The sequence below is a fragment of the Ovis aries genome, chromosome 18, assembly GCF_016772045.2.
Source record: "Ovis aries strain OAR_USU_Benz2616 breed Rambouillet chromosome 18, ARS-UI_Ramb_v3.0, whole genome shotgun sequence".
Classification (NCBI taxonomy): Eukaryota; Metazoa; Chordata; class Mammalia; order Artiodactyla; family Bovidae; genus Ovis; species Ovis aries.
This window is the reverse complement of record NC_056071.1, coordinates 21,128,090-21,272,268: the sequence shown is the minus strand read 5'-3', so window position 1 is coordinate 21,272,268 and position 144,179 is coordinate 21,128,090. Positions and strand designations below refer to the sequence as shown.

The 144,179-nt window shown below is 44.1% G+C and overlaps 1 protein-coding gene and 4 long non-coding RNA genes across 9 annotated transcripts; 2 read left to right on the top strand and 3 right to left on the bottom strand.

The window, feature by feature from the left end:
- The first annotated feature begins 28,657 nt into the window (after positions 1-28,657).
- On the top strand, positions 28,658-118,554 carry BLM (BLM RecQ like helicase). Of its 4 annotated transcripts, none has more exons than XM_004017761.6 (22): positions 28,658-28,771; positions 55,188-55,289; positions 56,510-57,210; positions 59,218-59,380; positions 61,883-62,001; positions 65,557-65,689; positions 66,610-67,313; positions 69,225-69,416; positions 70,851-70,969; positions 71,905-72,018; positions 74,829-74,927; positions 75,140-75,288; positions 83,804-83,910; positions 85,427-85,587; positions 94,267-94,462; positions 97,821-98,011; positions 102,256-102,403; positions 108,391-108,590; positions 109,050-109,242; positions 111,984-112,106; positions 114,105-114,306; positions 118,234-118,554. In XM_004017761.6, the coding sequence occupies exons 2-22, from the start codon at positions 55,192-55,194 to the stop codon at positions 118,409-118,411; spliced, it is 4,290 nt and encodes a 1,429-aa protein (XP_004017810.3). In that variant the 5' UTR covers positions 28,658-28,771; positions 55,188-55,191; the 3' UTR covers positions 118,412-118,554. The 4 variants fall into 4 exon arrangements, with proteins under 4 accessions (XP_004017810.3, XP_060257640.1, XP_042091038.1 ...); XM_042235103.2 differs by lacking the exon at positions 28,658-28,771 and adding an exon at positions 53,716-53,820; XM_060401657.1 differs by lacking the exons at positions 109,050-109,242; positions 114,105-114,306; positions 118,234-118,554.
- Positions 77,209-93,621, bottom strand: LOC121817079 (uncharacterized). The gene is made up of 2 exons (XR_006056815.2): positions 91,643-93,621; positions 77,209-80,662 (listed from the first exon to the last, which is right to left on the bottom strand). It is a non-coding gene; the product is annotated as an uncharacterized LOC121817079 (long non-coding RNA).
- On the bottom strand, positions 96,146-107,040 carry LOC121817078 (uncharacterized). Of its 2 annotated transcripts, XR_006056814.2 has the most exons (5): positions 106,963-107,040; positions 104,863-105,055; positions 104,557-104,749; positions 100,310-100,386; positions 96,146-100,177 (listed from the first exon to the last, which is right to left on the bottom strand). It is a non-coding gene; the product is annotated as an uncharacterized LOC121817078 (long non-coding RNA). The 2 variants fall into 2 exon arrangements; XR_006056813.2 differs by having other exon boundaries at positions 104,557-105,055.
- Positions 118,555-130,162: 11,608 nt separating the features above from the next.
- Positions 130,163-133,141, top strand: LOC121817077 (uncharacterized). The gene is made up of 2 exons (XR_006056812.2): positions 130,163-132,128; positions 132,785-133,141. It is a non-coding gene; the product is annotated as an uncharacterized LOC121817077 (long non-coding RNA).
- A 630-nt stretch (positions 133,142-133,771) lies between these two features.
- Positions 133,772-136,991, bottom strand: LOC114109099 (uncharacterized). The gene is made up of 3 exons (XR_006056811.2): positions 136,857-136,991; positions 136,217-136,267; positions 133,772-134,090 (listed from the first exon to the last, which is right to left on the bottom strand). It is a non-coding gene; the product is annotated as an uncharacterized LOC114109099 (long non-coding RNA).
- Positions 136,992-144,179: the final 7,188 nt, after the last annotated feature.

Genomic DNA, 144,179 nt, shown 5'->3' with positions numbered 1-144,179 from the left:
GCTTTTAGGAGCACTGTCTAGATCTCTTGGTTATGAGTCAATAATTGCTTTGTATTGTTTAAACTTACGTGAGTTGGGTTTTCGGTTATAGAGGGAGATTCCAACTGAAGCACCCTACCATAGACACATCCATCCATTCTGCCGTCACTTGCTCACACAGTACTCTCTCTTTCTAACTCTTTCCCACACAAAAGATGAAGCCATCCCAGACAATGGCTGTGGTTTCTTTGAAGACAACTGTGTGGTCACTCTGCACCCTCACCTTTCTGGAGCAGCTTTCCTACAGGACATGAAGCGTCAGTCGCTCAGTTATGCCCGACTCTTTGTGACCCCATGGACTGCAGCCCACCAGGCTCCTCTGTCCATGGGATTTTCCAGGCAAGAATACCGGGGTGGGTAGCCATTTCCTTCTCCAGGGGATCTTCCCAACCCAGGGATTGAACTCAGGTCTCACGTACTGCAGGCAGATTCTTTACTGACTGGGCTGTGAGGGAAGATTACAGGACCTTAGCCAAGGCCATATAAACTTCCTTTCCTCCACTGTTGATAATGCTAAAGAAAAAATGAGAACACCTAGGTTTAATAAGCAATGGAAATATCATTTTTTTAAATAAAGAAAATCTCTAAAAGCTGCACAATTGCGATATGAATTTTGGCACATTTGCGTTGTTCCTTTTAATGTTTGAATTATCCCTCATGTGACCACAGGGAGCCTCTTCAGGTTGGCTCCTGCATCCTTTTAATCCAGCCTCATGGTCTCTGACACCTTCCCTGCTCATCTGTCCCAGTCTTAGAATTGCTGTTTCTTGGGATCCCTGGTTCCTTTCAGTGGAGAATGCTATTTAGAGACTAAGATCTAGGCACGATAGATACATTTTTTAAACACAGAAATTACGTGAATTTCAAAAGATCTGTTTTTACCATAACCAATGCTCTTTTCATTGTCAGTTAATGACCCGAAATCATCAGGTCACTCGGGATCTAGGGGGGTTTGGATTAAAGCAGTTTCTCAACCACAAAGCTGGGAAGTGCTTTACTGTGGACACGGTCCTGAGCCTTGTAGGGTGTTTAGCAGAATCCTTGGCCTCTACACACTAGATGCCAGTAGCACCCTCCCAGTTGTGACAACCAAAAATGTCCCCAGACTTTGCCAAATGCCCCTTAGGGTGACAAAATCATCCTCCATTAAACATACTAGATGCAATTCTAAAGAAAATAAGTCCTGAATATTCATTGGAAAGACTGATGCTGAAGCTGAGGCCCCAGTACTTTGGCCACCTGATGTGAAGCGCCAACTCATTGGAAAGCACCCTGATGCTGGGAGCAGAAGGGGGCGGCAGAGGAAGAGATGGTTAGATATTATCACCAACTCAACAGACATGAATTTGAGCAAACTCCAGGAGAGAGTGAAGGACAGGCAGCTTGAAGTACTGCAGTCCACGGAGTCCCAAAATCAGACACGACTTAGCAACTGAACAACAGCTATACAAAATTCTAATTACGGTGAATACAGCAATTCTACTTTAATGTGTATGGAGAACATCAGTCTATGTCTAATGTGTAACTCACCCCACCTCAAATCAATTGTAAGAAATGTTCTGTCAAAAAAAAAAAAAAAAAAAAGAAAGACCCACTAAGTGGTGGCTGTGGCCTGTGGCTTCTACGGAAAACATCCCGAAACAAACCAGAGAATCTGGCCCGCGGTGTGACACGCTTGACAGCTTCCTGCCTCTATTTCCCCATCTGTCTTTTGGGACATAGGCTACAGGAATAAAGCAGCACATTGTGGGAAGCAAAGTCTTTGACTTGCAAAGACTCATTGGCGTAAAGGTGAGGAGCAGACATTACATCATAGGCAGCACCACCCCGAAGCCACATGTCGGGTTTTTGCCAAACCTTGCTGAGACCGTACAGCTTTCTGATTGAACTGCCTCGAGTCCCGAAGATTGCTCAAACTCTTGTGTTCCCACCAGGCCTCTTTTTAATGTCAGCCTTGTTTAAGACCTTGCATTTTACTGTCACCGAGAGAAAGTCCCATTTAATTCATACCAGATGCTGAGTGAGTCGTCATGAATCAATACAACATCATCCAAAACCCACCAAAATGAATCATAAGGACAAACAGGACTTTTTCTCCCCGCAAAACAGTGACTAAAATAGTGTTTTGCCCTTTTAGAAAAAAAAAAAGAAAAAGTAACAAGGTTAAGATGAAGCTTTGGGCCCTGCTTGTGTAACACACGTGTCCGTGGGTGTGAAGTGGTTAAACTGTGTGTCTCCAGCAAGACAGCGTATGGGGCCTCCAGCCCAGCCAGACAGAGGCTGGGGAGAGGGGATGAGACTTGGACATCAGGGGCTCTAGATGGGGTGTCCAGCGATGCCCAGAAACTGTTACGTAATCCTGTCTCCATCCAAGTGGCAAGGGTGTCTGAGACTCAGAGTTTAGGAATTTCTATCATGGAGGGGGGCTTGTGGGAACTGTGGAGGGTCTTTCAGGAAATAAGCAACTAGAATCTTCTCCTGGCAGAGCCGACAAGATCCCTAACCCTTGTTTAGTCAGCCCTGCCTGTTCTCCGGATTCTGGGAACAGCAGTTGTATTACCTATGGGAGTCAGAGATTGTCTGTCCTCCCTGGGATGGGAGGGCTGGGCCCACCGAGACACTCTCTCCTGGACCCTGACCTTTGAATGGAGAGAAGCAAAAGCAGAGAAGACGCAGGGGCTGACACACCCCAGTAGTGGCTGGATGAGATTCTCAGCTGGGGCCTGCTTCTGTCCCCAAGACCTCCCTGGCTCCTGTCCTTTGCAGACTAGGTTCAAGTTTCCTCTTTATTATGGGTTCTTGCTGTTCAGTAGCTAAGTCACAGCTGACTCTTTGTGACCCCATGGACTGTAGCCTGCCAGGCTCCTCTCTCCTTGAGATTTCCCAGGCAAGAACACTGGAATGGGTTGCCATTTCCTTCTCCAGGGGATCCTCCTGACCCAGGGATTGAACCCATATCTTGTACACTGGCAGGTGGATTTTTTTTTACCACTGAGCCACCTGGGAAGCCCTTTGTTATGGGAGGGACTCCTACCCTTCCAATGGATTTCCTCTGTGACAAGGTCAGTGTCTATTGCTTAACCAACACAGCACCAAGTCACTGCTGTCAGAGGCACTGAGGGCTTCGTGTCCCACTCGGAATCTTGAAGACTCCCGCGGGAGCCTGAGCACACAGGCTGCAGAGCTGTGCTCGACGATATTCACAAGCTACAGTCAGGTCTCCCCTCAGTGAAGGCAAAATGAGAGCGACGGAGGCCGAGAGCTCCCTGCAGTTACTGTATCAACACTGATCAAGGAAGTGAATCATCACACGATGTCACATATATGTGGAATCTAAAATACGCCATAAATGAGCCTAAGTGCAGAACAGAAGCAGTCTCACAGACACAGAGCAGACCTGTGGTTGCCGAGGGAGAAGCGGGGAGCACAGGGTAGACAGGAGTTTCGGGATTAGCAGGCGCGAACCACCACATTTAGAATGGATGAACTGCAAGGTTCTCACCGGGAACTGTGTTCTATAACCTGTGATAAACCGTAACGGAAAAGGATGCAAAAAAGAGAAGGTATGTTTGTGCGTGACTGAGCCACTTTGCCGTACAGCAGAGATTGGCACAAATATTGTAAATCAGCTATACTTCAATCAAAATAAATACATAAGTGAAATTATATTTATCAAGATTTTTCTACTTTAAAAAGGAACTGCGTCATTGATGTGGGGGGGTGAGGGACTCTGAGGTGGACTAGTGGACCGTAAGACCTGTGGCACCAGAAGAAGAGCAGAGAGCCCCTGGGGGCCCTCCAGGTGTCAGCAGTGCTCCGTGGAGGGGGCTGGGCACACAGGCTCTGCCGCAGGACCCCCGAGCCCATGTGCCCCGCAGGGGTCTGTCTGGATTGTGCCTTTGGACCCGTACTTTCTCTGGGTGTTTGGCAACCCTACCATGTGTCGCCTAGCTCCCCGCTCCTACAAGCACTATTTCCATCCTTCATTCTTTCAAATCTCCATGGCCCTCCCATGCCTCTCACTCCCAGCAGAAGGTGAATTTCTAATTCCGCAGAAAAAGTTTAGACCATCATATGGAGACTCTTTCAACTTCCCAACAGCAAACCTGCACAGTCCTGCCCTTGACCTTGCCCTGACCTGTGCTTTTTCGGATGCGTAGCAGCATGCCCGGCCTTGCACTAGACAAGCCCTGCTTGCAGCGCCTCCTAGAGGTGTTGCTCAAGCACGTCTCCAGACATTGCCAAATGTCCCAGGGGTATTAAGTCACCCAGGTGAGAACGCTTTTTGTTCATTTTTAAGTATATATATATTTTTATTTGACCACGCTGGGTCTTAGTCGTAGCATGTGAACTCTTGGTTGCGGCATGTGGGATCTAGTTCCCTGCCCAGGGATTGAACTCAGGTTCTCTGCATCCAGAGCTCAAAATCTTAACCGCTGGACCCCAGGGAAATCTCTAGGTGAGAACTCGACCCAGAGCAGCCTCTGGCTGCTCTGTCTCGAATTTGTAGCCCACGTCGGCCCCACAGGAAGTGCACACACAGAACCGACCTTCACCTACCTCTCATATAGAGCACTCTCTAAGAGCCAGGCCGCTGACAGCCAAGCCCCCGATGGAGGCCTCCTCCTCTGGTTCTAGGGACCACACTTCCAGTTCTCCAGTTGGCCCTCTGGTTGATTTCAGAAAACAAGAAGTACACCCCCACCACCACCACCACCACCACCCCCACTTCTCTCCGCAGTAAAAGCCCCTCTTCCAGAAATCTCCTTCGGAGGGTCTGGTCCTCTCTGGGGCTTTCCATCCATCCTCTTTATAAGCTGGAAGTGGGCGGTCAATATAGTGACTCAGAGCTAGTTCTCAGACATTTCCCTTTCCAGTCCTGCTGAGGGGGTCTAGCATCCCACGTTGGAACAGTGGGGCGGCTGCCTTCCTTGCGGGGACCTCAGCCAACAGAGTGGCAGAGAGAGCTTGTAATAGGTTTAATATTATTATTAACATCCTTGTATTCCTTAGAAATGCCTTCTCTCTTCCTCTCAGGATCCTTTCTCACTTCGATTTATTCAACCTCTCCTTCCTGATTGGAACCTTCTCACTGACATTTAAACAGCTTTAAGTCACTGCCATTAAAAAAAAAAAATGCTTTGACCACAAAGCTCCTTGCAGCTACCACTAATTCTCCTCCCCTTCAAAGCCAAACTAGTGGAAAAGCTGTCTACACCCACCGTCTCCCTTTCCTCACCTCCCACTCTTTCCAGTCTGGCTTCCACTCTCATCAGTCCCCTGAAACAGCTCTCGCCAGCGTGGTCAGCGACTTCTGCAGAGCTGAGCTGAGGCTGGAGTGCAGGAGGCTGACCCGACCCCACTCAGGACACCGGCCATAAGAACAGTGGCAGGGGACGGTTGATGCTTGGCATTACCCGGGGGGAACCACAGATGACAGAACGGAACTTCTGAGATGTTCCAGAAAGAACATCGGGCCATGAGTCCTGGGAAAGCACCCCCACCTCCTTGCCCTCTTTCATTCGTTTGGTCTTGACTGAGTACGGCTTGAGTCAGGCCCTGAGGCAGGCACTTATGTTACACTTTGAAGGATCCAGGTGTGGTCTCTACCTTCACAGAGATACCCATCTATTTAGGGGAGTGGGAATTAGTCAAAGAGTCATGAGAATACACCATGACAACCTAGACATTTTATAGAGGAAAAATACACAGTGTGGAATGATAGGATCTGATCTCATTGGAAGGAAGACATGAAAAGAGATTTCGAGGCTGAGATCAGATTGATGGGCAGGAATTAGCTAGTCCAGGCAGAAGGAAGAGGGAGACATTAAAAGCATTGGGAGAAACCAATACAGCATGTAAAGCACTATCTTCCCATTTAAAAATAATTAATCAATTAAATTTTAAAAAGGTTTGGGAGAAAGGGACTTCACTTGTGTTCTAGTGGCGAAGACTCTGCACTTTCAAGGCAAGGGGTGTGGATTTGATCCCTGTGTCAGGGAACTAAAGCCCACATGCCATGAGGTGCATCCAAAACAGTGTTAAAAGAAAAAAAAGTGTTGGAGGAAAGGAGTAAGAACAATGTTCCCCCCAGAGACCAGGGAATCGCCTCCCCCAACCCAGAAACTGGAAGCAGGTGGGGGAAGGGGGTGAGACACGCTGGAGAGAAATTAGATTTTTGTCTCTGCCTCAGTCTTTGTGCCATGACCTTCTCCTGCCTCATTCTAGGGACTTTGGCCCTCTGGGCCCCCTATATGGTTAACCACTTTTATTCCCTTTTAGCTCCCAAGGCTGTGTGTTCATGGCCTGGCTCCTGCCGGTTCTCCTATAACCTGAAAGAGTTCCACACAGGCCTTACCCTCATCCCTACCCACTTCTTCCTTGACGTTGTCTCCCAGCTTTATAGACTATCACTCCCAACACATCTCCAATCTCAGAAATCTCCCCCAGGGTTTCAGGGGGTGTTTTTGTTTTGTTTGTGGCTGCTTTACTCGGCAGCAGGATTTGGCTCCCTGACCAGGGATCTAACCTGTGCCCTCTGCAGTGGAAGCTCAGAAGCTGTAAACACTAGACTGCCAGGGAAGTCCCAGGTTTATAGTCTCCTTTGCCCAGTGGTCAACTCCATGCAGACACCCTGCCACCATTTCAAACACAGTGGATTGTAGTTTTAAAATGTAACCTTCACTTTTGTTGAAAGACATATAGACAATAATGTAATGTCACCTTTTTTTTCCCAACCGTGATTAATAATGTGGGAGGAAACAGACAGAACAGGCTCCATCTTGAAAGCAGGACTCCATTTGGGGCCGGACTGTGGACTTGAGCTATATGCCCAGTATCTATGGAAACGACATACCAACTGGAAAACTAGACCTCCTGGATGGAAGAACCTCAGGGCTCAAACCTAGACTCTCCATTGCCTAAAAGAATACCCTAATTATCTGTGTAACCAAACAGAATCATAAATCCTATTATGCTTATTGGGGTATGACCACAGGCCTATTGATAATTTTCCACTGTTAACTACCTAGGCTTAGGCATATGAATCACGGGTTAACGTTGATTCTATATTTCTCTTCCTTTGTTCAGACCAGTTTCAGGGAATTTGGGGAGGTGGGTTTGGGCACGTACACTTAGGGTATATAAGGTTTTCACAAAAATTGGTGGGGGTCCTTGGCTAAGAGGAGACTCTGCCTTGGGCCCGCCAGTGTAATAAACGGCACTTCACTATCTGCATCGTCCTTCTGAGTGAGTTTGTTTCCCGGAACACGTGGCTACAACAATAAGACAATCTTGAACAGAACTTGAGAATTTGACCCAGACCTACAGAAACTTGGTGCCGTTGTTGAGTCATGAATAGCCTTTCTTTACCACGATAAAGAAGCTGAAATTAAACAAAGAGCTTTGATTAGCTGATTAATCAAGTTGGAGCAAGCTCCCAGTAAAGCTAAATTTAACTGTATCCCAAACTGCAGACTTCTTCTTTTATGATTTCTTCCAACTCAGTGTAATTGGATTGCTCATTCTGGGTGCTGGTTATGTGAGGGGGACCATTGTACTTTTCTGTGTATGTTTGAAATTTTTCATGATAAAAATCTGAAAAAGAAATAATATCTCTCTCCTAAAAAAAAAAAAACAAAAACTGGTCTTAACTGGCTGGTTAGCACTTATCTGAACATAATCCTTAACCTTCTGGTTTGAGAGAATTGCCTGGGCTTTCATGAGCATGCTTTTTGCAGGAAATCATGTGCTATGAAACATAGGACTGTGCACTGAAGCTGCAAATGACATCATCAATGAATTATTTTTCCTTGTGCTCCTTTTCTTTGTTCTTCTAAACATATGTGTATATAAATGTGTGTGTGTGTGTGTGTGTGTGCTCTGAGAATTTCTGAGCAGGAGGAAGTGGTTCAATCTGCTTGTCTATGAGCAGCTGTTGGCTTTCAGAATAAAGAAGTGACTCTGCCTCCTTTCTGATTCACATGCAATATGAAATTTGCTTTCATCCACATCTAAATTTAGATGCTTGTCTTCTCCCCCTCTAAAACTTAATCCTCTTCCCCATAACACTGTAGAAAAAACCCTTGGCTTCACCATGGTGTTTAGGTTAAAGGTACAAGAGGAGTTTAAGTGTAGAGTGCAAGAAACATCACCGAGAGAATGCAAACTGGCATGGAAACCTGATGCAGGGAAAACTGCATTTGATAAAGACGCTGCCCAGCCTCTGCAGGTCTCAGGGTTAGAATGGCAGGGCTCTAGAGCCTAGCAGTTATGGGCACCGTTGTGATACATCGACGAACTCAGCCCTCCCATTTCTTCAACCGTAACTTTTACTCTTTCCCACACCTTCCCCACTCCTAGCTTCATTTTCACAGAAAAAGACAATCTCTCTTGACCAAAATCTGAATTCTTAAATATTACCAGTTTGCACATTTCACCCACTTTGTTTACATTTTTATTTTGACACGATATGAAACGTACAGAAAACCTGTGAGAACAGCGTGAAGGAACCATGATATAGCCTTTACCCTAGTCTTACTTTTATTTTCCCTCTATTTTTCTTTATTGCTAAGTCTTGCTGATTTTATTGATTTCATTAATCTTTACAAGGAAATAATTTTTGTTTTTCTCTCTTTCCTATTGGCTTTCTCTTTCACTGACTTCTGCTCATTTTTATTAAATTTCCTTTCTTCCTGCTACTTGTTTTTCTTTGAAAATTTTTTTATTGGAGTATAGTTGATTCACAATGTTGTGTTAGTTTCAGATGCACAGCGAAGCGAATCAGTTACACGTACACATATATCCACTCATTTTCAGAGTCTTTACCCACGTAGGCCATTGCAGAGAACTGAGTAGAGCTCCCTATGCTTTATAGTAGGTCTTCATTCGTTATTAATTTAATATATAGCAGTGTGTATATGTCAGTTTATTCCTGTTACTTTGGATTTAATCTGTTCTTTTTCTAGCTACTTAAAGTGGAAAGTTAGATTATTGTTCGAAACTTTTCTTCTTCTGTAATATAAGCATTTAAAGCTATAAATTTCCCTCTAGGCATAACTTTAGCTATATCCCACATATCATGATATGTTGTACTAGCTTCCGGTTTAAGATATCTTAAAATTTCTCTTATGATTTTTTGATTAGTAGTGTGTTATTTAATTTCCAAATACTTGGGGCCTTTCTAGATTTCTTTTACAACATAGTCCATAAAATATCAGTGCTTTAATATTTATTTATATTATCATGCAGCATATGGTCTATCTCAAGGAACTTTCTTGTGTCCTTGAAAAGAAACATCAGTATTCTGCAGTTATCAGGTATAGTGTTCTAGACACAGAAATGGACAGAAGGAAGACGATGTTAAGATACAGGGAAGACAGGCTCCAGAGGGAACTAACACAGCCAACACCCGGATATCACACCTCCAGCCTCCAGAACAATGAGAAAGTAAATTTTTGTTGTGTAAGCCACACAGTCTGAGGTACTTTGTATGGCCCTGCTAGCAAAGTTATATAGCTACTGAGTGCACGTATTTAGGATTGTTAAATCTTCTTGATGGATTGAATCTTTAATCAATATTAAATTTCTCTTTATATTTAGTAGTATGCCTCATCTTGAAATCTACTTTGTCTAATATGAGCATGACTCTACCAGCTTTCTTTTTTTTTAATTAATTTATTTTTTAACTGGAGGATAATTGCTTTATAATAGCGTGTTGGTTTCTGCCATATGTCAACATGAATCAGCCAGAGGTATACATATGTCCCCCATCTTCTTGTGTGTTCTTATTTTTGTTTCTATTTCATCTTATTATGTGTACTACATACATATGATGTGTTTTTCCATCCTTTTACTTTGGCTTTATCAGTGTCTGTGTGTTTAAAGTATATCTCTTCAGACAGCAGAGATTTGGGTCATTTGTGTCCAATTTGATAATCTCTGCCTTTTAATGGAAGTGTTCAATTCATTTTACAACTAATGTAATTATTGACATGGTTTGGCTTAAGTCTACCATCTTGCCATTTATTTTATATTTGTCCTACCTGATTTTTGTTCTTCTGTCTTCAATTAATTAAATATTTTTAGTAGTTTATTTTATTTCCTCTATTTGCTTTTTTAGCTCTACCTTTTTGTACAATATTATCAGTTTAGCTCTAGGGGATTACAATATATGCTCTTAATTCATTACATTCTACTTCTTTTCAGCAGCTTTTCAGTGACATTTTTTGTTGGTAAACTTTGATGTGTATCCCAAGCTTCTGTGGCAACATGGTTTATCAGGGGTGGTTGCTTTCTTAAGTTGGGTTCCTAAAAGCACATGTTGAAACAGGAGGGAGGTACAAATGATTTATTAAGGAAGTGTTGCCGTCCAAAATCTTGGCTTTCTCTGCCCACCGAAGCCGGATGAAAAACACGGAGACAGAGTTTAGAGGAAATAGAAAGGTGGCTTTTATTCTCAGCTGGCGGAGAGGGGAACGAGGTAGGCCCATGCCTGAAGAACTGTGCCCCCCGCCATGAGAGGTTTAGGGGCTTATATAAAGCCAGGGCTCGCAGTCAGGAGAAACAAAGGTGATAGGATCTTGATTTCTTCCTCTCGCATTGTTTCAGCGACAGTCATAAACTGGTGTCAGTTTACTCAATTACAGCAACCCGGGAACTGAGTCTGGCAGTTCAGGGGCCCTGCCGCCTTCCTTCTGATATGCAATTACACAGGGAAGGGTGTTGTAAGGATAAACACCAGAGAGGGGGTGTATTTAGCAAAGAGTCAAGGGAAAAGAGATGTGAAGTGTGGCTCCTGCAGAGTTAAGGGGCAGAAAAGCAAACTTAGTTACAGACATGCAGAGTTAGAAGCGGTTAAAGTTAAAAAAAAAAAAAAAATAGGAATCTTCAGGCCTGCTCACTGTTCTCTTATATTCTTTGTTCTCAGGAAAGGGAAAGAGAAAAACTCATTCCTCTTTTTTCCTTTTCACTGCAACAGAAGTGCTCCAGGGAAAACAGGAAAGGAATGGGGAAAAGAGGCACAGAAAGGGAAGAAGCCAGGAAGAGTATGATGTTGGCCAAGCCCCAGCTTCAGCCTGATCCAGGGGGCAGTGCTGAAGGGTAAATTATACCTCACGTAGTTCATCCTTCTTAAACAAGAGATCTGTACGTTCATACTCCTGAACCAACCAGTAGCATGGACCCAGTAGGGAGAAGAACACAAACTCTCAGGGAATTCCTGTTCTGTTTGTATGATGGTGTTCATAGTAGCCCCCATAGCCCAAGGGAGATCCTCTGAATGAAGTCGCAGTTATAAGCCATTAGATACCCAAGGCACGGAAGCTGGAGGATGACAAAACAGAAAGGGTGAAAGGAATTGATACTGCGGTTTATAATAAGAAATATATATTTGATCTTTGACCCTGTTCCTGGCGTAGGACTCCGAAAATCCTTGGGACTTCCTATGTGATAAAGACATCATAAAGGTGTCTATTCAAGTTGTGTTAATGAAGTGACTTGGGAAGCTGTTGGGTCATCTAAGGATGAGCTGGTTGCCAGGGGAACAAACTATGTGATTAGGGACTTTGAACTTTGAGTTCCACCCTCCTGACCTCCAGAGAGGGGCGAGAGGCTGGAGATTGAGTTCAATCACCAATGGTCAATGATTTAATCAATCATGCCCAGGTAATGAAGGTTCCATAAAAACCCCCAAAGGACAGGATTTGGAGAGTTTCTGGGCTCGTGAACATGTGGAAGTTCAGGGACAGTTGCTCAGAGATGGCATGCAAGCTCTGCACCCTGCCCACACACTTTGCCATGTGTAGCTCTTCTCTCTGACTGTTTCTGAGTTATATCCTTTTATAAAATACTGGTAATCTACCAAGTAAAATATTTCTCTGGGTTCTAAGCTGCTCTGGCAAATTAATGAAATCCACGAAGGGGGTCATAGAAACCTCTGATCTTGAGTGACTGGTTGGAAACCCAGGTGAAAACCTGGAATTATGATTGGCATCTGGGGTGGGAGAGAGTCTTGTAAGATTTAGGCTTAAACTGTGGTTATCTATTTTTAGGTAGGTAGTATCAGAATTGAGTTGAATTGTAGGACACACAGCTGATGTGGAAGAATTGCTTGATATATGGGGGGAGAAAACACACATCAGAATTAGAATCAGAGGGACCCAAGGGGAGGTAGGTGAAGCACCAACAACATTTGCTACAACAGTACAGTTATGAACGAAAGGCCCTGACAAAATTTCCAAAAAAAAAAAAAATGCTTTGCACAACTTCAGTAGAAAGTCAGTTAAGACATGATTTCTTTTCAGTGTGTGCCTCTGGGAGCATAGTGGGAAGTTTCATGGGCCAACCCATCAATATATCAAGATGAGAAAGTCTTGCCTCTTTGATAACCACTCATGTTATACTCCCAAGAACTAAGAGCAAGATCTAGGCCATCTGACTCAGGTTTCTGTGTATATATTGGCCAACATAGTTTTTAAGATACTATTTTGTCATTTTACCCCCTTGATGAATCTACAGTGAGAGCTGACAGTTAAATTCTTGCTGTTTCTCAAAGACTTCCAGTTTGACCAATGAAGTGTGTGTTCCATTATATTAAATAATAGTAGTATTTCAAATCTGAGTGTGGTAACTTTTCACAGCTCTTTGATGATGGAAGTATATTATAATTTGCACGTGGTGATATTTTTGTGTATCTCATGAATATGTGTTTATGTGATCAGCATTTGTTCATCTGGATGAAACCAAACAGAATGATTCTGTAGTGGATTGTCCCCTCCAATTATATCCTTAAAAGTGGCTGACATGAAAGTACTACCACTCACGAAACATGTTGGAACACACTGATAACGTTTATCAGACTTCCTTTACCATACCCCACCGCTTAATTCACGTGAGCCATCCCCACCGATCTTGCCACTAAAGTGAAGATTCTTGGGCGCCATCAAGTGGCCATCTGGGGAATGAAGGTGAGCTGGTTGAAGACCATTTGGCCTCCACAGATGTCCCTGTAAACTTGGAGCCTGGTTTCAGAGCAGAGCAACATTCAAGAGAGTTAAAGCTTCCAAGGAGCCAGCTGAAAAGTGAAGGAAATAAAGCCATGGCCCAAGAAGAAAGAAAATGGTTGCAGTAGCCATGGCATTTTGACTTGGAGCACCTCATAGGACTTCTTCAGAAGACAGGTAGAAGGCACGGAAAGTCATTAATCTAAAGACACTTGGAGACTTTTCTTCGCTTTGTTGCTTTCCAGTTGGCCACAAATATGAGCAAAGTCAGCTGGAACAAATAAAAACATTGGCAGATTTATATGAAGGGTGTGTGATTTGAGGAAAGCAGTCAGCTCATCACCTATGCAGACGTCACACATCTAAGGGGAACATCGAAGGGGAATGAGCACTGAAACCAATGAATAGATCCATCTGTGTAAAAGTCGACAGTACGCTGTCCTTCCATCTTTCTCCTCTGCCCTCCTCAGCCCAGATCACCGTCACAAGAAGGTGGCTGCAGTTCCAAAAGAAAATGACTCTTTGGGGTCTGTGAGGGGGAATGAAGAAACTTTTCTCAGAAAGTTTCCCCAGGAGATTCCTCCCCATATCTCACTGGCAGAACTGTATCCATATTGGCTCAATCCCCGTTCGGGGGAATGGTACACAATTAATCAAGATTTGCCCCTGGACTAGGAATAGTGGTAGTTTCTAGGGGAGGAGGGATGTGTATAGAAATATCTGCAAGAAATCAAGATTCTGTTAACAAAAAAGAGGGGAGAAGGGTTATATAAAGGCAAACAGGTATGTTTTCAAAAACAGACAAATACGAGGTTTTGAATATGTTGGAGTTGGAAGTGAAATTGCTGGATTTAGCTGCTGGGACAATGTGTAAGGGCAAAATGACCAGCCAAGATGAGTGAAATGTAATACTAACATACTTGGACAGTAGATAGGAATTGTATTTTGGTTTTCAGAAGGAGTGCTGTACCTGAAGAGGAGCAGGCCTCTCCCCATTTAGAGGTAGTCATGGACAGATGTGAGAGTTGGCTCATAAAGAAGGTGGAACACCGAAGAATTGATGCTTTCAAACTGTAGTGCTGGAGAAGACTCTTGAGAGTCCCTTGGACTGCAAGGAGATCAAACTAGTCAATCTTAAAGGAAATCAATCCTGAATATTCATTGGAAGGACTGATGCTGAAGCTGAAGCTCCAGTACTTTGGCCACCTGATGGAAGGAGTTGACTCATTGGAAAAGATCCTGATGCTGGGAAAGTTTGAAGGCAAAAGAAGAGGGTGGTAAAGAATGAGACGGTTAGATAGCAACCCCAACTCAATGGACATGAATTTGAGCAAACTCCAGGGGATAGTGGAGGGTCGAGGAAGCTGGTGGGGTACTGTCCCTGGGATCACAAAGAGTCTGACATGACTCAGTGACTGAACAATGAATAGCAACAAAGACAAAAACAGGAGACTCCAATGAGACAGATGTCCTAGTCCGTGTCTATGGTTCTGGACAGAGCTCAGGCTAGAGGCACATCTGGCGCCACCGACTGTACAGAGGATTATAACAGCAATGGGAACTTGTCTCCATTAGTCTTTGTACAACAAACGCAAATATTGCTTTTTAATGGCAGAAAAGAGTGAATTGCTTACTATAGAATCAAGGGTACCTAATGCATAGGCTGAAAGGACTTGTTTAAGGGAAGAAAATCCATTTAGATTTTAAGACCTAGGTAATTATTTAATGTGGTTAGCTTGAGTTATACGCAGTAGAGGTTTTATATTTGAAGTATAATTTAATATTTACTGTCAGCAAAAGCCAGACATGTCTAAGAAGGTATGCATTTGTGAGACTGTGGTGAGCCCGGGTCCCTTGAGGATGGCTACTTCCCTAGAAGGAAATGAACGTCTCTCTTTTTTTACTGATTTGTCATGTCCAATTAATGGGCTTGGGACAGGCATAATTGTAATTTATTTTAGAGTCTTTGTGGCCCTTGACAGCACAAGACGAAAGAGAATAAGAAATCTCATTTGGGCCTTTTAGTGAGGAGGAGGCCAACAGAAGGCTGTTAACATATTGGATGAGAACAGTTTCCAGGAAACGTTACATTATTTAAATCACTTTTAAGAACTAATACAGGAGTTGCAGGCTGAAACTGCAGATTAAACATTCACATCTAGATTCATTCCCTCTTATACTCCTGCTAAAATCATAGTAATTTTCTTAAACTACAATATATCCACAAAGATGAGAGAGCATCTTTAGAGAACTGCTGTCTTCTCTAAGACAGCAGTAACAACATTTTGGAACTTAGCAGAAGAGGAATGGTGACTTTTAGCCGATCTAGGAAAAGACAGGTCCTGGACTAGTAGTGGACAAAAGTGAAAACCAGTTAATATGGAATTCTGAAAAGGCACAGCCACTGAGAGAACCAGGTATCTCTGGAATTGGGAGTAAAGAAGTATATAAATTAATGAGGATTGGGCAAAAGCAGTTTGAAAGATCCCTAGATTCCCCTACCCCACTGCATATATTTGGGGTGGATTCCCCATTACTTCACTCCTTGTGACCATATTTTCTTTTAATTCCTTGAACATATTTTGTTTTAGGTTTTGAACATATTTATAATGATTTTCTTAAAGTCTTTGCTAAATTCAGCATCTGGGCCATCTTGCGGTCAGTTTCTATTGATTCTTTTCTGTTGTTTTTTACTATGGTTCACATTTCCTTGTTTTTGTTTTTGACATATGTAGAAATTTTAGACAATTTAATGGACACTGTGGCTGGTACATTTTAGAGGCTCTAGATTCTGTTATCTGCTTGACTTCTAGTATCTATTTTACCCTTAACTTAGTAGCAGTCTCTCTCTGGAAAGCCTCAGGTCGTCTTCTCGTATACATGTGCATCCCGGGAGCCAAGTATTCACAGGAGACCCCCGCATACACATAGACTTTTGCCTCCTACACTCCATAGCAACATCTTTGTCAGGGCCATGACCTGTAGCCTGTAGCTGTTTCAACAACCCTGAGCTCTGATCTCTGTCTCTTCAACTCAGCAAGGCATTCCTACTTTGCTAGGACTTCAGCTTGCTGTGCTGTGGTTGAAAACTGTTTTTTCCAGCAGAGAACAAAAATGATTTGGGGGCACATCTAATGAGTTTCCCTTCTCTCAAGGATCAGTGGCAGGTACTGGCTGTTGTCCAAGGCAAATGAGAATGGTTGCCCATATTTTTTTGTCCAGTATTATGGTTGTTTATGGGAGGGAGGCTAATCTGGTACCAAAGATTATATCATAGCTGGAACCCTTCCTTACCTGATACACTTTAAAAAATGTATTTCTTTATTTGGCTGCACTGGGTCTTCGTTGTGGCAAGCAACTTTACCTGTGATGTGCGGACACTTAGCTGTGGCATGTGGGCTCTAGTTGCTCAACCAGGGATCAAACCCAAGCCCCCTGCATTGGGAACACGGGTTCTTAGTCACCATACCACCAGGAAAGTCCCTTACTTGATACACTTTTATTTCTTTCTTTTATCATCCTTCCCCTCCACTTCATCAATTTAAGCCAGTTCTGTGTTTATTGGCTCAGAGGAAAGATAAAGTGATAATGAAAGTAGAAAACACTAGTCCACAAATGTAGTTCAAAAAAACTCAGCCTATTGAGGAGGTAGGGTTCTCTAAGGAGATCAGACAAAAGCCCCTTAAGCCTTAAGCAGGGAGAAAGAGAAATGAGAGAGTGATTTCTAATAGCAGTGATGAAGTGCGTTCAAGAAAACAAAGTCCTGGGCTTCCCTGACAGCTCAGTGGTAAAGAATCTGCCTGCCAATGCAGGAGACACGGGTTCAATCCCTGGTCCGGGAAGATCCCACATGCCGTAGAGCAGCTAACCCCGTGTGCCACAACTACTGAGCCTATGCTCTAGAGCCCTCGTGCCACGACTACTGAAGCCGGTGTGCCCAAAGTCCGTGCTGTGCGACAAGAGAAGCCTGAGCACTACACTGAGAGTAGACCCCTCTCGCTGCACCAGGAGAAAGCCCAAGAGCAGCAACGAGTACCCAACGCAGCCAAAAAGGGAGATAAGCAAAAGGTTTGCAAAAATAGTCGAGAGCACCGTCGTATCTCTTTATGGAGAGCTTTATATCCCTGATCTCATTTAAGCTCCCTTCATTTAATGAAAGTCCTTTACCTCATACTCCCTCTGATGCTTCTTCTGACATACAGATGTACCTGCTTGAGGAAAAAATGCTAATAAAAGTGTACATTTACATTTATTATGCTAAGGGCTTTATGTCACTTAATCTTCATGCTAAAGCTATGAGATATATACTATTACCTTCATTTTGCAAATATGAAAACTGTATTTCAGAGTTAGACAATGAATGTGATTTTTAGACTCAAATCCACTAGAAGCTTTACTTTATATTTCTTGCAATCTGTGGAAGAAAACTAGGTCCAAGAGTCTAGTAGGAATGTCTGTGATAGGATTCACAAAGTGAGTTTACTTACAATTTAAGTAAACAAATTCCCTTGTATCTGCTACAACAAACATTCAAAGATGAAATGAATAATCTTCTTGGCTAAATATTGTATGCTGGGAAGACATCAAACAAAAACTTTGTAGTTAGCATTGTTCTTTCTATTCCTTTATCTTTCTGTACTTTAGTTTGGATATTTTCAATTGGCCTGTCTTCAAGTTTACTAATCTCTTGCCTCTGCTGCGTCTGGTCTGTTGCTCAGCACATCTGAATGCTTCCTTTCAGATATTGTTAATCCTAGAATGTTCATTTGGTTTTTATATATTTACATATTCTCTGTTGAAAGTTCATAGCTTGCCACCATTTGTTCTTTGATCCTCTTATTTTCTTTAACATATTTCAATGGTTATTTCATTGTTAAAATTTGTTTTATTGAAGTATAGTTGCTTTACAATGTGTTAATTTCTGCCATATGGCAAAATGATTCAGTTTTATGTATATACATTCTTTTTCACATTCTCTTCCATCATGGTTTATCACAGGACATTGAATATAGTTCCCTGTGCTATGCAGTAGGACCTTGCTGTTTATTCATTGTATAAATAATCATTTGCATATGCTAATCCCAAACTCCCAATCCCTCTCTCTCCTATCCTCCTCTACCCCTTGACAACCACACATCTGTTCTCTATGTCTGTGAGTCTGTTTCTATTTCATAAAAGTTTATTTGTGTCATATTTGAGGTCCAACAAAGGTCTGTCTAGTCAAAGCTATGGTTTTTCCAGTGGTCATGTATGGATGCGAGTGTTGGACTGTGAAGAAAGCTGAGCACCGAAGAATTGATGCTTTTGAACTGTGGTGTTGGAGAAGACTCTTGAGAGTCCCTTGGACTGCAAGGAGATCCAACCAGTCCATTCTAAAGGAGATCAGCCCTGGGTGTTCATTGCAAGGACTGATGCTGAAGCTGAAACTCCAATACTTTGGCCACCTCATGCGAAGAGTTGACTCATTGGAAAATATTCTGATGCTGGGAGGGATTGAGGGCAGGAGGAGAAGGGGACGACAGAGGATGAGATGGCTGGATGGCATCACTGTCTCTATGGACAAGAGTTTGGGTGAACTCCCGGAGATGGTGATGGACAGGGAGGCCTGGTGTGCTGCGATTCATGGGGTCACAAAGAGTCGGACAAGACTGACTGACTGAACTCAACTGAACTGAAACATAGGTGATATTATATGGCATTTTCCTTTCTTTCTGACTTCACTCAGTATGATAACTTCCTAGTCTATCCATGTTGTGGCAAATTGCATCATTTCATTCTTCTTTATGGCTGAGTAGTGTTCCAATGTATATATAGGCCACATCTTTGTCTGTTCATCTGTCAATGTGTTTGGTTGCTTCCATGTCTTAGCTATTCTACATAGTGCTGTCATGAACATTGGGGTACATATATGTTTTTGAATTATATTAATAGCTTTTTTCTGAATATGTGCCTAAGACTGTGACTGCAGGATCATATGACAACTCTATTTTCAGTTTTGGGAGGAGCCTCTGTATTTTCTGTAGTGAAAATATGGCTGCACCAGTTTATATTCCCTTAAATGGTTATTTTAAAGTCCTTGATATCCAGATCAGATATGGGTCTACGTCTATTGCCTTGTTTTTCCTCTTGATTGTCAGTCGCATTGTCCAGCTGTATTAGTTTCCCACTACTAGTTAATAAATTACTGCAAATTTAGAAGTCTAAGACAACAGTGATTTATTATCTTATAGTTCTGGGGGTCAGAAATCCAAAATCAGTCTCACTGGGCTAGAGTCAAGGTGTCAGCAGAGTGGGTCCCCTCTGGAAACTGTAGGGAAGAGTCCCTTTCTTTGTCTTTTTCAACTCTGATGGCCACCTGCATCCTTAGGCTTGTGGCCCCTTGTCCACATAACTCCAAACTCTCATATCCATCCTTTCACCTACTATTGACTCTGACCTTGTGATTTTATTGGGCCCACCTGGATAAGCCAGGATACTGTCTCCATCTCAAGATCCTGAGTCACATCAACAGAGTCCCTGCAGGTTCTAAGAATTAGGACAGACACATCTTTGGGGGGATATTGCTCAGTCTACCATGCTGGCTTTTTCTAGGACTTGTAATTTTTTTTATCATATGCCAAATATTGTGTATGAAAGAATCACAGGCACTGAAGTTAACCATATTCCCCACTAGTGTGCGTGTGTGTGCTCAGTTGTGTCAGACCCTTTGTGACCCCATGGACAGAGGAGCCTGGCAGGGGTTCTTCAGGCAAGAATACTGGAGTGGGTTGCCATTTCCTACACCAGGGGATCTCTCCAACCCAGGGGTCAAACCCACGTCTTTTGTATCTCCTGCATTGGCAGGCAGATTCTTTACCAACGGGGCCAGCTGAGAAGCCCATTTTCCCCTGGAGGGTTGACTTCTCCTCTGTTAGACAATATATCTTAAAGGGATGGAGGCCTCAATGAAATCAGGAACTAAGCTGAGTTGGGGTGAGCTGCAGCTTTCGTTGGATTCAGTCCACCTCTGATTTTAGTTATCTTGAGTGTGAGATCTAGCTTGTGTTTTTGCAGGCTCTTCTTCCCAGTGAGACTCCACCCTCCAATTACCAAACGACCGCGGACCTTATGCTACCTTTCCAGCCCAGGCCCCCAGCCAGGCCCTACCCCAGCCCAACCATCATCACCCCTAGTCTACCCTGTCACTCAGCAAATATCCCGTAGGAAAAAGAGCCTCGCATCTAGATTCTAGTCTATAAAAGGAGCCTGAGTGGCCTCAATCGTTCAGTGTACACCAAACCCAACCTTCACCACGGCAGTGACTCAGGGAAAAAATGACCAACAATCTCAGCTCATCTAGAACGAGATCTTCCTTCTCTGCTCCTACTGCTCTCTGAAGTTTTTCTGACTTTTTTTTTTTTTTAATGTATTTTGGCTGTGCTGGGTCTTCGCTGCTGCTTGGGCTTTCCTCTAGCTGCGAGGAGCTGGGGCTACTTGCTAGCTGCAGTGCATGCCTTCTCACTGCAGTGGTTTGTCCTGGTGTGGAGCCCAGGCTCTAGGCGTGTGGGCTTCAGTAGTTGCCACATGTGGGCTCAACAGTTTCTGCACTTGGGCTCTAGAGCACAGGGTCAGTAGCTGTGGTTCACAGACTCAGTTACTCTGAGGCATGTGGGATCTCCCCGATCAAACCTGTGTCTCCTACACTGGCAGGTGGATTCTTTATACTGAGTCACCAGAGAAACCTTCTGATGTCTTTTGAATTGTGAGTTTTGTAATTTATCCTTTTTTTTTTCTTTGCATTTGTTGCCACACAAATGAAGACCTACTGATACTGACTACATCCTACACAGAAGCAGAAGTTCTTTATGGATAACATCGAATATTCTGGGAAGAACTTTGTAGTTACCACTGGGTATCTCAGAAAGCTTCTTGCATCTCCTTAGCAAACATAACAAAAGACAGACTATGCATAGCTTTAAATTTAATTAAGATCTTTTCCCATCTACTTGGTCTCTTGACTGTGTTCTGTTTACTTTGCTCCCAAGTGGTTAGAACTGTAAATATACTTATCTTACATACTTTGAAATTTTAATGTATTTGGTATAATAGGATTTGTTCTTACTAAGGCTTTTACAATACCATTGCAACCTATAGTTTTTATTTTAAATTATGTAATTAATACTATTAAAAGGTAACAATCCCAAATGTACAAGTGTAAAAAGATATGAAAGGTTATATAGTGAAGTTATGGAAGCTGCTATTTTATGCCTAACATGTGTAGCTGAGGCCACACATGGCCCCTAGCACTGGCTGCTTGAAAAATGCCCCTGGAGGGCATTGCTGGAGAGGGGTTGCTGTTTTCTTAGACTCTGCATTTGTCTGTTTAATGTCTACTAATCACAAGGCCAAACGAACAGCCAAAGTTGTCTAGCTCTCCTCTGGGATCTAAATCAAGGCCAGGTACCAGACATTTAGGGACAGCTCCAAAGCCGTAAAGTTCAAAAGAATTCTTTAAACTAGCTGATCCTAAACTATTGGGCTGGAAGTTTCTTAGAACTTCTTTGCTAACCCAATATTTTCCCTGATAGACCTGCCCTTTCCTGGAGAAACCCTGGTAAAGGCTTTGACTGGGGCATCCCCTTGTTCCTTTCTGACTCCCGACCAGACCTGGTGCTTCTCCATATGGCCCCATGGGATGTTTCTTGGGAAACATAAGTAATAAATGCTTCTTCGAATGGCATGACTTCTTTCCATGCCATCACTCAGTCACTTCCAAAAATTAAAATTCTGCAGTTATAGTCGAGACAAGAACTGCCGTTGCCGAACACCAGCCTTGTGCATATATGTGTGTCTGCGTGTGTGTTAAAGCACATGTGATATAAACTTTACTACTCTGACCATTTCTAAATATACAGTTCCATGGCATCAACTGCAGCTGCATTGTTCTGCACCCACCACTACTGTGCAGCTGAAGAACTTATCACCACCCCAAACAGAAATGCTGCCTATTAAACAGTAACTCCTTACGACACCCCCTCACCCCCAAATTCTAGTAACCATTATTCTACTTTCTCTCTCTGAATTCTAAGTACCACATATAAGCGGAAATCATAGAATATTTGTCCTTTTGTGACTGACATTTCACTTAGCATAATGGTTTTGAAGTTCATTCATCAGTTCAGTTCAGTCGCTCAGTCGTGTCCCACTCTTTGCGACCCCATGGACTGCAGCATGCTAGGCTTCCCTGTCCATCACCAACTCCCGGAGCTTATTTAAACTCATGTCCATCAAGTTAGTGATGCCATCCAACCATCTCATCTTCTGTCGTCCCCTTCTCCGCCTGCATTCAATCTTTCCCAGCATCAGGGTCTTTTCCAATCAGTCACTTCTTCACATCAGGTGGCCAAAGTATTGGAACTTCAGCTTTTAGCATCAGTATTTTCAATAAATATTCAGGACTGATTTCCTTTAGGATTGACTGGTTCAATCTCCTTGCAGTCCAAGGGACTTCCAAGAGTCTTCTCCAATGCCACAATTCAAAAGCATCAATTTTTTCGCGCTCAGCTTTCTTTATAGTCCAACTCTCACATCCATAGATGACTACTGGAAAAACCATAGCTTTGACTAGATGGACCTTTGCTGGCAAAGTAATGTCTCTGCTTTTTAATATGCTGCCTAGGTTGGTCATAACTTTTCTTCCAAGGAGCAGGCATTTTTAAATTTCATGGCTACAATCACCATCTGCAGTGATTTTGGAGCCCCCCAAAGTAAAATCTGTCACTCTTCCCATTGTTTCCTCTTCTATTTGCCATGAAGTGATGGGACCAGATGTCATGATCTTAATTTTCTGAATGTTGAGTTTTAAGCCAAATTTTTTCACTCTCCTCTTTCACTTTCATTGAGGCTCTTTAGTTCTTCTTTGCTTTCTGCCATAGGGTGGTGTCAGCTGCATATCTGAGGTTATTGATATTTCTCCTGGCAATCTGGATTCCAGCTTGTGCTTCATCCAGCCCAGCATTTCTCAAGATGTACTCTGCACATAAGTTAAATAAGCAGGGCGACAATATACAGCCTTAACGTACTCCTTTTCCTATTTGGAACCAGTCTGTTGTTCCATGTCCAGTTCTAACTGTTGCTTCTTGACCTGCATACAGATTTCTCAGGAGGCAGATCAGGTGGTCTGGTATTTACATCTCTTGAAGACTTTTCCACAGTTTGTTGTGATCCACACAGTCAAAGGCTTTGGCATAGTCAATAAAGCAGAAGTAGATGTTTTTCTGGAATTCTCTGGCTTTTTCAATGATCCAACGGATACTGGCAATTTGATCTCTGGTTTCTCTGCCTTTTCTAAATCCAGCTTGACCATCTGGAAGTTCACGGTTCACATACTGTTGAAGCCTGGCTTGGAGATTTTGAACATTACTTTGCTAGCATGTGAGATGAGTGCAATTGTGTGGTAGTTTGAGCATTCTTTGGCATTGCCTTTCTTTGGGATTGGAATGAAAATAAATCTTTTCCAGTCCTGTGGCCACTGCTCAGTTTTCCAAATTTGCTGGCATACTGAGTGAAGCACTTTCATAGCATCATCTTTTATTATTTGAAATAGCTCCACTGGCATTCCATCACCTCCACTAGCTTTGTTCATAGTGATGCTTCCTGAAGCCCACTTGACTTCACATTCCAGGATGTCTGGCTCTGGATGAGTGATCACACCATCGTTGTTATCTGGGTCATGAAGATCTTTATTGTATAGTTCTTCTGTGTATTCTTGCCACCTCTTCTCAATATCTTCTGCTTCTGTTAGGTCCATACCATTTCTGTCCTTTATTGTGTCCATCTTTGCGTGAAATGTTCCCTTGTTATCTCTAATTTTCTTGAAGAGACCTCTAGTCTTTCCCATTCTATTGTTTTCCTCTATTTCTTTGCATTGATCACTAAGGAAGGATTTCTTATCTCTCCTTGCTATTCTTTGGAACTCTGCATTCAAATGGGTGTATCTTTCCTTTTCTGTGAGAGTTGGACTACAAAGAAAGCTAAGTGCCGAAGAATTGATGCTTTTGAACTGTGGTTTTGGAGAAGACTCTCGAGAGTCCCTCGGACTGCAAGGAGATCCAACCAGTCCACTCTAAAGGAGATCAGTCCTGGGTGTTCATTGGAAGGATTGATGCTAAAGCTGAAACTCCAGTACTTTGGCCACCTCATGTGAAGAGTTGACTCATTGGAAAAGACTCTGATGCTGGGAGGGATTGGGTGCAGGAGGAGAAGGGGACGACAGAGGATGAGATGGCTGAATGGCATCACCTACTCGATGGACATGAGTTAGGGTGAACTCCAGGAGTTGGTGATGGACAGGGAGGCCTGGAGTGCTGCCATTCATGGGGTTGCAAAGAGTCGGACACGACTGAGTGACTGAACTGAACTGAACTGAACTGCATTTTGGACTCCTGTTGACTATGATGGCTACTCCATTTCTTCTAAGGGATTCTTGCCGACGGTAGTAGATATAAGGGTCATCTGAGTTAAATTCACCCGTTCCAGTGGAAGTCAAGAGATACCTGGAGTAACAGGCAAATTTGGCCTTGGAGTACAAAACGGAGCAGGTCAAAGGCTAACAGAGTTTTGTCAGGAGAATGCACTAGTCATAGCAAGCATCTTCACCCATCTTGCCTTTTGAGATGGCAGAGTAGAAGGACATGCGCTCATCTCCTGGGAGAACACCGAAATTACAACTCACTGCTAAGCAACCATCAACAGGAGAACGTTGGATCACACCAGAAGAGGTACCCCATGTCCAAGGGCAGAGGAGAAGCCCAAGTAAGACAGCAGGAGGGGCAAAATTGCATTTAGAATCAAACCCCATACCCACCAGAGATGATTGGAGGGCTCTAACAAACCTGGTGAGCACCAGGACACAGAGACCCCACAGAAACTGAGCCAGAACTGTGTGTGAGTGTCTCCTGTGGAGGTACGGGTCAGCAGTGGACTGCTACAGAGGCAGGGGCTCTGGGTGCAGTAGGCCTGGGTATGGCATAAGCCCTCTTGGAGGAGGTTGCCGTTAACCCCACCATAGAGCTCCCAGAACTTAAACAGGACTGGGGAAACAGACTCTTGGAGGGCACAAACAAAAGCTTGTGCACACCAAGACCCAGGAGAAGGGAGCAGTGCCCCCACAAGAGACTGACCCAGACTTGCCTGTGAGTGTTCAGGAGTCTCCAGAGGAGGCATGGGTTGGCGGTGGCCTGCTGTGGGGTCAAGGGCACTGAGTGCGGCATTGCATGGACCTTCTGAAGGAGGTTGCCATTATCTTCATTGCCTCCACCATAGTTTGGCCTCAAGTCAAACAACAGGGAGGGAACACAGCTCCATCCATCAACAGAAAATTGGATTAAAGATTTACTGAGCATGGCCCCACCCATCAGAACAAGACCTAGTTTCCCCCTCAGTCAGTCAGGAAGCTTCCATAAGCCTCTTATCCTTATCCATCTGAGGGCAGACAGATTGAAAACCACAATCACAGAAAACTAACCAACCTGATCACATGAAACACAGCCTTGTCTAACTCAATGAAATTATGAGCCATGCTGTGTAGGGACCCCCAAGACAAACGGGTCATGGTGGAGAGTTCTGACAAAATGTGGTCCACTGGAGGAGGGAATGGCAAACCACTTCAGTATTCTTGCTTTGAGAACTCCATGAACAGTATGAAAAGTTCATTCATGTTGTGGCATATATCAGAAATTCATTCCTTCTTAAGATCGAATAATATTCCTTTGCATGTACAGACCACATTTGTTTATCCATTCATCTGCCAATGGACACTTGGGTTCTTTCCACATTTTGACTATTGTGAATAATGCTGCTATGAGCTTTGGTGTACAAGTATCATTCTCTACATAAGAGCCAGAAAGAATTTTCTAAAATGTAAATTTATTCAGTCCCTTCCTTCATAAAAACCTTCTATGGTAATGGTGAATTAAACCACAATGAGATACCATAGAATAACTACAGATAGCTAAAATGAAAAAGATTGACAATTCCCAGTGTTGGCAAGGATGCAGAAAGTAAGAAACTCATATGGTGTTGGTGGGAGTGTAAAATGGTACAGTCACTTTGAAAACAAGTCCGTTTTCACCAAAGTTACTCCATGACTCAGAAATTCCATTCCTAGATACTTACCAAGAAAAATTAATGCATTTATTCACAAAAAATGTATACAAAGGCATCCATAGCAGCTTTATAATAGGCAAAGGGAAAAAATTAAAATGCCCATCAGCAGATGAATGGATAAACAAACTGTACTGTGTTCATACAACTGCAGACTGTTGTTAAAGAATAATTTTAAAAATCTAGTTTAATCAAGGCTCTCACATAGATATAAAATGAATGTATCAAAGGTTTTATTAATATTTAAGTCATTAATTATTGAGACCCAGGAAGATATTAATAAAGTTCAAAGAAAAGTTCAAAGTACTGCAGGCAGGCACATAATAAATAAGGAATAATGAAATGTTTTACGAATAGATGCAAAACCTGGCAGAACTGATCAAACCCACAGTGCAGTAATAAAATACATTGCACTGAACACAATTTGCATTTCTGTACAAAGTATTAGATCTTTAAAAACACCAAGTTATTTCCACGACAATGAAAGGTATGGAACACTCATCAAGTCAGATATCCCCAAAGGGTGTGCTAGCAGCACCATGGTTTCACTGGATACTCAATTTTTAAACCATTTCAGAGCTCATGTTTTTAGACCATTTCAAAATTTTCCCGTTTTCCTCTACATTACACAGTAATAAAAGAGAATGAACTACTGGTACACAGACAGGTGAAGCTTGAAGATACTATGTTCAGAAAAAAAAAAAAAAAAGGCAGAAATTAACTCCACAATGGAAGTTCCACAAGAGAATCTTTGGGGTGCTGGAAATGGTATATAACTTGAGTGGTAGAGATATATTTATTTACATATATGTATACATAGCTATATATATATATATATATATAAAATCATTGATTTTACTTAAGAGTAGTACACAAACGTCTCCCTATCTCACTTGCTATTTGTTTTCAGCGTGAAGTCCAAACTGAGGTGTGTCATCTGTTTCCTGTAATGTGTAATTTCTATTTTCCCCTTTTCTGTTAGTTTCTTAAAGCTACCTTACATAGCTTTCCATCTCCCGGCCTTTGCCTACAGATCATACATGCTATTTATCACTCAGCTATCAGCACACCTTTTGAAACCCTCACCTAACCTGACAAATCTGTCCTCCTAGGTACCTCTGTAACATAGGTCAGCATTGTTACCGCTTGTGTTGTCGTCATAAAGTGCACAAGTGTCTGCCTCCTCGAAAGATGTCTAAACGAATGTATGCTCCTTAAGGGCACTCTCCAGAGCTGGCACAATGCCTGGCACTGGACAAGAGCATAAAGTTGAAAGACAGTGAAGAAAAAGGCGAAAGAATTCAGGCAGTGCGTGGTTTAGGCGATTTCACCTGAGCGTCAAACTTTATTGAATTCTGAGAGAGGATCCTACTTGTGGAACCCTTTGAATTTAAAAGTTACCGCTTTATTCTTTTGGTAAATTATTCACTCTTTGTTCTTTATCCCTATCCTGCTTCCTGTTTGATCATTTTGGTATTAAAAGTCTGCTTGGCTGACTCTGCTTTTGCTTTTTTCCTAGAGTAATTCAACAGCGATGTGTTCTGATTGTCCCATTCGGCTTTGTTTCTGAACATTTAAAAAACAGATTTAGATAGCTAATGGGAAGCTGCTGTATAGCATAGTCAGTTCAACTCTGTTCTCTGTGATGACCTAGAGGGGTGCCGTGGGGGTGGTGATGAAGGAGGGAGATTCAAGACAGAGGGGATATTATGTATACATACAGCTGATTCACTTTTGTTGTACAGCAAAAACACAACATTGTAAAGCAATTATACTCTAATTTTAGAAAATGGGGGAAAAAACCTAGCAGATTTCACTCACAAAATAGGACTGAAACAGATTTTTCTGTTTTTTTTTAAAGGAGAAATAACTTCATTTCTTTAGCAAGTAAAGAAAATCTGGCATTAGAGGGCCCACAGTCCCGTGATGGAAAAAATCACTTGGAACCTCAGCACGGGTTTTCACTCAGCTACTGCACATGTCCCTGCATGCATCTGAGTTTGACACCCTTTTGTCCATCAGTGACAATTTCCAGTTGCTCACTTCGAACATACTGTGTGGGGTAGAGGCCAGAGTTACCAAGCAGGTGGAGAGGACAGGAGTCAAAGTCTCAGAGGCAGAACCAAAAAGACCAGAGAGTAGAGCCTTGGCGGGGCCTATGGGAACTCAAAAATCTCAGGCTCCCCTTAAACGCAGGGGTTTTCAATTCAGCCACAGTCGGGTTCCAGGAGCCTTTCTCATTGACGGCCTTTTGCAACACACTCTGTAACTCACTATAAACGAAGGACTCTGCCAAGGCCGGAAGCCCGGGGGATTAACTGTAGTCATCTGACCTCGAATTCCGGGCTTTGATTGGGCTTTGCGAATACGTGCCCCTCTCGGCCCTGTACGCGCATCCCGCCCCAGCAGCCCACGGGGCGGGGGACAGGTTGCCACCGAGGGACAGTATTGGTCGGCTTCTTCGGGACGCAGCCAATCGGAATCTGTCGGCTTCCGGCGCGAAATGAGCTGGCGCGCGGTCCCCGGGCTGTGGCAGCGACGCGGGTAGTTTAGATCCTGGTTCCGCCCGCTTCCAGAGTGTAGGAGAGGTGAGTTCCCGCACACGCCGACTTACGGGTTGTCCGCCTGGCCCATCTCCGTTCCTGGCTATCCGGCCCAGGGATGGAGAGGGAGGCCTCTCCGGTTCCTCCCGTTGTCTCCCTCGGTTCCGCTAGGCCAGAGTCCGGAGTCCTCCAGTCCCGCGAGCGGCTTGAGCGGAGATTCTGATTCGGATACAGAGACCCGGGGGCGGGGGCTAACTTTACCAAGCTGTCCCAGGGCGTCGGGGGCAGAGCCGGCCTAGCAGCCACTATGTTCTTGTTCGTGTGCTCCAGTGCCTGCCCTGATGCCTGGCACAGAACAGTCACTGTCTAGATGCCTGGCACTACCTCGTTTCTCTACCGAGGGAAAACCAAATCACTGTACTTTTCTAAATGGCCTCCCACATGCATGAGCCAGGCAGTGGTGTTTTGAGTGTCTGTACCACGTGCCCGGCACCTCTTTATCTTAACTGTAGCTTAACCCCAGCAAAGGGAAATGGTTAAGGGCACAGACTGTATCAGGTTTCCTGAGTTCAGATGCTGGCCTCTGCACATACTAGGTGTGTGACTCTCCAACTCTTAAAGTACCTCAGTTTCCTTCTTATATGAAGGAGATAACCTATTTTACATCTTGGAGGTTTTGTTAGTATTGAACCGACTTAATGCTGTATATGCCAGTAAATGCTTCACAGAGTGCTTACTACTTAGTAAGGGTTCTTTTATCACCACCCAGAGAGCTAGATAGGGTTGTTCTCACTTTAGCCATTGAGACTAGAGCACAAACAAGTGTCTTTGTGAAAGGGCGTTTGGTGATTAAATGCTAGAGATAGGATTTGAATTAAATTGAACTGCCAGACCCCAAAACACCTTGTACAACCGGGAGGTTCCTCCTGTACCCCTTAGTTGCCCTTAGGTTACTTGCGACTTTGGACGTCTAGTGGCCTGAAATGGAGCAGGTACCTGACAGCTTGGGCTTCCCTGGTGGTAAAGAATCTTCCTGCCAATGCAGGAGACATGGGTTTGATCCTGAGGTTGGGATGCCCTGGAGAAGGAAATGGCAACCCACTCCAGTATTCTTGCTTGGGAAATCCCATGGATGGAGGGACTTAGCTTGGAGGGCTACAGTCCATGGGTTTGCAAAAGAGTCCGCCACAAGTTGTGGAGCTAAACAACAGCCTGACAGCCCCTGGTGCCACCAACGTGGATAAATAGCACTCCTGTGCCCCTGTCAAGAGTAAGGAACAATTTATGTAACTGATTCACTTTCTCATACAGCAGAAACAAACGCAACATTGTAAAGTAATTAGACTTCAATTAAAAAAAAAAAAGGGACATAGTGAGAGAGGCTAGGTGAGAAAGCTGAAATTGGAGAAGGAAGAGGCAGAGTATTCTGTGTGAAATAATAAATAGAATTAAATTGAAACAACATTTAGTTAGCCAGGCTGCTGACTGTCAAAAAGTAACTTATAGTCTAGTAGGAGGATAGGAAATTTCTGAATCTTGAATCATTTTCAGCGTCAGTCCCCATGATAACCACCTTATGCATAATATTTCTCATCCTCCCAGCAACCGGGAGCTATTGCCTTCATTTTACTGATGAGGAAACCGAGGATTTAAAAATTGGAAAAAGACTGTAGTATTAGATGTGCAGTAAAAGAACAGTGTGCAGGGAAATTATACACATCCACTTTAGGATAGTCACAGTCTCTGGAGAGGAAGATAGGGGAAGTGAATAGGATTTTAAATATATCTGAATCGTTTTATGCCTTTAAAAGAGAAATAGGATAGAGTTTGGACTTTCCTGGTGGCTCTGTGGTAAAGAATTCGCCTGCCAATACAGGAAATGCAGGTTTGATCCCTGGTTCTGGAATATTCCCTTGGAGATACCCACTCCAGTATTGCCTGGGAAATCTCATGGACAGAGGAGCTTGGAGGGCTACAGTCCATGGCTTCTAAACAACAACAGGACAGAACTTAAATTCTTAAATTTAGTTGGTGGGTACATGGGAATTATTCTATTTTCTGTAAATTAAAAAAAATTTTAAGGAAATATATAAAATTAAATATAAATACTATATTAAATATAGTTAAATAAAGTAGTACTAGTTGGAGAAGGAAATGGCAACCCACTCCAATACTCTTGCCTGGAAAATCCCATGGATGGAGGAGCCTGGTAGGCTACAGTCCATGGGGTCGAAAAGAGTCGGACACGACTGAGCGACCTCACTTTCACTTTCCTGCAAGGAGAAAGTGCAAAGTCTTAACCACTGGACCAGCAGGGAATAGTCCTGTTTGTCTTTCTCTCCAACCAATAATTTATTATTTTTCTTGCATATGTTAGTAATGCCCTAATTTACTTCTAAGGTTAGGAGAGAGACCTTTGATGTAGATAGTAGGTATTTTGGAGAAGGCAATGGCAACCCACTCCAGTATTCTTGCCTGGAGAATCCCAGGGACGGAGGAGCCTGGTAGGCTGCCGTCTATGGGATCACACAGAGTCGAACATGACTGAAGCGACTTAGTAGTAGCACTAGTTAACTATATATTTTAATATGTAGTATTTTTCTTTGAAGTAGAGTTGATTTACAGTATTCTATTTGTTTCAGGTATACAGCATAGCATTTCAATATTTTTGCCGATTCAGTTCAGTTCAGTAGCTCAGTCGTGTCCGACTCTTTGCAACCCCATGAATCACAGCACACCAGGCCTCCCTGTCCATCACCAACTCCTGGAGTTCACTCAGACTCACGTCCATCGAGTCAGTGATGCCATCCAGCCATCTCATCCTCTGTCATCCCCTTCTCCTGCCCCCAATCCCTCCCAGCATCAGAGTCTTTTCCAATGAGTCAGCTCTTCGCATGAGGTGGCCAAAGTACTGGAGTTTCAGCTTCAGCATCATTCCTTCCAAAGAAATCCCAGGGCTGATCTCCTTCAGAATGGACTGGTTGGATCTTCTTGCAGTCCAAGAGACTCTCAAGAGTCTTCTCCGACACCACAGTTCAAAAGCATCAATTCTTAAATGTTATTGCCGGATAATGGTCGAAGTCCACCCATATTGCTGCACATGGTGGAATTTCATTTTTTTTTATGGCTGAGTATTATTTATTTCTCTGTGTGTGTGTGTGTGTGTGTGTGTGTATCACATCTTTATTCATTCATCTGCTGATGCATTACTTTGATGTTCTGGCTGTTGTAAATAGTGCTGCTATAAACACTGGGATGCATGTATCTTTTTGAATTAGTATTTTCATTTTCTCTAGATACATGCCCAGAAGTGGAATTGCTGGATCATATGGTAGTTCAGTTTTTGAGAAACCTCCATATTGCTTTGCTTGATGGCTGCACCATTCCCATCAATAGTATACAAGGGTTCTCTTTTCTCCACTTTCTCTCCTATATTTATCGTCTGTAGGCTTTTTGATGACAGCCATTCTGACTGATATCTTGAGTCAGATATCACTGATATTGTGAGGTGTTATCTCATTGTTTTGACTTTCATTTTCTCTCATAATTAGCAGAATTGAGCATCTTTTCATGTACTTGTTAGCCATCTGTATGTCTTTGAAAAATGTCTGTTTAAGTCTTCTGCCCATTTTTTGATTGGGTTTTTTGTTTACTCAGCACCACTTGTTGAGGAGACTCTTCTCCATTATATATTGTTGCCTTTTATTATAAATTAATTGATCACAGGTGTGTGGGTTTATTTCTGGGCCCTCTATCCTGGTGCATTGATCTGTGTGTCTGTTCTTATGCCAGTACTGTGCTGTTTTTATTTCTGTGGCTTTGTAGTCTAGTCAGAAGTCTGGGAGAGCAATACCTTCAGCTTTGTTCTTTTTTCTCACAACTGCTTTGGCAGTTTGGGGTCTTTTATGATTCTGTATGAGTTTTAGAATTATTTGTTCTAATTCTGTGAAAAATTTCATGGGATTGCATTACAGCTGAATGTTACTTGGGTTGTATTTTGTATTTATTCCGTTTAAGGGAAGAAAGGATAGAAAAAGAGGTCCATGGATAACTGCCGAGTATTTTGAGGAGCAGAATGCCAAAGCCATTGTGGGTCTCCGTTGCCTGTAGCTTGGTACGTGAGGCCCTTGAACAGTCTCCTCTAACCCTTGTTGGTCCACACCAGTCTTGGCACAGACAGTGCACTGACTACTCTTCACAGCTTCCACCCTGTCTGAGAGGTTCCAGTTGTCCTTCAAGATCCAATTCAGTATTCTTTGGAAAGCTGCTCCATGATTTTCCTGAATTTTACCTTCATCTGGGAAGTCATAAGACTTTTAAGAAAAGACTTTATTGTAGGGCTTACCCCATTCCATTATAATTATTTATTGGCATGTCTATTTCCTACTTGTCTAGAAGCTCATTGAGGGTAATAATTATGTCTTGCCTATCTCTGTCCTCTAGTGCCTCCTACAATCCCTGGCACAGAGTGAAAATACAAGTTGAAATCAGCTAGTGGAAGTTCTCGGCATTATGACATAGGGACTTTGTTCTTAAAGAATAGCAGGGAACTACTGAGTTCACTTTATCTAGAAAGCCCTATATCTTAATGAACCATGTTCTCAATATCAAGAAGAAACTTTGCAGTCGTAATCCGTCTTTCACTCACTTCAGCTGTCTTTATTTTCTCATGAAATTTAAATTTTAAAATTTCTAAATAACCTTAGTGTATTCATAATTTATTCCACGTAGCTTCTCAGTCTTTGTGGTTGTCATTTATCTTGTAAATTATCACCGTATTCCATTCTTCTTCTTGTTTTAATAGGTGTGAAATGTTGCCTCATGGTATTAATTATTAGAAAAGTTGATCAGGGCTCCTCCCTATAGCTCCTGCGTCGGTATCGGTGGGAGCCCCAGCTCGAGCTTGGTAATAAAAATTCTCTTGCTTTTGCATCAAAAAAAAAAAAAAAAAAAAGTTGAACATTTTTCCATAAGATTATTTTGTATGTGTACATTTTGGTTAACTATTTATACTCCCTGATCATTTGTTCTTTGGAGCTTGTGTGTTTTTAATATTAATACTTTATTTGTTATTTGTTGCTGTTTTTTCAAAAAACAATTTGTGTGTGAAAGTAGATACATTTTTTAAGTACACTGTGTGTGTATATATACATATAAAGAATATGGAGTTTAACTTTATATTAAAATTACGTAAATGTAAAGAATAATTATAAAACTGTAATTACATGAAGAAATGTAATATTTTCCCTCATCATAACGTCCTCCCTACACTGGAGATAACTATTTCCCTGTTTTTTATAATAATAATTTTATTAACTTACCCGTGTATGCACCTATGAGTAATGTAGTTAATTCAGTTTTGCCTGGTTTTGAACTCAGTAAGTGGCTTGATGGTTTATGTTTCTACTTTGTCTTTCTTCTTTGATTCAATGTTATGTTTGTGAGATTCTTCCATATTGTAGATACAGGTTTTCCTTTTCTTCTTTAATTTTTTGGCCATGCCATGTGGCATGGGTGATACTAGTTCCCCCAGGGATAACTAATAGGAACCTTTCTTTGGAAGGAATGATGCTGAAGCTGAAACTCCAATACTTTGGCCACCTCATGCGAAGGGTTGACTCATTGGAAAAGACTCTGATGCTGGGAGGGATTGAGGGCAGGAGGAGAAGGGGACGACAGAAGATGAGATGGCTGGATGGCATCACTGACTCGATGGACATGAGTCTGAGTGAACTCTGGGAGCTGGTGATGGACAGGGAGGCCTGGCGTGCTGCGATTCATAGGGTCGCAAAGAGTCAGACACGGCTGAGCAACTGAACTGAACCCCAAAATGTCAGCGTCTCAGAATGAAAGCAAGTGTTAGTGCCCCACGTAGGCAAAAGGACCTTATTGGCTTAAGGGATCGCACCTGTGCCCTCTGCATTGAAAACATCGAGTCTTTACCATTGGCCCACCAGGGAAGGCGCAGGTAGAGGTTTTCTAATTTTTTAAATAATTTAATGATTTATAATAAAAGCTTATTTCGTTGCCATAGAATATTCTGTTGTCTGATTGTGCCTCAGTTTACCCGCCCTGCTTTCGATGGCATTTGGGCTGGTTTCCAATTTTGGCTGTTAATGTTGCTCTGAATGTTCTTGTGTATACTCCCTGCTGAACACGGTCTTTAGTTTGTGTGTAACTAAAAGTAGAAGCGCTGGGTCTAAGGGTATGTATAGGCTTTACTTTTCGATCTGAAGCCAAATGGTCTTCAAACGTGGTTGCACTCCTACCAGCGTGTTAAGACTTTTCATTGCCCCACGTCCTTTCTGATATTTGATACTGTGAGTTTGTTTTTGCCTGTCAGGTAGGTGTATGTATTTTCTTAAGGTTTTGGTTCCCTGGATTATTAATGAAGCTGAGCACCTTGTATTTATGGACTGTGTCCTCGTTTTTAAAGTGACTCTTCAAGTATTCTGTCTTTTCTGTGGAGTTGTCTTTTTCTTGTTTTATAGGAGTTATTTTTACATTCCACATAGTTGTTTTTGTTATACATATTGCTGATATCTTCTCATCTGTGGCTCTTAAAAGTGGATTTAATATAATTTTAGTCAATTATTTTTAAACATTTTTATTATGAAAAATTTTTTGAATTTTTACTTTATATTGGAGTATAGTTGATTAACAGTGTTGTGATAGTTTTAGTTGTTCAGTGAAGTGATTCAGTTATACATAGACATGTATCTATTCTTTCTCAAGTTCTTTCCCCATTTAGGTTGTTGCATAACATTAAGCAGAGTTCCCCTGTGTTATACAGTTTGTCCTTGATGGTTATGCATTTTAAATATAGCAGTGTATACACTCCCAAACTCTTAAGTTCCTCTCCTCCACCCTACTGTGAAATAATATATATTTCATGGGAAAAAGTGCAGAAAACATCCATATAACCTGTGTTGTTGTTTAGTCGCCAAGGCGTGTCCAGCTCTTTTTTGTGACCCCACGGACTGTAGCCCACCAGGCACTATCTATGGGATTTCCCAGGCAAAAATACTGGAGTAGGTTGCCATTTCCTTCTCTAGGGGATCTTAACAACCCAGGGATAGAACTTGCATCTCCTGCCATTAGCACCCGTGTTCTTAACTGCTGAGCCACCAGGGAAGCCCATAAGCTTTGTAGGAATGAGTTAACATAGTAGGCCTGAGAATTATCCTTAGAAAGACCTGCACACAAGATTGGCCCTTGACTGGTGTCTAGGAACTCAGCTTTTGGAACCTTTTTTAAGCTAATAAAGTCCTTTTGCCTATGTGGGGCACTTAACACTTGCTTTCATTCTCAGAAGCTGACATTTTGGGGTTAAAGGGTTCCTATGTGACCAGCCCTAGATAAAGACCCTAACCATTGCATCTCTGGTGAGTTCCCTAGGGCAGAAGCATTGCGCACGTGTAGCTACGCTTTCCTTGAGAGAGAGCATGCTGTCTAGGAGGGAGAGTGTATGTAAAGCCAGTATGGATTCCTACAGACTGGCGTGTTTTTCCCCTTGCTGATCTGATGGTGTGTCTTTACCGCCTGTTGTAATGAAACTTAGCTGTGTGTTGGGACTGTATGCCTGGGGGTCCTTCATCACTGAACATGAGGGAGCAGCCTCTGGGAACTCCACCGACAGCATGTTAATGATATGTATCAAAGGAAACACCTCTATACCCATGTCCCAAGTTAGAACATTGCTAGCACCTTCAAAAGCCTCCTCTCTGCCCGTCTCATCCTCATCCCCAAAGAGAACAGTCATCCTAACTTGTGTGCTACTGAGGACCTTGCTTGTGCTTGCGTTCAGTCGTGTCCAACTCTTTGCAACTCCCTCCACTGTAGCCCACCAGGCTCCTCTGTCCATGGGGTTTCCCAGAAAAGAGGACTGGAGTGAGTTGCCATTTCCTCCTCCAGGGGATCTTCCCAACCCAGGGATCTAACCTGAGTCTCCTGCATCGCAGGTGGATTCTTGACCACTGCGCCACCTGGGAAGCCCAACCAGGATGTTATTTTTCTTTATTTTCAGGTGTCAGGTCCTGAAAGTGCAAGTCGCTCAGTCATGTCTGACTCTGCAATCCTATGGACTGTAGCCTGCCAGGCTCCTCTGTCCATGGAATTCTCCAGGCCAGAATGCTGGAGTGGGTTGGCATTCCCTTCTCCAGGAGATCTTCCCATCCCAGGGATCAAACTCAGGTCTCACATATCGCAGGCAGATTCTTTACTGTCTGAGCCACCAAGCAAGTTATTTTAAACTAGATGGCACACAGAATATTCTTAATTGAAAAGACAGTTCAGTTTTTCTTATCTTTATCTTTTTTGTTAGTGCTTTTTATATCTTGTTTGATAAATCTCTTGGTGATTATAAAATTATTCTGTATTCTTTCCCAGAAACTTTATTGTTTTGCCCTTTACATTTAGAGCTGCAGTTCACTTGAAAATGATTTATGTGTGTGGAGTGAAGTAGTGTTTAAATTTCATTTCTTCTCATGTAGATCCAGTGCCCCGGCCCCATTTACTGAAAGACTCCTTCCCTAGTGTTCTGCAGTGCCACTTTTGTCTTAAATTAACTTTCTGTATATTGCCTTGCTTGTGGATTCTTTAGTCTCTTTAGACCAAAGAGAGACTCATCTATTTGCCTATCCTTGCATCAGTATCTCATTGTTTTTAAAGTAGGTTTTTAGTAAGTCCTCATATGTCTGCTGGCGCTAGTCTTCTGACCCTGTAGGTCTTCCAGAGTGTCTTGGCTATTTTTGGAATTTTGCATCACCATGTAAACTATACATTCATCTGTTAAATTCCTTCAAGGGGAAAAAATAGAATTTTGATTAGAGTTGCATGAAGTTATACATCAGTTTGGGGAGAATGGGCATCTTGATAGTGTTGTTGTCTTCCAGTCATGACTATGATTCAAATATTTGTTTACTCCTTGTGGGCTTCCCGGGTAGCTCAAATGGTAAAGAATCTGCCTTCAATGCAGGAGACCTGGGTTCGACCCCTGGGTCGGGAAGAGTCCCTGGTGAGGGGCATGGCAACTCACTCCAGTATTCTTGCCTGGAGAATTCTATGGGTTCTCAAAGAGTCCTTTGATTACTCCTTAATTTCTCTTAATAATTATTTATAATTTTCTGAACAGAATCATAGACATATTTGGTATATTTATTTTTTGGACTTAAAAATTTTTATGCCATTGTAAATGGTAAGCTTTCTGAAATTTTGTTTATTGGTGATATATAAAAATAGAATCAATTTTTGTGTGCTGACCTCACATCCAACAGTCTGCTTAAACTCGCTGCATTTGTTTTCTGCTGTAATGAATAACCACAAATTCAGTGGCTTGAAACAACACAGGTTTATTATCTTACAGTCTGTAGTCCCAGGTTGAATGGGTCTCTCTGGGTATTGGTGTTCCCTGTGTTCCTTTCTGGAACCTCTAGGGAAGAATCTGTTTCCTTCCCCTTTACATCTTCTTGAGGCTTTCCCCCTCTGTTAATCTGAAGATCTTCTAGTTGTTCTGTATACACGATTGTGTCATTTGTGAATGTTAATGCTCTTGCTTCTTTCCAGTCCTCCTGTACTGTTTATTTACTATTCTTGCTGTTCTGCTTTGGCTTCAACTTCCAGTGCACATCATACGGAAGCAGTGAGAGTGGGCATCCCTGTAGTGTTCTGATCTACAAGGAAAAGCTTTCTAAATTTCATCCCCCTGGATGGAGGCTTGTTTATTTTTTAATTGTATATCCCCTCTGTAGGGTTAGGGAAGTTCCCTTTTATTCCTTCTTTGATAAGAGTTTTCATAAAGAATGGATCTCATTGTGAATGGATATTTATTTGATTTTACCGTATGCTTATTCTGCAGCTCTTGAGAAGAATCATAAGATTCTTCTGCTTTAATAATTTGATTTTTTGATGTTGCCAACCATGCATTCCTGAAACAGTGTGACTTGGTCATAGTATATTTTATACATGACTGGATTTGGTTTGCTAACATATTGTTTGGGATTTTTTGCAGCTACATTCATGCATGAGAATTGACTTGTAATTTTTCTTGTTAACTGCCCTTGCAGAATTCTGTACCAAAATTATGCTAGTTTCATAGAGTTGGGAGGTTCAGTCTTTCTGTACTTTGGAATCATTCATAAAATTTGGAATTTTAAATGAAGTATTTAAAAATTAGAATATTTTATTGTCATAAATGCTCAGAAGAATTCACCAGCTCTTGGGTGTTGATAGTGTCTTTATGGGTAGATTTTTAATCACAGATATTTCTTTAAAATAACTGTAAGGCTGTAGGCTTTCTGTCTTTTTGAGTGAGTTTTGGTAACTATGTTTGTAAAGAAATTTGTCCCTTTCATCTAAATTTTAAATTTCTCTGGCTCAAAGTTGTTCATAACAACCTATTATTATATTTTAATGTCTATATTATATGTGATTGAGTTTCTTCTTTTAGTCCTGATAGTGAGTTATGCGTGCCTTTTCTCTTGTTTTTGGTAAGTCTTTTTACAGAACAAACCTTGTTTACTGGCTCTATTATTTGTTCATTATCTTGGCTCTTTATAATTTTCTTCTATGTTCACTGGACATATTTTGTTTTTCACTTGTGAAAATGAGAAACATATGAGATAGAATAGTTAAGGCTCTGCGTTTCCCTGTGATTGCATCTTTAGTGCATAGCACAAGTTTTTTATATGTAAACTTTCATTATTGTTCAGGTCAAACATATATACTAATGCCTACTCTGTTATCTTATTTGATGCATGCTTTTTTGATAAGTATATTCCTTTATTTCCAAACATAAGGATTTCCTGGATCTCTTTCCTACTTTCTCTTTCTTTGTTTTACTTTGAAAAATTAAAGTAATTTTTATGGGGAAATTGTAGGATTAGTCCAGTAATAATGTACCTACTCAAGTGTGCATTTTACATTCATAAAAATAGTTCATGTTATCAACCTTAAAAATAAAATAGCTATTTTACTGGCAAAATGAACTTATTCAGGAATGGCAGAGTAATTGCAATTTAGGACATGCAAACTATAGCAAACTGCAGGTAAGCCTAGAAAACATAGGAGAACAACCTTACTTTATATGGAAAAAGAAGTTGGAAAGGGATGCCCTGAACCCAAGACCATTGGAGGAAAGCAAGAGCTCAGAGGGGCTGAGTTGCAGATCTCATTGACTGTCCTGTTGCTTAACAAGGAGAAAATCGGGTGATAAAGTAAGCTTCCTGCCCAGGAACGTAAAGCAAGCTGTGAAGGAAGATACATGTGAGGAGAGCAACCCTTTCAAGACTTTGCAACTCTGTTTTCAGTGAAATTTCTTCCTTTTTTAATTTTTGCAATGTTTGGTCACAAAGAAAACATTAGTATTTCCCCCAAAGTACAAATATTTTGAACTGTTCTTATTCATCTGGAAGATTAAAAACTTTCTGTTAATGTACTGTTGGATACAAGGGAAATACAAATGGAAATAAAGGATTCTTGAAATGAAAACAACAAATCAGATTCTGTAAGACACATATAATGAAGTGATGAAGGGGGAATTTATAGCTTTAAAGCCATTATAAATAAAGGAAAGAAAATAGATGAACTGAATTGCGAGCTTGGAAAGTTAGAAAAAGGACAACAAAGTAAACAAAGTAAACCAAATGAAAGCACAAGAGGCAAAAATATAATAAAGACAGAGGCAGAAATTAATGAGATAGAGAACTGCAAAACACAATTAATCAATCAAAATCTTGTATTTTGAAAAATTTAGCAAACTAGTAAACTACCGCCTAACTTAAGAGAATAGGCGGGGGGGTTGGGCTTCCCTCGTGGTCCAGTGGTTAAGAATCTGCCTGCCAATGCAGGAGACACGGGTTTGATCCCTAGTCTGGGAAGATCCTACATGCCACAGAGCAACTAATCAGTGCGCCACAGCTACTGAGCCCACGCCCTGAACTACTACTGCATGCCTGGAGCCCATGCTCCACAAGAGAAGCCGCTGCAGTGAGAAGCCCACGCACTGCAAGGAAGACAGCCTGTGTTCACCCCACCTGGAGAAAGCCCACCTGCTGCAACAAAGACCCAGTGCAGCCAAAATAAATAAATAAAGATTAAAAAATTAAAGAAAATAGGGGGAAATCGCAAATACAGAATGACAAATGGGGAAAAACTCACTGATAGAAAAGAAATTTTTTAAATTATGAGATTAATTTGCATACCTCTAAACATATTCGAATATTTATTTGAAATGAGTTCAGTTCAGTTCAGTTGCTCTGTCATGTCCAACTCTTTGCAACCCCATGGACTGCAGCACACCAGGCCTCCCTGTCCATCACCAACTCCGGGAGTTTACTCAAACTCACGTCCATTGAGTCAGTGATGCCATCCAACCATCTCGTTCTCTGTCATCCCCTTATTCTCCCGCCTTCAGTATTTCCCAGCTTCAAGGTCTCTTCAGATGAGTCAGCTCTTCACATCAGTTGGCCAAAGTATTGGAGTTTCAACTTCAACATCAGTCCTTCCAATGAACACTCAGGACTGATCTCCTTTAGGATGGACTGGTTGGATCTCCTTGCAGTCCAAGAGACTCTCAAGAGTCTTCTCCAACACCACAATTCAAAAGCATCAATTCTTCGGTGCTCAGCTTTCTTTATAGTCCAGCTCTCACATCCATACATGACCACTGGAAAAACCATGGCTTTGACTAGATGGACCTTTGTGGCAAAGTAACGTCTCTGCTTTTTAATATGCTGTCTAGGTTGGTCATAACTTTTTTTCCAAGCAGTAAACATCTTTTAATTTCATAGCTTCAGTCACCATCTGAAATGGGTAGAGAAATAGATTCTGACAAAATGGATCCTCATAAAGATTACAAGTTAAATAGCTCAATTTCCATAGGATAAAGTTTTGAAAGAACCACTTCATTGAAAACAAAAAGCATTAGGTCCAAATGGTTTCATAGGGAAAATTCTGCTAAACTTCAAAAGTCTAGGTAACCACAGTGCTAATAAATTGTTTCAGACCAATGAAGGGAAACTTCAAAAAAATCTTGTTAGGTGCTTTGTATTACAGTTATTGATTTAGTCATTTAGTCATCTGTCTCTTGTGTTCGTGCTCAGTTGTGTCCGACAGTTTGCAACCCCTTGCAGCCCCAAGGACTGTAGGCTGCCAGGCTTCTCTGTCCATGGGATTTCCCAGGACAGAATACTGTCATTTCCTCCTCCAGGGGATCTTCCCAACCCAGGGATCGAACCCTTGTCTCCTGCATTGCAGGCAGGTTCTTTTATCACTGAGCCAGCAGGGAAGCCCCAAGTAATCTGTCTCTATTGTTATTATTATTATTACTTTTCACTCAGTCGTGTCTGACTCTTTGTGACCCCATGGACTGTAGCCTACCAGGCTCCTCCCTCCATGGGATTCTCCAGGTAAGAGTACTGGAGTGGGTTGCCATTTTCCTTCTCCAGGGGATCTTCCCAACCCAGGGATCAAACCCGGGTCTCCCGCATTCCAGGCAGACGCTTTAACCTCTGAGCCACCAGGGAAGCCCTGTCTCTAGTTGTTATCAAACAGCTAGAGTGAAGTAAAATTCAGTCTTCTAGATGCTGCTTGAGTTTGCCTTTTTTGAAGCTGTTTTGTTGACCTATAATAAACTGCACGTATTTGAGTTATGATTTGATTGGCTTTGATATATATATCATCAGCACAATCAGGTTCGAGAACATACTCATCTCTGCCAAAAGTCTCTGCATGCCCCTGTGCCATGCCTCACTCCTGCTCCCTTTCTGCCAGTTCAGAATCTATAATATATGTAATCCATATATGAAACAATTTGAGCATCAGCATAAATAATGACAGTATAGATTACAACCCACTGAATAAATGAAGAATCTTTACTGATAGAAAACGAATAGGGGAGACAGGAAAGTTCTTGATAGTAGAATGCCAACTACTAAATGGTAATGCCAACTGCTAAAGAATGGAATTAGAAAAACCTTCATTATATAATCATATTATTTCTTCAGGTATGAATCATCAATGGACATGAAAACAGTTTTTTTTTTTTCCTAGATATCCTTTTATTGCTGATTTCTGGCTTAATTACAATTGGTTGGAAGCATGTCATTATTATGTTAGTTCTTTGAGATTTTTTGAGCCTTGCCTTGTGACCCTGTACAGGGTTGGCTTTTGTAAATGTCTGTTCTTGAAAAGTGTACACGGTGTAGTTGTCGAGTTTGTGTTATTCAAATTTCTGGATTGTTACTGATTGTTTAGTTACTTGTTCTGTCATTTACAAAGAACTAATTTTAAGTCTATAATTGCAGGCTTTTTTCTGTTTCTTCTCGTCGTGCTATCAGTTTCGCTGCATGTATCTTTGTAGTTATTTTATGAGCCATACCAATTTAAAGTAGTGAGTCTTCCTGCTGAATTGAATTCTTTATCATTATATTCTTTATCTCTACTGAAGCTTTATGTCTTAACATCTGTTTTCTTTGATATGAATATAGCCGTCAGCTTTTTGGGGTCAGTTTTTGTCTATTTTTTCCATCTTCTTACTTTCAACCTTTCTGTACACCTGATTTTTTACATGTGACTCTAATAGTCTGCAAATATTAGGTACCATTTAAAGAATTCAGATTGTAATCTTTTAGTCAAGACAGTCTATTTACATTTACTATAATTTATAAATTTTTGGATTTAAATCTACTACCTTATTTTTTCTTTGTATTATTTTTTTCCTCTTTTATGTGGCTTTCTTACAGGTAAATTTTTTTGTTTGTTTTTAATCACTTTCCCCTTCTGGATTTTAAGTTACATACTCTGCTTTTGTTCTTTGGTAGTTACCCTAGAAAGTGCAAATGCATATTTATATAACTTATGATAAGTTTTAAGCTTATCAACGCTTATTATACTCCTCGCAGACAATACAAGGGCCTTGGAACACATTCACTGTCTTTGCCTCCCTCATTTATGGGTCATCTGTTGTTGGGTGTTTTAACTATTTTTTTTTAACCCCGCTGGACATTGTTATTTTGTACAGTCAAGGATTGCATAGCTTTAACCGAATGTTCGCCACTTTCTTTGTCCTTCAGTCTAGCTGTCATCCATCCAGGCTCACTTTTCTGCTACATGAAAGTACATCCTTCAGAATTTCATCTAATGAGAGTCTGCTGGTGGTAAACTCTTGGTTTTTGATTATCTGAAAATATCTTTATTTTGCCTTGATTATTTTTTAAAGTTTTTTTTTTAATGTGGGCCATTTTTTTAAAAAGTCTTTTTTGAATTTGTTACAATATTGTTTCTGTTGTCTGTGTTCTAGTTTTTTGACCACAAGGCACGTGGGATCTCAGCTTCCTGATGGGGGAGCAAACCCGTACCCCCTACATTGGAAGGCGAAGTTTTACCCACTGGACCACCAGGGAAGCCCCTGGCTTGACTTTTTAAATAACAACTTTGTCAGATGTAACTCCCATACCATAAAGTTCTCCCATTTTAAGTGCAGAATTCAGAGGCTTTTAGTATATTCACCTGTGCAGCAGTTGTCACACTGAATCTTAGAACAGCTTTGTCAGCCCAGAGAAAAACACCACACCCCTAGCCATCAAACCACAATCTAACCAGCACCCCTGCCCCAGGCAGTCACTAGTTACTCTATAGGCTTGCTTACTTTCAACTTGTCATAGAAATGGGGTCATACCATCTGTTGTTCCTTGTGACTGGCTTCTCTCTCTTAGCATAGTATTTCAGGGCTCATCATCATTGTAGCGTTTATCAGCACTACATTCCTTTGTATGACCAAGTAATATTCCGTTATATGGTTACCCACATTTCCTTTATCCAGTCATTCATCAGGTGATGGGCATTTGGGTTGTTTCTAGTTTGGGGCTATTATAAATAATGCCCCAATAATCATTCAGATACAAGTATTTGTTTGAATACCTGTTTTCAGCTTTTTTTGAGTATATGTCTAGCAGTGGAGTTGCTGGATCATATGATAACTCAGTGTTTAACTTTTTGAGGAACTGCCAGACTGTTTTCTAAAGTAGCTGCACCATTTTACATTCCTGCCAGCAGTGGATAAGGGTTTCACTTCACATCCTCACCAAAACTCTGTTTCTTTAATTACGAAAAGCGAAAGTGAAGTTGCTCAGTTGTGCTCCTCTGTCCATGGGATTTTCCAGGCAAGAGTACTGGAGTGGGTTGCCAAATGGAGTGGGTTCCATTTCCTTCTTTCATTATAGCCAGTTTAAAAAATAACAGCCTTATTGTGATGTAATTTACGAGTCAAGCTCAATTTTTGAAGGATATTTTTGCTGGGAAAAGAGTCCTAGCTTACTTTCAGCAGATTGAAAGATATTAATCCACTGTGATTGTCATTTTTTAAAATGGAAGTATAGATTTATAATGTGTTCTATTCCACTATCTTATGATTTCCAATTTTACTGAAGAGAAATCTATCCAAAACTCTATCCAAGCATGGTATGATTAGGGGAAGTCCCTGGCAGTCCAGTGGTTAGGGCTCTACACTTTGAATGCCAGGGCCCAGGTTCAGTCCCTGGCTGCAGAACTAAGACCCCACAAGCTGCTTGGTATAGCCAAAAAAGAAAAGGGGGAAAAAACACCCCACAAATGTAATTGATATATTTTGGTATGGATTTATTTTTATCTGTCTTGCTCAGAATATGTTTCCTTTCTTGAATCTGAAGATTTGTGTCATTCATTCTGGGAATGTTCCAGCTGTTATGTTTTCAAATATTCTGCCCCAGTTTCTCCTCTTTCTGGAGCTAGATTTATGTTAGACTTTCTTACTCTTACCTTCCGTGCCTTTTAGCTTCTCATATTTTCCATCTCTTTTCTTTATCATTCTGTGTATGCATCTGTTAAGTCAGAAACTATGAAGGATCTTACATTTTACCCTGTTTTTCAGCTCACAAGTTAGCCAGACACATACAGAGATGCTTACACATGTACTGATGACACAGGACACCTGGGTGAGGGACACAGATGGTTTATTATAGCAATACCTTGCATCCGTTCCCTACACCCTAATTCCCCCAAGGTGATGTGATAAGAGCTACATGATACCTGTGCATACAGTTCATGCATTCCAGGAAAGGAACTCCAAAATTCAGAGACTATGAGCACTTGAGGGTTTCTGGCTTATCTTCCAGAGAGATTACTTTTTTACCTTGAGATGTAGGTAAATCTCCCCTGGCTGAGAGAGGAAGGGACCTTGAAGTTTATTATCCTGAATGGAGGGAAACATCTCCAGGGAGAGAAAAGAAAGGGCTTTATCTTTGCTACTGTGAGATGTCTCTGGGGAGTGTGTGACCCTGGACTGCTCCAGAGGAATACAGCCACCAAGGCCATTTGCTGCTTAACATGTCCTTTGCTCAGAAGGCTTGGACCACGCAGGAGTGTGAGAAATCCGTGGAGACAGATCCTGGACATTTTCTTCTGATTTTCCCCCCAGGTTACTAATTTCCTCTTCAGCTCTGTGTTGTCTACTGAAACAATGTACTGGTTCAAAATTGGGAAAGGAGTACATCAAGGCTGTATATTGTCACCTTGCTTATTTAGCTTATATACAGAGTGCATTATGCGAAGTGCTGGCTGGATGACTCACAAGCTAGAATCAAGATTGCTGGGAGAAATATCACAGATACCTAGATATGTACATATATATGTAGATATATATTTGTGAGAAATATCACAAATATCTAGATATGTAGATGATACCACTCTAATGACAGAAAGCAAAGAGGAACTAAAGAGCCTCTTAATGAGGGTGAAAAGGAAAGTGAAAAAGCTGGCTTGAAATTCAGCATTCAGAAAACTAAGATCATGGCATCCGGTCCCATCAGTTCATGACAAATAGAAGGGGGAAAAGTGGAAGCAGTGACAGATTTTATTTTCTTGGGCTCCAAAATCATTGCAGTGATTGCAGCCACAAACTTAAGCTGCTTGCTCCTTGGAAGGAAAGCTATGACAAACCTAGTGTATAGTCAAAGCTGTGGTTTTTCCAGTAGTCATGTACAGACGTGAGAGCTGTACCATGAAGAAGGCTGATCACTGAAGAATCTATACTTTTGAGTTGTGGTGCTGGAGAAGATTCTTGAGAGTCCCTTGGAATGCAAGGAGATCAAACCAGTCAATCCTAAAGGAAATCAACCCTGAATATTCATTGAAAAGACTGATGCTGAAGCTCCAATACTTTGGCCACCTGATGCTAAGAGCTGACTCACTGCAGAAGACCCTGATGCTGGGAAGGATAGAAAGCAAAAGAAGGGTGTAGCAGAGGATGAAATAGTTAGATAGCATCACTGACTCAGTGGACATGAATTTGAGCAAACTCTAGGAGATAGTGGAGGACAGAGGAGCCTGGTGTACTGTAGTCCATGGGGTTGCAGAGTCGGACACGACTGAGCAACTGAACAGTTTACTGTTCTACAAAGTCTATCTGTTGAATTCTGAATTTTGGTTATTGTAGCTTTCATTCCTAAAAGTTCTGTTGACAAGGTCAATCTAAAGGTTGTGTTTACTGCAGATATTTTTAAGCTTGTCTTTTATTTTTGAAAACGTAAGTTTAATAGCTTTATACTGCTATGTCTGATATGTTTATTTCAGTTTAATAGCTTTATACTGCTATGTCTGATATGTTTATTTCTGTTACAACTAATTCTCATTCCTGGTGCCTTGTTTCCATTTTGTGCTTGACTATTTCTGTTTGCTACACATTGTCTCCTGGTAACTATTTAAGGCATAAGGTAAAGGGCTTGTCCTCCAGAGACATTTCTGCATTTGTTTCTGCCAGGTGCCTTGGGGTTAGGATTGCTTTAATCTAAATTCATGACTTGAATTTTTTTTTAAATATGTGATTGATTAAAATTGGGTTGAGAAGATTTTCTTGGGCTTGTGGTTTCAGGGTCTTTCCCACTCAGCACCTCACTAATTGGTAACTTTATTTGTAGATACCTGGGGATAGAGGTGGGGTTTAATTTTAGTTTACCTTTGCCCAAATGATAGAGCCCTTTGGGGTGACGGTTTTATGGGGAAACAGTTCCCACCATGGTTTTGCCTTGACTTTGATTCTCTCCATCTTTTCCCTCCAAGGCTAGCAAAACTGATGTTCAAATTCTCAGAATTAGACAGCTGTCCTCAGGACAAAAACAACTGTCAGTATTCTCCTTACCTCTCTGGGTTCTCACTTTTGACTTGATCATTTTATCTTCTTGTCAGAGATTTACTGTATATAATCATTTCTTCTTTCTTTTTACCTTTATAAAAAATTATTTTATACTGAAGCATAGTTGAATAACAGTGTTATGTTAGTCTCACCTGTACAGCAAAGTGATTCAGTTATACATACTTACACATGTATCCTTTTTCAGATTCTTTTCCCTTTTAGGTTATTACAGAGTATCGAGCAGAGTTCCCTGTGCTATACAGTAGACCCTTGTTGGTTATCAGTTTTAAATAAAGCTGTGTGTCCGTGTCAGTTCTGAACTCACAATCTATTCCCCCAACCCTGTATTTAATAATTTCTTATTTTATCCAGCACTAATCTAGTAGGATCAATTGTCAATAAGCCTTTTCTGTAAGGGGCCAAATAGTAACTATTTTAGGCTTTGCAGGCTAGACATTCTCTGTTATAACTTCCCAACCATGCAGTATGTGAATAAACAGGCATTGTTGTGTTTCAATAAAACTTTATTTAAGAAACATAGGCTGCAGGCTGGTTTTGGCCTGTAAGTCATGGTTCTAGAATATATTGTGTGCTCATTATGTTAATAACATTTGTTAAATATTGCTTACTTTCCTTATTTTGTTATGTTTCTCTCATTACACATGAAACATTATATTTTGGTTTTTCTTTTTCAAAGTTGAGTACCATGCTGTTTAAATTAGTTACACTTAATATTATTATAATATTTCTAGTGCTAGTTCCCATCCCATTGTTATTTTGCATTCTCGCCTCATGCTTTTGTCAAATGAAGTGTTTTTGTTGAGTTTTGTGAAATATTCTTATGGCAGTTTAATTGGAATTATATTAAACTCACTAATATAGAAAGAAGTATCTTTGCTATATTTAAACCTTTCTTTTAAGAATATGAAATATATTTCTTGATCCAAATCTTTCTTTATTCTTCCCAGTAATATTTGGTCATTTTCTTTATATCATGAAGATGTATGTCTTTTGTTAGGTTAATTGGTAGCCTAATGTTTTTCATGCTATTGTTAATTGAACACTTGTTAAAAATTATATTTCTAGTTAGTTATTACTATTACATGAGAATACATTTGACTTTTGTGGATTTATATTTATCTTTTATTTGCCCACTTTCCTGAAGTTTTAATTGTCTATTGTTAATGATTGATTTTCTTTGGATTGAGTTAGTATATAATCAAATTGTCTACATGTAATGATATTCTCACCCCTTCTAGTATATTTCTCCTTTTGCATATTTTTGCATTGGCAAGAATGTCCAGCGTGAGAGTGAAAATAAGAGAACAGTCTCATTTTTGCCCCTATTTTTAATAGATTCACCTCTGTTATAAAATATAAGATATTGTATTGGATCTTGATTTTAAGTACTTCTAATTTTATGTTTTAGTGTACCTGTTAGAAATGATTTAACAGACACCATTTCAAATATACATTGATAATAATACTGTGTGAATCCATATATACGAATCAAGAAATTCAAGAACAGGCAAAACTAATCTATGGTGATAAAGTCAGATAGTGGTTATATATGGTGTATATTAACTGGGAAAGAGCATGGGAAAGCATACTAATGTGCTAGAAATGTTCTATACCTCTTCTTAAAAGCATTACTGCTGAAGGCTGTGGCATAGGAAAATTATGTCCTTGCTGCCGTGCTTCAGAATATAATTGATTAGAGGATGCCACCCTGTGAGGAATAACCAAAGAGCAGTGTAGCTTGAAAGTAGGGAAGGACACATTAAGGTTGAGATAGTAAAGAATCTGCCTGCAATGCAGGAGACCTGAGTTTGATCCCTGGGTTGAGAAGATCCCCTGGAGAAGGAAAGGGCACCCCACTCCAGTATTCTTGCCCAGAGAATCCCATGGACAGAGGAACCTGGCAGAGCTGCAGCCCATGGGGTTGCAAAGAGTCCGACACAACCGAGCAACTAACACTACTGCTGACTACATACTGACTGTGAATCCATGATATATCACCACAGTTACAAAATATTTAGTCAAACATATGTACTATTAAGATGGTTAAATATATATCAAATCGTGCAGTGGAATAATGTTAGAAATCTTTATTATAGACTACTGTGGCTAGTTTTGATCCAAAAATCAATGAAGTATGGGAAATTTGCAGAAGGATGAGACAGGAACAGTAAAGCCTGAGAAGGAATGTTAGGTCATGTGATGATGCCGTGGACCCTTTGTCCTGCTTTGTCTTAAGGCTGAAGGTCGTAAAGTATTCTCCACTGGGACTTCCTTGGTGGCCTAGTGCTTAAGACTTCACCTTCCAATGTAGGGAGCATAGGTTCGGTCCCTGGTCAAGGAGCATAAGATCCCACATGCCTTATAGCCAAAAAATCAAAACATAAAATACAGAAGCAATATTGTAAGAAATTCAATAAAGACTTTTTAAATGGTTCACATAAAAAAAATCTTTTAGAAATAAAAAAATATATACCTTCTCCATTAAAAAAAAAAAAATCAGGGTGGGGAATTCCCTGGTGGTCCAATGGTTAAGACTGTCCGCTTCCACTGATGGGGGTGAGGATTCAATCCCTGGTTGGGGAACGAAGATCCTGTATGTTGTGCAGCATGGCGTGCACACACACACACCCCACCCACCCCCACCCCCCCAAGGCTCTTTGGAGAGATGCCTGATTCTGAGTCTGGGGCAAAAAACTGCCACAAGAGAAGTCTAGGACATCTTTTTATTCCAGGTAGTAAAGAAGCTCTCAAAGCCTAACTTTATGTCAAAAGGACTGAAGAGCCAGTCCTGGTATCTGAGTGATCTCCTGGGCCCAGCAAAGAAACCAGGTTTCCAGAGTCTTGAAGGCAAGGGGTAACACCCCAAACATGGACACATTTTCCACTCTACCTTCATTGGCTGAGCAGCTGCCAAGAACAAAGGCCGCATCTCCTGATAACCTGGCAAACAAATGCAGTATTGCCTCACAAATTGACTGCTTCTCTGAGGTACTGACTGGTGTATTTGGGGAGAAACTTCAAAAACAAGTTGAGGAGCGTCTGTCCTTCTGTGAGACTGGAGAAATTCCACAAAAGAATCTGGGTGTCGTGACGGAGGCAATGGTTCAGGCAGAGGAAGCGGCTACTGAGATTACTAGGAAGCTAGAGAAACAGGAGAAGAAATGCTTGAAGAAGGAAAAGAAAAGGCTGGCTGCAATTGCCCTAGTATCTTCAGAAAACAGTCGTGCCCCAGAGGAGTATGAGGAGACAAGTGAAAGACCCAAAAAGAAGAAAAAACAAAAGCCCCAGGAGGCTTCCTTGGTGGCTCAGATGTTAAAGAAACTGCTTGCACTGCAGGAGACCCGGGTTCTATCCCTGGGTTGGGAAGATCCCCTGGAGAAGGGAACGGCTACCCACTCTAGTATTCTTGCTTGGAGAATTCCATGGACAGAGGAGCTGGCAGGCTGCAGTCCATGGAATCACACAGAATCAGACACAACTTAGCGACTATCACTAACGCTAACAGGAGGCTCCTCTGGAAAATGGAATGGAAGACCTGTCTTGTCTCTTTTTCCAAACCCAAGGAAAAAAAATCTTTTTCCAGGGAGTAGCTGGTCAGTAGTGATCTTGAAAAGAGGTGGCACTGGAAGTCTTCCCAAGAGGAAGAAATCTTTCCCCCAAAAGGAACCAGTTAGTGACCCCAAGAGTCAGGAAATAAGAGGGTCCCCAAGAAAAAGAGGAAATTGTCCTCCAAGGAGGAGCCTCTCAGCAGTGGACCTGAAGAGGCTACTGCCAGCAAGAGCAGCGGCTCCAAGAAAAGAAAAATCCCAGGGAAATTAGAATAGACATCTCCCTCGTGGGGCGTAATGTGTGGAGGTATTTCCCAGCCCATCCTCTAGAGCCCAATAAAAATCAAAACTAAAGAAGCACAAAGGACTGAAGAGTCAAACTGGAAAGGCTTCCTCTGACCAGTTTTGAAATAGTTTGAGAATCCATAAGGGTGATAATGAGAAACCTATATGCAGGTCAGGAGGCAACAGTTAGAACTGGACATGGAACAACAGACTGGTTCCAAATAGGAAAAGGAGTATGTCAAGGTTGTGTATTGTCACCCTGCTTATTTAACTTCTATGCAGAGTACATTATGAGAAACACTGGGCTGGAAGAAGCACAAGCTGGAATCAAGATTGCCGGGAGAAATATCAACCTCAGAAATGCAGATGACACCACCCTTATGGCAGAAAGTGAAGAGGAGCCAAAAAGCCTCTTCATGAAAGTGAAAGAGGAGAGTGAAAGGGTTGGCTTAAAGCTCAACATTCAGAAAACTTAAGATCACGGCATCTGGTCCCATCACTTCATGGGAAATAGATGGGGAAACAGTGGAAACAGTGTCAGACTTTATTTTTTTGGACTCCAAAATCACTGCAGATGGTGATTGCAGCCATGAAATTAAAAGATGCTTACTCCTTGGAAGAAAAGTTACGACCAACCTAGATAGCATATTGAAAAGCAGAGACATTACTTTGCCAACAAAGGTCCGTCTAGTCAAGGCTGTGGTTTTTCCAGTGGTCGTGTATGGATGTGAGAGTTGGACTGTGAAGAAGGCTGAGCGCCGAAGAATTGATGCTTTTGAACTGTGGTGTTGGAGAAGACTCCTGAGAGTCCCTTGGACTGCAAGGAAATCCAACCAGTCCATTCTGAAGGAGATCAGCCCTGGGATTTCTTTGGAGGGAATGATGCTAAAGCTGAAACTCCAGTACTTTGGCCACCTCATGCAAACAGTTGACTCATTGGAAAAGACTCTGATACTGGGAGGGATTAGGGGCAGGAGTAGAAGGGGACGACAGAGGATGAGACGGCTGGACGGCATTACTGAGTCTGAGTGAACTCCGGGAGTTGGTGATGGACAGGGAGGCCTGGTGTGCTGCGATTCATGGCAAAGAGTCGGACACGACTGAGCGACTGAACTAAACTGAACTGAACTGAACTGAAGGGTGATAATTATATTGAATTGAAACATACCTAATGTTTAATCCATGAATTTATAATGGTACTGAGGAAAAAAATTGACCAATAGAGGTTACCAGAGAATTAACTCATTATTTTGAAAACTAATAAAGGGGGAAAAATCCAACATTTATCCTGTCTTTCCTATGTGATCTATGCTGCTGGGTAAAAAACCAGTAGATCAGAGTACATTTCTGTTGGTAGAAATAGTCCAGCTAATGAACGAAGAAGGAATGACAGAATTAAAACATCACTGTTTTGAGAGGTTGGCTTCTGGAATGGCGAAGTGAGGACCCTGGGATGTGTGTGCAGATGAAACAATATTGGATGAGCTGACAATTTTTGATAAATGTTGATAATGAGTACATAAGAGTTCATTATACCTTTCTGTCTACTTTCTGGCGTTTATTTTGTAACAACTTTATTAAGATATAATTCACATAGTTATTCAGTGTTTATTAATTGGGCTTCCCAGGTGGTGTGAATGGTAAGGAACTCTCCTGCCAATGCAGGAGACATCAGAGACATGGGTTTGATCCCATGGGGAAGATCCCCTGGAGTAGGGCATGGCAACTCACTCCAGTATCTTGCCTGGAGAATCCCATGAACAGAGGAGCTAGAAGCCATAGGGTCTAAAGAGCTGGACATGACTGAAGCGACTTGTTGTTGAGTCGCCAAGTCGTATCTGACTGTGACTCTGTGGACTGCAACACACCAGGCTTGGACACAACTGAAACTTCTTAGCATAATTAGTTATTTTACTGAAGGCATTTTAAAGAGGAAGAAAAGGCAAACATCATTTTTTCTTCCAGGGAAGGGGGAGCAAAATCGATACTGTAATCATCTTCATCAAGCTCAACACAGGAAGATTTCTTCCACTGAACTTGCTTCCAAGTTTTTCCTTTTTTCACTATTATCTAAAGTACTGAACTGAACTGAAAGTACTTGTTAAACATAGTTTATTTTAATTGGTGAGTGGACTCTGATATATGTAAAAGTTCATATTTCCATGAATATCACTTGGTATTTTTAGCCCTTCCTCCTAAGCTATATGGCATAAAAGAAGATCTTTGGTAAAGATAAAATGAGAAAGAAGGTTATAGCTCTTCACTCAAATAAGAATTGATTACTGCCCATATATTCTGCTATTCCTTCCTCATTTGGCCCCAGTAATTTTTTAAAAATAAATTTGTTTATATTTAATTGGAAGATAATTGCTTTACAATATGGTGTTGGTTTCTGCCGTACATCAACATGAATCAGCCATAGGTATGTATACATGTGTCCCCTCCCTCTTGAATTTCCCTGCCACCTCTCACCCCAGGCCTCAGTCATTTTTTTAAATTTTTATTTATTTGGCTTCACTGGGTCTTAGTTGTCGCATGGGGGATCTAGTTCCCTGAGCAGGTTTTGAACCCAGGCTCCCTGCACTGGGAGCTCGGAGTCTTAGCCACCGGATCACCAGGAATGTCTCCAGCCCCCTTAATTTTAGGACGGCTTAACCTACACATTGATGGTTAATGCTTGTGGGGGTGGTGCTCAGTTATGTCTAACTCTTTGTGACCCCGTGGACTGTGGCTTGTCAGGCCCCTCTGTCCACGGGATTTCCCAGGCGAGAGTACTGAGGCAGGTTGCCGTTTCTTCCTCCCGTAGATCTTCCCAGCCTAGGGATCGAACCCTCATCTAAACCTCCTGCATTGGTGGTTGGGTTCTTTACCACTAGCACCACCTGGGAAGCCTCTAAGCTACATATTATCCCGGGAATTAGCTCAGCAGTGTCTCAATTCATATGCTTGGTGAAAGTATTCTTTCAGGTTGAGACTAGATGATTCCAAAGCACAGCATCTTGCTGGTAAACCGTTGCTCTCACTGACAGTGCTCATCTTTCTTTTCCCATTTCCCCCTCAGGCAGAGAACTGTTATTGCTTTGTTCTTTGGATTTTCAGTGTGCTTTGATCATTTTCTCACACTTCTCTCCCCATTTGCCTTCCCTCTATTCTTCAGACCTAGGCCAGGTCCCCTTTTTCTGCAAGCCTTTTCCTAATACACCCTTCCCTAATAATATCTTTTGTGCTTTTTTTAGCATTGGGGGAAAACCAGGTCATTTTGCTATTTAAGTGAGCCTTCAGTTAGTTAAAGATTATGTATTTCAAATGTCACCTGTCTTAAATGTCAAAACAGTTTTTTGACCAAAAAACGTCTCATTACTCTGGGCACAGTTGGAACAGTAAATATTGTGATTAATGCAAAGCGTGTAATTCCACTGATATTTTTCTCCTTCATTTTTAGGATCATGGCTGCTGTTCCTCAAAATAATCTACAGGAACAACTGGAACGTCATTCAGCAAGAAGGCTTAACAATAAATTGAGTCTTTCAAAACCGAAGTCTTCGTAAGTACTTTAGTTTGCTTTCATACAGGCACCAACACTCAAGTGAAAAGAAACATCTCTTACAACTCTTTCATTGTAGAGATGAGAAAATGAAGCTGAGAGGGTCAGTGGTTTTCCCACTTGCAAAATAATAATAGAGCATGTTTTAGCAATGCCAGGTAAGGAATTGTTCAGCACCTTTGCACAGTTTCTAGCACATGATATTTGCTCAATAAATATTCGTTGAGTGAACAATGAGTCTTGTAAATATGAGCAAATTGGTATTTTTTATTTTTTAATTTTTTTTGGCAGTGCTGGGTCTTCATTGCTGTGTGGGTTTTTCTCTGTTATGATGCATGGGGGCTGCTCTCTGGTTGCAGTACACAGGCTTCTCATTGTGGTGACTGCTCTTGTTGTGGTTCCTGGGCTCCAGAGTACAGAACCAGTAGTTGTGACAGCCGAGCTTAGCTCCTCCCTGGCCTGTGGGATCATCCCAGACCAGGGGTCGAACCTGTGTCTCCTGCATTAGTAGGTGGCTTCTTTACCACTAAGCCAGCGGGGAAGACCCAAATCGGTATTTTTAGCATCTTAATATAATTTTATGTTCTTTTCAAAAACCATTTGTAAGGAAACTCTAGCTCTCCAGTTCTGTTCTTTCCTTCAAGCTGTATTCCAAAGTCCTAACAAGACCTAATGACATATAGCCCTCATTGTACCCTTAGCAGGTTCTGGGCACATTCTTTGTGCTTGACTTTAAAGTGACCATTGACCTTCATGTCAGTAAATCCAGCAGATGTCCAGGGGCCCTTGCCCCTTTCACCTGGCTTTCAGATTTCAGCATAGCTGGAAGTTTTTAATTGTTTTCCCCATAAAACTTTTATCAGAGTCGCAACTAGTAGTCACGTTTGTGTCTCTTCTCTTCTTTGCTTCTGCTTTCCCCCTCTCTGGAGAGGTTGTTAATTAAGGACTACTTTGCCTAAGAGGCAAAGTAATGGGAATGGCCTGGATAGTCTCAAAGCTGAGTGAGGAACTCCTGAATAGGAAGGATCAGAGCATACAAAGCATAATGTAAGTTTCCTTACATATTTAGTCAGAGAGGCATATAGATTCTTTGCTCATTTGGGATACAATGAAGGTAAGTCATTATATAAATTAGTAAAAAAAAAACAAATCAGATATTGTATACTTTCTGGATTTGTTAAAATTAATCCATCTAATTCAGTTTTTCGATTCTTTTTCAGAGGTTTCACTTTTAAAAAGAAAGTGCCTTCAGCCAACGATGTCTCTGTAACTAGTGTGTCAGTGGCAAAAACACCTGTGTTGAGTGATAAAGATGTTAATATCACTGAGGCCTTTTCCTTCAGTGAACCTTTACCCCATACCACCAATCAGCAGATGAGGATCAATGACTTCGAAAGCGCTCCATCTGGACCGCAGACTAGGAGAGTTGGTTCAAAACCATTATTGCCAAGTTTGTCGCAGGCTCCCCAGGAAGTTTCATGTACGGCCCAGAACACACCGGTTATAAAGCAATCCCACAATGCTACTTTCAAGAAATTAGAATTTAGTTCCTCATCAGATTCCCTTATTCCCTTCAATGATTGGGATGATATGGATGACTTTGATACTTCTGGAAATTCTAAAGCATTTGTGACACCATGCAAAAGCCACTTCGTAAGAGTAAGCACTGCTCAGAAATCAAAAAAGTCTAAGAGGAACTTAGTAAACGCACAGCTTAATAAAACAAATACAGGGAAGACTGATTTGGCTCCCTCCTCCTCTGAGAGCAAGCAGGAACATTTGACTGCGAAACAGGAGGATGACTCAGAATCGTTAAGTAGTGATGTGATTTGCATTGATGATGACCCTGATTTCAAAGAGCTGATAAATGAAGATACTCAGGAAAACCGCTCATTAAAAACTCATTTGGGAGCGGAAAGAGGTAAAAATTATTATTTCATTTCCATAGGTTGATTGTATTAGTTTATTCAAAGCTAGACATTGGAAAGAGTAGCAAATATAATTTAACTTTTGTCATTGGGATATATAGAGGTGCTTATTGAACCATCTCTTGGCCACGTTCTTGCATACTAAGGGAATGAAAGATTTTATTCTGCTACTGCTGCTAAGTCGCTTTAGTCGTGTCCGACTCTTAGCGACCCCATGGACCGCAGCCTACCAGGCTCCCCCGTCCCTGGGATTCTCCAGGCAAGAACTGGAGTGGGTTGCCATTTCCTTCTCCAGTGTATGAAAGTGAAAAGTGAAAGTGAAGTCGCTCAGTTGTGTCCAACTCTTAGCGACCCCATGGACTGCAGCCTACCAGGCTCCTCCATCCATGGGATTTTCGAGGCAAGAGTACTGGAGTGAGGTGCCATTGCCTTCTCCGTTATTCTGCTAATACAGTTTTTATATTAGCAAGGATAGTTCTGTGATTTTAAATACGAAGAAATATGTGGAGAATATAATGCTTAATGGAGAAATGACTGTGATATCACATGTGGAATCTAAAAAATAATAAATATACAAAACAGAAGCAGGGACATAGAAAACAAACTTATGGTTACCAAAGGGGAGAGGGAAGTAGGGGGGACAAATTAGGAATATGAAATTAATAGATACAAACTGCTATACATAGAATAGATAAGCAGTAGGGACTTATTGTATAGCACAGGGAGTTATACCCATTATCTGGTGATGTCCTGTAACAAAATCTGCAAAACCTGAATCACTTGGCTGTCCACCTGAAACTAACCCGATATTGTAAATCAACCATGCTTCAATAAAAAGAAGAGACGGTTCCATAGAAGTTCAGATGGCTTCTTGATGGTGTGCTGACTAGTTGGCAGTAGAATTGGGATGTAAAACTAAGCCTTTGTGTTATGATTCTTTTATGATTTGCACTACTTAACATTGATGAGTGATACAATATAATCATGCTATTCAAGTAATTACATTCAAATAGTTTTCTGTTTAGGTCTCATAGTTATTAGATGTGTAGAACTTAATAGCTGAGATCGGCCATACATGGAGGTACCCACCTTATGAAATAATTGTAAATATGAGACTAATATTTTTAAACACCTGAATCCCATCAAGGTTACTGCAGGGTAAGAGGGGACTGAAAAGTGACTGATTATAAGCAAGACTATAGTCTAATCAAATGTGTTACTATTTATGAAGAGAAAATTTGACAAAAGGTAAACTAGAGAGCAACGATTTGGCACTGTTTTCCCACATAGTTGAGAGAGAGACATTTATTCTGGGAGACTTAAATAACTAAGACGCCTTTGGGATAAGGTAGACATAGTTTATCGGCATCAACAATGGTACTTGTATAACCCTCAGGCTTACTTACTGTACTTTACTCTTATTTAAATATGAATGAAAAATAGAGAAATTAAAGGACTGATACTAAATATGAGTTTCATAACTTAACTGGAGACAGTCATGAAAATCCTTAAGCAAATCATCAGCCTCAATCCAGCTTTTGTTGGACTTAATCCAGTTGATTCAGTCATCTTCCGTGAAGAAACAAGGCAACATTAACATGTGAAAGGAGAGAACTCATATAGTACAGAGTGCTGCTAGTGCTTTTATCTTATCCAAAGCACTGCTTTTAAGTGCTCACACCCTGTGCTTTCTGGCTCGTTAATATTAAAATAACCTACACTTATCAACTATTTTACTTTATTTTTTAAACTTTTTATTTTGTATTGGGGTAGAGCCAATTAACAGTGTTGTGATGGTTTTAGAGGAACAGTGAAGGGACTCAGCGATACACATCCATGTACCCTTTCCCCCCACCAACTCCCCTCCCATCCAGGCTGCAACACCACATTGAGCGGAGTTCCCTGTGCCGCACAGTCTGCTCTTGTTGGTTGAGGGATTTGGGGTGGCATGTACACACTGCTGTGTTTAAAGTGGATAACCATCAATTGTTTTACTTTAGGTAATTGTGAAAAGAAGAAAAACTTGGAAGGAACAGAATTACATTCAGTTGAGAAATCTTCATGTGTTGAGCTCATCGAAGATGATTATGACATAGATTTTGTCCCACCTTCTCCAGAAGAAGGAATGACTTCTACCTCTTCGTCCTCTTTAAAATGCTCTAGGTAAAACAGTTCTATTAACTAATAAACATTGTTTCTGAGATAGCTAAAATAATTTTAGTTGTGTAATGTCACCTCAGAATTGACTAATTTCATGCTCCTGCAGTTTGTTTTGTATTCAAATGAACACATCAAGAAATTCCGATTTATATACATTTTATTTAATTGTTGGCATTCTAAAACTACATAGTCCAATTATCATTAATTACATGGCACCTCCAAATGGTTTTATGTAGTTGGTCTCGATACATGGAATGTAGCCCTAAAGATACTGATTTCCTAGACCTGAAATGACCCCAAACTAACACCTTTGCAAAGTGACTTTTACTAAGTAAAGTGTCTTTTCTTCTTCTTTAAAAAATTTTTCTTAATCCAAATATTAATAGAATTGACCATTGGTATTTGTTAGTCACTGAATTTTGATAAATTTGTGACATGATTGTGATTAATTGGTGCTGTTACGGGAAAATAGAGAATCCACATAGTTCATTAACAGCTTAAAATACTAATAGTCATTGTTACCGCCATACTCCAGCCTAAATCCACTCAGTTGAGAGGATTTTGATGAGAAACAAATCCCTCTAGTACATCACCTGAAGGAAGGAAGGCAGACAGGAAGGAGGTGTTTATCTACATAAGCTGGTTTCTCTGGGTTTTTGTTTTAACAGGTGGGTTGAGACATTTACAGAGGTGGGAGAGGGTGAAGCGTGATTGCTATTTGACAACAAAACAGAAAAACTCCAAAAGTTCCCCTTTTTCATCTCCCCCATAAAAATGCAGACAGAGTTGTGGGGAAAAAATTCAGCAAGAGTTCACATAGCATTATTCAACAGCATTCTTATTTCTCAAATGGGCTAAGATCCAGTGTAGGGTTATTTCAGGTGTGTATTGCACAGATAACATTGTAGCCACTCTAACAGGATATTGACTGATAGTCTTATAGTCCAACAAACCAAGCATTTTCTCTACCCACATTAAGTTTCGTCATTTTTATTTTACTCTTTAGTTGCAGCATAGCTGGTTTGCGATACTGTGGTAGTTTCAGGCGCACAGCATAGTGATTTAGGGTTTGTACTTCTCTTTTTCTGGTTGTACTCCATTATAGATTGTTACAAGATATTGAATATAATGCTCTGTGCCATACAGTAAATCCTTGTACCTTGTCTATTTTGTATATGAAAGTGAAAGTGTTAGTTGCTCAGTCATGTCCAATTCTTTGAGACCCCATGTACTGTAACTTGCCAGGCTTCTCTGTCCATGGAATTTTCCAGGCAAGAATAGTGGAGTGGATAGCCGTTCTCTTCAGGGGATCTTCCCAGCCCGGGGGTGGAATCGAGGTCTCCTGAGCTGCAGGCAGCTTCTGTGTGAGCTGCCAGGGAAGCCCAGTCTGTGTTCGCACCGCACACTCCTGACTCGTTCCTCCCCCTCCCTGTCCACGTCGGTGTGTTCCTTCTCTATACCTGTGTGTGATGTTTACATTGCCGTAATCAACATGTTGCTTTTAGTTTTCAATCTGCTTTTCTTTTGACATTATTTTTAAAACGTTTTCCATATTGTCACATAGTCATTATTTTTATTCCTCTTAATGGCTGCATGATTTATTGAGTTGTCGTACCACAATTTAGTATACTTTACCTAGATCTTCAGCAGTTGGAACTGCAACCTTGTATACATATTTGTATATATTATAAAACTAAAAGAGGATTTTCACAAATTTTTTATGTGCAGTACACACTTTGTTATACACATTTTGTTATATGTTATTACATTTTAAAGTGCTGATTGTGACTTCCAAACTTACTTCAGAGATGTAATGGTTAGAAAATATATAACAAAAAGGAGAATGTGTTTTTGTATCTCCTGTATTCCTAAACCTCTTTAGCTGGCCCTCAAAATCCTCTCTCTGCAGACCCCAAATTATCTTTACAGCTTTATCTCCAGTTATGTTCTTATGGTAACCCTAAGCTCTATTGCCTAATGAATCTCTATCCTTCATAAGCGTTAGCTTTCTTTGGATTGCCATAGTATCCTCTCTTTAACACTTATTTAATACTAATTTATTTTGTTACTTTAAAGTATTTTTTATATCCAGCCAGAATTACCATGTTTATGTGTGTTAATATCAGGGCCAAAAGATGGCAAACTTTGAGGGCCAGCTAGGGCTTCCCAGGTGGATCAGTTGGTAAAAGATTCACCTGCAGTGCAGGAGATGAGGGTTCAATCCCTGGACCGAGAAGGAATGGCACCTGCTCCAGTATTTTTGCCGGGGAAGTTCCCTGGACAGAGGAGCCTGGTGGGCTGCAGTCCATGGAGTCACGAAAGAGTCGGACACGACTTAGCGACTGAACCGCCACCCACGCTAGAGATGCAGAGACATGAGATGCAAAGGCATGTTTCTCTTTTCTGTTGCGTAGTGTCTAACCAGGTATGGAAAGTACTAGAGGGAGAAGGATGCATTTGGTCTGGGCTGTACTCTGATCAGTTTAATGTGTTTTCAATTTGTAGTATGTGGAAGGATCTTGACACCTCTGACAAAAAGGATGGTCTTAGCACATCAGACTTGTCAAAACTCAAGGAAATGGCCACACAGCAGCCTAATCGAGAAACCAGCACAAGCTGTGAAGGTACAAAAGTATTTTAGACATACCACATGTTGTAGCTGCTTACTTTTGAAAACAAAGTAAGGTTGTATTCTTAGCCTGTGACTGTATAGCATAAGATGATGAATCTGTAGTTTCTTTTGATCTAGTAGTGAATTATCCGTAATAACCAACTACCAGCATTTGCTCAAATAACTCCGAAACTCAGAAACTTGTTTTCTCACCAGATGACTCTCTAACATGTTTTTAGAGTAGAAGAGGAATTTTTTTCTCATACTGCACCAAAATTTTGCCTTCCTGTAGCTTTAATCTTTGTGAGATAAATGTGAAGTGCCTAGAGCTAAATATTAGATCTTATATCTCTTTTTTTATAGGTACTGATTTCTAGACCATCCTCCAAGTTCTCTGGGTTTGGTATTCACTTAAAGTTTAATACTTTTTGTTTGCTTGATTTATTTCTAATTCATTTTTAAATTTTCTATTGAATATCTAGTATAAATAATCCAATAGCACCTAAAGGCTTTGAAAAACTGCTGTGTCTCCTTCCCACTCCTGATTTCTGTCTCCCAAAGGCTTTTTCCGACTAGAAATTTGTTTCCTTCTAGTCTGAATGGAGGAGCCTGGTAGGCTGCAGTCCATGGGGTCGCTAGGAGTTGGACACAACTGAGCGACTTCATTTTCACTTTTCACTTTCATGCATTGGAGAAGGAAATGGCAACCCACTCCAGTGTTCTTGTCTGGAGAATCCAGGGATGGGGGAGCCTGGTGGGCTGCCATCTGTGGGGTCGCACAGAGTCGGACACGACTGAAGTGACTTAGCAGCAGCAGTCTGAATTTTTCCTGGTATTATTCCTTTTTGTTTTCTTCTTTTTGTTTCCTCTTTTCTCTTTCACTCTTCCTGGAACTTCAGCTTTTGGATCATTAGACCTCCATTAATTAACTTTTCTGTTTTTTTAATCTCTTGCTTTTTTTGCTTTCTGAGAGATGTCCTTGGTTTTTAAATTAACTCTTGCATGGAATTTTTCATTCTTATCAGATTAATTTCCAACAGCTGTAACCTATGAGTATTTCTGTAATGTTTTCTATTCTTATTTGATGGGTACTGTACTTAGGGGGTGTGTGAATGTGTGTTTGAGAGTTGCTGAACTTATGGTGTGTGTGTGTGTTTGCACACATACATGTGTAGTGATCTCTTGGTATGGTTCCTGATTCCTCTGAATTTTTGTTTCTTTTCATCTCTGAATTTATTGTCAAAGATGCTCCTGAAATACCAGATGTAGGCACTCTTCTAAGTGCCTTACAATATTAATTAATCAGTTTAATCCTCACAGTGATCCTTTAAGATAGTGTCTGTTATCCCATTTTACAAATGAGGAAACCAAGGCACAAGGTACCAGAGGGCTAAATAATTACTCACGGTCGTAGAGCAGCAGAGCTGGGACTTGAGCCCAGCAGTCCTGAGGCTCTTGACTCTGCACTGGCAGCCACTGCACCGTGCTGCTCCTGCATCGTCAGGTTTCACTGGGGAAATGGTTGGCTAAGACGAGAGCAAGGACAGGGCCCTACACAGTGTCCTTAGCGGCCTCCCTCTCAGCTGACAGCAGTCTATTCATCACCACCTCGTGTTCATCTTGTTACACATCTGCCTTCAGACTGTGTTTCTCTCCTTTGTCCCTGGGGATCCGAAAGACTCGCTCAGTTGACTCCAGAATTTGAAAGTCTGAGGCAGCAAGAGGAAAAAGGGGGGCCACTGGCTCTAGGCAATGCTGACCTTGTGTGCAAGTCTCCCTCTTCCCACTCCTGGCTGGTGACTGTGCCAAAGTAGTTCAGCCTCTTTGGACCTCAGTTTTTGTTCCTTCTGTTAAATGAGAATAGTATCTGCCTTGCCTGGTTGTTGTCAGGATTCAAGGTAAAGTGCCCCTTGCACTGCAGGCCTTCAGTAAATGGGGGCTTTTGTTATCTGCCAGTCTACTGATCCTTTCAAAAACAGAACCACGTTGAGATGGCTGTTGTATTTTTATGAACTCTTGCGAACTCTGTGATTGTTTCCTCTTTTTCTTAGAGCTCACAAAGCAGCCATTTGATAACATGTTCTAGAATTTTGCCTTGAACTAACTTTAAGAACACCAGCCTGTAGCTTTTGGCATCCCTTTAGAATTTTTTTGAAAATTAGAACAATGTTTGACTGTCTTCACTCTCCCTTCAACTCTCCTATTAACTAGACGCCTCATGTATTAGTGAGACTTTCTTTTGCAGGTTTCCTTTGTACTCTGAGGTGTAATCTGTCTAGACAAAGAGACTTGAGCTCCTTTCCAATAACTGTATCTCTGAGCCTGTCTTGGTTTCATTTCCTTTGGACTGCTGTTTATCCTCCTCTTTCCAATCCAATGCCCGTTCTCCTTCCAGAGAAGACAGATGTCGAACAGGAGCCCAGTGAGTGCACTTGTACCACTTCATCCTTCAGGACCCTGTTTATGTCCGTCGCTAGTGAAAGTCCTCACTCGCAAGGCGTTTCCACATGGACATGCGGGTCCCCTCATTGGGGTCGTGTCCACACCCCGTGCTCATCTGTCCTCGCTTCCTCTCCTTAGACCCTTCAGCTGGCTCCCTCGCTCAGTAATTTCCCAGCAACCGCCTCCACTTCTCTGATTGTCTCTGAGAATACTGTTGCCTCTGTGGCTGCCTAAACTGTTTATTTCACCTGAACACCTTAGGCCCCAGGGGATGGTAGGCATGTTTCTTGCTACCCATTGCTCCCCTAACCCATTTTTTTTTCCTTTGCTTCATCTAAAGCCACCCCTCCTCTGACATCTATTTCTTGGTTATACAGCTGAAATGTCAAAGTGTGGAGCGGGCTGGCTGGATTCACATGTCCGTATGGGTGTTAGCAGGAATTTCTCTCTCTCACACCTGCCTCTCACATCTCCCCATCTCAGTCTTCCGTTTCCCTCCATCTCTGCTTTCTGCTTTCCCTTCCGTTGGCCTTATTTTCAAGCTTGTATTTTCCCTCAGGGTGGCAGAGTTGGCCACCTACAGCCAGTCCAGCTTGTTGAAGAGAGAGGTCCTCTTTTCCAGTCAGTCAAAAAACTCTCAGATCTAATTCTCACGGAACTGTCTCACGTCACATGCCCCCTGAGGAGTTAGGGGTGGGGGTGGAGGGTGGGAGTGGTCTCCAAAAGGAAAGTGTAAGTGCCATGCTGTTAGGAAGCTCTGGCTGGCAGGCAGACGAGAGCAACACGTGGCGTTCTTACCTGTCCAAACTGTATGATGTACTCTGTGTGGGCATGGTGAGATTTACATCTGAAAAAAATAGTTAAAAAAAAAAATCATAAAACTTTTCTATCTTACTGCAACCTTGGTTACCTTATAATAAGAATTAGCAGGAAATGAAACGATAACAATTTTGAGCTCTCATGATACAGATTAGAGCCAGTCTGATTTCAGAGGCAGATAACGGGAGAATATTATTGTTCAGAATCCTGTTTTTAAGCTACTTCAGGTGTTAGATGCAAGGCTTTCAAGATTTTAAGTCTTTTTCTGTTGTCGGTGAAAAATATTCATAGCATAATTACTTTACAGCTAGACAGACAAGTTTGCAGCAGCAGCTTATCCATGTGATGGACCGAATCTGTAAATTAGTTGATGCTGTTCCTGATGATGAGCTGAGAGCTTTGGATTGTGGGGACGAGCTGCTCCAGCAGCGGGACATAAGGTATCTTGACTTCTCTCATTCTGATCTGATTGCGTTTCCACCGACATTGTAAGTGTCAAACATACAGGGCAAGATTGCCAGGCATTCTGCCCCACAAATTGTGTAGCATACTTATCACTGTCATTTTTTTTCTTTTAATTCTATGTTTGGAATATAGTTGATTTACAATGTTATATTAGTTTCCGGTATACCAAAAAAATGACTTAGTTTTACATATACATATATCTATTCTTTTTCAGATTCTTTTCCCAAACATGTTATTACAGGGCTTCCCAGGTGGCCCTAGTGGTAAAGAACCTGCTTGCCAGTGCAGGAGATGTAAGAGACACGGGTTCAATCCCTGGGTCGGGAAGATCCCCTGCAGGAAGAAATGGCAGCCCACTCCAGTATTCTTGCCTGGAAAATGCCATGGACAGAGGAGCCTACTGGACTACAGTCCATGGGTTCTCAGAAAGTCAGACATGCCTGAGCAACTGAGCACACACATGTTTTACAGAGTATTGAGTAGAGTTCCCTGTGCTCTGCATTATGTCTTAAATTAATTTACTTTTCAAACAGTTCCTTTAGCATTTATATTCAGATTTTTAAGGTTGGAAATATTTTGCCAGTTTGGCATGAAAACTAAATATAAACTTGTGTGTACCCTACCATTGCCAGCCTGTTGTTTAGTTGCTAAGTAATGTTTGAATCTTTGCAACCCCATGGACTGTAGCCCACCAGGCTCCTCTGTCCATGGGATTCTCCAGGCAAGAATACTGGAGGAAGTTACCACTTCCTCCTCCAGGGGATCTTCCCCACCCAGGGATTGCACTTGTATCTCTTGCATTGGCAGGCGGATTCTTTATCACTGAGCTACCAGGAAAGCCCACAGCATTGCCAACTACTCGTCGTTAACTTGGCATCCTGTGTTCTCTCTTCAGAAGGAAACTCCTAGCTGAAGCGGCTTTTGATCCCATTGATGCCAGTGTTCTTAGTTCCATGTGGGGATGTAGGCCTGATCCTCTAGAGAGCCCTCTGGGGGACTCGGCCTCTGCTTCCTTACCTTACGCATTTCCGAAGGGTGATTCCTGTCCTGCAGGGAATGCTGTGAAGGAATTCACTCTTCCACACCTCCCCTCAAATTCCATGTCCACCCGGGAACGTTTACTGACTCCTCTCCTAGGAAAGACGGGAGTCTCAGCCACCACGAAGAGTCCCTTTGAAAGACCGCTATTCAGTTCCCATTTACAGAAGTCCTTTGTAAGTAGCAACTGGGCTGAAACACCGAGGGCAGAGAAAAGAAATGAAAGCCCTAATTTCCCAAGAAATGTTCTCACAAGCACGGCTGTGAAAGATCAGAATAAATATACCACCTCCGTAAATGACTTGGAAAGAGAGCTCCAGGCTGCTTGCGAGATTGACAATTTTGACATAGATGACTTTGACGATGATGATGATGACTGGGAAAATCTGATGCAAAATTTAGCAGCCAGCAAATCTTCCACAGCTGCCTACCCACCCATTAAGGAAGGTCGACCAGTTAAATCAGTGTCAGAAAGACCCTCTTCCGCCAAGACAGACTGCCTTCCAGGGGCGTCTACCACTCAGAATAAAAACTTCTCAGAATCAATTCCGAATTACCCTGGTAAGTTTACAATAAATGGAATGCTTATATTTTCTCTGACAACAAAACTGTCCAAAATAGGAATTGTACAAGAGAAACCATAGCAAATCATCATTGCCTGAGAATGACATTGTTTCTATGCAGATTTCTGCTGATAATATGAATTACAAATCACAATTTCAGAAGCAAGTTGCTCTTTTGTCTGGGTACCAGCTGTAGTTTTATAAAATGTGTAATTATAACCTATTGTAGTAAAGCTCTTAAAGTCATTACAAATGTGCTTTGCCTTTAACATTTTTTAGTCCCTAAAACAATAAAGCTCATGAGGGCCAAGTTTTTAACAATTTGGGGGATGGATAAAAAGCAAAGCTAAATTTATGTGTTAAAAATGTCATTGTGTGTATTTTTAGAATCCTGGATTGATAAGAAATGATGTTTATAAAGCAGTGGAACAGGTTTTATGTCAAAATACTAAAATTTACGGCAACCTAAGAAGCCAGAAATTTCTTAAGTCAGTCAAATTATTTTTTTGGTCTAGGATCATTTTAATCGACTCAGCAAATATTTCCTGAGTGGCCACCATGTGCTATGCTCAGGTCCTAGTGATAGATGGATAACGAAGAGTTCCTATCTGCTTGGAGCTCACAGTTTAGTGGGAGAACATTTTGGAATAGTGAAATTAGCCATTGTAAAGGCTGCAGAGAAAAGCCAAAATTAATTTTGAAACCTTACATTAACCTTATAAAGTTATCAAAAGGTGGGTTTTTTTAAGTTTATATGTGTATGGTTTTGTAAAGTGCATTCCTCCCTATTTTTGCCATTGATGACTTAATCCCACAGAGGTTGTTCTTACAGCTATGCTGTTGACCTTTAAAATAACCATTAATGGATTTATTTCTGTCATGTTTAAGTGTGTCATGCTTGGTGTTCGCAGTTATCTTTGAGACGGTTGAGGGCTGGGGTGAGAGGAACTGCCAGAGCTGGAGTGAGCACTTTTCGTCCTCTGTGGGCACCCACCCAGAGTTGCAACAGTGAGGGGGCAGAGGCGAGTGACATGATGGAGGGAGATTCATAGGGAGCTAGGATGACTCTGAGCTTTCAGACCCGGTGGCTGAGAAAGCTGTGACACCGTGAACAGAAAGAGAAGTCAGGAGGCAGAGGCAGATTTGGAGCAGAGCTGAGGAGGGCTATTTTAAGGCTTGCTGAGCTTCAAGTGTTGGGAAGTCATTCAGGCGGAAGTATCTTGCAGACAGTTGGAGGTGCGTGCAGCCCTGGGACTTAGGAGGGCGTCAGTCTAGTCTTGAGAAAGAGATCTGGGCATTCTGTGCACATCAGCGATGTTTAAGGTCAAAGGACTAGGAAAATTCCAAAAAGAATGTCTACTGAGCCCAGTCCCAAGTGTCAGAGACTCCCAAATTTCAGGGACAGGTGGAGGAAATGGAGCCAGGAAAAGGAAGTTAAGTGAGTAGAAAACCCAGGACTGTCTTCTTTTTTTAAAAATATGTATGTGTGTATTTGACTGTTCCGGGTCTTAGTACCACATGCAAACTCTTAGTTGAGGCATGTGGGATCTAGTTCCCTGACCAGGTATAGAACCCCGAGCCCCTGCATTGGGAGCACAGGGTCTTAGCCACTGGAACACCAGGGAAGTCCCCCCATGATTGTCTTGAAGTTCAAAAGAGAAGGAGGAGAGAATATATAGGAGGGGTAGGTGCTGTAAAAAAAAAAATCAAGGAAAGATTTGAACTTGTCCCTTAGGAAGTCTCTGGTGGCCTTGACACTGGGCAGCAAGGAAACCCTGATCAACAGGTAAAGAAGGGTGTGCTGTAGCAGATCGTACACCAGCGATTCTGCAGGGCAACGGGTTAGAATGCTAAAGCTTACTGGTTACAATAATGCCCTGATTTCTCTTAACATTGATTATTTTCTTAGACAAGATGGAGCAGAATTTAGCATCCAGAAATCCGAAACATGAGCGTTTCCAGAGTCTTAATTTTCCTCATACAAAAGAAATGATGAAGATTTTTCATAAGAAATTTGGCCTGCATAATTTTAGAACTAATCAGCTAGAGGCGATCAATGCTGCACTGCTTGGTGAAGACTGTTTTATTTTAATGCCCACTGGTATGTATTTTTAGATATGAATTGGCAGGAATCCATTGGCAGATGTTAAATGAAAGCCCTTTAATAGAAATAAAAAGAACACCTACACCATATTTCTATCATTTAGGGGCCTCTAACCCTCCCATGCCACAGTTGGGAAAGTATATTACTTCATATCCTCTGTTCTGGTTGTTGACATGATAATATTTATTGCCCTTTAAGATCCTCACCTCAAAGCTCATTGTGTGGAACTGATCGAGGATTTTCCTTTGGGAATTTTTCTTTTTTTCTAGTCTAAATTAGCCTGGAACAGGAACAAAAAAATTACTGTCAGAGACCACAACCACTTCTGGCAGTTTATTTGGCACAACCTCGTGTGGCCTGGTGGTTGAAATCATTGGCTCTGGAGTGATGCCCTGGGCTCAAAGCACAGCTCTGCCGCTTATTAACGGCGTGGCCGTGAGCAAGGCTCCCCCAAACCCAGGCTCCTCGTTTGTGCAGTGGGAATAATACCAAAGCAACCACTTCACAGAGTGTCATGAGGATTAAGTGAAAAGCCTGGAACATAGTTCTTTCTTGTTTTCAGTTTTGAAGAGATTCAAGACTTTTCATTGTGTTGTTAAAGTGTATAACAGCTATTGAGTGATTTACAGTCATCCAAGTAAGAATATTAAATCAGCCATTAGGATAAGAAGCAGGGGAACATTGTAAATCACCTATGCTTCAATTAAAGAAAAGAAAGCAAGTCGCAATGTGGGACGTTGGGGTTTCATTACTTACGTCTAGTCTTCCCTCTGCCTCTACTTGCCTTTGTTGTGACCTCCAGCAATCAGTTGTCGCCATCGTCATTAAATAGCGTTGACTGGGCATCTGAATTTTCTCAAACTGATCTTACATTTTAGATAGTGTTGGTTTGTTTAGTCAGCAGCTTTCCATACTTTATTAACTTGCCGTTCAGTGTGTGTCTTCTGTTTTGACTCCAGTTTGGCACTGCAAAACTAAAGCTGGAGAGGGAGGGCCCTGGCATTCTCCTTGCCCAGCAATCTGAGGCACTGGCAGTTTAGTGGTGGAATTCTCACCCTCCTCATCCAGCAGTTTCATTCAAGGCTTTCCAAGACCCTCTAGGGTTTCGAGGGGGCATTTTTCAGGGTATCCTTCTCAAGTAGACTTTTAAAGTATTTCTGATGCATTTAAGTTTCCTGCCCTGATTCTTGCTTTTGCTATCATGTATACCTATATAAGATTGTCCTAAAGATAATTTTTATGCATTTAAGTTGCCCACATACTTTGGCTCATTCAAATATGGTGTATTTTGGCACCGTGGAGAATATCACTTGGTGTCTTATTAGTTAATTACTTAAAATTTTATATGTCATTTGCATTGTACATTTTGCTTTCATGCTCTCAACATAGAACTTGACGGATTTTTTTTTTTTTTTTTGTCATTTCCTTTAGGAGGTGGTAAAAGCCTGTGTTACCAGCTCCCTGCTTGTGTTTCTCCTGGGGTCACTATTGTCATCTCTCCCTTGAGATCACTTATAGTAGATCAAGTCCAAAAGCTGACTTCCTTGGATGTAAGTTAAAACACTACCAATTATAATAAAAACACTAAGAATAGCATAACTTAAAAATAGTTATATTTTAGTACTCTGGGTAACCTTTTTTATTAAATAGTTAATGAACTATCAGACTAAAGCACAGCAGTTTTTTAGGTTGTTACATTTAAGTACAAGTCTTTGGAAATTCTGGTACAGATGACTTTCTAGAGTTCAATCTGGTTTTACTCTGGAAGAACACATTTTAGTATGAACCTTTAACCTGTATTGCTGCTGTAAATTTGTTTTTTCTAATATGGAAGAATTTCTTTTTATACTACTGTCAGGTCAGCTTAGTTCTCACTCCTTTAATATCTTAAAATGCACACACATGTGCATGCCCACACACGTATGTCCTTTTTCCTCCTGGCTGAGGTTAAGAAAAGTTTATGAATGCAGTCTATTAAACCTTACATACTACGATCAAACAGAACTCTTCTCGGGGTTATGAACCATCACCCCTCAACAAGACCACTGCTTCGATTTTTCTTCCCAAAGATGTCTCAGTACAGAGATGGTAGCCATTGTTCAGCCGTTCATGAGGCTGTGGTCCTTTCAGTGTCGTTGTGCATTAAAACCCGAAAGACGCATTTACATGAAAAAATAATATGGCCGTACATTAGAACTGGAATCTCTTAGATGATGAATTCACATTTATCTTCCTTACAAATCTGAAGAGCTAAGAAAGTAAAGAAACAGGGGAAAAGAAAAGGAAATAAACAGCGGGAAGACTATTTGACTTACGGTTAACAAGGGTTTTAAAAAAATAAGTACTGATTATTATGTTGAGATTCTCTTCTCCTTTGACAGGTTTGATATGTGACTTATAAAATATTTATAAAACCTAAAGATAAATGTAAGCTTGAGTCAGATTAATGTGTAAAATTTAAATTGTTTACTACTTTTATGCTTAGATCCCAGCTACATATCTGACAGGTGATAAGACGGACTCAGAAGCTACAAGTATTTACCTCCAGTTATCAAAAAAAGACCCAATTATAAAACTTCTGTATGTTACTCCAGAGAAGGTTTGTATTTCTATCATTATTTTAAAATATGATATTACAACTATTTTAGAAAAACAACCCGTTCTCCTTACCAAGTGAGGAAATACTGAGTCTTTCCCTCCCATGTTTCTCTGCTTTACTTCTCACATAGGATATTACACATTAGTCATCAAAGGTACAGAGGTCTTTGCTTCCATCAAGTGGTCCTCTGGGACACCAGCTAGGGGTCCTACAGTTTACCTCAATTCTGACACTACCTACCCAGAGACAGTGTCAGACCCCACAGGTTAAGGGCTCAGTCCCTCGAGATCACCACCCTGCTCCAGGCGCCAAGCCACAGGTTACCCACAACTTCCGTCTGCCTTAGCTGCAAATCTGAGGTTCCTGCGACCTCCTCCTGCTTGAATTCAGTGACTTACAAGAGCAGCTCAGAGAACTCAGGGCCTTCAGATAAACAGCTAGATGAAGAGGTATGTGAGGCAGGTCCTAAGCACAGGAGCTTCTGTCCCTGTGGAGGGGTGTGTCAGCCCCCAAGCACGTGGATGTGTCTGCCAACCTAGAACTTCTCTGAACCCTGTACTTTTGGAATTTTATGGAGGCTTCCTCACATAGGTATGATCAATTATAGTCTCCATTTCTACACTGACTCCCTTCTCTGGAGGATGGGAGTAGGACTCCCAGGCTTTTAGACCTGGCATAGTCTTTCTAGTGACCAGTTCCCACCCAGGAGCCCAACCAGAGTTGCCTCAATAGGACCAAAGGGGCTCCCAGTGCTCTTGTTGTTTAGTCGCTAAGTCGTGTCCAACTCCTTATGACCCCATGCACTGTAGCCCGCCAGGCTCCTCTGTCCATAGCATTTCCCAGGCAAGAGTGCTGGAGTGGGCTGCTGTTCCCTCCTCCAGGGTATCTTCCTGACCGGAATCGAACCCCTGTCTCCTGAACTGTAGACGGATTCTTTACCACTGAGCCACCAGGGGGGCCCCAGTGCTCTAACCACTTAAGAATTTACAAGGGTTTCAGGAACCCTATTCCAGGAACTGGGAGCAGGGACCAGTATATTTTTTTCTGTTACCTCATTAAAGCCCACTAAAATACATACATTTTAAAATTTTTGACGTAATTTCTGATGCGTTTAGTTTAAGAAGTCCTCTATAACTTTCATTGAGAAACCCACATGGTAACATTTCATTGTAACTGCTCTATCATTCTTTCTCTGTTTTTCCCTTAAATATTTCAGAGTAAGTTGCAGACATGATATCCTTTCAACCCTAAATACTTCATTGCATGTCCTATAAACAAGGAATTCTCAGTACAGTTAACAAAATTGGAAAATATTAATTGCTACAATACTGCTACTTTATGAAACTTTATTCTAATTTCATTAGTTATCCCAATAATATCCTTTATAGCAAAAGAACTTCCTAGATTATCCATTTTCTTCATGTCTCTTTAAACAATTTCTGTCTTTCATGATCTTGAAAAGATCTTGGTTGAGTGATCTTGAAAGGATCTTGGTTGAGTGAAAACCAGTTGTTTTGTGGACTGTCACACAATTTGATTTTGTTTCCTCTTGATTAGATTTGCATTGTTCATTTGGGGGGGAATATCGCAGAAGTGGTGATATGTTCTCAGTGCAGCCTATCAGGAGGCATTTGATGTCAATTCATTCTATTATTGGTATTGTTAACTTCGATCATTTGGTTAATATGCTGTCTGCCAGATTTCTCCACTGTAAAATTACATTTTTTGTTGTTAATTTTTCATTACAAGAATAAATGTAATCTTTTTTGTAATTGTAAATCTCTTATTGTGGAATATTCTGAAACTGTGTAAATATCCTGTGTCTGATGAGACTTTGACTTGAGTTTTATCGTCCCTACCAGTTGTTATTGTAGTGGGTGCCAAGTGATGATTCTTCTAATGTAATTGGTATTCTCCTGTGAGGACAAGCTTTCCATTTTACCCACATATTTACTTATATCAGTATGAAATCATGAATTCTTAAGTTAGTGAGTGGGTTATATCAGTCACCGTTGTATGTTTCGATGTTGTAATTGTTCTAGGTTTGGCCGGTGGAAAAGCTCCATCACTCTGGCTCCTGTGTCCTTCCAACATGTCTGTCAAGACATGGGTGCCAGATATGGTCACTGCTCCTGGGATGTCATTGTTTCTAGACCCAGTTATGGACTGAGCTATGAAATATACATACACACAGGCTTGAGTGTACAAGCACGTGTATATACCATGTGCTACCAGGCCTCCCGGGTAGCACAGTGATAAAGAGTCCACCTGCCAGTGCAGAAGACAGGAGACGCAGGTTTGATCCCTGGGTCCCAAAGATCTCCTGAATGAGGAAATGGCAACCCACTCCAGTATTCTTGCCTGGAAGATCCCATGGACAGAGAAGCCTGGTGGGCTACAGTCCATGGGGTCGCAGAGTTGGACTCGACTGAGCGTGCACATGTGTGTGTATATATTGTACATATGTTTGCATATTATTCCCCCAAACAGCATGCACACGTGTAACACATGTCTGTAACCCTGTCACCAGGATAAACGTGTGGTGGCTCCCAGACACACTGAGGCAGGAAAACTGTTTCAGAAGCACTGACCTAATACATAACTGTTTGCTAAATGTGGGTGAACATTCTAGAGTGTCTCATCTGCTATTTTCTATTACTTCTTCTAATTTAGTTCGTAGATTGAAATCAGAACCAATTTTATGTGGTTTTAATGCAACTTAAGTCACAGTGGAACTTAAAGACAACCAGATCCTTACGGTGACGTGTTTAAATGGTTTTAAATGTCCGACTAACATACTTCCCATCTAGGTCTGTGCGAGTAACAGGCTGATCTCTACTCTGGAGAATCTGTACGAGAGGGGGCTCTTGGCACGTTTCGTCATTGATGAAGCGCACTGTGTGAGTCAGGTAAGTACCGTTCTCTACGTCTTGACATACCAGTAAATACATACCGCCAACAGTATCTAGATCTTGAGTGCTGAGAGAAAAAATATTGATTGAATTATTCTATTTCACTGAAGAAGAATGTGGTTCTTAATATATGTATTAAATGTATGCTTTATATAAAGAAGATCCGAGTAGTATGAAAAGCAGTACTGGTTTGTTTTTTTCCCTACTAGTGGGGACATGATTTTCGTCCAGATTACAAAAGAATGAATATTCTTCGCCAGAAGTTCCCTTCTGTCCCAGTGATGGCTCTCACTGCCACGGCCAACCCCCGGGTGCAGAAGGACATACTCACTCAGCTGAAGATTCTCAGGCCTCAGGTGTAAGTTGTCAAAAGTTATTCATTTTAAAACCTGGGGCCGTGGTTCCCCGATTGCTGCACAGTAGGATCACCCCAGTGCCCAGGGTGTATGCGTGCTAAGTCACTCCAGCGCTTTGCGACCCTATGGATTATAGCCTGCCAAGTTCCTCTGCGGGACTCCCCAGGCAAGACTACTGGAGTGGGCAGCCGTTTCCATCTCCAGGGTGTATTTCCATCTCCAATGCCAATTACATCAGGATTTGAGGAGCTGGGGGCCAATATGTATTGTTGTTGTATTTTTAAATTTTTTTTAAATTCCCAGGTGATTCCAATGTGCAGCAGAATTTGGGAACCAAGACCCTGGGGCTTTTATTCAATCACTGAAATTAAAACTCTTATCCCAGTACCAATTTTGGAAGTAGGGATAAAGTGCATGCCATACCTGTTAAACCATAGGATGGTCTCAGTAATAAATTAGCTTTTATTTATCCAGTTTTGGCTCCTGTGTATTCTAGAACAGGGGACCCCAACCCGGGACCATAGACTGCCGCTACTGGACTGTGGCCTGTTAGGGACTAACAGGCTGCACAGCAAGAGGTGAACCGTGGGCAAGCGAGCAAAGCTTCATCTGTATTTACAGCCACTCCCCATCGCTTCCTTTACCTTCTGGGCTCCACCCTTCAGACAAGCGGCAGCATAGTAAATGTAATGCACTTGAATCCTGAAACCATCTGCGCCCCCCAGCTCCTGTGGAAAAATCGTCTTCCAGGAGACCAGTCCCTGGTGCCAGAAATGTTGGGTGAGGACTGCTGTCGTAGAGTGTATATAATGAACGGGACAGACGATACTGCTTTGTCATTTTCCTCTGAAGTCCCAGCTATATTCAGGATATCGAAAACGGTCCAGAAAGTATATGTAGCGGCTTTTTTTTTACTTTGTTTTCATCTCAACAGCAAAGTGCTTCTGCTTGCCACCATTTGACTGTGGCAGTGGCACCCCACTCCAGTACTCTTGCCTGGAAAATCCCGTGGATGGAGGAGCCTGGTGGGCTGCAGTCCGTGGGGTCGCTAAGAGTCAGACACAACTGAGTGACTTCACTTTCACTTTTCACTTTCATGCATTGGAGAAGGAAACGGCAACCTACTCCAGTGTTCTTGCCTGGAGAATCCCAGGGACGGGGGAGCCTAGTGGGCTGCCGTCTATGGGGTCACACAGAGTCGGACACGACTGAAGCGACTTAGCAGCAGTAGCAGCAGCATTCAATGACAAAAACTTCTATAAGAAAATATCCCCAGTATAGGTTGCACTGAGTTGTTTTGTACCTCTGTATGACTTTGTAAAGACAAATACATTCTCTGACAGGTTCCATTTACTCAGCAAACATTTACTTAAACAGCTGTTGTCTACCAAGGTTAAAATATTTTTTCCTTCTGATTTATTAGTGGGTGCTTTGAGATTGAGGAATATCTGAGGGAATAGTGGCTGCTAATGTATTAGGGTGAATTTTTAAAGCTTGGCTCACTTGGAAATAAAGAAAATAACCTGGCTCTATAAATAATATGATCAGTAAAGACAACAGCAGCATTTTGGTGGATTATGAGAAGAACTCTTTACGTGCCATATGTGGGGACAGATGTGAAGGTGGTATTAGTCACTCAGTCATGTCCAACTCCTTGCGATTCCATGGACTTTAGCCGGCCAGGCTCCTCTGTCCTTGAAATTCTCCAGGTAAGACTACTGGAGTGGGTAGCATTCCCTTCTCCAGGGGATCTTCCCGACCCAAGGATTGAACCTAGGTCTCCTACATAGCAGGCAGATTCTTCACCGTCTGAGCCACGAGGGATGCCCTAGTGTGAAGGGGTTTGAGATTAAGATAGCTTCAGAGACCTTTTGCAGATTAAACTGGCATTCATAAGCCCAAGAATTTTAGAGTCTTCAGAATTTTGTGCAGGTAATCACAAAAACTGGAATGCAGTATTTTAATTTCACTTGCAGAGGAGTGTTTATAAAATTTGGGGGAGAAAAAGATCATTTCTTCCATAACTGATTTATATTACAACATTTTATATTTAAGACGTCTTATAAGTTTAGGTTCTAGTGAAGAACTCACATGCTGGAAATTTGTTTCTGCAAGTCTTCACTGGTTTATAAAATCCTTTTTAAAAAATAGTGTTTTTTAGCATTTTTCCAGCAATAGATATCAGATACAATCTACTATTCTTTTAAATCATTAATATTAATTGCCAAATATCCATAATTAAGAGAAGTGATGCAAATTCAGTTTACCTTTTGAATAGCTTTTTGGAAGTCTCGAATCTGTGTTTTTTGAGTAAGCATTGCACATACAGGCTCAGAGGCGGACACCTCTAATATGTTATCCCAAGGATGTGTGGGGGAGATCTTCTTGGAAAAGTCATGGATTGTATATTCCCTGAGTCTAGCATGTGGTGCCCTCTGTATACTTGGCACTTGGTAAGAATGAATAAATGAAACGTATGGAAGAATTTTGGTAAATGTGGGTAAAATATGAAAATTTGGGTGGTCTGTTGATTCCTTTAATATATTTGGTGCTTCTATATTTGGGAGAATTTAAATCCCTGAGTTGGAAGTAAAAGATTTTAACCAACACTTTGTTACTTTTTTATTTTTGGATCTTCTTTTCTGTCCATAGACCCCTTGTTTGGATTAAATTTCCCCACTGCTGTGGTGTTATGGCCCTGGTGAAGACAGGTGCCTCTAGGGTTGAAGCCACGGTCCCTACTCTTTTCTCCTACTGCCAGTCTGTGATAACATTCTTCGTCTTTGGGAAATATGAGGATGGAAATAAAATTGATTGGCTTTATCCCTTTTCTTCGGGGCCTTATAATATGAACCGAGAAAGAAAAATAAGAGAGACATTTATGCAGTTAATGTAACAAAGAATACTGTTTCTCTTTCAATTTCCCCATAGAATTTTACCCTAAGGTAATGTATTTTTATGCATGAAGTCTTATTGCTTACTCTGTCATATTTATTTACCTGAAAGAAAAACATATATATATATTAGTTTTTTTAAATTTCCTATAGTAAAATTTTCTTCCTAACTGAACAAATGAATTATATATATAACATTAGTAGTATGTGACTGATCAGAACAGCTTAAATACATTTTCGAAAATAATTCTTACGGATAAATTTTGATGGGGAATGTGTAACTTAATGAGCTACGACTTTTTCCTCAGTACATTTGTCTGTGGATCAATCAAGTCAGTTCATATTTCTTACTTTTAGAAGTATATTTTATAGCATTGAGAAATGTTGCTCATATAAGCATTTAGATAGGAATGCAAAGCATTTTATTCTAGCATTAATGCTCAGTTATTTGAATTCCTCCTGATATATATGCCAGAATTACATAATGATCTGTCATCAAAAATTATTTGTAATGATCTCTCAGCTGATATCTCAATTAAGTCCTCCAAATTTTGTGAAAAGGGAAGAATTTGGAACCATCTGACTGGCAAAATAAGTCAGATCATTATTTATTCACTTTACTTTTTCTGGGAAATGAACCTTTAAAAATATGCTTTACCCAACTTTTCTAATGGCTCTTAGATATCGTTGTTACTCTTTTCATTCGAATGATTCCTTTATCCAGGAGTTGGGGAAATCAAAATACTATTAGCTTCAGTACATCTTTTCTAGTATACTTTTGACATATGTTTTTATTCTGTGATATGCTTTTAAATAATAGTTTTGTCAGAACTTTATGGCTGCCAGTTAGCTCTTTCAAAAAATGAGACATGACTACCATGAAACCTAATTGGCAAAGCCAGTTTTCATTGCAAAAACAGTTGGCCAAACTAGACTTATTTTCTTACATTTAAAAAAAAATTCTGACTTTGTTTTTCAAGTCAGATAAACTACTTAGTACATATGCCCATGACGGTGCCTCAGTTCCAAAAGCAGCGAGAGCCGAGCACAAACTGACCCCATTTCCTAACATCACTTAGGATGGCTAGAGCTTGACACCCTGGACCTAATAGTATTTACCATTTCAGTGTCTATACCGGTATTCCCTCGGTGAAGATATTTTGGGATCCAAAGCTTTTAAAAGAAAAAATATTGAGATACATTTGACACACCACCGAATTCACCCATTTAAAGGTTAGAATTGACTGGTTTGTTTGTACTTTCACAGGTTATGTACCCCTCCCCCAAATCTAAGTTTAGAACATTTTTATCACCCCAAAAAGAAACCTAGTGTCACCACCCATTCTCTCCTTCCTGTTTCTGCCCTGCTTCTTCCACTGAACATGCTTTCAGGGTTCATCTGTGTTGTAACATATATCAGAATTTCATTCCTTTAAAAAAAAATTATTAACTGCGCCGGCTCTTAGTTGCAGTGTACAGGATCTAGTTCCCCAACCAGGGATCGAACCCAGGCCCCCTGCGTTGGGAGCACAGAGCTTTAGTCAGTAAACCACCTGAAATTCCTTCGTTCCTTTTTATGGCATAATAATCTTTGTTGAATAGGCATTTCACATTTATTTATCCAGTTATCAGTTGATGTGAACTCTAATTAGAATATCTGTTAATTCCAAACATCCCATTTCCAACAAGCCAAGTAGGATTTGTTATATGTAATGAACTCTTTAAGAGATTTAACTTTTTCATTATAACAAATTGTGTGAAAATACAGTGGACCCTTGAGCAACATGGATTTGAACATAGGCATAGTAACCTTCCCATACATGTTTTTGTGTGTACCTGTGTTTTCATTTCTCTTGGCTATATCCCCAGGAGTGGAATTGTTGGGTCATATTGTAACTATTTTTAACCTTTTGAGAGCTTTCACCAAAGTGGCTGCACCATTTTTCATTCCCATAAGTGAGATAGTGGATTCTGATTCCACCAGTATGTGCATTTGTCTCCCCTTTTTTGACCTCAAACTTTTTTGTTTGATGCATAAAACACCGTTCTGAAATTAAATGTAATGTGTAAAATGCAGGGGAAATCAGTAAGGCCATTCTTAGGTGTAATCATTTCAGCATTCCTGTCGGTAGGGAGACTCATGTAGCATTCCCAGCTTAAGCCCAAATCATATCAAGTTTTTAAATTATCTACATCATTTGTATTCCTGGGCAATTCTTTTTATGCCTAAATTTTATCAAGACTGCAGTTTCCTTTGCTGTGGCAGTGATTATAAATAATTAATTGAGAACAATCAGAACAGTCTGTGGGTGCATCAAGTCTCTCATCTACCGTCTTGCCGCAGTCTGCCACACATTCTTCTGCCGTCGCAAGCACTGAAAGATCTCTGGGTGTTTCATACATATACGTGAGGTCTTAAGAGGGATGGATCCACAGTATTGTTCAGCGGTCGTCTCACAAGACGCTGTGCGTGATGCGTTTCCTGACAGTAGGAACGAAAGAAGCCAGTTTCATAAAGTGAGCGGCAGCGTCTTTCCCCCCACTTTCCTGTCAGTGTGTCTGAAATCAGATCATCCCAATGGAGGCCAGAATACTTCTTTCCTGATGTTGTTCTTTACTCTTAACAGAAATGTGTAAAGCACTGAGAGACAGGAAGCCCTACCCGGGGCCTCTGGTACTTAGATTAGTGAAAGTTGCTCCTACACCCATACTGCATTTCAGTCGTTTCGTTGGGAGGTTTTTACGTCTGGGCCAATGTGCATGGCAAAGTTTAGAATGGCTGAAAAGTAAAGTTTGTTTTTCAAAAGTGAGAGACAATAGTAAAGGGGAAAAAATGGGACAGGAGTGTCTGAGCAGAAAGGGCTTCCCTAGTCGCTCAGCGGTAAAGACTCTGCCTGCCTTGCAGGAGATTTGGGTTCTATCCCTGGGTCGGGAAGATCCCCTGGACAAGGAGATGGTAACCCACTCCAGTATTCTTGCCTGGAGAATCCCATGGACAGAGGAGCCTGGTGGGCTACAGTCCATGGATTTGCAAAAAAAAGTCAGACACAACTTAGCAACTAAACAACGATGAGCAGAAAGTCCTGACTACCAGCATTCTCAGATCCATCTTTTCTTCTTTGTCTTTAATATTTGTTTATATATTTGGCTGTGTCAGGTCTTAGTTGTATCGTGCAGGATCTTTTGTTGTGGTGTGCTAGGGCTCAGTACTTGCAGCTCAAGGGCTTAGTTGCCCCACAGCATGTGGGATCTTAGTTCTCCCACCAGGGATTGAACCCATGTCCCCTGCATTGGAAGGCAAATTCTTAACCACTGGACCACCAGGGAAGTCCCTCAGATCCATCTTCTAAGGAAAAAATCATACATGTGAAAACAGGATCTGGAAATTGATTCCTGTAAGATTATCTTTGCTCATGTACCTTTAGAAAGTCTTTGTGAACCCCTAGGGGTATACATACCCCAGATTTAGACCACTGATTTGGAAGAAGTTGAGCAGTGGTTTAGAACTCCGGAAAGAGGTCTAAGATGGGAGTGAAGTTGGAACTCACAGACTTGATATTTGGATGCTGTTTAAAGCAGTGAGAGTGCAGTCCCTGAAGAGGATAATACAGGGGAAGAAGAAAAGAGCCAAGCGTTTTGGGAGCTGATTCTCCTGTAAGTGGGGAGAACCCCCACAGGTGTGAGAGCTGAGAGAGGTTTTGTTAAGGCTAGCAAACAGCAGACAGTGACAAGAAAAGGTAAGATAATGAGGTCTGACAGAAGACCAGGGCAGGTACCAGACGAAGTTGATTTCCGCCGCCTGCTTGTGGCCATCTTATCTGCATAGCGGTCCCCTCAGGAACATGGCTGCCTCACATGTGAAGCATTCTTTAGTCCTAAAATTAAGTGTTTATCTTGACATCAATGGCAACCAAACCTGGACCCATCTAGCTTGAACTTAAATACAAAGACAGAAAGGCAGCGGTTTTAGTCCCCGTCTTTCCTTCCTCTGATCCCTACCCCCTGTGTATAGACCACCTCCTTAGCACAGGTTATTGCAGTTCACGATCTTCGTTCCCTTTCATCCACCCAGGCACTGAGATGTCTTCATTCTCTAACCTTAACTGCTTAGTTCATGTTCTCTCTCCTTCCTGGGGCCATGTTGAAACCTGGCGCAGATTCAGGGTCTCCCCAGGGCCAAGGGGAGATAAACAATTCCATCATCCTTCTCCAGTTTCTCAAAGCTCTGATAAAGCAATTTTGGTAGAATAGTAATGCCAAAAGCCAGCTGGTTGGGGGCACAAGAGAATTCTGAGAAACCTGCCTTTGGAGGGAGAGAACAAAGTGGGACGCCAGCTGCAGTGGAACGTACGGAGGGTCAAGGGAAGCTTTTGTTGTTTGCAGGATTGGAAGGTCCAGGTACCGACACAGAGATAAAAGGGAAGAGTTCACAGAAGAGACCAGAGCACAAGCAAGGAGATAATGGAGAGGTAGAGCTCACAAAGGAGATAGGGGACGTGGGGGACCAAGAGCGAAAGGCCGGAGGACGAAGAGCACATCCATCTCAGAGTCAGTCACGGCCCCTCTGAGCACAGAGCAAAGGGCAGTGATCAGGGTCTGCAGACTTCACTTCCTGGGGCCTTGCAGCCAGCTCTCCTCTCTTGGTGTGCGTGCGTGCCTAGTCGCTTCAGTTGTGTCTGACTCTTTGCCACCCCATGGACTGTAGCCTACCAGGCTCTTCTGTCCATGGGATTCTCCAGGCAGGAATACTGAAGTGGGTTGCCACGCCCTCCTCTAGGAGATCTTCCTGACCCAGGGGTCGAACCCACGTCCCTTGGCATCCCCTTCATTGGCTGGCAGGTTCTTTGCCACTACCACCACCTGGGAAGCCCCCACTCTTCTGTGCACAGTTAGAATTTGGGGATGTTGGTAGCCTAAAGTTATGTATAGTTTCTCTATGAATTTCTTCATCTTTTAAATAATATTTTAACATCTCTGCTTTTAATCTACCTTGTTTTTGGAACCTGGGCTCCTGTCTTTTCTGCATATTTTTTTCTTTGGCCATCCTTCTGATTGTCATTGAGTCCCGTAGACATACCCTCCTTATCACCATTCTTAATCTTCAACCTAGCTTCCAGCTGTGTTTCATTATGTAAGTTGCCAGTAGTTACATTCACTTTAAGACAACTTGATGATTAGGTTTGCATTGTAGAAAACCAGTGCTTAAATTTTTTGTTTTATAATTTTGTTCATTTACTTATTTTGGCTGTGCTGGGTCTTTGTTGCTGCGAGAACTTTTCTCTAGTTTCAGGGAGTGGGGGCAACTCTCTAGTTGTGGTGTATGGGCTTTTCATTGCAATGGCTTCTCGTTGTGGAGCATGGGCTGGCCCTAGGGCACCTGAGCTTCAGCAGTTGCAGCTTCCAGACTCTGGAGCGTAGGCTCAATAGCTGTGGTGCACGGGCTTGGTTGCTCCGAAGCATGTGAGATCTTCTGGACCAGGGATCAGACCCATGTCTCCTGCATTTGCAGGTACATTCTTTACCACTGAGCCACCAGGGAAGCCCTATCAGCGTTCAGTTTTTGAAGGTGGCTAAACCTATGTTTTCTCATAATAGTGAATTTGATGTTTCTGACTTCTTTTAGGTTTAGCATGAGCTTCAACAGACACAATCTAAAATACTACGTGTTACCCAAAAAACCTAAAAAAGTGGCATTTGATTGCTTAGAATGGATCAGAAAGTATCACCCACGTGAGTACAGCCTTATGATGAATTATGTCTAGAAGTGATAAGTAAATGTCTTTTTAGTACCACGGTTGAATATATAAAATCGTGCATTAAGCATTTCTTTTCTCATCATGGTAGCACTAACTTGCTGTTCATAGTGCAGAATATTGCAACTCTTTCGGTTCTGAAAATTAGAAAACCTCATTTGGTTTGCTAGCAAGAACCCCTGATAAAAAGCCTGTTAAATACCCTCCTACACACCTGTGTCATTCGTGGTCTCGGGCTTTCTTCTGGCTGCCATCAGTGTGTGAACTATGCAACTCTGTTCTAGTGCTTCTCCCCAGTGTGTCTGCCTTTGAGTCCTGTTAACTAAAATGAGACCAGAATTCATGGTAGTTTTCCATGTAACCTCGTAGGTACTTTTCCATGGAGCACCTTTTGTTGTTGTTGTTAAACATCTCTATTTTATTTTTTTAAATTAGTATACGAATTTGTTTCAGTAAATCAGACAATACAGAGATAGATCAAGGAAAAAGTCAGTAATTTCCTTTTCCATACCCCTACTGCCACCCCCCGCCACCCAGGGAGGTAATATAAATAGCCTTTGTGTGTATCTGTACCTTTGGCTCTTCCACAGAGAGATGTCTTTTTCTTTACTGCCTTTTATTTTCCGATTTTTAAAAATAACGTACATACAAACGGCAGTAAATATAATACAGTGAAGAGAATTTAGAAAGGAAGGGAAGAAAGACTCAAAAGACAGACCTTACCATAGGACAAGTTAAGTTACTGTTACCATTTTGGCTTATTTCCTTCCAGTAATTTCTGTGTGTATTTTTCTTTCCACTAGCCTACTGTATATACAGTGTTTCCTACCATTTACCTCTTTTAAATCTTAAACATTTTCTCCTATCTTTTTAAAAACTTAGAAAACACTGAATGATTGCTTGTAATTTTCTTTCTTAATTATGTCCTATGTTGGCCCTTAAAATTTTTTTTTAATCTTAAAAACTATAGGGCCTTCCCTGGTGGTCCAGTGGTTAAGACTCTGCACTTCCACCTGCAGGGGGCCAGGGTTCAATCCCTGTTTGGGGAACTAAGATCCTGCATGCTCCACAATGTGGCTAAAAATTATAAACAGAACTTCTTAAATAAGTCCTTGGGTCACTTTATTTCTTCGATTTGTTTCCCAGAAGGAAACTGAGTCAAAAGGAAGGAGAATTTCTAAGGCTCTTGATACATATTACCAGATGCTTTCTACAAAGTCTGTGTAGGAGTGCCTTCCTATTGTATAGCCAGTGAGAAACAGAGCCAGGGTGCCTCCAGGTCCATTTGGAGGAACAGGATTGCAAGTCAAATCTTGTCATTTCCAGCACATGTTGTTCCTTGCTTGATTTATTCTACCTATGTGATTCTCCTCTGCTGTCAGAAAACTGAAGGTCTGTTTACAGTTCAGACAATTCTAAGAACATCATGTAAGTTAGGTCGCTGTTTATGTTACATGCCTTCATTTCACAAGACTGTTTTGGTTTCTTGGCAGATGACTCAGGGATAATTTACTGCCTCTCCAGGAGAGAATGTGACACAATGGCTGAAACATTACAGAACGATGGCCTTGCTGCCCTGGCTTATCACGCTGGCCTCAGTGACTCCGCCAGAGATGAAGTACAGCACAAGTGGATTAATCAGGATGGCTGTCAGGTAACATCTATTAACATAAAGGAAACAATATTTTACAGTATATAAGCCACCTTGGATGGAAAATTGTTTTTACCTTAAAGGTAGTAAACATCAAAATAAGGCGGATTTAAAAGGAGATCTTTGAGACATCTAAAGTTCCTTTTTCTTTCTTAAATTAAAAAAAAATTTTTTTTAATTGGGATGTAATTCACATACCATAAAATTCTCCCTCCCAAAGTTTACAAGTCAGTGGTTTTTAATATATTCACAAGGTTGTGCAACCATTACCACTGTCTAATTCCAGAACATTCCATCATCCCAGAAAGGAACCGCATATCCACTAGCCATCACTCCCCACACCCCCCAACCCCCAGTTCACTAATCTATTAACTACTATTAATCTGTCTCCATAGAGAGTTTCCTATCCTGGACATTTCATACAAATGGAATCATACAGAATGCATTCTTCTGTGACAGATTTCTCTTACCCTGTTTTCGAGATTTATCCACATTGTAGTGTGTATCAGTACTTGACTCCTTTTTGTGTCTGGATAATATTCCATTGTATGAGGTACCATATTACTTATCTGTTCATCAGTTGGAAGACATCTGGTTTATATCCACTGTTTAACTCTCACGAATAATGCTTCTGTGCAAGTTTTTATGTAAACGTATGTTCAGTTCTGTTGGATAAATACCTAGGAGTGGAGGGACTTCCCTGGTGGTACAGTGGATAAGAATCCACCTGCCAGTGCAGGGGACACAGGTTCCATCCCTGGTCTGGGAAGATTACACATTCCTCGGCGCAACTAAGCCCACGCACCGCAACTACCGAGCCTGTGCTCCAGACCCCTCAAACTGCAACTGCTGACGCCCTTGAGCCTAAACCTGTGCCCCACAACCACAATGAGGAGCCCAAGCCCCACCACGAAGGGTAGCCCCTGCTCACCACAACTAGAGAAAACCCGAGCACTGCAACAAAGGCCTAGCACAGCCAAAAGTAAATAATCAATTAATTTATAAATAAATACCTAGAAGTAGAATTGTTTAGTCATATGCAAACTCACTGTTTAAGGAACTGCCTGTTTTCCAAAGCAATTATAAAGTTAGACGTTCCAGCAATGTATGAGGTTCCAGTGCCTCTACCTCACCAACACTAATTATTGTCCTTTTTTTAAGCTGTATCCATCCTGGTGGATGTAAAGTGGTATCTCATCGTGATTTTACTTGCGTCCCCTAATAACTAGTGATGCCGAGCATCTCCTTCCCGTATGACAGATTTGTTGCCCCAGTGGATCAGGGAAGAAGCAGAAAACACTCTAGGCATCCCATACTGTCACTTGGGTAGATCCCTCATACAAGGATGAATCTGAGAATGACTAAACTGTTTTTTTTGTAGCCCATGAAATTTTCAGCTCATAAAAAAAAGAAATCATTACCCTGAAGATTCAGAAAGAAAGTAACTTTTGAAATTATTTTCTGAGGGAAAATAAAAGGAAGTCTTAGAGGATATCAACTTAATATCCTTAGAAAAATTTAAGAAGACTTGTATGAACTAGAAACAGTTTGCCATAAGAAGATGATATGAAAAGGCTGACATGAAGGGAAAAATAAAAATTCCATGTATGCAAACAAGAAAATGCAAGAAAAAAAAACCAAAACAAATAGGATTATATATCAAGACACACATGGTTCAATTCAGTGCAGACATTTGAATCAATGATGTAGTGAATAACTTGAGAATGTAAAGGGAAAAAGAAACATGAAAATTGAAGGAATAAAAAAAAAAAACAAAAAAAAGTGGGGGTTTTTTTTTGCCAAACAGAAAAGTGTTTGGCAACAGGGAGTAATGTTAAGCCTAAAAATAATAAGTGTACCCAAGAATGAAATCGGGAGAGTTGAGATCGATAAAATAGTCAAATGTATTATAAATAAATACATAATAAATATATAAGAAATTAAGGGTCATTTCAGAATCACTGGGGGAAAACTTAGATAATTCAGAATATTTGTTTGATTTACAAAATTGTAAGAAATTGTGGGCCTTAGGAAGCATCACTACGAACAAAGCTAGTGGAGGTGATGGAATTCCAGTTGAGCTATTTCAAATCCTAAAGATGATGCTATGAAAGTGCTGCACTCAATATGTCAGCAAATTTGGAAAACTCAGCAGTGGCCACAGGACTGGAAAAGTTCAGTTTTCATTCCAATCCCAAAGAAAGGCAATGCCAAAGAATGCTCAAACTACCACACAATTACACTCATCTCACATGCTAGTAAAGTAATGCTCAAAATTCTCCAAGCCAGGCTTCAGCAATACGTGAACCGTGAACTTCCAGATGTTCAAGCTGGTTTTAGAAAAGGCAGAGGAACCAGAGATCAAATTGCCAACATCCGCTGGATCACGGAAAAAGCAAGAGAGTTCCAGAAAACATCTATTTCTGCTTTATTGTCTATGCCAAAGCCTTTGACTGTGTGGATCACAATAAACTGGAAAATTCTGAAAGAGATGGGAATACCAGACCACCTGACCTGCCTCTTGAGAAACCCATGTGCAGATCAGGAAGCAACCATTAGAACTGGACATGGAACAACAGACTGGTTCCAAATAGGAAAAGGAGTACGTCAAGGCTATATATTGTCCCCCTGCTTATTTAACTTCTGTGCAGAGTACATCATGAGAAATGCTGGGCTGGAAGAAGCACAGGCTGGAATCAAGATTGTTGGGAGAAATATCAATAACCTCAGATATGCAGATGATACCACCCTTATGGCAGAAAGTGAAGAGGAACTAAAAAGCCTCTTGATGAAAGTGAAAGAGGAGAGTGAAGAATGTTGGCTTAAAGCCCAACATTCAGAAAACCAGAATCATGGCATCCGGTCCCATCACTTCATGGGAAATAGATGGGGAAACAGTGGATGACTTTATTTGGGGGGCCTCCAAAATCACTGCAGATGGTGATTGCAGCCATGAAATTAAAAGACGCTTACTTCTTGGAGGAAAGTTATGACCAACCTAGACAGCATATTCAAAAGCAGAGACATTACTTTGCCAACAAAGGTCTGTCTAGTCAAGGCTGTGGTTTTTCCAGTGGTCATGTATGGATGTGAGAGTTGGACTGTGAAGAAGGCTGAGCACCGCAGAACTGATGCTTTTGAACTGTGGTGTTGGAGAAGACTCTTGAGAGTCCCTTGGACTGCAAGGAGATCCAACCAGTCCATCCTAAAGATGATCATTCCTGGGTGTTCATTGGAAGGACTGATGCTGAAGCTGAGACTCCAATACTTTGGCCACCTCATGGGAAGAGCTGACTCATTTGAAAAGACCTGATGCTGGGAAAGATTGAAGGCAGGAGGAAAAGGGGACAGCAGAGGATGAGATTGTTGAATGGCATCACCGACTCGATGGACGTGAGTTTGAGTAGACTCCGGGAGTTGGTGATGGACAGGGAGGCCTGGAATGCTGGGGTCGCAAAGTCGGACACAACGGAGCAACTGAACTGAACTGAAAAAATTGTATTTGTTAAGAATAAGAAATAGGTTACTCTACAAAGAATAAGAAACAGATTTGCCTGAGGCAGTGTCACTAAATTAAAAAAACAGAAACAGACTATCCCTAGAAGGCTGGAACTGAGGGGTTTCGTGCTCAGCTTATTATTTATGTTGAAAACAATAGAATGGCTTTTTCAGATATTTAGAAGTTCAGAAAATACTGGCTTGTCTTCACTGACATAACTATAGATGGCATTCTTTCCAAATTAATATTTAACTAATGAAAATTGCACTGTTTTTTTTTCCTTTGATGAACTTTTTTGAAAATTTGCCTGGATGAACATTCAAGTGAAAATAACCAAAAGAATTTGGCAAGAAAATTATAATGCATGAACAGTGCCTTTGCAGTACATTATAGATCAATGAAACAGAAATCCAAAAATAGACTAGAAACATGTAAAAACAGTATATGATAAGGAAGGCATTTATAATTAATTGGGGAGCTTCCCTGTTGGCTCAGTGGTAAAGAATCCGCCTGCCAATGCAGAAGACATGGGTGGTCTGGGGAGATCGCACATGCCGTGGAGCAACTAAGCCAACGTATCACAGCTACTGAGCTCATGTGCTGCAGTGCTGCAGCCTGCATGCCCTAGAGCCCGTGCTCTGCAACGAGAGACGTCACCGCAGTGAGAAGACTGAGCACCGCAGCTAGAGAGTAGCTCTCCTCTCCACAGCTAAAGAAAAGCCCGCACAGCAGCACAGACCCAGGACAGTCGAAAGGAAGTAAATTAATTAAAATCTAAAATTAACTGGGAAGCCCCTGGAGAAGGAAATGGCAGCCCACTCCAGTATTCTCACCTGGAGAATTCCATGGACAAAGGCCTGGCGGGCTATAAGTCCATGGGGTCGCAAAGAGTCAGACACGACCGGGCACCCAGCACAGTCGGGAAGGGAAATTTATTCAGCTTGTGGCACTGGCTACCTGATGGGGAGAATTATCCTGAGTCCTCATATCAAAATTAATTACAGGTAGGGACTTCCCTTGCTGTCCATGTTGAGACTTCACGCTTCCAAAGCAGGGAGTATGGATTCAATCCCTGGTCCAAGAACAAAGATTCCACATACCACGTGACCAAAAAAAAAAAATTACAGGCAAATACAAGTACTGATATTTTTAAATGTGGAAGAGAATCTAAGCTTAAAAAGAAACCCTACAGGAAGTAACTGCTCTAAATGATTGAAAACCTAAACGACTAAACAGTTCTGTATCTATAAACAAAACTGAAAGGCAACAGCAAACAGGGAACTATATCTTCAAAAATAAAACATAATGAAGACCTTGTAAAAATGTGATAAGAGAAGCATGAGTCTCAAATAGTTAGTTACCCGAGGCTGTCGGGAGACTATCGGAAAGAAAGAAATACAAATCGGAAAGGGCTAAATACAAGTTTATTTTAAGTGCAACTTTACTAATAATTGAATTAACATTTAAAACAGAAATTTTTACTTTCTGTATTAGCAAACTTTTATTAACTGACGGGAACAGTGTTGTGAGAGGCAATTTCCTATAGTAATCCTGAGACCCTTTCTGGAAAACAATATGATGGACTGTACTCAAATCTGAAACAGGTGTGGAATTTACTTTAGTGTTATTTTTAATAATAAATGTTCTGAGACCGTGATTGCTTATATTGCAGTACATTCCTGCCATTAAAAATGGTTTATGAAGAATTTTTTAATGGTATGAAAATGTTGGAATGTTAACAATAGATGAATGGTGGAAAAAATATAATTCAAAACTGTGTAATCTCAACCATAAAAAAATCGGATAGAAAACTGATAAGAAAAAAGAAATAAGTCAATTTGTTTGATTTCTTTAATTCTTTATATATATGTACGTGCTCAATTGCTCAGTCATGTCCGACTTTTTGTGACCCCATGGACTGTGGCCCGCCAGGCTCCTTTGTCCGTGGAATTCTCCAGCCAAGAATACTGGATTGGCTTGTCATTTCCTACTCCAGGGGATCTTCCCAACCTAGGAATCGAACCTGAGTCTCCACCATTGCAGGCAGATTCTTTACCACTACACTACCTGGGAAGCCCCTTTATATTCTACAATATACATATTTGTATATTTAAACACTTTGATCAATTAATTCAGTTTTTTCAATCTAATTGTTTCTGCCTCAGAGCAGCTAATCCTCATAGTCAAGGTGTAATAACCAACTGGGCAGCCTTGATCTCAATAGATTTGTGAGACAGAATAAAACTTGGTTGTTTTTCTTCACAAAGAAATGATGGTTCCCTGAAATTTTGAAAGCCACACAGATATAAAGAAGGAATTATCAGTTCAACAAAGCCAGTGTTCCCAGTTACGAGAAGTAGAGAGGCTCAGGAAGAGGGGGTGTCATTGTCACCTCAGGAGCCTGCGCGCTCCCTGGAAGGGCTGTGCCGAGCAGACCCTGGGAGGTGCACCCAGACTTCCTGGAGACCTGTGGGCTGGCACAGCTCGCTCCACAGCCTCTCCACCTGCTCTCCCACCTCTCGAGGCTGCGGTAGACCTTCCCTTTCCAGGGAGACTCACCTTTGATCACAGTGCCGTAAATTTCAGTGGGTGGATAACCTGAAGAACAGCCGTCGGTGCTCCCGGTGTGGGTGAGCGCTCTGTCGGCCCTCCGCGTGCTCCGGGCTGTGCTGTTCCCGGGTCTGGTACTCACGGTGACTGAAATCATGTCTCTAGCCTCAGTCTGGCTGCCACATCATTCAGCTGTTTTTTGAAATACTCTTCTTGAAGTAGCAATTCATCTTTTTAGGTCCTAAAAAGGCTTGCAGCTTTATTTGTGTAATGTAATTTTGCCTGGAGATCCAGTGTCTTCAGCTGGGTTATAGGTCCTAAATTTGCCACTGAAACAGATAGGCTTGAAGATGATTTTTTACTAAAAACTGATTTATCAGGCTCCTGACATTTAAGTGCCACTTTGCTTCCACTGAGTAACTTGCATAGGCCAAGATCCACAGTCTCTAGTCTTTTTTTCTTTTTTAGTATAAATAACTCTCAGACTTTTTACCCATCTGAGTTCCAATTTAAAAATTCACAAATTTTGACCCTGAAGCCAGCTGATGAGTAAAAAGAACCAGTATGGGATCAGCTGGAAAAACGGTTAGTAAGCCCTGGAGCAGGTGAGAACACTGCTGTTCCTGAGCCATTGGAAAAGCTAGCAGCAGTGGCCCCAACAGCCCAGCCCTGGGAACTCCCAGAGCTTCAGAGCAGCATGGTTACCAGGGCATTATGGATATCATGGCCGTGTGAGCACCGCTCTTGCACATCCACATCAAAAAATGAGAGCGCAAATAGTGGAGAGGCAAGACCCTGGCTCCTGTGGTGATGACGCTTAGTCACGCAAGCAGGGGCCCGCCACACCAAGCTCCTCCCTGCCTTCTTGGGTCTGAACAGGGTTGCAAATTAACAACATGAAAAGCTCTAATTCAGTTCAGTTTGTCGCTTAGTCGTGTCCAACTCTTTACGACACCATGAATCACAGCACGCCAGGCCTCCCTGTCCATCACCAACTCCCGGAGTTTACTCAAAACTCATGTTCATCGAGTCGGTAATGTCATCCAGCCATCTCATCCTCTGTCGTCCCCTTCTGCTGCCCCCAGTCCCTCCCAGCATCAGAGTCTTTTCCAGTGAGTCAACTCTTCGCATGAGGTGGCCAAAGTATTGGAGTTTCAGCTTTAGCATCAGTTCTTCCAAAGAACACCCAGGACTGATCTCCTTTAGAATGGACTGGTTGGATCTCCTTGCAGTCCAAGGGACTCTCAAGAGTCTTCTCCAACACCACAGTTCAAAAGCATCAATTCTTCAGCGCTCAGCTTTCTTCACAGTCCAACTCTCACATCCATACATGACCACTGGAAAAACCATAGCCTTGACTAGACAGACCTTTATTGGCAAAGTAATGTCTCTGCTTTTTAATTTGCTATCTAGGTTGGTCATAACTTTCCTTCCAAGGAGTAACTGTCTTTTAATTTCAAGACTGCAGTCACCATCTACAGTGATTTTGGAGCCCCAAAAATAAAGTCACCCACTGTTTCCACTGTTTCCCCATCTATTTCCCATGAAGTGATGGGACCAGATGCCGTGATCTTAATTTTCTGAATGTTGAGCTTTAAGCCAATTTTTTCACTCTCCTCTTTCACTTTCATCAAGAGGCTTTTAGTTCCTCTTCACCTTCTTCCATAAGGGTGGTGTCATCTGCATATCTGAGGTTATTGGTATTTCCCCAGCAATCTGGATTCCAGCTTGTGCTTCTTCCAGCCAGTGTTTCTCATGATGTACTCTGCATAGAAGTTAAATAAGCAGGGTGACAATATACAGCCTTGACGTACTCCTTTTCCTATTTGGAACCAGTCTGTTGTTCCATGTCCAGTTCTAGTTGTTGCTTCCTGATCTGCATATAGGTTTCTCAAGAAGCAGGTCAGGTGGTCTGGTATTCCCATCTCTTTCAGAATTTTCCACAGTTTATTGTGATCCACGCACAAAGGCTTTAGCATAGTCAATCAAGCAGAAATAGATGTTTTTCTGGAACTCTCTTGCTTTTTCCATGATCCAGCGGATGTTGGCAATTTGATCTCTGGTTCCTCTGCCTTTTCTAAAACCAGCTTGAATATCTGGAATTTCACGGTTCACGTATTGCTGAAGCCTGGCTTGGAGAGTTTTGAGCATTACTTTACTAGCATGTGAGATGAGTGCAACTGTGCAGTAGTTTGAGCATTCTTTGGCATTGCCTTTCTTTGGGACTGGAATGAAAACTGACCTTTTCCTAATTAGTCATGCTCAATAATGAAACCAAGTTATTAGAATCTTGTATAGAGTACATTTCAAAGTAAAAGAGAGGAAGACTTCTCGGTGGTCCAGTGCGAGGGACACGGGTTTGATCCCTGATCTGGGAAGATTATATGGGCAACTAAGCCCGTGCGCACCTGCTGAGCCCATGTGCCGTAACTACTGAGCCCGCATTCTAGATCCCAAGAGCGGCAACTAGAAAAAGCCCAAGCATAGCCATGAAGACCCAGGGCAGCCGAAAATAACAAAATTACTTTTTAAAAAACTAAGTAAAATAGAGGATGAAGCTTTTCAAAGCATCTATTATTAAAATGTTCATTCAGATGCATTAAGAGCCTCACTGGCTTTTGCTTTTACGTCAGGTTATCTGTGCGACAATTGCCTTTGGAATGGGCATTGACAAACCGGACGTGCGCTTTGTGATCCACGCCTCCCTCCCGAAGTCTGTGGAGGGTTACTACCAAGAGTCTGGCCGAGCGGGAAGAGACGGGGAGATCTCTCACTGCATACTCTTCTACGCCTACCATGATGTGACCCGGCTGAAGAGGCTTATCCTGAGTAAGCTGAGCTCCCTGGGGGACCTGTGCTGTCCCACTCAGTCCCATGACTGTCGTCCACCCCTGCATCATGGTGCTTTTGGTCCAATGTTCCTTAAATTAGAGATGCTTACGTAGATATGGAAGTTTCATTTAGGTCATCTTTATGATAAAGATGTTGTTCAACATACTGGAAAATTTCCAAACCAGGTCTTGAATGCAGTCCAATCCTAAGAAATAACTCCAGTTACTAATTTCCTTTGTATTCTTCCAGGCCCATTTTCTGCCTGGATCCTTGTATATAACATACATTTCAGACATGCAGAAAAGTAAAATGGAAAAACTAATGAGCTATCATGTACCCCCATCCAGGTTAGGAAATAAACCCCCTATAGATAGAGCCCTCTCATATCCCATCTCTTGACTTCCACATTGGAGTTAAACAGTATCTTTTTATTTTTAATGATTTTTAAAAAATTATTTTAAAATTGCTTTACATTTTAGGCAATATATTATATTTGATACTTACTTTCCCAAATGCAGGTATTTCACAGTGTAAATGCTATTATATTATGTGTGTTCCCCACACCCCCCACCATCGCCCCGAAGTATTGTTGAGTCATTCAGGTGCACAACACAGGGATTTAAAGGTTATACTCTATTTATAGTGAAAGAAAGTGAAGTTGCTCAGTCATGTCCAACTCTTTGTGACCCCATGGACTGTAGCCTACCAGGCTCCTCCATCTGTGGGATTTTCCAGGCAAGGGTACTGGAGTGGGTTGCCGTTTCCTTCTCCAGGGGATCTTCCCGCCTCAGGAATCAAACCCTGGTCTCCCGTATTGCAGGCAAATGCCTTACCATCTGAGCCACCAGGGAAGCCCACTCTATTTATAGTTATTATATAAATGTGCGTTGTTGACCAGATTTTTTTCTAGTCAACACCCGGATGTAACTATGATTTCAACTAGTACACATAGCTTGACTATATAGAATTCTATAGAATCATTCCTTGTTTATTGAACCAGTCCCCTTTTATTAGGTAAGTAAACTTGCCTGTTTTGAGACCACTTTTGAAGGAACTCTGGCAAAGATGCTGAGTGTGTGAAATGATGCTTACCAAGTTCTGCGCCAGATAATGTTGGCCTGTTTTGCTCATAACCGGTAGCAAGGGCAGGGTCCTAACCATGGGACTGCCAGGGAATTCCCAACCACTGGCTTTACAGATAGAGTTAGTCCCAAGAGAAAAGTGAACTTCAGGAAGGTTTTGTAATTTGCTCGCAACGGCGGCAGCAGCGGTAGCAGAGAGAGTAGTCATGGTGATAATAATGTTTTCTTAGCACTTACTTACTGTATGCCACTGTCTTGAATGCTTTACGTACATCACTTAATGTTCACAAGATCCCTAAGAGACACTACTCTTACTCTTCTCATTTTACAGAAGAATTTCCTCGAAATACAGAGCCAGATAAGTGGCAGAGCCCTGGTGGAATCCAGGTTCATCTGAATCCAAGAGTCACCTCCCTTGCACTATACCAAGATCATTCTCAGTGAAAAAGTGAAACTTTTAAACTTAGTGTGTCCAAAAAAGTGAAACTTTTAAACTTAGTGTGTTTTTGAAAAGAACCTATATTAAGTTAGGTCCAAATAATTTATTAAGTATTTAAACCCTAAATACTTAGAAGTCATCTGAAAAAAATAATACTCATAAAGCAGAAAAAAAATTTTTTATTTCCTTTTTAACAAACCACAGTTGCTTATGAATGAAAATTATGAAGATGTTGTTCTCAAACCTTGGGATCAGAATAGACACTACCACCCTCATTTCCGGTTTCAGGTTGATTTTTTTGGAGGTAAAGACTCATTTGAAAAGACCCTGATGCTGGGAAAGATTTAGGGCAGGAGGAGAAGGGGACGACAGAGGATGAGATGGTTGGATGGCATCACCGACTCAATGGACATGGGTTTGGGTGAACTCCAGAAGTTGGTGATGGACAGGGAGGCCTGGCGTACTGCGGTTCATGGGGTCGTAGAGTCGTACACAACTGAGCGACTGAACTGAACTGGACTGGATTGTGTTCATTAGCAACTGCCAAAGTTTTAACTTCACAATGTCATTTAGAGGGACTTCTTGGTGGTCCAGTAGTTAAGACTCTATGCTTCCAGTGCAGGCGGTTAGAGTTTGATCCCTGGTCAGGGAACTAAGATGCCACATGCTCCCTAGCACTGCCAGGAAAACAAAAAATTAAATAAAAAACAATAACAAGATCATCAGAAGGAAAGTAGCACATCATGAGAGCTTCCCTGGTGGCTTAGTGGTAAAGAACCCACATACCAGTGTAGGAGAGGCAGGTTCAATCCCTGGATCGGAAAGATCCTCTGGAGAAGGAAATGGCAACCCACTCCAGTATTCTTGTCTGGGAAATCCATGGACAGAGGAGCCTGGCGGACTACAGTCTGTAGGGTCGCAAGAGTTGGACACAACTTAGTGACTAAACAACAAGCTCATTGGGAACTAGCCCAGACTCGTTGTGTATGTGGAGTTCAGCAGATGTTAGTTGTTGCTGTGTTTCCCTTGAGTTTAAAATATCGACCAGCAGCCGTGTGCACTCGTTGCAGCACCCACCCTGGCCCAGGAGGTCCTTCGCACACAGTTTCAGAACCAATGGCTTCACCACTTTGATCTCAAATACTCCAGAAGATGCACAGCCCACTGCCACAGCCCCAGACCCTGCTCACTCTGGATGCTAGGTTTAGTTCATGCTTGTCTTGATAAATGTAGTAAATATAGTTCAGATAGTTACCACTGGGAACAATGAAGAGATGCAAAATGTTTTCAGCTACTCCTGACAACCTGTGTTTATTCCTGTAAAACTAAATTCTTGGTTGTTGTTGTTTGGTCCCTCAGTTGTGTTTGACTCTTTGCAGCCTCCTGGACTGCAGCATGCCAGGGTTCCCTGTCCTTCACCATCTCCCAGAGTTTGCTCAAATTCATGTCCAGTGAGTCGGTGATGCCATCCAACCATCTCGTCCTCTGTCACCCCCTTCTCCTCCTGCTTTCAGTGTTTCCCTGCATCAGGGTCTTTTCTAATGAGTTGGCTTTTCGCATCAGGTGGCCAAAGTATTGGAGCTTCAGCTTCAGCATCAGTCCTTCCAATGAATATTCAGGGTTGATTTCCTTTAGGATTGACTGGTTTGATCTTGTTGTCCAAGGAACCTTCAGGAGTCTTCTCTTGAGATAAATCTTGGAGATGAACATAAACATTCAGTTAATTATAATGTAAATATTTAGAATTATAGGAATCTATTTTAAATACTTCTGTGATATATTCAGTTTTTCTACTTTAATAAGTATGTTTTACTATGTTCTTCATCTCTTTTAGTGGAAAAAGATGGAAACCGTCATACACGAGAGACCCACTTCAATAATTTATATAGCATGGTTCATTACTGTGAGAATATAACAGAATGTAGGAGAATACAGCTTTTGGCTTACTTTGGCGAAAATGAATTTAATCCTCATTTTTGTAAGAAATACCCAGATGTTTCATGTGATAACTGCTGTAAAACAAAGGTAAAATAAGCAGGTTTTAAATTCTTTGTAATAAGGAAATTGCCAAGATTTTTTTTTTTCTTCTCTTAATTTAGAAAAGTTAGTACAGGTTAGACTGCAGTAAAGTCGGCCCTAAGGAGTTTAACAAGGAAACAGTGGATTCCTCCTCATGTTATTTGGAAATAGAAACATTTTGATAATAATTCTGTGACATACCCTTAGAATTCAAAGCCTGTTTAAAAAATATATACTGTACCTGTTTCAGTGATTATAGAATATTTTAGAAATGTCATTAATCTATAAATTTCCAAAAAGATCCAATATAGGCAGCTAGAATAATTTCCATTCAATTGTAATTACATTTAAGCATCCCATTCTCAAAAGGGTTATAACTAGTATAGTTATGTGTTTGAATTCAGATCAATTAGATTACTCTGTAAATTGGTTTTAAAAAACTATAAAGAATAATAGCAATAGCTTCGAGATGAGTTTGCTATCATCTCATAAAAACAATCTTGGGAGGTGGTTAAATTCAGTCCTTGTCTTCTCTACTTCACAGTTTATGGAGCATTTTCTTGTTTTATGTATTACTTGAAATGTCTGTGCAAGGTGCTAGGGATTCATAGACAGGAGAGACAGACATGTTTGTATTCGTATCGTTGTGGTGCTGTGTTATAAGTCCAGTCACAGATAGGCAGCACTAGCCGAGCAGAGGGCAGTTTACTCTGTCTCTCTGGATTCCCGGCCATCTCCACCCACCACGCCCCACTCTGTAGATGTTGCTAATCTGTTCACTCATTCAACAAATATTTGTTGAGTGCCTGCTCTGTAATAGACACTGTTCTAGGAGTTTGGGATATATCCCCAAACAACATATGAAGATCCCTAACTCTTGTGGAGCTCACTTTCAAGCAGAGGAAGGCTGAATAAAGACAATATACGTTATAAGTACACGTGAAGAGGGAAATTGTTGCTGTTCAGTCACTCAGTCATGTCCGACTGAGACCCCATGAACTGCAGCCAAGTTACCCTGTCCTTCACCATCTCCTGAAGTTTGCTCAAACTCATGTCCACTGAGTTGATGGTGCCATCCAACCATCTCATCCTCTGTCACCCTCTTCCCCTGCCCTCCTTCTTTCCCGGTATCAGGGTCTTTTGAAGAGGGAAGAGCCTTGGTGAAAAGTACAGCAGTATAAGGAGTCAGGAATGATAAATGGGATTCAGGCGGCAGTGGCCCTAGGAAGTCCTATTACAAGGATGAGAGGGGAGTTTAGCTGAGCAGCTCTCAAATATGGGTATTCTTGTCAGGAGCCAAGACGAAAGGCCCTGGGGTGGGGATGTGCCTGTATGTTTGAGAGATAGCAAGGGAACTCACAAGCCTGCCCGGGGCTAAGAATTAGTCAGGGGAAAGGTAACAGCCAGCCATAGCATTATCTGGAGGGCGGAGAGACTGGCCAGGTGGAGCAACCCTCAGCAGAGGAGACCTATTGGCAGGGAAGATCAGGAGTTCGGCCTGGGGCACAGTGAGTTAGACTCTTTATCTTGGATTCAGGAATTCTGAAAGGAGGCTGGTGATACCATAACTAGGAGTGGTTGGCCTGGGGGTTGAATTGAAAGTCATGAAAGCAGATGTAATCTTCAGTGGTTTCTGTTTACATGGAAGAGAAGAAAATTAAAGCCCTGGTACTTCAAGAGCCTGAGGAGAAGAGGAAGAATTAGGAAAGGAGACCAGAAAAGAGAACAAGTGAGGCAGGAAGAAGAGCAAGGCAACTAAGTGTGGAAGAGCTTCCGGGAAAAGGGAGTGCTACCTGGTCACGCACTGCTGCCAAGCCCCGTATCATAAGGACCAAGACGTCCCCATGAACGCAGCCCCACAGAAGTACGGGACCTGGACATGACCAGTTTCAGTGGAGAGGGGCAGAGCTGGACGCAGTGTGCTTATGGAAAATTCTTTCAAGTTTTGTTTCAGGGATGAACAGAGAAACAATAGCTGCCAGGGGAGCTAGAGTCAAGAAAAGACAGGAGAAATGCTGTAGTTGTGTGCTGAAAGGAACGCACCTACAGAGGATGGAAACTGATGTGTGCGGAAGGAAGATGTGCCGCAGCAGGGTCCCTGGGTTGGCGAGGAGGGCTGGGAGCACGTCGAGGGCACCAAGGTGGGTTCAGCCAGGAGCCTGGATAGTTCATCTGTAACGACAGATGTAGAGGAGGGAGTTTGCGAAAGCTTTCTTCCCACCGATTCCGTTTCCTCAGCAAAGTAGGAAACAAGGAGTGTGCAGGAAGCAAGAGTGTGAAATCAGACAGGGGCCACAGACTTACCTTACAGGGCCAGAGAGCAGACATTCCAGGCCTCGTGGGCAGTCTCTGTCCCAGCTACTGAGCTCTGCCGTTTTAGCCTGAAAGGGGACATAAAGCACAATAAATACAGTGATTTCCCGTGGTCGTATTTCGATAAAATTTGATTTACAAAAGCAGGTGTGTAGCACATGGGCCATAGTTTGCTGACTCCCATTCTAAGAGAATGGAGGAAGGATAGACCACACACGTGTCATGATCACCAAAGGGTGCACTTGAGGTCTGTGGCCCTGTGTTGAAAGTGAAAGTCAGTTCAGTTTAGCAGCCGTGTCCGACTCTGCGACCCCATGGACTGCAGCACGCCTGGCTTCCCCGTCCATCACCAGCTCCTGGAGCTTGCTCAGGCTCATGCCCATCGAGTCGGTGAAGCCATGAAGTCAAAAGTGAAAACAGCACAGTTGTCCGTGTGTTTCTCCAGCCAGGTGTAGCTACAGGCATGAAATGGTGGAGAGTGGGATGTAATGTGTTTGTCAGACTAGGAGCCATAAGGGCAAGGGAGTTGAAGGTGTTGTGTGAAAGATGGTGTTACAATTTTTAAAAAGAAGAGAGAGATTGGCTCTGGGATATCAACTGAATATCTTAGTACTTAGAGAACATCTCAGGGTGTGGATCGATGGCTGGGCAGTCCCGGTGGATTGTTGGAGTCAGCATAGTAGCTGGCCAGAGTTTGAAAGATAAGAGGTGATGGTCAGAGAACCGAGCGTTGCTGGTCTTAGTAAGACTAAGGTAGTGGGTGTGACCGTCAGAGTGAGTGGCCGACATTTGTGGAGAATGGGATCACTGGAGCACAGGAGATCAGGTTGCCCAAGGCCAACACGTGGGAGAATCATTTCTGTGTACTAAGTCACCAAGAATTAAGGCAGGAGTCAGGTTGGAGAGAGTGATGGGGGCACTCTCCCGTGACAATGCCAGATAGAGCCTCAGAATCACTACCAGCTGTTAGTATAGGGTGAAGAACCCGCCTGTCTCCAGGACTGGGGGGGTTGAGCAAGGATTAGCAGGTAGAGGGACTGCTTATACAGAAGCACGATGCCGCTCCTGAGAACTGCAGGTGCTCGGCATTGCTGTGATGTGACGAGAGCAAGACATCACATAGAAATGGGGGCTTCAAGAGGAAGGCAGGGAGGCTTTCCTGGTGGTCCAGTGGGCGAGTCCACCTGCCAGTGCAGGAGCCTCGAGTCCAGTCCCGGTCCAAGAAGACCCCACATGCTGCAGATCAGCCACGCCCGGGCTCCACAGCCACTGAACCCTTGTGCTGCAACCACCGAAGCCCACGCTCTGCGGCAAGAGCAGCCGCCGCAGTGAGAGGCCAGCACGCTGCAGTGAAGAGGAGCCCCCCTCTCACCAAGCGCAGCTAGGGAAAACCCACAGTGAAGACCCGGCCGAGCCAAAAAAGAAGATAAAAATAAATAAAGTGCAAAGAGCAAAGGGAAAAAGTGGTTGGCAGAGTTTGGAGACGACTGAGGGCTATGAGAAAGGAAACTGACTGGAAATAACAAAAAGGATTGACTGGCACCAGAGACCCAAAGGACATCAGAACTCATACATTTGCATGGTTAGACAGTGGTTTCATTCTAGAGGTCACCATACAGTAAGTGGCAGAGAGTATGAAGGATTTGGAGGAAAAAGGCTGTTTCTACCCGCAGAGCGCTTTCCGATAACTCTCTGTGGACTAATGAAATAGGCACCGTAGACTGCTAGTCATTCTAGACGCAAGGTTAGTGTGAAAACACAGAAAAGAAGGACACTCGCACCTTAGTTTTGGGTCTTGGTTTTAGTATGGAAATGGCATGTTGTGGGACTATTTCAGTTAGTATTAAACCCTAGCAATCTAGGTATTATCTTAATTATAAAGAGAACAATAAAAGGTAATAAATAAATGTAAAAAGGTAATCTCTTTTTATTCATAGGACTTTAAGACAAAAGATGTGACTGATGATGTGAAAAATATTGTGAGATTTGTTCAAGAACACAGTTCATCTCAGGGAACAAGAAATACAAAGCATATAGGTCCTTCTGGGAGGTTTACTATGAACATGCTGGTCGACATTTTCTTGGGTAAGTCAGCTGTTTTATCGTTTGAATTACATCAATTAAAATTGAACATTAAAGAAGTCATTACAGCTACATAGAAACACCTCTGTTGTCATTTTCTTAATGAATTTAAGGGCTTTAGAATAAAAGCCTTTTAGAGTAATGAAAGCAAAGCCATTTTATGCATTATAACAGTTATTTTTATAGAGTTTATATAAGTCACTAAAATGAGTTTTCACAAATGAAAAAAAAATAAGAAAGCTCATGCAGTTTCATCTGAGTGAGTGGAGCTTCTAGTTTGGGACGGCAGCTTGAGCATTAAGTATCTGTCTTCTTTTTTCTTCCTTGAGGCCCTTTTAAAATAGTAGCGAGGAAATAGAAGGAGGATTCAATCCATAACAGCATAGAGAACCACAAGGAGACCATCATCAGATTAGAAGTGTTAAAAATCTTTTACAAAATGGATGGAAGCATATTGATAAATGGAATGAAATTCGATAAATCACAGAGCAAATAAATGTAGGAGAAAGCAACGGCCAAGGGACTGTCAACCAGGTGGAATGCCATTATCACCAGGCCCCAGACCTGGAGGCTTAGAGGCCTAGGGGTAGACGTGAAAGCAGGGGAGCTCCAGATAGGAGGGGACAGTTGGGAGGAAGTCTGCTCACAGGAGAACTGCATGGAATACCCCCTGCAACCAATTCTAGAACAGAGATAGACAGACTGCCTGAGGAGCAGAAAGACAGCCAAGCTGGGGCTACCCAGCACATTTACCCTAAAACAAACCTGATGACTGGACATCCCATTTCAAGGGAGGAATTTGGGGGGAAATAGATGTCAATACAAAGTAATAAGAAATCCACTTTAAAAGTCTGATCTGGTCCCTGAAGAGTAAATATAAATAGACAGTCAAGAAAAGGCCAGAGGCCTGCCTGGTGGTCCAGAGGCTAAGATTTTGTGCTCCCAGTGCAGGGAATCCGGGTTCGATCCCTGGTCAGGGAGCTAGAGCCCACATGCCCTAACTGAGAGCTTACATGCTGCAAAGAAAAAAGAGAAAGGCCAAAGAAGTAACATATTTGATCCTGGGGATAGAGATAATTTAGAAAATAGGCAGTACTCCTGGGGAGACAGGAAGGGGAACTCTTCATTAGTATCTTCACAAAGATAAATAATAATAGAATGTTATGATGTCTTGGATGGTAAAGAATCCACCTGTAGCGCAGGAGACCTGGGTTCGATCCCTGGGTTGGGAAGATCCCGTGGAGGAGAGCATGGCAACCCACCCCAGTATTCTTGCCTGGAGAATTCCATGGATAGAGGAACCTGGTGGGCTGCAGTCCATGGGGTCACAGTCGGACATGACTGAACAACTTTCATTTGTATGGAAAAGAAACAAAGATGGAGAAAGAGCTGTTAAAAATTATAAATGATTGACAAAGTAAATTTAGTAGAAAGGCTGGAAGACGACATCAAGAAAATTTTCTGAAGACCTCAGCAAAAATATATGGAAAATGTGAGAGAGAAAATACAGATCAATTCTTAGGAAATGTGAAATCTGACAGAATTTTGAAATAGGAAATAAACCAACGGTAAAAGGAAATTTCTCAGAAAAGGAAAAAAGCCTTAATTGCCCACTGGGGGAGTTCCCTAGTGGTTAGGATTTGGCAGTGTCACTTCCATGGCCTGGGTTCAATCCCTGGTCAGGGAACTGAGGTCCCGCAAGCTGTGTGGTGTGCCAACATCTAAATTAAGGAAAAAAAGAAGCCTGCTTAATGCAAAATAAATGCTTTATAAGATGAGATTTAAGAATACCAAGAGTAAAAAAATAAAAATAATTTAAAAAAAGAATACCAAGAGTAAAGAGATGTTAGGGAGGAGAAGCCTTTTCTCCATTCTCTTACAGTTAGGGCAGGCAGATTAGCAAGAGAAAGGACAGATTTAATCAGATATGTAATGGGAGTTCATGGAAAATGTGACTCAAAGGAGCCATTAGAATCTGAGGCTTAGCTACCATTTTAATAGGGGAAGGAGAGGCAGGAAGGGTTAGGAGGAAACAAATGATTTGGGGAGTAGCGGGGGCGGGGGGACATAAACAGGCCCTTAGGAGAAAGATGGGGGGGTGGGGGGACGTGATCATTTTTGTAACAGTGTCTGGGTGTTGCATGGAAAGTTCTCACCTCCGATGATGAGAGTCAGTCTTCTCTGGTTGCTCCAGGGCTGGGGCGGGTGGTAGGATTTAAGACAATTGAGTTCTTTGGGGAGTGTCTGCTTTTTGGCAGATAGATTTCAGGAACTCAGATACCTTCTGCTCAGAATAGTTTTGATGCCATTGTGGCATATTCTGAACCCCTTCAGAGATACTCCCAAAAGCTTTGGAAAGAAAGAAACAACCAAAACCAAAAGGACATCATATTAATACCAGCAACCCTGGAGACTTGCAGGCAAAGAAGATGATGTGATCTATACCATAAACAGGAACAGACCCATGGGTCCAGGGAGAAGAAATCCCAGAGTCAGTAAGCAGTCTTTACAGGCGTGCTCAGTCATCAGTTGTGTCCAACTCTTGGCGACCCTGTGGACTGTAGCCCGCCAGGCTCCTTTGTCCATGGGATTCTCCAGGCAAGGATACTGGAGTGGGTTGCTGTGCCCTTCTCCAAGGGCTCGTCCTGAAGCAATCTGTACAAATTGTTAACAGAAAGTCGGAAAAATAAGTCCCAAGCAATACAGAGAAAGAACAAGAAATGAATTTGTTTTTGTTTTTGATGACGGAAAAGGCCACAAATGTTACTTCTCAACAACAAAAGGAGAAAGGCACTTAGAAACCCCGGGGAAAAGATTACAAGAGAGCGGAGGTCAACTAGAAATGAAGGAAGTGGCCGTACCGTTTTGCGTAATTGATAAAATGTACAAAATAATCTGTCTGGATACAGTGAACATCCTCCTTAGTTGCACAAGAGTCAGGAGTTCTAAGTGGGAAAGGAAGCTTGTCCTAATCTAAACACTGCTGATAAGTGGCAGTCAACTTATAGACTTCAGCGTGGTTAGAGAACAGGACAGGATATAGTTGTTAATCCTGGTGATGTAAGAATGAAAGTGCAGTAAGCAAAAATAGGGCTTTCCCTGGTGGCACAGTGGGTAACAATCCGCCTGCCATGGCAGTGCAGGGGACTTGAATTTGATCCCCGACCCAAGAAGATTCCACATGCTGTGGAGCAATGAAGCTCAAGCGCCACAACTAAACCTGTGCTCTAGAGCCCTCAAGCTGCAACTATTGATCGATCCCATGTGCACTAGAGCCTGTTCGGGCCTGTTAGGGCGTGGGTTCAGCCCTAGAGCCTGTGCTCCACAAGAGAAGTCACCACAATGAGAAGGCCATACACTGCAACAAAGAGTAGCTCCTGCTCGCCGCAACTAGAGACGCCTTCACACAGCAGTGAAGACCCAGCAAAACCAGTAAACAGATAAAAATAAAAGGGGAGTATATGGATGGCTTGGAATGACAGCAGAAGTGTGGGTTCCGTGAGTGGCAACCACCAGAAGAGCTGAAAACAAGCCATTTAAAAGTGATTGCCTTGGGATTTCCCTGGGAGTTCAGTGGTTAAGACTCCACGCTTCCATTGCAGGGGCCGGGGTTCGACCAGGGACCGGGGAACTAAGATCCTACATGCTGCATGGCACAGCCAAAAAAAAATTAAATTTTTAAAAAAGCGATTGACTTGGGAAAGAGTGAGACTAGGGAGGGGAAGGGTAGAATAGAGGAATGTTGCTTTTAATTACAAACCCTCCTGTCCTGTATTTTTTCCTATGTACATGTATTACTTTAAAATCTATAAAGCAATTAAACCGTGAGTAGCCTCCACTGGAGAAGGGAGATGGTTTGCTCAGTTTCTAAGCTATTTCTTCTGGATCCACACAGTTCTCAGGACAGAGCAACTTTTAATGCTGGACCCCCTTTCTGGATTCTTGCCTTCTAGTTTGGGAGCACAAAGGGTTGTAGGTTAAGCAGTTTATTATAAGAATGATACATAATCATTCTACATTATGACATGTAGAAAACTGAAAAATACAAACTCCAGAAAACAAACTACTAATATTTCAATGTGTTTGCTCACAATCACATATTTATCATATTGAATGTATAGTTCCTATCATTTTTATTTAATCATATAAGCATTTTTAAATTATTTTACTCTCCTGAAGTAGTTTTTAGTTTATATTTTATCATATTGATGAAATATGTTTAAATAGTTTTATTTTAGGACATATTGGGTTGGTGAAAAGTCTGTTAGGGGTTTTCCGTAACATCTTACAGAAAACCCCAAGTGAGTTTTTTGGCCACCTCAGTATTTTTCTAGTGTACATAATGGTGTGATAAATAGCCTTTTAAGTACACCTTCACCTGCATCTCTGTTTGTAGCTTCCATATAGGGTCCTAGAAAGATTGCTAAGTTAGACATTTTTCTGACACATGCTTCAGTTTCTCATCAGCTCTTGTATGTTTTTAAGAAAACTGTTTATGTTTCATCCAGCTTTCTTAGTTACCCTCAGCACTAGCACTGGGTCCACGTCACCCCGTCCTTTACCAGAGCAGTAGTCCTTTATGTCCAGATCACTTGAAGAAGTAAAACTTGGATCATTCAGCATCTGTGACCAGAAGCCATCTGAAATTTACAGTAACATAATTATTTGGAGCTGTTACAATAGAGCTAAAGCCTTACAAAATATAGCTGTTAATTCTGATTATAATCAATGTCACTTTCTTAAGTGGTGGTGGTTTAGTTGCTAAGTCTTGTCTGACTCCTGTGATCCCATGGAACTATAACCCATCAGGCTCCTCTGTCCATAGCATTTTCCAGGCAAGAATACTGGAGTGGGTTGCCATTTCCTTCTCCAACCTTCATAAATGGATTGTTATTAAAGGAAAAATAACTGTGCTTATGATTTTAAAAAAGACACTTGTCATTACAGCAGCTGCGATGTGAAACCAAGTATCCAGCCTGGTGTGGAGCTCTCAGTCAGCCCCCTGGGGGAGGAGGGAAGTACATGGCCTCATGGAATGCTATGCTCTTGTTTTGGAGTTTATCTAGGTTTCATCTGTGAGGATGACAGAATGTGTAGACTTAAATGCTTTGATTGTAAAGGAGTAGCACTTTCATCACAGGATCAGAGATAATATTTATAAAGTTGATTGTCAAAAAATTTTTTTGGAACTAGATCAACAATGCATAGTTATCCTAATACAGCGACAGTGATGTGAAGCTAAAGTTAAAGTTGACACAAACTTTGTCTTTGATTTGTTTGCTGTCATATAATTTTATAAGCTGTATATGCAACATCCTAAAATGACCAATTTAATTTTGTTGCTGTGTTTGGTCAATGCCTGTTATATAAAGAGAAGTACATGAAATTATTTTAGAATTCTACTCAAATATTCTTACTTTATGGAAATGAGTGTCTGTTGGTGCCATAGGTTTTCCTGAAGAAGAGCTGTCTATCCCTTTATCCAGACCTGTCCATAAATGACTTTTAAACATGTATAAATATATTTGGCAGCACTGGGTCTTAGCTGTGGCATGCAGTCTCACTGTGGCTCATGGGCTTCGTTGCCCCATGCCATGTGGAATCTTAGTTCCCCAAGCAGTGATTGAACCCATGTCCCCTGCACTGGAAGGCAGCTTCTTAACCACTGGACCACCAGGGAAGTCCCCATAAATGACTTTTTTTAGCGTCTTTTGTTACAGTTATGGTGAAAGGGAAAGTCGCTCAATCATGTCTGTCTCTTAGGGACCCCATGGACTGTAGCCCGCCAGGCTCCTCTGTCCATGGAATTCTCCAGGCAAGAATACTGGAGTAGGTTGCCGTTGCCTTCCGGAGGAGATCTTCCCAAGCCAGGGATCGAACTCAGGTCTCCTGCCTTGCAGGCAGATTCTTTTCCATCTGAGCCACCAGGGAAGCCCTCAGTTATGATATACCTATATTTACTAGTCTAACTTCTTGTACCTTCTTGCCAGGGAGTAAGAGTGCAAAAATTCAGTCAGGAATATTTGGAAAAGGATCTACTTATTCAAGACACAACGCCGAAAGACTTTTTAAAAAACTGATACTTGACAGGATTTTGGATGAAGACTTATATATCAATGCCAATGATCAACCAATTGCCTATGTGATGCTTGGAAGTAAAGCACAAACCGTACTAAATGGGCATTTAAAGGTATGATTTTTTAAATGTTGATTTTATTATCTCCCAAAGAGTAGATAGAAATATTTTACTGCGAGTTAAAGTGTCTTTTCCTAAGCTGATGAGCTGATGGACATTGAACTTATATGTACTGCCCTATATGAACATATTTTGTTCTTCTTAGTTTAGAAAGAGATCTTAAACTTGAGCCCAAGTAATGTCATACCTGTCAAAATGAATCATATGGGCTATCAGATCATTAGATTATCATATATTCATTAAATAAACATTTATTACAAAGCTTTTCTATGCTCTCACTGGAAATATGAAGATGGAGAATGGACAGCCCCTGTTCCCAAGAGACTTACTATCTACTTGACATAGAAATACCCACCGTCCCCCCAAGAAATGTAATTAAGCATTAAATAAAGCCTCTGTTTGGCTACAAGTATTCACACACCCACTGCTGCGCTCTGTTTTTCTCTCACAAAGGTAGACTTTATGGAAACGGAAAATTCCAGCAGTGTGAAAAAACAAAAGGCGTTAGTGGCAAAGGTGTCTCAGAGGGAAGAGGTGGTTAAGAAATGTCTTAGAGAACTTACAGAAGTCTGCAAATCTCTGGGGAAAGTTTTTGGCGTCCACTACTTTAATATTTTTAATACCGTCACTCTCAAGAAGCTCGCAGGTTGGTATGTCTGTGTCTCCTGCTGTACAGCATAAATGAATGGGCCAAAAGTTAATCTTGATAAAGAACTCATCAAGAGCATAAGTATATATCAGTCTTTTTCATCTCTGAATTGAAAGCTCAAACAATTTAAACTCATTCTTGAAATAAAATATATTCTTGAAGATAAACACAGTACTTTGTTCTTCAGACATATGGTGTTAATATAATTTAAACTTATACTTTGGTTTAATGCTGCATGTTAAGATATGGATAATTGTAATTGCTAATACCAGGTGTCTCTTACTGACTTTATGTGCATTACTTGGCTGCCTTATGTTTAACGAATTATGCACACGGTTTTGTTTTGTTTTCGTAAAGACCTTAGCTTCACATTCCTAAAACATAAGTTCCTTATGAAAAGAGATTTTGTTTAATGCTTCTCCAAATCCAGACCTAGCACATGGCTGTGTCTTAAGTATTTTGTGATAAATACTTACTGACCTGAATTATCCCCATGGCTTCAGATAGCTCCACCCAAAGTTCTCATAGTAAAGTCCCTGGAAAATAAGTTGGCCAGTAGTTGACTGATGATGAGTGTACATTTCCTTCCATGCTTATCCTTTATAAAAACCCATAATCACCGCCTTCCCTCTCCCATTCCCACTCTGGCCACCATAGGTCATTATAGTATCTCATCAACTCTAAGATGCCACGTTGTTATTTTATGGACTATTGAGAAAAAAAAAAATTCTGCCAATTAATGACAGAGTACTTTTAGTAAAGCCTGACTCTTGTGAATCTTTTTTTTTTTTGACTCAGCTGTTCATGTCATTGTTTTTCCCTCATGTCATCAGGGACGTTAGTGATACAGCCTTTGCAGCACGTTCCACTATATCCCCCCAGTTTTATCAAAATCCCCATCACCCCTTCCAATGTGATGGTGGTGTTTTCTTAATGATACCAGAAAGTTGTCCACGGCCTTGCACACGTCTCTTAGCAACACAAGTCATGTAAAGCACTTGGTTGTTGCCTACAAGAAACTATGAAATTGTCATCTCCTCCAGAACAAATCATTTGCTTTGTTAATGCCACATTTATTCCCCATTACTCCATGTCTGAGCTTTTTTGCATTCACAGTCATTTTCTTTTTTTAATTATTATTATGTTTTTTCTTTTTGGCTGCACTGGGTCTTTGTTGTGACTCAACCCCGCAGCATATGGGATCTTAGTTCCCTGACCAGGGATCGAACCCGTGTCCCCTGCCTGGAAAGGTGGATTCTTAACCCCTGGATCACCAGGGAAATCCCCACATCGTTTTCTCAGTGCTCATCCCAGTCTAGTCTTTTTGAAGACATTTCATGTGCAGTTAAACTCAACATGTGAGGAACCAGCACTGCAGTGGTGGTGGTGACTGATGCTGTGACTATGTTCTCACGTGCATAGGCGGTGACAGCCGCTGGACAGCTGCCATCTGGCCATCTGCACTGGTAAGATGCAGCTTGACCTCAGGAATGCCAGAATGCAAAAAAAAAAAAAAAAAGTGTGTATCTTAGAATCAATAAAATGTTGTATTTCATTCCTAGGTTCTCAGTGAAGTTTCTTAACTGGACTCCTTAACTCCAGATATAAACATGATACTCATTTTAATCTTCTAAGTACTCTTTAAAGCTCCAGCCGTTCTTCAGATAAAGTACAAGCTCTATCAGAGATTTGCATTTCCTTTTTTTTTTTTTTTGCCACACCCCAAGGCATATAGGACCTTAGTTTCATGACCAGGGATCAAACACTCACCTCCTGCAGTGGAAACACAGGGTCTTAACCACTGGACCCCCAAGAAACCTCCAGGGATTGGCATTTCTCCTTGTGTCCCTAACTTTATCTTCTGCTAACCCCCGGTCTGTCCCACAGGTCTGTTCTTTTTCTTGTAAATGTAGAAACGATGCGAGAATCACGGATTTGAAATCCACCCTTTGTTCAACTCAAATATGTGGGGATTACTCACTTGCTCCCCGTAGCCAATGCATCACTAAATCCTACAGACCTAGCCTCCAAACCATGTCCGAATCTGCTGCTTCCCTCCATCTAGTTCCTCACTTGCACCTGAGCAGCTTCCGCGAGGCTCCTGTTTCTCCTCCTTACCTTACAGTCCATCTTGCATACAGCAGCCAGAGTGGTATTTACGACGACAGGCTTGTCTAGCTGTAAGACTCCTGTGCCTTCTGGGCTCAGAGGACTCTCAACAGCCTACTTGCCTCGCCCATGTGCAGAAAGATTGGAGGAAGGACAGGTTTGGGTTGAGGGGGCAGTGAGAATTCATTTGAGGCTTTACTGAGCAGAAGATGCAAGTCAGGAATGCAGGGGAGAAGTCAGAGGTGGAAGGAAGCACAAATGTGGGCCTTCTCTGCAAACAAAGGATCCCCATAACTGCAACTAGACTCGTCTTTGTAATGCGAACCGTGGGTGAGAGCAAAGACCGGATACCCCCTGACTCTGTTCGCCCCAATGTCCTCGACCCCCTCCTATTCTCTGCCCTGACCATGCACCTTTGCTGCTGGAATGCAACGGTGGGCTCCTGCCCTCTGGGCCTGTCTGCTGCCTCCGTTGGCACTAGCTGCCTTTGTAGAAAATTGGCCCATGTACCCAGCGCTCTGCAGTCAGTTGGCACTTAACACACAGGCGCTGAATGGGTGAATGAGCATAAATCCAGTGGGTTTTCTCTGGGTGGTAATTTAAATTTCTAATTTTATGCCCATGTACAGAATCTTTATCTTCTGATCCTGAGGTTTTGCTTCAAATTGATGGTGTTACCGAAGACAAACTGGAAAAATATGGTGCTGAAGTGATTCCAATATTACAGAAATACTCTGAGTGGACATTGCCAGGTTCAGTATACAGCCAAATATGTGTTTTTCCAAAAGCCTCTTTTAATGTTGAGCAGTGCCTCTCACTGGATTAGAACTGTGTGGTTTCTGGGTTGTGTCAGTGCTTCCTACACCTCGTCACACTGACATCCAAGTGTTCGGAGCAGACCCCGGTGGGGTGCCAGGCACTTCATAGAGAACACTGGTGCTTAGGTCCCCTGGGGGTGCCAGTGAGCAGACCTGCTAATAGGACCCAATGGGCGGCCTGTGGGCCCAGCATTTGTTGATTCTGTTAAAGCAAGCGCCTGAGGACCCTGGAGCCCCTGGGTGCCGGTTGCAGATTGGTCAGCATCCCCCTCTGTGATCCTTGGCAGGCCACGAATAACCTTTTCTTGTTTCACTTTCCTTATCTGAGGAAGGAACGTGTTATCCGACAAGCATGTCTAAAGATTAAGTTGAAATGTTTTGGAAAATGAACATGTAGCTGGAACGCTAGAGCCTCTCCTGTCACTAGCGTTGAAAGGCGCTGCCCGAGCGAGTGCGTCCTCAATGGACGTCCCCAGAGGTTGCGTGAGGCCTGTCGTGCAGCGCCTCTGATTACAAAGCTCATCACGTGTACTTCTCACCTCAAGCGATGGAAAGTGTGGATGCAGGGGAGATCGAGAACAAAGATTGTTGTGGGCAATAGGTGCAGGGTGCCTGGCTCCAGGGTATTGTGATGCGTCCGAGCCAAGTGAACTGTTCTGTGACTCCAGTCCTTCCCAGGGCTGAGGGAAATGGAGGTGGGGTGAGAAATGAGCAAGTCGCATTCTGCCTCTCCACAGTCATTTTTATCCCCTGGCACAATGCAAAAGAGTCAGGTTCTCGTTAATTCCTCAGTATGGTCATTATTCCATAAAAGCCTTACTTCAGACACATTGAACTTGGTGGGAAGTTAGCGCTTGGTTAGTGCAGCACGTTGTTTGGAAGGGTAATTTACCCGTGTCAGACAGGGCCGCTCTGCAGAAATCGCCGGTGATGACCACTCCCGCTTACTGAGGGAGAGATGCTGAGCCAAGAGCTTTGCCCGTTTTGAGTCACTCAGTCCTTATACACCTGTTTTATTTTGGACCATGCCATGCAGCTTATGGGCTTTTAGTTCCCTAAGCAGGGACTGAACCCAGACCCACGGGCAGTGAAAGGGCAGAGTCGTAACCACTGGACCGCCAGGGTCTTCCCCACACCCATTTTGGAGGTGGAAATGGGCAAGGTTTTTCATTTTGCTAAAGTCCCATGCTGGAATGACTGCGCTCTTCACCCTTCTACCACACGGTGAGGCAGGGTACCCTGAGGGTAAACCAGGCCAGCCCGGAAGTACCTTCAGAAACGAAGACCCAGTCACTGTTGGTGGGAAGATTTCAGGCTTTGGGAGTGCCTTGGATTGCAAATACCTATGGAAATTACCATCTTCTTTGCAAATGTGTGCTTTGTACAGGCCCATTTCCTGCACAGTATGTGAACTATTAACAGCTATTATGCAAAGGAAAGTAAAATACAGTATAGAATTTTCTGACACCCACTACTAAGTAACTATCACTCTAAAGATGAGGTGCGAACATAGTCATGTTTTCCTTACATTGGGCTTGTCTTTTTCAGCATATGTAAACTAATAAATTGTCTTTTAGTTCGCACTTTCTGCTTTTCAGAGAGCTTAACAGGATTAATGGCACAAACAATAGCAGGGACTTGGGCTGCAGAGAGTGAGCTAATAAACCTGACGTCTCTAGTTAAGTTAGAGAGCATCACACATTTTCTTAATGAATTCCGACCCCCCATTCTTTAAAACTGAATTGCCATTGATGACTATGGGCTTTGTGAAATAAAAGAGGAGCGCAGTTCTTGTGGGATGGTTGAACCCAAGTGGCGGGATGCTCCGGGAGAACACCGGGGCCTCAGCTGAACTGCGCCCTGTGCTGTGCATCTGCACGTAGACTCATCAGCACGGCAGCACCAGTAAATGTCTGCGTTGTCCGTTTGTAGCTGAGGACACCTCCCCACGGAGAAGCCCCTCCAGCAGCAGAGGCACCGGAAAAAACACTCCTGAGGAGTCCGATGAGGAAGCATCCGTATCTTCTCGCTACTTTGCAAACAAAACCAGAAACGAAAGAAAGAGGAAAAGGATGTCAGCCTCCCAAAGAGCCAAGAGGAGAAGAACTGGTTTCAGTGGTTCCAGGACGAAAGGGTAAGTTCTGCCACCTTGTCTGCAGTGTTGGGTGGAGGGGAGAAGCGAGCGGGGCTGCCCTGCTTTGCTTTGAACTGTTCATTAAAATAAGCCATTGTTCAATGTTGCCTGGTCCAACTCGTGTATCAGGATTAAGCTCTGATCCAAAACAAAAATTTTTTTTGTTTCAGATTTTTATATCTGCTCCTAGGTTGACTATCACTGAAGTTTTCTAGTTTGTAAAAAAGCTGCTCCAATTTTGACCTTACCTTCAAAGGGGGAAATTTTTTTTTTTTTTACACTTGCACTGAAGAGACTTTTCCACCTAAAATACTGTAAACCATATTGTTGTTGTTTAGTTGCTAAGTTGTGTCCGACTGTGTGCAACACCATGGACTGTAAGCCCGCCAGGCTCCTCTGTCCATGAAATTCTCCCGGCAAGAATACTGGAGGTAGGTTGCCGTTTCCTTCTCCAGGGGATTTTTCCGACCCAGGGATCAACCTGCATCACCTGCTTGGCAGGCAGATTCTTTACCACTGAGCCACCAGGGAAGCCCGTAAGTCATACACTAGCTGAATAAACAAAAGGGTTTTGTTTCCTCATGACTCTTATGATCCCGCCAGTACTTGCTACACCGCTTTTATTGCTGCAGCATCTGCAGGGCATCCACCTGGAGGCCCTGCACAACCCCTGTCATTCGGTAACAGCCGGGAGGCCAGCCTCCCAAGCTTAGCAGGGTAGCAGAGAAGAGGCGATGACTGGAACCCCCCAGAGGTCAGTCCAGCCCTGCCATCTCCCTGTTCCCACGTCTGCCTGGCCCCCGGGCTGGGATGCCCCAGCGTTGGGGTGCTGTCTGCTCACCAAGGCAGAACAAAGCATTGCCGTCAGGTCCAGGGTGATGATCTGAACAGCGTTTGTATTTATTCATCATTTCCCTGCTCTTTCCCATCTTCAAGAACGTCCTCTGCCCTCACCTTCTAGGTCAGGTCTGGTGGGATGGCGACCCTCCCACTGGTATTAACAGAAACCTAGGAAGAGGGAACTCAGTAACCTTGTGCAGGCTATCATGTTTTCCTCGTGTAGTTTTTCTACCTCTTTTCCTTCCGGGTTAATAAAGACCAAAAATTGAGTGGAGAAGAGAAAAGAAGGCAGTGTTAACAAGCTGTCATTTTCTCCTTAAGTCTGCAAACAAGCATGTTGTATGTGCTAATCCTTCTGTCGGGGGACAGAAATTAAAGACATTAGTAAATATTAGTTTAACTTTGTGGGTTTTATTTATCTATTTTAATTATATTTAAACTTTAAACTTCACCCATTTATCCTACACCCCACCCCATCCATGCCTCTTGCAACCACCACACCAGTCTGTCCTCTGCACCTATGAACTTGGTTTAAATATTCGTATATATTTAGGTTCCATCTATGAGAGAGCTCATAGAGTATTTGATTTATTTCGTTTAGCCTCACGCCCTTGAGGTCCACACGTATTGTCGTAACTAGCAGGATTTCATTCATTTTTATGGCTAAGTAATTTCTGTGGGTTTTGATGTGCAAGTGACCCACCAATGCCCTTCCGTGGGGACGTTTTCTTAATTTCTTCACTTATTTCCCCATTTTGGGAAACACTCATTTGCACAGGCGCTCACACAGAGTAGAAGACCTCACAAGGCCTCTGTCCCACTCCCTGGGACTTATGCTGGGGACACTGGGGCTTCCTGAAGCTTCCCCTGGGGAAGGCTTGTGCACCCCTGGCCTGTTCCCTTCTCACAGGTGGGGCCGGACACTGGCTCGCCCAGGCCTGCCCAGAGCACTTTCACTGCTGCACATGGTCCTCGGAGATTCCATCATGACCTCCTCTTGCTGCCCTTTAGAACAAAGCAGACCATTGTCTCCCTTAGTGTTGTCGCAACTGTTGTTTTTCAGAGGGAAGCACTTTGCCCTGTGGCCTGGAACCTAAGCTAGTAAGGGCCTTCCCTAGTGGCTCAGTAGTAAAGAACCTGCCTCCAGTGCAAGAAACACAGGTTGGATCCCTGGGTCAGGAAGATCCCTTGGAGAAGGGATCTCACTTCAGCATTCTTGCCTGGAGAATCCCATGGACAGAGAAGCCTGGTGGGCTGCAATCTGTGGGGTGTCGCAAATACGCCTTAGTGACTGAACACAGCAGCACAGAGAAACTCACACTTGTCCCAAAGCCAGCACAGTTTTGATGCTGGTTTTTAATTAGCCTGTGTGTTTACGGCAGGATTCTCTGCTCGTCCCTGCTGGTGAAAAGCAGCAGTTGTGTAATAGTGCTTTACCCTGTAGCAGCCTCGCTGTCTCCGTGCCCAGTTCTCCGCATTTCCACTGACCCACTCTGCAAGGTGGTGGCTCCCCACATGTCCGGGCCGCTCACCTGGCTGGGGCCCCGAGCGGCCACGGGATCAGCGTGGCTCCCTGCCAGCGCCCTCACCTCCCCACCCTGCCCGCAGAGTTTCACATCTTCCGAACAACACACAATGCACTGGTTGTGTTCTGGGCCCTGAGTGGCAGTGAAATGGATGGCTCTGGTGAAAATGGAGGCTGCTGTTGGCAGATTCATTCTGTAAATCAATATCAACAGCAGGTTTTCTCTCGGGGCTTAATTTCTCAGCAGGAAATCAGCATAGGGAGATTTAAGGCTGCTTCTCTGCTAGTTTTAGCAGATCTTTACCAGTTCTGCAGTAAAACTGCCCTCGAGCAAGAGTTTTAAAATGTTGAAAAACCACTTTTCACTCAGCCCCACCAAAATATCATCAGCAGACTGATGGCTCTGACACCGGGCCCTCTAAGGCCACCTGAGTGCCCTGATGACCGGAAATCAACACGGGGCAGGAGTTCAGCCTGGCTGCAAGGTGACGGGAAATACTGGTTTAGGGACAGGCTTCTATGGCAAATGCTCCCTGCTGTTACCCTTGTAAACACACTGGCCCTGTGATATTTTTTTTTTTAACAGTTTATTCGGTGGGGAGAGAAAAGTTGTTATCTTCAGATCAGTGGGGGAAGTGAGGTCTGGAAGGCCTCTGTAGTAGACTGTGGCAGGGGCTCCTCAACCTGTTTTAAAGGTAGCGAGTGGAAGGTGAGAGCGGGCAAACCTTGGAGTGTAGACAAGCGAGCGAGCCGCTGGCAACAGGGTCCGATGAAGACATGGCAGCCCCAAACTGCTCCCGCCCAGGAACCACATCTGCAGCTTGCCCAAGACTGGCGGGCCTGGCCTGGCCAGGAGAAGGCTCCCTCTGCTCCACGCCACCTCCACCTGCCCACAAAGCTCCCTTCCTCCGGGCTGTGGGAGTGCAGTCGTTCCACCACGCCTGTTGTCCAGGCACTGGGGCCTTAAGACGAGGTGCTGTCACTTTTTTGTATGGTTGGAGTAGGTGGGGAATGAGAGTCTCAGCTCAGATGTCTGGAGGGACGGGTGGAAAGACGAGAGGAAAGAGAAGGCAGCTGGGGTTGGGCTCAAGTCAGAGAGGCCTTGACATTTTAGGAACACACGTCTAGGACAAGTTTGTGTAAAGGGCAGCAGTCCTTTATTCCTTGAATTACAAAGGAAACTTACCTCACCCCAGGGCCATCATAGGCCAGAAATGGAGACACATGTCATACCAAGGGAAAGCATGGGTTATAAAGTGCATGCAGGTTAAAGGGCTTCCTTGGGGGCCCAGTGGTGAAGAACCTGCCTGACAAGCAGGAGGAACGTGTTTGATCCCTGGGTCAGGAGGATCCCCTGGAGAAGGAAATGGCATCTCACTCCAGTGTTCTTCCCTGGAGAATCCCATGGACAGAGGAGCCTGGAGGGCTACAGTCCATAGGGTCGCAGAGAGCTGGGACATGGCTGAGCAGCTAAACCACAATAATGCAGGTTAGGAGAAAAATGACTGTTGACTCTTCGTTTTATGTGACATTTTAATTTTCTTTTTTTTGTCACATTTTAGAGGGTCCAACACTTGCCGAAGGATACCTTCTAAAACTAAACCCTCCAACGTAATCGGACCCAGTTCTACTTTGCCTGGTTCTCAAGCAGCATCAGGAGTCAGTAGGAAATTGGGGATTATGGCTCCACCAAAGCCTATAAATAGACCGTTTCTGAAGCCTTCATATGCATTTTCATAACAACCAAATTTCGATGTACATAGATCTCATTTCTTGTTTGTCAGCATCTGACCATCTGTGAATATAAAGCTGTTAGTTTCGTTATACCATTTGTAAATTTTTACCCGTATCTATTAATGTTTAAATAAATGCTCAGGGTGACAGTTCTGGTTTTTTTCAATAAACATTTTCTGATTTTCTTTTGAAACACATGCACAATTTGCTGCCACTGCAAATGCTGTGGCCGTTGTTTCTCAGAATGTCTGAACCAGCAGCTGAATCATCTCAGTGAGAGAAATCTCAAGCACGACATGAAACACAGAAGCCAGAGGGAAAGATTCAAACGGGACAGCGTGAGACTGTGGAAGACAACATAAACAACATTAAAACGCAGATGACAGAGGAAAAGGGGAGAAAACGCACCACACAGGGTCAGATCCATAATATATAAAGAGTACCTATAAATCATTTAAAAAGAGACGAGCTAGTAGAAAAATGAGCAAAGGATGTGAATAAGCTGTTCTCAGAAGAGGAAATGCAAACAGCCCACAAATATGTGAAAAATGCTCAATCACCTCTGTTTAAAATATCAGTTAGAACAACAAGTTGCCGTTCATTTGCCTATGAAATTGTCAGCCCTAGATGATAAATCTGGGGTCTGCAAGAGAAGGGTCAGAAGTTCTCTGTGAAAACATGTATTAATACTGGTGTCTTCCTTTAGCATCAAAGAAGCCTTACTTGTCAAGACCCTCCCTGAACTGGCTGATCAGCCAGAAAGTCTTACAGTGGGATTTTGGCCCCTCTTACAGTTCCAGCCCCTTATTTTTGGAGACTTCTTTTCTCAGCTATCATGTAATCTTGGTGACACCTGTTGGGTACCCCACTTCTTGACCTCTGTCAGGAGGATAGAGCTGGGGAGCCCTTGCCCTGGGCCAAACTTGTTAAAGAAGGAGTTGGCTGGGAGTCTGTGGCCTTGGCCTGGAGACGATGCTGAGGCCAACCCTGCACCCACCCCGAGGGGTCGCCCTCGGAGCTGCATGCCTACCCCCTACCACTGAGGCCTTGGGCCTTCATTTAATGGAGGAGACTGGGAGGCAGAAGTCTGCTGAGGGGGCCATGCACTGTTAGCTCCAGATGCCTTCCAGAGCTGACCTTTTCAGAAAGCACTTTTCCGGCAAGTCCCGACTCAGGTGGCCGGAAGAGCCTCCTTGGGGTGAGAGGAGGAAGTGAAGAACAAAGTAGCCAGTGGTCTGGACTGCAGGGTTCCTGTTGCTGGCCTGAGGCCTCCCTGGAGAGCTGGCCGTGCCCGTGGGCATCTAGCAGTAGGTGGCCCCTTCCACCTGCAGCAGCTCTGGCTTTGGGGACAGAGGGGATGAGGGGGCAGCCTCCATGCAGAGTGCGCCACACGCTGGGCTGCTTCCCAGCTCTGACCTCACTCATTCAGTCCTCTGCTGGGCACCTCTGTCCGGACTCTGAGCTAATTGTCCTCTCCGAAGTGCCCACTCTGCCTTCAGGGGCTCCCAGGGCAGTGGAGGGGAGGGGGCAGGTGAAGGTGCTGCCTGGGGGCCCTGGGGTGAAATGCAGAGGCTTTGAGCAGGGCAGCACCACCCATGCCTGTCACCGAGCTCAGAGGAAGAACTTGCAGGAACCTGGGGCCTGGAGACAGGGTTGCCCGGGGTCAAGGGGCAGAGGCAGGTCCCACACCCACCTTGCCACCTCGTTCAAAATGCTGGGTTGGCACAGGTTCTGGTCAATTTCTCAGTCCCCAGGAACAGCCGCAGGAAATGCAGGCAGCCTCCTTAAATTCTTCCTGGACCTCCCAGACAGCACAGCTGTGTTCATACAGGGCACCCTCAGAGAACAGAAGTACACAGGCTTTCTCTGAACCAAAACTGGGACCTCTGGCAGAAAGCAAAGCCGCTTCAGGCCAGGTGTTGGGAGGGGTCCTCCATGAGTACCAAAGACCACCACCTGGGGGGAGGGGAGGGGACAAGTCCACAAGGGAGTTGCAGCCTAGGACCCTTCACTGGCCCCCCCCCCCGTCCCCAGGGACAGGTTGGCCTGAGGATGGGGCAGTGCTGGGGCCGCAGCGTCACCCTGCGGTAAGGCACAGCAAAGACTGGAATCTGACTGTCCAGCTGCATACATGCCTTTCCCAGTGCCTCCCCATGAGGACCCCCTCCAGAAAGTGACAGGTCCCTGCTTCCCTTCCTTCCCTTCAGTGAGCCCCCTTCCTCACTGAAAGAGAACAAACATGGAGAGCCCAGTTTATGCTGAGGGCTGCTCAGGCATTTTCACATAACTTAATGGCCTCCTTAATCTCTCAGCTCTGATACTGTGACCACCTGATGTGAAAACAGCCTGATGCTGAGAAAGAGTGAGGGCAAGAGGAAAAGGGGACAGCAGAGGACGAGATGGTTGGATGGCATCACCAACCCAATGGACATGAGTTTGAGCAAACTCCAGGAGATGATGAAGGACAGGGAAGCCTGGTGTGCTGCAGTTCATGGGGTCACAAAGAGTTGGACAGGACTTACCAACTAAACAACAACATTCCCTCCACCAGCCTGGGAGGCAAGCACACAGGATCAGCCTTTATGCAGAAATTGGAATTCAGAGAGGTTATGTAATTGCCCAAATGCACACAGCTCAGAAATGCTAGTAAGTAGGGTAACATACGTCTCGGTTTGCCTTAGGAGTCCCAGTTGGTATCTGCTGCCCTGGTGTAATAATTAAGACAACTCCCTTTCAGTTCTTGAAAGTGCTCTAGTTTTGATGCTAAATTATAAGGAATCCAGGTCTGTGCTCTTTCCCTGGACAATCCAGCCTCCTCTCCAAGCCCGTTTTCCCTCCCAACCCCCCAAGGACCACCCTAGGGCTCAAGACTTCAGAACCTTGGGGCAGGCTCGAGGCACAGAAGCAGCAGAGCTTATCAGCCAGCACAGCTGAACTGTGGGTTTTCTCCAGAAGAGGAAGCAGAGGCTGTGGTCCAGGCCCCCTCGCTCTGCTCAAGACACTGCCTCTCTTTCCTACAGCCTGGAGCTGCTCGGAGCCCCCAGGGCCCACCCTGTGCTGACAAGCTTGCTGGGTCCCCAACCCGGCTCTCCTCTGAGCAGCAGTCTGGGTTGGTGGTGGGGTGAATCTCAGTGAACTCTGGGGCTCCCACCCTGGTGGAGGCCTCTGAGCAGGGGGCCATTGCCCCTGGGCCTTCAGCGGAGACCCCAAGAGGTATCACTTTTCCCTCAGGAGAGCAGTCACATCCCCCGCATGGCTGCACAGACAGGACTTGGAGAAGCAGGCTGGTGGGACATGCTCGGGGACCCCAGCCTCGACCAGCCCCTGCTAGGTTCCCCGGGCCATGGACCCAGCCCCAACTGGCTAGGCATCAAGGGCTCGGCTTCTACAGCTGTGCCAGGCATCACCAGAGCAGCTCAGACCAGCACCCTTGGCCTTTAGAAAGCTCCTGCTTTTCCAAAAACACTTACTCTCCTGTCCTCTCCACCCCCAGCACAGCTTTCCTCAGCCAGGCCTCTGTTCCCTGTCGGCAAGAGAGAAAGGAAGGAGGGAACAAAATCCCACGGAGGCTGGAGTGGGCCATGGGCCTCTGTTCTGGGCAGAGGACAGAGGGCAGGACGAGAGGCTGGGCAGAAGCCGGATATTGAGTCTGCAGACCCTCCGGCAGGGAGGCGTTTCCCAAGCAGGGAGGAGGGTCTGAGGCTCGTCCTTGCTGCTCAGAGGTGTGGGTGATGGGGTTTTGGTGTCATCACAGCTCAGCTGCTGGGTGCCCCATCCCACAGAGGCTGTGGTGACCGTCAGTGACTAGGGTGGCCCCTCAGCCTACTCCGGATATGGAAGCCCCCACAGCGGGCCTCCGTCTGTCCCCCTGGGTCCCCCACACACGGCCAGGGACTGGGCCGCTGGCAGGAGCCTCAAGCCCCCACAGAGGTCGGGGTCCCCGGCCCAGCTCTGGGTGGGAGCAGAGCATGCGGGTCCCCTCTGAGGGGCAGGAATGAGCCACACACCTCTGGGCAGGCGGTGGGCGTCGGGACCTGGTGGTCTTCACTGCTCTCGGGAGGAGAGGTCTAGAACCCTAGCCTGGAAGGAGGCATGTCTGAGAACGAGCCCTGTGGCTGGAGTCCCGCTCACACCCAGCACCCTTCCCCAGCCAGGGCCCCAGGCATCTTGTGACCCGAGGGACAGGGAACCCCATCAACCTCAAGGCGGAAGTGTGAACGTCTGTGGCGGCCGTGGTTTGACAGTTACAGCCGAGAGCAGGCCACCCTTCCCAGCCCCAAGGGCCGCCACCTGCAGCTGCTCGCGCTCTGCCATGGGGGACCGCGGCCGGGGGGGTAGGGTGGCGGTGGGGGACCACCATCCACTCATCACCGCTGGTCCCAGCTCCCAGCCCCGCGGCCCCGCTCGTTTCACACGCGCTGAGTGACCTTTGCAAGCCCGATGGCCTTCCTGAGCCTCAGCGTCTCATCTGCATGGGAATTGTTAACAGCCTCCCTGCTGCCCAAGGTGGTGATAGTATCCTCTGGTCAGAGGCCCCACAAATGTTTGCTGGTCTGAAACCAGAGACCCAGGCATGGCCATGGTTTTCGGCGATTTCACAATCAGAGAGGGAAGCTGTGCTCACTCACCCCTGGGGAAGGAGAGGAGCAGCAGCACTGGGTAAACGGGGTGCCACGGGACTCCCAAGGGAGACCTAGTCCAGCCTGAAGCTCGAGCCTTAGAGAATGAGTAGGAATTCAGAACAGGAGGAGACCCCAGGGAGCCGCAGAGGCAAAGGCAGGAGCTGCGATGGAGCCTGGCCCGAGAGGGGACCGCCCTGGGGTGAAGGACGAGCCAATCAAGGGAGGGAGGCGGATGGGCCAGCCGCAATGGGCCTGGCTGAGGAGTGGGGGCCTGTCCCCGGGGAAGGCTCTGAAGCTAGAGAGACATGATCCAATTTGTGTTTGAAAAATGACTGTAATCATAGGGTCAGAAAAGGATTGAGGCGGGTGAGGCCAGACGCCAGCAGAGAGGCAGGAGGCTTATGCTTGTCCAGGAAGAGAAGCAGCAGTTCTCAGGGTAACAGGTGGCAGGAGAAGCCAGATCCCACCGGCAAGGAGGGGACATGGGCTGGGGACGGGGGCTGTTGACGTGCTTTGAAGACATCCCAGGGAGATGGCGCTCCCACAACAGGGACACTAACAGACCCTGCCCTTCCCAGGCAGGAAGAGGCTTTGTTGCCCAAGGGGTCAGTTTGGGAGCCCCGGGTCCACCATATCCTGCGATGTATGGGGTGTGCATGGTGTGCGCGTGATGGTGGTCCGTGCAGCCCACGTGGCTTCCTCCGAGCTTGGCAAGTAATCCTCAAAGGCCGCACCAGCACCCCATCAAGAAAGCCAGCTCTGTGCTAACTTATTTTTTATACTTAAGAGCATGTAATGAACGCTCTGCTGATTGACCTAGAAAATCATTCACAGCACGTGTCTGAGGAGCCAAACAGGGTCCCATTGCTTTGCTGTGAGTCCCTGCCCCCGATTGCCCAGCCCGGGACCCTGGGTCCCTCATGGTCTGCAGGAAGGGCCATGTCATAAGGCATAGCCCGCTTGGCGTTGACATCTTAAACGACAGCTCATTTTGTTTGATTTTTTTTTTTAAGCAGGCTATAGAATAACATGGCTAGTAAAGATTTTGTCACTTTATCTGTGTGTGTGTATGTGTTTAGATAAAGGGTTGCTCACCAAAATATTAACAGTTGGTGGGACTGAGATGGTTTTTACATCTCGGAATTGTCTGACTTTTTACAAAAAAGCTCTGTATCTTTTTGTTGTTGTTGTTTAATTTTGAGACGTCCTTATTTATTTGTTTATGGCTGGGCTGTTTTTTTTTTTTTGTTTAATTTGAAGACGTCCTTATTTATTTGTTTATGGCTGGGCTGGGTCTTAGTTGCTGCACAGGCTTTTCTCTAGTTGTGGCGAGCAGGGGCTGCTCTCTACTTGCGGAGCGCAGGCTTCTCATGCTGGTGGCTTCTCTCATTGCACAGCACAGGCTGTAGGCGCGCGGGCTTTACTAGCTGCTGCACGTGGGCTCAGCTCCCGGGCTCCAGAGCACAGGCTCAGAAGTTGTGGTGCATGGGTTTGGTTGTTCCACAGCGTGTGGGATCTTCTGGGACCAGAGACTGAATCTGTGTCTCCCACCTCGGCATGACGGATTCTTTGCCACTGAGCACCGCCAGGGAAGCCCTGTATCATTTTTATAATCAGAAGAAAGCAAGGGACACTTTGGGGTTCAGTCAGTCTGGGGTTCAGTTTTGCTCAGGAGGGCTGGGGGTGCTGGGGTCGGAACCTCCGGTAGACTAGGAACGGGCCGTGGGGCCAGGAACGAGCACCCCCCTGCCCAGGGCCGGCACCAGCCAGGACCAAGCAAAACCAACAGATGTCAGTGAACTTTAACTTGCACAGGGTGCTGAGGCTGGAGTGCCCCGTGGCCTCCAGGCTGGGGAGCCCAGGGTCTGGCCATCGCCAATGGGGCCACCCTGCCCATTCTTGAATAGAAAGCAACAGTTCCCCACCTGGCCACCCTCCTCGCTTCAGGGAGACAAGCGCCCTGGGCTGGATCTCCTGACTAGGTGACAACCAGGAGCACAGTAGGACTCTGGCTCAAGGAGAGGGTGCTGCCCAGGGGCAAAGAGAAGGGGGCCCCAGATGGCTTGCAAGGACCCCCACCCTACAAGTCCTGCCACTCCCCCCATAGTCCTTAGCTGAGGTCTGTGCTTTGCCCCAGATCAGGGTTCCAGCTGAGAAGACCCGGCACACAGCAGGCGCCAGATAATATTCATGGATGAGTGGGCGAAGGAGCCAATAGGAAGGCGCCTGCCCAGGCTGCCCTCCCCACAGAGGGTAACATAGGAGGATGGGGACGGGGGCCTGGGGCCTGCTGGATCTTGGAATCTCGCTGCCCACTTGGCACTGCCAGGCCTGCGGGGACACTCCCCCCTCACCACTTCTGTTGGCTTCACCAAGTGAAAGCTGCCTTCCAGTTGGCCTCAGTGGCTCCCCGGAGGCTCAGACAATAGAGAATCCGCCTGTAGTGCGGGAGACCTGGGCTTGATCCCTGGGTTGGGAAGATCCCCTGGCCTGGAGGAGGGCATGGTAACCCCCTCCACTACCCTTTCCTGGAGAATTCCATGGACAGAGGAGCCTGGCGGGCTATGGTCCATGGAGTCGCGAAGAGTCAGACACGACTGAACAACTAACACTTTCAACTTGTCTCAACTTTCTTGGCCTCAGTAGTTAGTCACTTACATTTCCTTTTGTATGCGTGCGTTGCTGTTTTTGGCTCTCAGTGTCTTGTTTGTTCTCAGAAAACTAGCCGATTTCCCTGTTTACTGATTCGGAGGTGCACCATTCACCGCTTGCTAAGGTTAGTACAACCACTCGTGTCTGCTTCTAGCTCCCCGTTCTAGCCTCTGCATGTGGAGTTTTCACTGTCTTGTGGGGAAGGCTTTGGGGAGGACCACGATGCAGGGAGAGCTTGGAATTCAACCTTCAATCATCGATACTTGTGCAGAGCTTCATCCCAGCAGAGAAGGCAGAAGCCCAGGGCAGCGTTTCTCAAAAAGCTTCAGCATCCCTGGAGGGCGGGGTAAACACAGTTTCTGATTCAGAAGATCTGGGCTGAGGCCAAAGGGTCTGCATTTCTAACATGTTCCCTGGTGATGCTGAGGCCATCAGTCTCCCCGGGGCCCAGATTTTGAGAACCGCTGGCCTCGGGCTGAGGGAAGAGCCCCGGGAGTCAGCCCTCAGGGTGAATGCAAACTTCGGCTGCTGGGAATGTAGCTTTGGGCTGTAGGCAAGGCAACCTCTTTCTTATTCATTTATGGAGGCTGTGCTGGGTCTTCACCGCTGCCCCTGAGCTTTCTCTGGTTGCAGTGAGCGGGGCTGCTCTCCGCTCGTGGTGCACGGGCTTCTCTTGTTTCCAAGCACAGACTCCAGGTGCGCAAGCTCAGTGGCTGCAGCATGTAGGCTTAGTTGCTCTGCGGCATGTGGCATCTCCCCAGACCAGGGACCGAACCTGTGTCTCCTACATTGGCAAGCGGACTCTTATCCACAGTACCACCAGGGAAGTCCAGGGCAACACTTTCAGCCCTGATTTCCCCTGCAATGTCAGCTGAGCCTGTCGGGTGGGCCGGAATGCCTGGGTGGGAAAGCCATTTGCAGGAAGTGGTCTGGCTTCATGAAAAAGCTCCTCCAGCACCCAAGTCTGCCTTCACCAAGGAAGCAGTGAAAGGAACATGGTTTCCCACAGGCACTTTGCAGAGAGCGCTGGAGGTAAAGGGAAACTTAAAAGCAGGAAAAAGGAGTGTAGGCTGATGCTCCGCAGGCTTTGCCAGCCTGTGAGGTCAAATGGGGTCACATCACCACCCAAATTTGCCGGGGGAAGTGGAGTTCTGTCTCCCTGCCAAGCCAGGCAAATACCACTTCATGATACAGGGCTGGGGGCACCAATGTGCTACAGAGGGTTTCCAGAACACTACCATTTCAGCATCCACTTAGAGCCTGCTCTCCTTGCCTTGACCCCACAACATCCAAAGGCATGTCTCAGGAGAGGATAGGGCCAATCCCCCCGCCCCCTGGCCCCCACCCCACTGGCTGTGTTTCTCCATTCGCTATGAAATGTGGCTCGGATGGTAAAGAATCTGCCTGCAATCTGGGAGACCTGGGTTCAACCCCTGGGTCAGGAAGATCCCCTGGAGAAGGGAATGGCAACCCACTCCAGTATTCGTACCTGGGAAATCCCATGGACAGAGGAGCCTGACGGGCTACAGCCCATGGGGATCCCAAAGAGTCGGACACGACTGAAGGTCTAACACTTTCACTTTCATGAAGGCACAAGGACTGTCAGATGGTTCTGGAGTCAGCGTGCTTGAGGTCAGAGGCCAACCGAAACAATTTACTGTGTGACCTTGAGTAAGTTCCTTAACTTCTTTGTGCCTCAGAGTGATCGTAAGAGCATACCCCCTGTGAGATTTACTCTTCTGCGTGTTTAACGAGATAATGCATGGTGAGCAGGTAGTGCCATGCCTGGCACTCACTGGACATGGACTGTTGTTGCTGTGGCCGGGACCCACCCTACGCTTGGGTTCTCTGTTGCATATGTCTGTGCAGAAGTTGGCTGGGGAATGCACTGGACTTGGCTCTCACTCAGTGGGCTCAGCCATTCTCAACCTGATTCTTCTTTTTTTTCTTGGCTGTGCTGGGTCTTTGTTGCTGCTCAAGGGCACTCTCTAGTTGCAGAGTTCAGGCTTCTCATTGAAGTGGCATCTCTTGTTGTGGAACCAGGGCTGTAGGGCTCAGGCTCAGTAGTTGGGATGCACTGGCTTTGTTACTCTGAGCCATGAGGGATCTTCCTGGACCAGAGATGCAACCCATGTCCCCTGCACTGGCAGGTGGATTCTTCCCCATTGGACCACCAGGGAAGCCCCCCTCAACCTGTTCTTTTTTTGAAATTGCTCTCTCAGTAAAAGAAGCCTCCTTCAGGTGTGGATGCATCCAGTCCTCTTAACCATCATAAGCAGCCAGATTCTGGGTTCTGGAGATTGGCGGACAGCACCTCCTAACATAAGAGGTCTCCATGCAGACTCTAGGAGCCCTTGGAAGATCCAGGGATGGATAGCAGAGGGTGTATAAACCCCTAAAGTGTATGTACTATTTCTGTATATCTGTGCAGATTTCTGGGAGAGGGGTCAGGACCTTCATCAGATGGTCAGAGAGGCCAGCACACCTGGAAGGTCCAGAGACCCTGCCTCAGAGGCTGATAAAGTCCTCAGCAGACTCCCTGGACAGTATAGCCCCTCCAAGGAACACACAGGGAGTCCCTGAAACCAAGAGCCAGGAGGAATATGGGAGCAGCTCAGCTCTGCATCTCCTTCCCTGAGAACCAAGCCTTCCTCAAAGTGAGGAGAGGACTCCCACTATAAAATGATGAGAGTGGGACTTCCCTGGTGGTTTGGTGCTTAAGACTCGGCACTTCCAATGCAGGGGGCGTGGGTTTGATCCCTGGTCAGAGAACTAAGATCCAACGTGCTGTCATAGTTTCGTCGCTAAGTCATGTCCAACTCTTTGTGACCCCATGGACCGCAGCCCGCCAGGCTCCACTATCCATGGAATTCTCCATGCAAGAATACTGGAGTGGGTTGCCATTTCCTCCTCCAGGGGATCTTTCTGACCCAGTGGTGAACCTGTGTCTCCTACTTGGCAGGCAGAGTCTTTACCACTGAGCCACCTATGAAGCCCTAGGATGCTGCTTTTGTATAGGATACTCCTATTTTACAGATGAGAACACTGAGGCTCAGGGGCTCAGTCGCTTGCCACTGGCACACAGCATGCTGTGGCACAGCCAAAAAATTAAAAATGAGAGCAAATTAGGAAGTGTGAAACCCCAGGCAAGAATATCTGATGACAACTGGGCATAATGACCAGCTGCCTGCGATGTCAAGGAGGAGACAAGCCTTGGAGAAGAGGGAGTGGAGCTGCCCTGTCACAAACCCAGCGGATGGCAAGCTAGGCAGGGTGGCTAGGACAGCTGGGAGGGTCGGGCATGGAGAGGTGCTTGGAGTCCGTGGTGCAGTCAGACCATAACCGCCCAAGGAGTTAGAGAGTGGGGTGTGCACAGTCTCTGGGGTATCTCAGCTACATGAGCCCTCAGCTTCCCTGAGCCTCACTCCCTCATCTGAAAAATGGGACCTGGGGGACGCTGATAGACACCTGGCCTGTCTCCTCCTGGGCTTGCTGTGGAGCCAGGGAGCCCATGCACACGGTGATGTGGTCAAGGCTGGCTGCAGCAGCAGCTGAGTGTGCATTCTGAGTTGGCACCTCCTCCCCGGGCGCACTGTGTCTGATGGAGTCACGGTGGTCCTGCCTTGGGGCACTTCCTGTACTTGCCTTAGCGCGGCGAGCCCCGTTCAAGTCCCGGCCGCCCTCCTGATTCACACACTCCCCGGGGCACCCTTGGGGGCCACTGTCAGCACCCCAAGTTGTGGTAAGAGCTGTGCAAACAGAGAGCTGAGGCTGAACAGTAGAGGGGACTCCAGGTCAGGCGGGAGTGGGAGAGGACAGGGTGGGGGGCGTGCTGAGCAAGGAAAGAGCAGAGACCTCCCAGAGAGAAACTCAGTTGCAGCTTCATTATGGTGAATGGTGAGATTCCTTTTCAACTCCTCACAAAAATACTCCAGTGAAGCATTTCTTGTTTCCCTGTGGAATGGATCTGTTCTGAGCTCAGGAGAGCACCTTTACAGGAATCTACCCTCCTCGCCACCTAGGAGAGAGTCCTGCTTGTCCCCGAAGCAGGCGGTGGAGCCATCAAACCAGGCAGGGTTGGGTCCAGATTCTCCCCAGGCTGCCCGATGTCATTGGGCTGGCCAGAGTCCCAGGGAGCATGCGAATGTCCCAGGGAGTGTGTGAGTCAGGAAGGCGGCCGGGACTTGCACTGCGCTCGCTGCGCTCTGGGTAGTACAGGGAAGTGACCCCAAGGCAGGACCACCATGACTCCGTCAGACACAGGGCGCCCGGGGAGGAGGTGCCAGCTCGGAATGCACACTCAGCTGCTGCTGCAGCCAGCCTTGACCACGCCACCATGTGCATGGGCTCCCTGGCCCTATAGCAAGCCTGGGAGGAAAAAGGCCGGTGGCTGATAACACCCAGGACACCCGGCGAGGCTGACCTAAATGCCTGAGGGTCCTGGCCCATCCTTTTTTTTTTTTTTTTTTTTCCGGCCAAGACACTCAGCAGGCAGGAACCTTCCCTGACCAGGAATTGAACATGCGCCCCCTCCAGTAGAAGCACAGAGGCTTAACCACTGGACTGCCAGGCAAGTCCCTGGCCCATCCTCTTGATGGATGGTCAAGCTGCGTTGCCTGGTCATGGCTCAACTGCGCCGGCAGCCCCTTCCCTGGGCAAGCAGGCGTCCCTCCCAGAAAGGCCTGACCGACCCCTCTCCAGCCCTCATCCCAGGTTCCCCACCTGTTCTGAGGCTGCTTTCTCACCAGGACGGCTCAACCTGCCGCCCGGCCCATGGTCCTGGCCAGATCTGGGGCTCATGCGGAGAGCATGGCTTTGGGGCAGTGGGTGATGGGGTGAGGCAGGAAGGAGGGGAAGTGGGGTCACTCTACCTGGGCTGGCAGTGTGCCTCCTGGCCTGGCTGCCCTCCCCAGCAATGCCCCCAGGGAAGGGCCACACCCATATCCTCTCTCCAAGGCCCTGAGATGGGAAGGGAGCTGCTCTTGCTACAGGCAGAGACCTTCCTGCCCTCGGAGGTGGGCTACCCTGATCCCAAGGCCCCACATCTGGGATTGGCACTTCTGTGTCTTCAAACCTGTCTGTTCAGTCCTTCAAACCTGTTGCTGACATGCTGGGTGACCTTGGGCAAGTCACTTCCCCTCTCTGGGCCTCAGTGGGCTCATCATTAGAATGAATGATCCAATATGCCCATCTGTTAGGACATTCCAAAACTGTGATATATTTATAGATATGTGATTTTACATAATCAGAACCACATTATTTTAACTTGAAAGAAATGCAAATGACCCTGGTAGATGACTCAGCAGTCCTCCACCTTGGCCTGGCCACCCATTTCTTTTGGAGTGGAGAGGGAGAGGTCCCACCCGGACACACAGAATCTGAGGCTCTGGGCCTCTGGGTGAGCAGGGCCTGGAGATTTGTATTAAGAGGCCACCCAGGGACCTCCCTGGTGGTCCGGTGGCTAAGACTCCTCGCACCCAACACAGGGGACCCATCCCTGGTCAGGGAACTAGATCCTGCATGATGCAATTAAGACCTGAGGCAGCCAGAAAAATAAATAAAATAACAGTGTTAGTCACTCAGTTGTGTCCAACTCTTTGCGACCCCATGGACTGTAGCCTGCCAGGCTCCTCTGTCCTTGGGGTTGCCCAGGCAAGAGTACTGGAGTCAGTTGCCATTCCCTCCTCCAGGGGATCTTCCCGACCCAGGGATCAAACCCAGGTCTCATGCATTGCAGGTGGATTCTTTTCCATCTGAAGTTTCCCTGGTGGCTCAGATGGTAAAGAATAAAATAAAAATATTGTTTTAAAAATTGCTTTCAAAGAGACTGCCTAGGAGAGGAGTTCAGGCTTTAGATGGCAGAGTGAGAGGAGAACACAGACTCTCCCTACCCCAATACCTGACAATGTGAATGAGAATGACAGATTATGAGAGATGAATCAACACGCTAAGAAAACAATCTCCAGCAGAGGACTCCAGGGGCCCCCGATCTCATGGATCCCAGGCTACCTGGGACGCGGGAGTAGGACACAGGCCTGGCTGGGCAGAGGGGGTCTGGGGTGCAGGGTATGTGAAGGGCAGGTAACAGAAGACCCGTGCCTTGAGCAAGGGGGCCTCTTCCCCAACCCCTGCACACTTGGGGCTCCCCCTAAAACTGAGAACAACACAGCCCTCGAAACCATCCTTCCAGGGGAAGGCAGCCTGGTTCCCAGGCGAGAAGTGGACCATTTGCAGGAGATGCTCGAATTAACTGAGCAAGATGAAAAGAACTTGCAAGGCCACCCTGCCAACCACCAGGAAAGGGAAGGAAATCACATGAGGGCACGGCTGGAAGGCGATGGGGCCGAGGATCAAAGGCAGCTTCCTTGAAACTAATAGCTTCAGGAGAGAGAAACGTCAATAAGATGAGCAGAGTGGGAAAAGAGCGCAGAAGTTCGTTCTCCAAGTCTGTGAGTCTCTTTCTGTTTTGTGATGAAGCTCGTTTGTATCACTTCTTTTTGAATTCCACCTTTAAGGCATGTCATTATGGTGGGGGATGCTGGGGGAGAGGGGAGGAAGCGATAATTAGTGAGTTTGGGATGGACAGGTACACACTGCTGTATTTTAAATGGATAACTAACAAGGACCTACTATTGAACTACAGGGAATTCTGCTCAATGTTGTGCGGCAGCCTGGATGGGAGGGGAGTTTGGGGGAGAATGGATACATGTACATGTGTGGCTGAGTCTCTTCGCTCTTCACCTAAAACCATCACAGCGTTGTTAACCGGCGCAGTGGTAAAGAATCTGCCTGCCAATGCAGGAGACAGAGTTTGATCCCTGGGTTGGGAAGATCTCCTGGAGAAGGGAGTGGCAACGCACGCCAGTATTCTTGCCTGGGAAATCCCATGGACAGAGGAGCCTGGCGGGCAACAGTCTGTGCACGCGTGCTAAGTCTCTTCAGTCTCGTCCAGCTCTGCGACCCCATGGACTGCAGCTGGCCAAGCTCCTCTGTCCATGGGGATTCTCCAGCCAAGAATACTTGAGTGGGTTGCCGTGCCCTCCTCCAGGGGATCTTCCCCACTCAGGGATCGAACTCGTATCTTTCATGTCTTCTGCGTTGGCAGGGGAGTTCTTTGCTACTAGTACCATGTGGGAAGCCCTGGGCTACAGTGCATGGGGCTGAAAAGAGGCAGACACCGCTGAGCAACCAGGCACCCACACACGGCCCAGATGGAATCTACGCGACGCATCTGCCCGTGTTCCAGAAGCTCCAGATACTTGGGCCCTCACCCTGAAATAACTTGCGACAGCCCATCCTATAAGTACAAAAAATTCCCTTCCTTGGGTCAGAGTCCAGCCTTGTGGCTTTTGCTTTACAAGCCTCCAACTCTTCCTCTTTCCTGAACACTCAGTTTTACCCAAGTCTATCTCTTCTGACTTAAGCTTCTTAAGACCCGAAATAAACTCTTTTCTTATTTGTAGCCTTCTTGGTTTTATGTTTTTTTTTTTTTGGTTGACAACCTCAGATTCTTCCACAGCAACGTTCAAGACCAGAAGACAAGAGAGCTGAGTGTTCACAGTGGTATGGAAAGGGGAAACCAAGAATGTTACACCCGCTGGGGTTGTTTGGACTCATAGACACCATGGAAATAGTATCCTTGAGCCTTTTCTTGAAGGAAAAAAAAAAAAAAAAAACAAGAAAACACAGTCATGAATCCAGCTAACCATCAGAAGTGTTCATTTTGGGGAATTCCCTGGCAGTCCACTGGTTAGGACTCAGTGCTTCCCCCGCCATGGCCCGGGGTTCAATCCCTGGCTGGAGAACTGAGACCCTACCAGCCATGCAGAGCGATAACCCCACCCAAAAAAAGTGTCCATTTTTTCCAAAGGTAAAATCAAGGATTTCCCTTGTTGTCCAGTGGTTAAGAATCTGCCTCACAATGCAGGGCACACCGGTTCGATCCCTGGTCGGGGAACTAAGATCCCCCATGCCAGCTGGGCCCCCACACCACAGCTAGAGTCAGTGCCCCACAACTAAGACCCAAAACGACCAAATAAATGAATTTTTTTTTAAAAAAAGGTAAAATCATGACTCTCAGACAATATAAAAGGAACACATGTCAAAATTTTTATTAAACTCCTTAAGTAATGAAGGAACAAGTAATATTTCCCAACTAGTTCAAAGGAAAATTGGAACAACACACACACATATATAGGCAGATAAATACTGAAATGAATCCACATGTACGGTTCAATGGCCACAGACAGCAGTCAATGGCCTTCCACTGGACAAAACCAATTTGCATTTCTAGATGCAGGACGCCCACCAGTCTTTGGTTGTTTTTGCTGGTCCAAATTCAAAGTCTTTCACAGGTTTTACTGATTCAACCGGGAGATGACTCCAAACGCAAAATTCAGGGACACGATGTGCTCAAAAGAAAGAATGAAATCTATTTAAGTACAGAACTAAGCCAAAATACTAGGAGAATTATAGATGCAGAACAGAGTATAAGTGTTATAAACCTTGACAAAGTGAAAATATTAACATCAGAACCAGGAGCTGTGGGGAGCGGGAAAGGAGGAAGTGATCCCAAGACATATTGAGCCTGCCCAAAGTGGAGGGTTTATTCTTTTTCCCCAAGACTCCAATCTCTTAATGGGTTTCATGATTTTTTTCTTAATGTTTCATAAATTCATTATGAACGAATATCTCTGTGGAAAATAAAAGTTTATTTAAGATTTAGCAAGTTTTTCATTTTCTTTCCATTAAACTCAATAAAAATTAAATACTTTTTGTTTAAAATAGAGCAGGTGTGATACAATCCCACGTTTTAAAATTATTTCGGCTTCCCAGGTGGCTCAGTGGTGAAGAATCTGCCTGCAAGGCAGGAGACGTAGGGTTCGATCTCTGGAGGAGTAAATGGCAACCCACTCCAATATTCTTGTCTGGAGAATCCCATGGACAGAGAACCCTGGTGGGCTACAGTTTATGGGGTCACAAAGAGTCGGACTCTACTTAGCCACTAAATGACAACCACCGATTGACCTTTCTCCCTGTCTCTCTGTGTATAGTTGGCATTCACCAAATGTTAGCAGTGGATAATTGGCTGTATTAAGCCTCTGCTCCATGCCAGAAAGTTCTAGGATCTGGGAACACAGTACAGAACAGAAGAGATAAAGCTCCTGGGCTCAGGAAGTTGACATTCTAGCCAGGGGATTCGTGGCTTCCTTCTTTGTACTTTTCTAACTTGCTTGTTTTGTCTGAGAAGGAGCGTGTATCATTCTTATAAAAACGACAGTCATTACCTTCGCACACACCTCAGATGACTTTTCTGAACAGTCAGAGTTGAGAACCACTATCTTGTGAGCAATATGAGTCATTAACACTTTAGTGCAAATACGGTTTTTAGAAAGTCAGCATGAGGACCCAGAGTCTCTGCAGATCCCAGCCTGGGGAACCTGACTCCTGGGAAGAGCTGAAGAGGGGAGGTGGTCCCGAGGTCTTCAGACCCCCTCAGCTGAAGGAAACTCTGAGCTTGTCTCCTGAGCCCCTCAGCCAGAGGTTCCCATCCCTGTCCTGGGATCCTAAGCCTATGAGACAGACGCCCACTCTAGCAGGCACTGGAACCAGGCAGCTGGGGGCCCAGCCCAGTCTTGCCAAGTGTCTGGGACGTGCCCGGCCAGGGTTCTCCTCCCTCAGCCCTGGGGACGCCTGAGCCCCATCTGACTCCACTGCCCTCACCTCCCACTCCCACCTCTTTTTTTTTTTTTAATTTTTGGCCACACTTTGAGGCAGGCAGGATCTTAGCTGCCCGACCAGGAATCGAATCCATGTCCCTGTATTGGAAGGGGGTTTCTTTATTTTCTTAACTTTATTTCTTTATTTTTGGCTGTGCTGGGTCTTCGTTGCTGCACAGGCTCTTCTCTTGCTGCAGGGAGCGGGGGTTACTTGCTAGCTGCGGTGCATGGCGTTCTCCCTGCAGAGGTTTCTCTCGTGGCGCTCAGGCTCCAGGGCGGCTTCAGTAGTTGCGGCTCCTGGGCTCTAGAGCACAGGCTCAGTAGCTGGAGTGCGGGGGCTTAGTTGCTGTGAGGCATGTGGGATCATCCAGGACCAGGGATCGAACCTGTGTCCTCTTCACTGGCAGGCAAATTCTTTACCACTGAGCCGCCAGGGAAGCCCGGAAGGTCGGTTCTTCATCACTGGGCCTCCAAGGAAGTCCCCCACTCCCGCCTCTTGAGCGGAGCCCTGACCCTGCCCTTCTCCATTTGTCCCCTCACTCTAGCCACCCCGACCTAAGCCCACCCTCCCCACACCAGCCTGCCTTTGCACACACTTTTTTCCTCCACCAGAACCCTCTTCCTACCTCCTTTCCTTGCCCCTAGATCCCCAGACCCCTTCCTCTGGAAGCCTCCCTGATATACCTCCCAACCCCTCAGGTCAGGCTTCTGCCCTCTGGCGGTGGGCTGAGTACCCTCTGGGACAGCCCAGTGCCAGCCGGGCCTGCTGTCCGGAAGGCAGGAAAGCGTGTGGGTTAGACTGGGCCCTGGCCTCTTACCATCAGGGCGACCTCAGCGAGGTTCCTTGTCCTCACTGACTGTTTCCTCATCTGAAAAACAAGGATATTGTCAAGTCTTCCTCATGGGGCCCTTGAAGGGAATAAAGAATATAATTCATATTGCTTTATTTTAAGGTCTGTTGCAAGAATAGCAATGAGATATGCACTTAAAGGAGGAGGGGAAAGTGAAAGGGGGAACTAAATCATCAAGTCGGAAAGGTTTAATTGGGGAAAAAAGTCTAACTTTCCAGAGGGGACAGAGAATCCCTCCAAAGCCCACTGCCAGCCTGCAGGTCCAGGGGTTGGACACTGTCAGGCTCATGGAAGATCACGGGCAGGGCTGGGCCCCCGCGCCTGCAGGCCCAGTGGGAGCTTCATTCTCAGACCCCCCATCTTTTCTAGCTCAGCCCTGCTCAGAGTCCCGGAAATGATCACCCTACACAGCGTCCACCAGCTCCCTCAGAAGTTCCCTAAAACTGTCATCTCTATTCATGTAGCAAGCTCGCCGAGCAAACGTGGCTCTGGGACAAGCCCCCAGCCCCTATGGGTGAATTGAGGTCTCCCCGCTCCAGTGGTGCCGGGTGACTCTTGGAGCAGGTGGGGGGCGAGCGGGAGGGCTGGGGCTGTCACCCTGTGTCACCTGATGCGCCTCCTCCCCGCTCCGTCAGGAAACGGTGGCGTGACCTCTTCCCCTTGTCTGCTGTGGAGGCGGCCCAAGGAGCTGGGCTCAGCACCCCTGACACGCACGCGGAGCATGTGACAGGCAAGGCTGCCATCTGAGCCCCTGCCCCGCCCCCGCCAACGGCTCCCCAACCTTCCCGACCCCCCCCAGCCTCTGGTCTGCACCCCCATAATTCCCAGTGAGCAAAACTTAAGTCACATTCACCCCTGCTGGACTCCTACTCTGTGCACCAGGTGCTTATCTCACCTGCAAGGTGGGGAGATTGTCCCCATTCTACAGGCAGGGAGACTGAGGCAAAGAGCAGGCGCTGGGTTGCTCTAGGTCACCCAGCTGAGACTGGCAGGCCTACCCAGCTCTTCTTCCTCACTCTTCTGCCCCAGTCTCAGTGCTGGGCTGAGGCAGGGTTGTGAGACACAGGGAGCGCTGAGTGAGGTTGCAGGGGGACGGGGGCCTCTGAGGGAAATGAGAGCCCGGCTCCGGGGCTGATGGCAGCCTCTGAGGAAATGGGGGGCTCCCCGGGTGGCTCAGTGGTAAAGAACCCACCTGCCAGTGCAGGAGATGCAAGAGATGCAGGTTCTATCCCTGGGTCAGGAAGACCCCCTGGAGGAGGAGATGGCAACACACTCCAGTCTTCTTGCCTGGAGAATCTCACGGACGGAGGAGCCTAGCAGGCTACAGTCAACGGGGTCACAAAGAGCTGGACGCGACTGAGCCGCTGAGTGCACTGAGGGGATGGGTACGGAGAAGCTACCCTCCCTCCTTGTGCGCACACTGCGGAGACCCTCATTCCTTTTCTGGGCTTGCAGTACTCCATGGAAATGGGTGCCTGTGTGTTCCATCATGTTCCACTCTTTGCGACCCCATGGACTGCATGTAGCCCACCAGGCTCCACTGTCTATGGAATTTTCATGCAAAATAGTGGAGTGGGTTGCCATTTCCTTCTCCAGGGGATCTTCCAGACCCAGAAGTCGAACCTACATCTCCGGCATTGGCCCGGGGATTCTTTACCACTGAGTCGCCAGGGAAGCCCAGAATCCCTGATCCCCTCCCCAACTGTTGGACATGGAGGAGGTTATTTCTAGTCTTGCTAAGACAGGCAGTGCTGTGATGACATCCCTCGCCATGCCTCTGTGTGTGTGTGTGTGTGTGTGTGTGTGTGTGTGTGTGTGTGTGTGTGACAGATTCTCCCAGGGCTTCCTCCAGCCCCACAGATGGGAGGGTGGGCCTCTCGCCAGGAGGATGCAGTTTCCAGGAGGGCCCCTTGCTTGGGACTGACCCAAGCTTACTCCAGAGCCAGCCAGTCCCCAGCAGGCAGCTCCCCAGAAAGACTGCCCAGGAACCATCGATAGCCTGTCCTTACACCAGAGTTTTGTTTGTTTGGCTGGTTGGGGTTTTTGGCCAAAGGGCAGTGCCGGGCTCCGGCCCTGGGTGCTCAATGGACAGAGCTGGTCTGGGCAGACTGTTATGCAAATCAGATGAGGAAGCCAAGCTTGGGGATCAGGGCCACTTTCCTGATGGGTTGCCTGCCAAGGAGGAAGGGGACCTTCGGGACCCCACCCCTACAGGAGTCCTGAGGGGTTCAAGGAAAGCGCAGTGCCACCCAGCCCCAGGGAAGCAGGCCCAGCCATCGCCCCAGCTCCTGCGTTCCTGGAGCCGCCCCAGAGAGCTCAGAAGCCAGTCTGGGCAGGTGCTGAGACTATGTGGCCGTTTCCTTGCCCTTTGCCAATTCTGGCTCCTCAGACGCCTACACGGCGTCCCTGGGTGTTGCAGGAATATTTGATGGGGGCGCCCCTGTGCCCACAGCCCTGACCCTTCTGCACAGTGAATGGGTCTAGGTCATGGGCACCGGCACAGAGCCTGGGTACATCATACATGCCCAGTGCTCTGGCCCACTGGAAACCCTCCCAGTCCCACACTGACAGGGAGTGGGGCAAAGTCGTGTCTGGCCGAGGGCCCCCAAGCAGGGCCCGCCCCAGGGAGGACAGGAAACAGGACTCCATCAGCTCTCTGGCCAGAGCTACTAGATGAAGAGGAGGGAGGAGGAAGAGAAATGAAGAAATCCTTTCCTGGAGCCCGAGGCCTGTGGGGCGAGGCTGGAAGAGCCCAGGCCAGCTTCCTTCAAATGGTGCATATATTACAAGACGTTCCTAGATAGAGTCCAGTTTCTCTCACCTTCTTTGGCGCATTTCAGGAACTGTTTTTTAGCTAATTATGTTAAGGGTGCCTAGGACTGGCGATTCTAACAAGCCTCGTTTCAGACACAGGCTTCAGGTGTCCCCACTCACCTCTGTTCTTGGTGAGTTTTGCCTGCGTCTGTGCTCAGGGCAAGCTCATTAAACAAATTAGCTGTGCCTGTTGTGTGCTCCCTGACTGTCGTTGAGGAATGGCAGTGTCAGAGATGCTATGGATCTCACCAGAGAAGAGTCATATTCAGCTCCTCTGCAGGCTCGCCAATCGGGAGGTGACACGGAGCCAAGCAATATTCAGTTTCCATGCACATCGATGCCTGTCAATTGATCATTAGCATGTTTTTTGTTCTGAGCTTCCCTGGTGGCTCAGGGGTAAAGAATCTACCGCAATCCAGGAGACCTGGATTCAACCCCTGGGTTGGGAAGATTTGCCAGAGAAGGAAATGGCAAACCATTCTAGTGTTCTTGCCTGGAGAATTCCATGGACAGAGGAGCCTGGCGGGCCACAGTCCATGGGGCCACAAAAGAGTCAGACACGACTTACTGACCAAACAACAACAAAGGTTTGTTTTACTCTAGCTGCCCCCAGGGCTTCCTTGGTGGCTCAGATGGTAAAGAATCTGCCTTCAACGCAAGAGACCCAGGGTGGTGGTGGCGGGGGCGGTGTTGAACCATGAAGAAGGTTGAGCGCCAAAGAACTGATGCTTTTAAATTGTTGTGCTGGAAAAGACTCTTGAGAGTCCACTGAACTGCAAGGAGATCAAACCAGTCAATCCTAGAGAAAATCAGTCCTGAATATTCATTGGAAGGACTGACGCTGAAGCTCCAATACTTTGACCGTCTGATGCAGAGGGATTGTTCATTGGAAAAGACCCTGATGCTGGGAAAGATTGAAGGCAAGAGGAGAAAGGGACGCCAGAGAATGAGATGGTTGGATGGCATCACTGACTCAATGGACACGAGTTTGAGCAAGCTCTGGGAGAGAGTGAAGGACAGGGAAGCCAGGTGTGCTGCAGTCCATGGGGGTAGCAAAGAGATATGATTTAGCAACTGAATGGCAACAAACTGCCTCCACTCTTCCTGAGTGGAGGCTGAAAAAACAGCCCAGTTCAGTTGCTTTCAATGGTTTGCTCGGGTGAAGATCTGGGTCGGGCCACCTGCTACTCAATGCCTAGTGCTGAGACCAAGCCTCTGGGTCTGTGCCTGGGAAGCCTCTAGCTACTATCCTTTGAAAAGAGGTCAAATCATGACTGTCACACATATAAAAATGAACATGCGTTAAAGAGTTTATTGCACTCCTAAATCCATAGGAAAATTAAGAGATATAACCAGTTCAAAAGAGGTGAAGAACAGACACACTTGTTGACTGGGACTACTGAAATGAATGTAGACACGGAGGCAGAACTGGGGAGGGGCAGCCAGTCGATGCCCTGCAGGCGGGTTCTGAATCCACAGTATAGACCGAAATTGGTTTACGTCGCCATCAGTTACCCAGGATTTGCAGAGCTGTAAAATAGCCTTCATAAAATGGAATCCGATAATCCTGGGGTGGGGGTGAGGGGGCGGTCTTGCAGAGTTGAGGTAATGCAGGGCTTCTCCACAGATAGTACAGTGATTTGCCCACCTCCCTGAGCGCCCAAAGCCCTTCACCTGATCTGCTGAGGCCACGCCTCCCCCAGAACGCCCTCCCTGGCTTCAGACAGGGTGGGTATTATCCACTCTGCTTCCCTAGCCCCCCTGCAACTCCTTTTTTTAAAAATATCTAATTTTATTTATGTATTTATTTTTGGCTCTGCTGGATCTTCATTGCTGCGAGGGCTTTTTCTCCAGCTGTCTAGAGCGGGGGCTACTTTTCACTGCAGCTTGGGGTCTTATGGGGTCGCAGAGTATGGGCTCTAGGCACGTGGGCTCGGTAGCTGTGGTTCCCGGGCCCTGAGCACAGGCTCACTAGTCGTGGCCCACAGGCGTAGTTGCTCCAAGGCATGTGGGATCTTCCTGGACCAGGGATGGGACCTGCGTCTCTTGCATTGGCAGGAGGACTCTTTACTACTGAGCCGCCAGGGAAGCCCCGTATCTGCAACTTCTGATCACACTCTCTCTCCCGTCAGACCATGAGATTCTCAAAAGAGAAGCTGCATCTTCTCCACTTCTCATTGTGCCTATGAGAACTCAAGATGCATTTGTAGAATGAATAAGTAAAATGAATGAGAGAACAAAGCAAAAAGACAGCGTCCTAAAATCAGGGTGGGCTTCCCTGGTGGCTCAGTGGTAAAGAATCCACCTGCCAATGTGGGAGACCCGGGTTTGATCCCTGAGTCAGGAAGATCCCCTGGAATGGCAACCCACTCCAGTATTCCTGCCTGGGAAATCCCATGGACAGAGGAACCTGGCAGGCCGCAGTCCATGAGGGTCACTAAGGAGTCAGATACAACTGAGCAACTAAACAACAACAAAAACCAGGTGGTCCACAGGATGCCCCCCACCCCTTTAAGAAAGTGAAAGACTCCTGATGCAGCAGGCAAAAGTCAGCAGTGCCTCAGGAACATGTGTAAGTCTCCATCTTGATCTAACTAAGGGCATCTCAGAAGTAAGATGACTCAGAAGTAAGACTCCAAGAGCGAACAAGCTTCAAAATGCTGGGTTACACATAAACAGGTTCTTTGCTTTTTCCTTTTTCGTCACAACATGTCTGAGAGCCTCTGATATATCAGAGTGCCAGAGAATGCAGTGTTCCAGCATTTTTCATGCTTATCAGATAGTGAAGCAAATTTTTTAGATGGGGCAGAGGTGAGGGTTCTGGAGAATTCACAGTGAGAAACACCAGTTTAATTCAACTGGTTTGATGTACTGAACGAGATATAAATCATTATCACCTGGGTCAGAATTCTGGCTCCACCATTAGTGTTCTTGTGGCCTTGGACAAGTTAATGCCTCTACACTTTGCCGTTTTCATCTGTACAATGGGACTGAACTCGCCTCAAAGTTGCAGCAGGGGGGCGGGTTAAATGATTTACTGCAAGGAAAACACTTAGCATAGAGCCTGGACAGGGTGTACTCAATCCATGTGAACTGTGTCATTATTATTTATAAAACCACGAAGGGCCATTTATTGAGTATGCCTTTGCATCGCCTCATTCGAGCCTCACAACAAGCCTGAGGCCAGATGAAACAGATGAGGCAGATGAGGATAAAAGACTTGAGGGGTGAAATCCCTGGCCCAGGGCCTTGTAGCCCCAAGTCACCAGTGCTCCTGGACCAGGCACAAGACCTTAAGAACAAGCTTAGGCAAGGACTTGGCATGAAATAGTTGCTTAAGAAAGACTGGTTTCTTCTCTCCTGCCTTCTTCCCTCCTTCCCTACCAGCCAAGAGTCATGCCGGACCCCAGTGTCTAGGTCGCCCTTGGCCAGGGTTGTGGTGGAGTGGACAGTGCTCAGGCCAAAGGCTCCGTAGGACTCAGGCTAAGCCTAGGCTTCCTCTCCACCCCCAACTGAGATGCTCCCTTCACTTTCTCTTCCTCATCTTGCCCGCACCCCATCCCTTGACATACCCCTGAAGTTATTTGGAGACTTGAGAACCCCCAGGGGGTCCCTCCATGCTCTTCCCCATCTTGGTGACACAGCTTCACTCTCAACACACACAAAGGGCTTAAAATCATTTTTGATTCAATGAATGATTGAAGCCTGTGTGTTGCAGCTTTAGCTGGCTGACGGGGCCACCGGGGGCTGCCTACAGGCTAAACATAGACCGAGGGACTTTCCTGATGGTCCACAGGCTAAGACTCTGTGTGCCCAAAGCAGGGGGCCTGGGTTCGATCCCTGGTCTGGGAACTAGATCCACATGCCAAAATGTAAAAGATCCCGCGAGCTGCAACTAAGACCTAGCCCAGCCAAATAAATAAATAATTTTTTAAGAAATAAATAAAAAAAATTTTTTAAATAAATAAACACAAACCCACACAGAGGCCCCGCCCTGGGCCTGGCCTCAAGAACACTGTCCTGGCTGAATACATGCTCAGAGAAATGACTCAGCATGAGTGCTCAGATGCAATTTTCCACGTTTTATGGACTAAAGGTATTTTCACAACAGCCGGCGTTGATGAATCAATAGCAGGCTGTAAATAGAGCAAGGGAAAAAAAAGGCCCTGGTCTGAGACCCCACCCACACAAGGGCCTCCCAGGCTGTAAGCTTCTTCTCCATCCTGGCAAATAATAACACAAACTCCCCACCCCCACGCCCCTAAAAATTACATGGAGACTCATCCAGGCCACTTCCTTAACTAAGGAGGGAGGTGAGAAACAAAGTTGGTCCTACAGCCTCAGACACAGCTCAGTCCTTCGGGTGCCTCTGTTCTCCAATGAGTTTGGAAGCCAGTATCCTGGAACCAAGAATCCAAGGGCCCTGCGCTGAGCCAGGATGGGGGTGGGGAGGAAGATGACCCTTCCCCCGCTCCTTGCCCCAGCAAAGAGAGTCCTGCTTGGGAGAAATGACGCACGTGCTGAAAAACTTGTTCAGTCACTCAGTCGTGTCCAGCTCTTTGCAATACCATGGGCTACAGCACGCCAGGCTTCCCTGTCCTTCACTGTCTCCTGAAATTTGCTCAGACTCAAGTCCATTGAGGCCATGATGCCATCCAACCATCTCATCCGCTGTCGTCCCCTTCTTCTCCTGCCCTCAATCTTTTCCCAGCCTCAGGGTCTTGGTAGCCAAAGCATGTGAAAAACAAAGAGGGTGGTGCTTCATCCTCCCCAAGGAATCCGATGGGAAGACTGTAGCAGGTGGGGCAGCCCTGCCAGCTCACACCTCCTCCCCGCCCCCGCTCATTCATTCATTCAGCCAATTATCAAGCACTTTCTAAAGACCCACCTCTCAGCTGCACCCTAGACCTTCCCATCTCAGCCAATGACATCAACAGCCACTGTGTCCAAAAAACAAGGAGTCGTCTTGGATCCCCAATTCTTCTTACCTGTCTGCAAATCCCATCCTCTTTATGTCTGTTACAGATCCAATATCAGTCCATTCCTTAGCCTTGCTGCTCTCCTCTGGCTTGGACACTGCCGCAGCCACCAACTGGACTCCTGACCCCTTGGCCTT

Coding starts and splice junctions, on each gene's coding strand:
- BLM (XM_004017761.6), top strand. CDS start 55,192: ATGGCTGCTGTTCCTCAAAATAATCTACAGGAACAACTGGAACGTCAT. Junction 75,289..83,803: donor AAGATTCTCAGGCCTCAGGT/GTAAGTTGTCAA, acceptor GACTTCTTTTAG/GTTTAGCATGAGCTTCAACA. Junction 98,012..102,255: donor ATAACTGCTGTAAAACAAAG/GTAAAATAAGCA, acceptor TTTTATTCATAG/GACTTTAAGACAAAAGATGT.